Below are 144179 nucleotides of genomic sequence, written 5' to 3' on the forward strand. Positions count from 1 at the left end.
CGACAATGCTTACCAATCCTTTCCCTCACCAAGGATATATATCTACCCAACCTACACAAGTTTAGGCAGCTCCACCATTTGGTCACCATGATTCTTATGATTTTGAGTTCAAAACCAAGCAAGTCAACCTTCAGAATCGATCGCGCCAATACGACAAGCCATCCACTAAGTCAGTGACTGAGTCCCAACCCAAAGTGTCCACCAAGCCTCTATCATCATCCAATGGTACCTTACAGATCCCTCAGCCTAAGGTTGAGGTTATTCCCAAGATCCCCAAAGTTCTGTTACGTCAAAATGCTACTTCTGCCAAAGTCGCCCATACATATAGCAAAGTAGATGACTTGGCGCGGTCTCCTGCTACCATGTCAACCTTAGAAGTCCTCCAAATGTTCCCATACCAATGGAAAGATCTACTATATGTGTTGGGTGTCATGGATCCTCAAGATGTTCAGATGATTGTCTTTCATGTTGATGATTCAGAAAATCCTCCCCTACCTTCATCTGTTGCATTTCAAAATACCAATCTCCATTAGAAACTCCACTGTCCAACAATGCATCATCGATGAAGGCACCTCCACCTATGTGATGGCTGCTAGTGTTTGTAAGCAACTTGGTTACCCTGACCTATCCCCATCCACCATCATTCTTCAGGCATGGGATGGTCATCCTTCACATCCCCTTGGCTTATATCGCAACTTCCCAATCATAGTTGCTGGAAAGACTGTCTGTATTCACATTGAATTCATTGATGCTCCCCTATGCTATAACATCCTTTTGGGTCGTAGTTATACTTGTGCCATGTTAGCTTTCGCATCTGCGGTTCACCGTAAGATTTGATTTCCCCATAATAGAAATATCTTCACCATCGATCAATTGATGTACTATGACCCCAAAGCCCAGATTTCACCTCAGTCCAACATTTCCTTTGTGACTGAGAATCCGAATGTTTCTTCCTTCACCAATTTCACTCTGGGAGTCTACAAAGATTCCACTTTTCTTAGTGGTTTACTGTGGTCCACAGCCTACCCCTTCTAAACCTACTTCATCTAGTGTTTTCATGCTTCAAGCATCGTTGGACGCCCACAAATGGTCTGGTATGCCTTCACAGCAGACCACACCTCTGCAACCTGTTGTTCCTAACTCAACCCATCCTCTTGGTACTACTCTTCAAGGTCCCTTTCTTCTACTGGTGTCTCTCCTAATCCATTTCCGCCCAGAACCATTTCCCCAGGCCTTAACCATCTCGGACCAGTTCCTCGAGGCCACTATCCTTTTGGTCAGATATTGTTCTTGTTTCCACCTCTTGGAGTTTATTCTACACATGTCATGGCTACATTGATTATACCTAACATTACTTTGGAGATGACACTCTGGTACATCGATCCTCCCGCAAACACTCCATCCAATCAACTTAAACCTTACATTACATTGACCCCAGTCCAACCTATTGTTCCTACCCCTACCTTAGCTTTGGTTCCACAATGACCTCAACATGAGCCTACTCTTGTTTCGAAAGCATATGTCGAGGGGGGAAAAGCCGAGAAAAAGGGAACCAAAGATAAGGCCCCCGCAACAACTCCAACTCCTCCTACGCTGCCAAATCCTATTCCTACTTGTGCTTTGTGTCATGTTGTTGATCATGCCACCAATAATTGTCCTGAAATCACTCATGTTAAATATGTGGTCATTGATACCTTCCCTGATTCTAACATTCTTGAGGTCCATGTCACCCTACCTAAGTCAGCCAAGAATAACAGATCGTTATGCACAAACCACCCATGTGCTTTGTGTGATAATTATGGCCACTATTCTCATCGTTGTCCTTGTATCGAATATTTTTGTGATACACTTCAAGTGCTTCGTGAATTAGAGGTCACTTTTAATGAGTCCACCCCTCCTCTACTTGTAGATTTTGGCCCCACTCCTACACCAGAACGAGAGATCTCTCAAACACCCATTGTGATCCCCGGCTTGATGTCAAGATGACAGATATACCACTCCTATTCTCTACTTGTTTTTATCCATGAGATTGATGAATTGGAACTCCCCTGATGTCTCCTATTGTGATTATGTTGAACCTTATTCGACGAATACCATAGTCTCAACATAAGTATATATTCCATCTACTTGTCATACGTCTCCCAACCTTGACGATTAATATGTGAACTTTGTCTCTCATGAAGATGCTTCAGGTAGCTCTTCACCATCATGTGGTCCTTCTTCCTCCAGTCTGCCCATCTTGCATTTTGATGAAGACATAATGGAAGCTATGACCACCCCTGATTATCCTTTGGATTATATGCACCATCATGCGTACTTCCTTCCGCAACAAACCCATGACCAATATGTTGTGGAGTATAAAGACTTCATTCATGGTGAAGTCTATTGGTTTAAAAATCCCATTCCTGCACTAGATTCTTTTGAATAAGGAAATATGGCTAACATTTCCCCCACCATTAAAATTAACATTTTGAATAAACTGGGGATCAAAGAAAACATTATCATGGGGGCACCATGCACCCCAGAATAAATTGATGCTTACACAAAATTATTCAAGGAATTTCGTGATGTTTTCACCTGGTCTTATTATGAGATGCCTGGACTTGATTCTGCCATTGTTGAACATCATATCGACACTTGGCTTGATTGTTGGGTGTGACTTTTTACCTATTTCCTGCACCTTCTTTCCCCAGTTTTGATCCTCTTATCCTCCAGGCCCATGAAACTTTACATGATTAATCACCCTTTTTCTCACTTTTACAACCTATTCCACTATTATGTTATTTTGCCATATTTTACTGAATAGTATGATACTTTATTCCTTTTTTATGGCTAACCGGGGTGAGAATGGGAGGAGTGTTTTGGACGTTCTTCTCGTTTCTAGGTGTTTCTAACAAGAACAAGGCTATGAAGTAAACAGCCAACGTTGATCAACTTCAGAGCAGGATAGAGTATTTCAATGTTACAGCCTGCATGTTGTTACAGGTTGTTGTTACACATTGAATGCTATTACAGGTTATTGTTACACTACACATTGATACAGAGGACCGATGTTACACCAAGGGTGTTATCGCTAGTGATTTTTGTTACATCCTGAACCGCCATTCACTCGCAGGATGTTGTTGCACCGGAGCTAGAAAGTTGTGGGTACTATTCCACATAACAGCTGTCGAGCATTTAGGAGTTGTTTATTTTAGAAGCAACAGACCCAAGTGGTTGCAATCCTAACCAATATATTTGAGAAGTCTTTTTATTTAGAAATAGGTTGTAACTACTTTTATTTTTTATCAGCATGAGAATCGTGAGATTCTCATGACTGATCTATTCCTAATTTCGGGCATGTAATAATTATAAAAGAAACTTGATTTCCTATGTACAAGGATGGCATATAGAAAAGCACTGTTACTCTGCTTCTATAACTTTGAATTATTTTTAATATTAAATCACTATGGTGATGTTGTTACTGCTCTTCATCTGATTCGTTAATTAATCTCGTGTTGTTCCTGCACCCCTGCTAGGGAGGAAGGGCCCTCCTCTTTAGCAGGGACTGCAGTAGTAGATGTAGTGTACATTATTTCTTTGTTTATTATCATATGGTTTTCTGTTGTTGTTGTACAAATTGTGAATTACATTCGCTTCTATTCCATATTATATTGTGTTGTTACACTGGTTTGATTAACAGAACGATAGTGACTAGCTGGTGTAGTTATTAGTTACTTGTATGGCGCGCCCTTAATCTGGTAGTTGAGAAGTATGACTTCAATTATGTGGAGTATTTTTATTTCTACATGAATAATTTGAGTTTTGCAACTTGATTCAGCGACATGTTTTACTGTTCTTTCCATTTTTCATTCTTGGTTGTATTGTATCGGCACAAACAGTGTGAACTCCATTGAAACAGCAAGACCTACCCTGGGTTGACAATTAAATGTTGCAATCACGGTCAATTAGGATTGATTAAAATAGAAGTACATCGATGTCATACCCATCCACCAAAAGTAAAGGCCTATCCATCCTTCCAAAAGTGAAGCTATTAATGCTTAAATAGATAAGCTCAAGCAAGCCAGTTTCATTTATCCCATTGAATACACCACATGGGTGTCCAATCCTATTCTCATTCTCAAGAAACAAGGCACCATCTGTGTCTACACTAACTTCTGCGATTTGAAAAAATCTTGTCCCAAAGACAACTTTCCCACACCCTTCATAGATCAAGTCATTGATGAGTGTGCGGGGCATGAGGTTCTATCATTTATGGATGGATTCTCCAAATATAACTAGATACGTATCTGTTATGCCAATCATCTTAAAATCGCTTTCACTAGTACGTGGGGAACTTTCACTTACAAGGTCATGAATTTCCATTTAAATACTGATGGGGCCACTTTTCAGTGTGCCATGTCCTATTTATTTCATGACTTGTCTCATATTATCCTTGCATATTTTGACGATCTCACCGCTCGTTCCAAACTTCAGTCGCAACAGCTTCATGATTTGTGTAACGTATTTTTGTGATGTCGCAAGTATAACATTCACCTCAATCCCCTTAAGTGTGTCTTTTTTGTTCCTAACAGCAGCCTTTTGTGCTTCATTGTGTCCAAAGACAGTATCAGTCTTGACCTGCTCAAATTTAAATCCATCCTTGAACTTCCTTGTCCTTGTACCCTTCGCCAATTACGAAGCCTCCAAGGCAAAGCTAACTTTCTTCGCTGATTTGTTCCTGACTATGCCACCATGGCTCATGGGTTCATTAGACTCCTTCAATCTACCATTCCATTTGTTGGGATGACCAATCTTAGCAGTCTTTTGATGCCCTCAAACGTGCTCTCACTTATGCTCCCTTGATTAGTCTACTTAAATTTGAAAGAGATTTCATCTTATACATCTCTGCATCCACCCATTCGGTTGTTGGGGTTCTCATACAAGAGGATTCAACAAGTATTTAGCATATCATATATTATGTAAGTAAGAACCTTAATGGTCCCCCTGTGTCCTACTCCCATGAAGAAAAGCTAGAGTTGGTTGTTGTGTTCTCTGTTTAGAAGCTTCGTCATTATATCCTTACGCGTACAACCAAAGTTGTGACCAATTCCGACCCCATGGCTTTCATGTTGAGCCGTCAGATCATTAGCAGGAAGTATGCCCTTTGGATCATTATCCTTCAAGAATTTTATCTTGAATTTGTCACACCCAAGAGAAAGAAAGGTGTAGGCCTTGCTAAACTCATTTCCGCATTTCCCACCAGTGCGCCTGATCCGCCGATTAATGAAGATCTTCCAAATGAACTCTTATTCGCCATTATCTCATATGATCCATGGTATGGTGACATCCTTACCTATTTGTGAACCCATAAATTCAACCCCCACATCACTCATGATGATTGACGACGTCTTTGACATCAAGCTCCTTGCTACCTCCTCATCGGTGATGATATTTATCGTCGTGGTGTCGACATTGTCCTTCGTTGTTGTCTCACCCATGTTGAAGTTGAGAAAGTGCTCAATTTCTACCACGGTGGCACTTGTAGTGGTCACATCTCTGGAATGGCCACTGCCCAGAAAATAATGTGTGTCGGATACTTTTGGCCTTCTCTCTTTAGTGATTGTATTGACGTAGTCAAGCACTATCCCAGTTGCTAGTTATATGCCCCTAAGGCGCGAGCTCCACTGGCTCCCCTCAATCTCATTGTCACAGTCGGTCCTTTCTTTAAATGGGTTATCGAATTCATAGAGTGTTGGCCTGCATCTTCTAATAACCACAAATATATTATCATGGTCATTGTATATTTTACCAAATGGGCTGAAGCCATGCCAACGTTCAATAACACCACAACTATGAAATCCCTCTTCTTCTTTAACCATGTTATCGCTCAATTTGGGGTTCCAAAGCAATTGGTCTTTGATCATGGCTGACACTTTGAAGATGAGATATGGCGTGAACTATCCTCTTTGTTGGGCTTCAAACATCAATATTTGTTGTTTTATTACCCCCAAGGTAATGCCCAAGTTGAAGTTGTCAACAACTTACTTAAGACTATGCTTCAGCGAACGTTGAATAAACACAAGACCAACTGGAATTTAATGCTCTTCCATGCTTTGTAGGCCTATAGAACATATGTCAATACCACCACTGGGTTCATTCCTTTCCACCATGTTTTTGGAGAAGAGGTGGTTTTACCATTACAAACCATCAAAGCGGCCAAAAAGCGCACCAAAGCTCAGTATGACCACAAATTCCACCCTCATACCTTCCATGAAGGCAACCTTTTTTTATGTATGACCAATCTCATGATGTCCTCAGACATGGGAAGTTCTAACCATTATGGCTAGGGCCTTATATCATCCGTAAGAGTTTGGGAAAGGGGTCATACCTATCAGAGGGTCCAGAAGGAGAAATATTTCCCAATCCTCGAAATGAAGTCTACCATAAGAAATTTTACCTATGGCATTTTCCATTGAAATGTGTGTATCTCTTTCTTTTTGCTTTCATTTAGGTAGTTTTCATCCCCCACATTCTTACACATTTTCTTCTTGCATCTTTCAGATGGATCCATCATCCACAACTTATATCGGGTTTTTTGATGGTGCAAGTCGCTTCACCGTGAATCTAGCCTTGGTAGCTTGGGCCATTTTCACCCCCTTTGTTAAATTGGCAACTAGGGCCAAACTCCATGTGGGTCAGCTTATTTATGGCAGCTGATATTTTTATTGGATCCCTCTCATTGAGAGGTGTAGGATTGATCCAAATATCATCCGATTTCGATAAGTATTTATGGAGATATGAATTTATTTTGTTTATGTAATTATAGTCAAGCCGACCAGCTTTTATGTAGGCTCTAGAAGCCCAACCGACGCGTCTATTCATCATCCTTGTTCTGGTATAAATAGATGAGGATTTGATATCATTTACTCACACACTCTTTAGGTGATCTCCTCTCCACGTTTGGGTTTTGGTGAAGGAGAGAGACACTAAGAGTATGCTGGGCTAAGTCGTTGATGCCCTAGCCGCAGGTAATAACCTAGACGCAGTAATGCCCTAGCCGCAGTAAGCAACAGGCTATGAAGAGAAAGAATCTCACATTTCCTCTGAAATTTTGCTTGAAGGCGCAAAGCTGCAATAAGGGTTTGACTGCACCTCGTTTGGGTTTTAGGTGCAGCCACAATCCTGGATAAATGGAGCAGGAATGACCTCGTGTAAGGACGCAGTAGTGATTTGAGTTTTGTACATTCTCGGCATGTCTATGAATTGCAGTCTCGGCATTACCATGATAGGTTGATCTCGCATGACAGAGGTGCAGCTATGAACACATCTCGGAGGACGCAGTATTGACCAAAGTTCTGGGCTGAATACACTCTCGGCATACCTATGAATTACACATATATACGCTATACAGTAAAGGAACAGTAGCCGCAGTTGAAGAATTATGGAACCGCATATATATATGCATCATATCCAACGTTGTTCATGTTATATGGAACCGCATATATATACGCGTCATATCCAACGTTGTTCATGTTATATGGAACCTCATATATATACGCATCATCAAAGACCTAACACGCAGGCAGAATGTTGGGTCATGAAACCTCCACGCAGATCATGATACGCTCAGCAATATACCACACAGATCATGATGCGCTGGGAAGTCAAGTCATGGTGTTACACGTAGATCAACATAGATATACCATGCGGTTGAAACATTGCACAGTCATAGCCGCAGCCAAGTGGAAAAGATAAAGCCGCAGGTACAGGAACGTAGTTCTGTTCATGTATGTTGTCCACACCGTCATAACCGCAGTCATGAAATCGCCTAGCCGCCGTAAGGGAAGATACATGTTTTATAGGTTTCTTACGTTGTTCATGGAAACCTATACATGATGAGGATTCTACGCACAACTACATGAAGATATGCAGACCATATACGCAGTCATGAGATCAACACTGTCACGATAGAAAGATATATGTAGCTAGAACGCATCTTACGTTCTGGGCCAAAGGAATGAAATTGTCATTATAATAATGGAAGCCTGTTGACAGCGTGATATGGACAACATGATATGTATGAGCAGCGTGATGCATATGGGCAGTGTGAGCAGCGTGATGCATATGGGCAGTGTGAGCAGCGTGATGCATATGGGCAGTATGAGCAGCATAATGCATATGTATGAGACAATGAGCAGCATGATGAATAAAATCATGATGGGCATGGGCAGCAAGATGATGCTAAGAGTAGATTAGAGCAGCTTAGTCATAGGGTTGCATGATGATAGAGGATGCAACATAAAAGGCAGCAAGATAATTAATAAGATCATGGACATGGGAAACATGATGATAATCATGATTAGTGCAGCATGGTGTAGTATGCAGTGGTGCAGCAAGAGAACCAGATGCAGCACGATGATAGGTGAAGGAGTCACCTTGGAGAATCAGTTGAAGCAGAATGTCTTCAACTGATCTCATTGTTATAGAAGATGATCTATGCTTAGATCTAGACAAGTCAAAGTGTTGACTTCTGTTGTAATTGTACTCTCCCTCTCTCTCTCTTTCTCTACTGAACTTTGAAGATAAAAGAAGATTTGATCAAAGGGTTTCCCCACACATTGTGGGGTTTGTCCCTGGCTCGCGCCACATCTTGTGTCCTCTTGTCTTGGCTTGTCTTCTACGTTTTATATTTATGTTCTATCTGCAGTTTATCATAATGCTGATGTGATTGCTAACTGTGAAAATTTAAATAAATTGCTCTAGCATAGAACATACCTAATCTTAACATGGTATCAGAGCTGAGGTGAAGACAATGCCCAAGCAAGAGTGAAATAGCAATCACCGAAGACAGTTGGGACAAGACAGAAGGATCAATGGGTTCCTCATAATTCACCGAGGGTGAATTCAAAGCAAAGAATGTTATCAAAATGGCGCAGCGGAAGATTTTGATGGTCCATCTAAAGATCACTTCGTTGGAAAGTTCGGATCTAAGGAAAGGTGGATGCCTTGTTGAAATAAGTTCGGTCGTTATGCGCAGGAGTGTCGGAATGGCAAAGACACATCTCTTGATGAAGATAAAAACCATTCCTTGGACATCTTCAATGATCAAAGGAATGGCTGGTAATGCAGGTCATCAAGGAAATGGTCGATTCTTCCACGAAAGCAAGGAACCCCTGAATCTCTTTTATGTACCTGATCGAACCTGATGTCCATCTCGGAAATGGAAGTCAAAGGTTACACGGTGGCACTTATCGATGAAAAGGTACGTGTTTGAAAATAGATCTTTTAAATATGTTTTTGAGTTCAGGGTTGTATCAAGTTGCAGGAAGTCCACTGGGGACCATGTCCATTGACTCAACACCGGAGGTCTGTGAGTCAGATGGTGACTAGGATGCCTGAATTCAAAAAGAAGCATGAAGGTACATGTCTGAAATGTACCGAAGGAAAATATTATAAGGGGACCATTCCCCTCATGCAGCAAGTTCACAGGTTTGGAACAACCCGAGGAGTTTGAGACTCATGTATACAGGTGGAAGAAAGCCCTCTATGGCTTGAAGAAAAACACCTCGGGCGTAGTATGAGAGGATTGATAGCTGTCTAATGCAGCTGAGATTCACTAGGAGTGAAACCGATCCAAACCATTACTTGAAGGTTGTGGATGATAAACCTCTCGTACTGGCACCTATGTCTGACAGGTGCAGTCCCTCTCATTTATAGGAGACAGAGGGAGTTGGATTCTGAATATGGAAAGATAAGCTGCAAGCCTGTGACTACCTCAAGGATCTTAACTTTAAGAAGTTATATGGTAGTGATGTCGGACCTTATTTGGGAAATGCCTCTGAGTTTCATAAACTCATTCGCGTTGATGTTCTTGGAGAACCTCCGTCCGGACATCTGTGTTGCAGTTAGCATGGTGAGCTCATATTTGGTTGAGCCTCACTAGATTGGTGCCAAGAATATTCTGAGATATCTTCAGGGCACAATCTCTCATGAATTGAGATACACTGCTGGAAATATGAAACCACATGATTATTCGAATGATGAGTGGGCAGGCAGTATGGAGGATCACTAGAGCACTTCTCAGTGCTATTTCTCTTTGGAATCTGCCTCAATATCCTGGATGAGCAGGAAACAGAAGTCGGTGACTATGAGCACCACCAAGGCTGAATACATTGCTGATAGTATGGCCTTCTGTGAGGCAGTCTGGTTGCTGAAGCTCTTCAGTGAGCTGTTTGTACACATGATGAATACCACTGTGATTCTCTGTGACAACCAGAGGTGGGATTCAATTATTGAGGAATTCCGTATTCGACAATTGCTCCAGCGGACAGACATCAGATACTGCCTTATCTGGGATATGGAAAGTCGATGAGCAAGGAGGCTCCATCGCTCTGAGATGATATACAGGTCGCTAAAGCCCCGGGGGAAAGATCAAATTTGTGATTTTCCCGAATGACTTGGAGTCATCAAGAGACCTTTGTAAAAGGGTCCTGCATGTTGCATACATTGAGCTCTGGGAGCTCTGTGGGGCTTACAGAATCTACTTGAGCAACATACGACCACAGGGTGACTCACCCTCCCCTGGTGGTGCACACTGGAACATGATGATTCACTCTCTTGTGGGATAAGATGATTCGCTCTCTTGTGTAGCAGGATGATTAGTTCTCCTTGAGGCCTGGATTGATGTGTTCTCCATGGCGATTGTAGCAGGATTGATGTGTTCTCCTGTGAGGCCTAGATTGATGTGTTCTCCATGGCGATTGTAGCAGGATTGATGTGTTCTCCTATGAGGCCTGGATTGATGTGTTCTCCATGGAGATTGTAGTAGGATTGATGTGTTCTCCTGTGAGGCCTGGATTGATGTGTTCTCCATGGCGATTGTAGCAGGATTGATGTGTTCTCCTGTGAGGCCTGGATTGATCTGTTCTTCATGGCAGCCTGGATTGATGTGTTCTCCATGGCCATTGTAGCAGGATTGATGTGTTCTCCTATGAGGACAGGATTGATTAAGTTCTCCTGTCGAGGCTTCCTACCCATGCAGTCTGGGACTCATGGGAAGTACCTCTCATCTGATCAATGAGCAGGGAAATGAAGTTAGGGACCATAGTAATACTGATGGATGCATCGTTGTATCTACCGCACTCCCTACGCTAGGATGTCCTCCATTGATCTGGGATCAATGATACTGGTCTGTGACCAGTGGTATGAGTTGTACATGCTATGACGCTGACTTCGGGTCGGCTGAGACTGGTCTGGGACCAGTAGTACATACTCCGAGACTGACTTCGTGTCAGTGCAGTACTGGTCTGGGACCAGTGAGAGTGGTACATACTATGACGCTGACTTCGGGTTGGTTGAGACTGGTCTAGGACCAGTGGTACACTCTCTGAGACTGCGATACTGGTCTGGGACCAGTGGTAGGAGTGGTACTTACTATGAAGCTGACTTCGGGTCAATTGAGACTGGTCTGGGACTAGTGGTATGCACTCTAAGACTGACTTCAGGTCAGTGGAGAATGATATGACTCATTCTCGATCAATTCTTCTTCTTCATAGTTCAGCGGAGATGAGCAGAGCAGAGCAGAGCCAGCAGAGCAAAGCTAGCAGAGCTGAGTTGAGCAGAGCAGAGCCAGTAGAGCTGAGAAGAGCAGAGCTAGCAGAGCCAGCAGCGCTGAGAAGAGCAGAGCTGAGCAGAGCCAGCAGAGCTAGGCAGAGTAGTGCAAGGCACTAATGGCAGAGATAGTACAGTCGTACATATGGATCAGCGGATGGAGTTCTCCCTAGTTGAGAGGGAGTGTTAAATTGGCAACTAGGGCCAAACTCCATGTGGGTCGGCTTATTTATGGCAACTGATATTTTTATTGGATCCCTCTCGTCGAGAGGTGTAGGATTGATCCAAAGATCATCCAATTCCGATAAGTATTTATGGAGATATGAATTTATTTTGTTTATGTAATTATAGTCAAGCCAACCAGCTCTTATGTAGGCTCTAGAAGCCCAACCGACGTGTCTATTCATCATCCTTGTTCTGGTATAAATAGATGAGGATTTGATATCATTTACTCACACACTCTTTAGGTGATCTCCTCTCCACGTCTGGGTTTTGGTGAAGGAGAGAGACACTAAGAGTATGTTGGGCTAAGTCGTTGATGCCCTAGCAGCAGGTAAGAACCTAGATGCAGTAATGCCCTAGCCGCAGTAAGCAACAGGATTATGAAGAGAAAGAATCTCACATTTCTTCTGAAATTTCACTTGAAGGCGCAAAGCTGCAATAAGGGTTTGACTGCACCTCGTTTGGGTTTTAGGTGTAGCCACGATCCTGGATAAATGGAGCAGGAATGACCTCGTGTAAGGACGCAGTAGTGATTTGGGTTTTCTACATTCTCGGCATGTCTATGAATTGCAGTCTCGGTATTACCATGATAGGTTGATCTCGCATGACAAAGGTGCAGCTATGAACACATCTCGGAGGACACAGTATTGACCAAAGTTCTGGGCTGAATACACTCTCGGCATACCTATGAATTACACATATATACGCTATACAGTAAAGGAACAGTAGCCGCAGTTGAAGAACTATGGAACCGCATATATATATGCATCATATCCAACGCTGTTCATGTTATATGGAACCACATATATATACGCATCATATCCAACGCTATTCATGTTATATGGAACCGCATATATATATGCATCATCAAAGACCTAACACGCAGGCAGAATGTTGGGTCATGAAACCTCCACGCAGATCATGATACGCTCAGCAATATACCACACAGATCATGATGCGCTGGGAAGTCAAGTCATGGTGATACACGCAGATCAACATAGATATACCATGCGGTTGATACATTGCACAGTCATAGCCGCAGGTACAAGAACGCAGTTCTGTTCATGTATGTTGTCCACACCGTCATAACCGCAGTCATGAAATCACCCAACCGTCGTAAGGGAAGATACATGTTTTATAGGTTTCTTACGATGTTCATGGAAACCTATACATGATGAGGATTCTACGCACAACTACATGAAGATATGCAGACCATATACGCAGTCATGAGATCAACACTGTCACGATAGAAAGATATATGTAGCTAGAACACATCTTACGTTATGGGCCAAAGGAATGAAATTGTCATTATAATAATGGAAGCCTGTTGACAGCATGATATGTATGAGCAGCGTGATGCATATGGGCAGTGTGAGCAGCGTGATGCATATGGGCAGTATGAGAAGCATAATGCATATGTATGAGACAATGAGCATCATGATGAATAATATCATGATGGGCATGGGCAGCAAGATGATGCTAAGGGTAGATGAGAGCAGCTTAGTCATAGGGCTTCATGATGATAGAGGATGCAACATAAAAGGCAGCAAGATAATTAATAAGATCATGGACATGGGAAACATGATGATAATCATGATTAGTGCAGCATGGTGTAGTATGCAGTGGTGCAGCAAGAGAACCAGATGCAGCACAATGATAGGTGAAGGAGTCACCTTGGAGAATCAGTTGAAGCAGAATTTCTTCAACTGATCTCATTGTTATAGAAGATGATCTATGCTTAGGTCTAGACAAGTCAAAGTGTTGACTTCTGTTGTAATTGTACTTTCTCTCTCTCTCTCTTTCTCTGCTGAAATTTGAAGATAAAAGAAGATTTGATCAAAGGGTTTCCCCACACATTGTGGGGTTTGTACCTGGCTCGCGCCACATATTGTGTCCTCTTGTCTTGGCTTGTCTTCTGCGTTTTATATTTATGTTCTATCTGTAGTTTATCATAATGATGATGTGATTTCTAACTGTGAAAATTTAAATAAATTGCTCTAGCATAGAACATACCTAATCTTAACACCCTTTCATCCATTCATCCACTTCAACGGCATTTGCATTGGATCTACCACCAATAACCAGGCCGAATATGATGTTATGTTAGTTTTTTTTAGTCGATTCCCTTGACTGTCGCATCCTTCACCTTCATGTCTGTCTTGATTCCTTTCTACTTGTCATGCAATTGAATGGTGTTTATCGTGCGCATAATCCTATCGTATTTAGAAAATATCTATGAGTTAAGATTTTTGCGCATGAATTCGCATCCATTTCATTCAATCATGTTCCTAGAGCCCAAAATCACTATGTACATACCATTGCAAATAACATTCTAAATTGGCATTTATCACATGTAAGAAGACATCCATAAACAAATGGCGAACCACAATCGTCACAAAAAGATGCATAATCATAAATATGTATCATAATACAGTTTTTTGAGCCTAATACTCTAAATACATTTGTCATGCTCATTTTCATGTTATCATAAACCAAAAATGGGGACACAAATGTCCCTATGCCTAATCACTTTCATCTGGAGCCTCCCGAGCCAATGGCTCCATTCCCCCAACCCGTAGATCTCATACTGCCTGACCGGCCATCGTAATGTGCTGCATGATTCCTCATCACTCCGAGGGAAGACCTGTGCACTCATCTGTATATCGATCTTCTAACTCATGCCACCCGCACTCTGTCACCCTGGTCAGTAATACATCACAACTGCGTCGAAGATCCTTCATTATAGCATCACCACCTAGTCTTTGTTGTGATGAGGTACCACCCTAATCTGTAGCCCCTAGCGTTATGGCTCATCTCGTGTATCCTTCCGACCTCACCAGTGCTATATATGCATACCACAAAGTTTAGAAATTAGTACCACATATATATATTTATTAAACTATAAATGCATCAAATGTATAAAAACTTTCACTTACCATATGGGCCCCATGCTCGTCTTGGTGGAAGTGGTAAGTCAGGATCCCCCTAATAGTTCATGCCACTATATGGATAGTCATCTATGTACAGTGGCATCTAGTCCAAATAAGCGAAAAAACTCAGGTCAGAACACTCGTCTGACTCCCCCTCCTCCACCTAGTCTCAGTAGCTTCCCCTAGTGGTGCATCTTAGGCTCCTGTGGACCCCCATCATGAATCTAAACATGAGGTCGAATAATGGGGATCTTCTCAAAGAAGAGTGAGCATAAAACTATCCCAAATGAACAGTTATCATTGGTCCTCCGTCTGCATAATGTCAACTTTTGTTTCAATGATGACAACATCATCTGGGCCCACCCATAGTAGGTCCCTCCCAACACACTCTCCACTAGAATCATCTAGTCCCACCCATAGTAGGTCCCTCCCAATGTACTCTCCACTAGCATCATCTACCCTCCAGTGATATGGTGGAAGGCATGACTACCACAGATCTGCAGCACCGTTGCGGCTATAACTCATGTCTCAAGCATCTCCAAGTCATTGATCTATATATTCGTGCCCTTTGCATGACTCCCCGGTACATAGTGACGATCAACAAACTCAGCTATATGCCTCCCATGAGGCAGCACTAGATGTATCCCCCCTACCACCCCCAAGGGGAGTAGTCTTGTCAGAAAATATATGTCTTGGATCGTGATCTCGATCTTGTGCCCTTGTATTACAAAGGCCTCATGATTTGGGCCCTAGTAACTCACTATCCTCAATAGCAAGGGTGTTGGGTATGTGTTATATTCTTTCCACAACTAGCCCCACATTCGGGGGGGTCACAGTATCACCCCCCTTTTTGTTGCACAGGGTGCAGCAAGGGGTTACAAGGGGGGTGGCAGCCCCCCCTGTCGGGGGGTTTGAGGGGGTGGTAGCCCCCCTCTACGGGGTCTAGGGCAGCACCTCAAGGAAAAAAAATTGGACCCTATATTAGGTGGGCGGACCTACGTATGGTTTTGTGAATGGTTTTGGGCATGATGGTTTTCTGCCCATGATATTTTGTAGATCTGGTCAAGGGAACTGCAGTTATGTTCTAATACAAGGTTAATGGATTGGGGTTTATGGATGCTTCGGCATGTATATATATTTATTGTAACATTGAAAGGAATATAATGAAAAATCAATCTAGTAGTCCCGGTTTTGGGATCCAGGGGAAAATATCTGTGTATATATGTTTTATGTTTTATGCTCTCACCATTGTTTATTTTCTGTTTTTAGAATTCATATGTAGTTAATTTTTGTACGAGGTTAAAACCTACAAAGGGCTCACCCACCCTCATCATGGGGTTCTCTAAGAACTTTAGCACTCCATATCGTGCCAACACCCCTCTCACTGCTTGATTCCCCTGAATCTCAACACGGAGGGACTCCAAATCTCATTCTCACCATGATAACTTCATCTCTTCCATACCTGAAAAATAGCATTATGTTTTTTCAATCCAAATTCAAAGGCATGCATGTCTCGTACTTAACTTCAGCTCCCTGCAAACCACTAGTCCTGCCAATCCTCTCAACACAGAATGCAATTTTTACCCTCAAAGTTGCACTGGACACACTTGTGGGCCCATTTTCTATGTTCTAAAATGCGAAACAGGCCCCCAAAAGTGTGTTGCAACGTGAGGATGAGTAGGGGTCCCCTGTAGAGAACTGAAACCCTAATCTGAATGTTTAATCCACCAAAAATGATCAGTAAGGTTAGGCCACCTACCTTCAACTTACAGATCCTGATTCTGATGATCAATTTGTCCACTACGATCTCCACAAGATTTAGGGCCTTCTCCTCCTCTCCAAATTCTCCACAACTCACTATGCAAATGAATTGGATTTGGAGGAAAAAAGCCCTTTTATAGGAAAAACCCTAGTTTTTACATCACCCATTATGACCAAACCATACCTTTGTTTGACGAACTGTCAGCACCATTGGAAATCTCTCACTGAGTTTTATAATGGGTCTCTCTTTTTTTGGTAATTTGACACTTCACCGGGAAGCCATTTTTTCTATGAGGTCTCACTTTGTTTCCTATTAAAATTGAATTTCATCACTTGAGCCACTCATACTATGGTACCACTTTACCTTTGCACTGGTTGACTCACGTGTTAATTTTTGTCATGAGTAACCATCATTTACTCATGTTTTCATGGTCCCCTCCGGGCCTCTCCCACATGGCAGCATCATCGAGTCACCCTTGTTCAGATCATCATAGATGAGTCACCCTTGTATTTATGGAGTCTAGTTTGTGTCCCATTGTGTCCTGTTACAGTGTTTCATAGGCCATCGTGTCGCATCCCTCCCATTTTACTCATATTTGGCCTCTAGCTATATTGCTCCATCTTTGTCGAACCCCCATTTGAGTCATTGACCATCCCCTCTGGAATCGAGTCAGTCGCTGCTAGGTCAACCATCTTTATTATGCTCTGATAATGGAATTCATCATTCTGCCACCCATCTTCTTTCATTCCATCATCATCCCTGGTGTCAGTCCATCAGTCACTCTACTATATTCCCTCATGCCTTTGTTAAGGATTCCTTATTTCCTTAACTCTGGTGGGACCCCTTCTGTCAACCTCAGCACATTTATTCCATAAGAGTGGCCTAGAGGATGGTGTACCTTGGTTTCATCTTCCAAATTTGTTCGGTGCCTCAGCTCAAGCAAAGGGACTCATCATTTCCCTTTGACTTGGTTGTTTCTCACGTGCTCGAATCGCACGATTGAGATTCATCCACTTGATGGTTCGGTGATCCAGACGATTGTCCCAGTGATTCCCAGGTGTGTGTGAGATGTTCTAGACCTCATGAGGGGGTGGCCCTTAAGGTAGCCCCCCACATACCTAGATTACCATAGATGTTGATCCAACCTCAGATGAAATTATGCAAATGTGATGAGTTCAGTTTCCGCCAGTTACAGCACCCACAGCATGCATGTCTCCTTCAAAAAATCCATTTAGATCTTCAGAACCCTTTCTTATTCAGTAGGTCTTCTTTGGTTGTGATCCCCACTTACCATGCCATCTCTAGGAACATTATATCTGATGTACTCAGATGTTATTGTATTTGATCCTGGCCTATGTTTTTTCCAAGCACATTATGTATATGGGATCCATTGTATTATTTTCTGGCCCATTGATGCCAATGTATCATGTATCATGTAATTTGTAGCTCAGTCCCTCATAATTGTTGGGCTCATCATTATTATCTATACGCAATTATCTTGGCGGGTATGGGTATGCGTCCCCCACCTCATTTGAGATCATGTACTCCCACATAAAAGGAATCTTCTATCAGTTTAGTAGGTCTCGCCCCCTCCATTTATGTTCGTCCTTGTATTGCTTGAGTTCTTTCTCTTTCTCTCTTTGACTCCCCTTTTGGTGTCTCATGGAAGTGTAACCTACAATGTATTTCGGTCATACGATTTTCTCCTAACACTCATGTGTGTGGGGGCAATCCGTTATCACCAGAAAATAATCACCAAACCATTTCTAACTAGGTGGATCGAAATAACTTTTGATGTGGAAAATAATTTAATAAACCACTTTTATTAAATTATTTTCTGATTTAAATTAAAAAACCCATGAGAATAATTAGATAAATCATTATTTATTTAATTTTCTCTAGGAATAATTATTAAATCATTATTTAAATAATTGTTCCTTGTCACATTTCACTAAGTCCCTTAAAAATAATTAAATAAATCACTATTTATTTATTTTTCCTTATTTCTATTATTGGAATAATTGTTAAATCACTATTTAATAATTATTTCAATTTCACACCATTCTTAATTCTCACGAAATAATTAATAAATCATTTTATTTGTTAATTATTTCTAAATAAAGATATTTAACCATTTTAAATGTATTTTCCCTCTCCAATAAATATAACAAAGTATTCCAAGCAGTTAGATCTTGATTCGGTTAATATTATTTTATTATTCTCCATATTTTAGATTAACTCAATACTTTGTTATAAATAGGAGGGTTTTTCATTCATTCGTCACCATGATCATAATCATCGTCACCATTATCGTCTTTTTTCTTTGACCTCCCATTTGAGTTCTCCACATTTTGCATGGGTTTTTCACATATTCAGAGAGAAGATCAATTTCTGAAGCATCAAGGACATCAAAGGACCCATCCCGCAAAGGGGGACTTATAGACCCATCTGTAGATCTCCTTCACTTGTCACCTATTGACTTAAGTGAAGTGTTTTTGGTACACCTTCCAAGAAATTTCACACTAACAACCTGATCTCTTGAATAAAAAAACAAAATAAAACTGTTACACTAAAATTTGTCACCATGACTATTTGCAGTTAGTATGGCTCCATCAACTGTCATACTATCCTCCATGGCAAGTCTTATACCTCTGCTCTTCATGTCAAACTCCAAGAAAGAGAGAAAGTCTTTAAAAATCTATATAACTCTGGGTACGCAGTTTCTCTTAGCCTTACCTGCGTGTACGCACCTCAAGTTCCCATTCCATGCGTACTTGTATGCTCTGTCTGTAAAGGGGTGGGTGCGTACCCATGTAAAGGTCAAAAGGCATGATTTTTACTTCAAAAAAGTTACTTGTGGTCGATTCTAGAGCATTCTAGAAGTTTGTTTGACGTGTATTGAGCGCCTCCAGATGGTTCATGTATCCCTATGAAAGAGGAACTTATCCCATCAAGAGGGGAGCTATCCCATTCAAAGAGGGGCTTATCCCATTGATGGTGGACCTGATTAACTTCCTCTAAAGCACTATAAATACAGGCATTGGGCCAGAGGGAGGGGAGGTTGAAAGCTGAACATTCCTAAGGGTAGATGCTGCTGGAATTAGGACTCCCTTATAGAGCTTGAGAGGAGAGATTCCCATCCTTTCCTAGCCTTATTTGGAAGTGGGTGAGCTGATCAAAGTAAAGGAAAACTCTTGCTGGACCCTAGGAGGGACCTGCACAACACCAAGGCTCAGGTTGTAATGGTTTCTTTTGTTTCCACTTAATACAAATGAACCCATTTTTCTCAACAGATTGTTATTCATGATTTGTTTCATATACTCCTTGGTTTGTATGATGAATATGTCTTATTTTATAAGTTTATCAGGTGCTATGTAATCTTTTGGCTTGTTAGTGAATGCAGGTTTCGAAGAGAAGGAGGAGCTCATCCGGATCGGCGAGGCTGAACTACTACAGAGCGTTGGACTAAAGGTATGTTATAAACACCTGTTTACTTGTATTCTAAATGCATATTTAGAGAAAGGTAGGGTTTACTTGTCTTGTTTGTCACTAGAAAGCCTTAGCTTCTAGGGAGGTCGGTTTTGTCCGCAAAATTGACTCTTTCCGCATGACAAAATGGCGACTCCACTGGGGAATCCATTGATGTGAATGATTTTTCCTTTGTGTGAAACTTTGATTTGAGAAAAGTCGTTTGTTTTCTGGTTTTTGGCTGTTTGACTGTGCATTTGGGTGGGATAGCTTAGGGTTAAATTAGATTTTAGTTTTTCTTGGTTTTGCTAGAAGTACGCAGCCTCTGCGTTGAGCACAGTGCGTACCTGTACGCACTGCAGCTTTGTACACAGAGCGTACACGCACCTGTGCAAACAGGTTGCCTGCGTACCCTGTCAAAATTGAGAAAATTTCAATTTTCTCCTTTTTTATCTTTTAGATTTTGTTTATAGCTTGTTTTTGCTGCCCAGATCCACTGGTTACCTGTCAGAAACTTTCCTTGGTTAATTCCATTGGCATTCCTGCTTTAAGCTTTCATCAATTGGGTGTTTTAAGTCTCTTTTTTGAGAAATTCTTAATTTGATTTCCTTTGGTCATTACTTGGAGGTTTGTCTCAGTCTTTTCACAATTTTGCATCTTTTTGCTTTTGTTTTTGCAAAAAAAAATTCCCCCTCATTCGCCGGGGGGGGGCTAAATTGTGTATGAGTGTTAATCGCCTTTGAGTGTTTTCATTTTTTGATCTTTGGAACTCTCACCCAATTTTCTCGACTTGCACTTGATTGGTTCTTAGATTACATTAGAATCATCTTGTGTTTGAGAATTCTCTTGCATAGATCACATTTGCATAATTAGAATTCTCATTTTCAGAATATGAATGAAAAATGTGCATAGATTACATTTGCATACTTTTCAAGTGAATTGTGCATAGATTACAATTGCATAGTTTACATTCTGAAAAATCAATCGTAGATTTAGATCAGTTTTCTTTGATTTGAATTTATGCAAAAATAAAAATAAAAAAAGGTTTTGAAATTGATTTGCATTAGTTTTTCTTGATGAAATTAGTGCATTAGAGAATTTGTTATATTTTCTCTTAGTGATCAATTTTTGCATTGTTGGAAGTGAATGGAAACTCTCTCCTTACTTTAGTTAGGATTCATCGAATTGAAAGGATTACATTATCATATTCGATTGCATTCAGTTGAGTCGGGTCATAACACCATTGGTTTCGTATCCATTTACCCCTTTGAGTAATAACAACCTAAATAACACAGCGATTAATTAAAATTCATCTAGTAATTTTTACATTTCTAGGGCTCTGATACACCAACATAGCTTAGGCTAGTGTCTTGGAGTAGGAGAGTAATTAACTCTCCAAGACAGTAAAACCAAACAAGTAGCTCATCTTGTGGTAGGATAGATCCAACTGTTACATTTATGCTCTGGGAAAGCTCCTCTTAAAGGAGAAGCACGAGATCGTGTCCGAACCAGTGAGGGGATCAATCCTCCTTCATTGGAAACGACGCCAGATACACACGTACTACAAACGGTAAACCTCGGATTAAACATTGTCGAGGAGCCTGGGGTCACTTGTCGGTAAATCTTGGATTATTGTCAAGGAGCCGGCAAGTGGATTGAGCTTGTTACTCTGCCCTTGCGTGCTATCGGATCGTAGACTGTTCCCCCAAGTATATTTGTTGCTTTGGTGACCTTAGTGACTATTATCTTTAGGGTTCTACCCAAGGTGACGGTGGAGGGAAGATCCCACTGTACCTGGAGCAGACGTCGACTAGACTCACTTGGATTTTCTGGGGGGTTCACTTCACTCGAGACGGTTAAAGTGGAGGAACTTGGTCCAGTCTATTCATTAAGCAGGTTGTCGGGGTAACTGTTCCACCCGCCACTTCTGTACTGAATTCTGCGATGTTGGATTTCATCACCAACTAGTGTTTTCGGTCCGGAAGGTTACTGTTTGTGTGTGGTTTGACTCCTAGATTTGATAGCGCGTGTTAATTTGTTTGTTTTTACTTTTAGAGACCATAGGTGTGAATTGTGAATTTTAATTGTTAGGTGTGAATTGTGAATTGTTAATTTTAGTTAGAAATTGTTAATAAAATTCACTGAAGTTGAATATAATGGCAAACGTTCCAGAATTTACCAACCTAGGAACCCCTCCTAACAAGAATCCTAGTACTTTTCCTTACTTTGGAAATGTTCATCCTCCTTATATGGCTACTTTGTCATTACCTGGATTTACAATAGGATTACCGATATGGTTATTTTCAACTTCGTTGGCCCAAAGTACTCCAATTGTTCCACCTCAACCGGATGCTTCACCTCAACAGAGTTCACCATCTCAACATCACCAACCTTCTGTTGACCCTTTACCTTCTTCGCCTAATTTTTCTTCCTCCATTTCTTCCTCTTCACCTGGTAAAAGCCTTGATGCTAGTAACCAGGAGGCTAAGAAAAAGAAGAAAGGGAAGAAGAAGAAGAAGAAGAAGAAGCAAGATAAACAAGAAGTCAACCAACCAACCATGGCTGTAAGTGTTAGTTGTGTTGAGGAAAATTCCGACATGCACAGTAAACCCAAATACCCTTGCAGGCTTTGTAAGGGTGACCACTTCCTTGTCAATTGTCCTGGTATTCCAAAGGTCTTGGAAGTATGGTCAGAAAAATCTCATCAACTTTCCATTGATCCATCAACCAGTGATAGTCAGGTTCTTGGGAAAAAGGGTAAAGTTAGGTTTCCTTGTAAGTTATGCAAAGGGAGTCATCAAACTCACATTTGCCCTCACATGGATGAAGCCTCAACATTGTTGGAAAACATTACTGTTCCACAGCAAGAATTTCCAACTGGTTACCGTAAACTTTCTCCCAACCTACCGTCAACTGACGGAGTGATTGATCTAAATTCAAGTACAGTCGATCACACTCTCCCATTGGAGAGTGAAACTCATGTCACTCAGGTTGATGATCCATTAGTTGATCAAGTGGTCGATTCAATTTCACATTCGGTCGATCCCACTTTCCCTTTAGAGAGTGAACTTCATACCGCTCAGGTTCTTCTTGTTACATCAGATTCTTCTATGCTGAGGGGCATTTCACCTGTTTCTACAGAACCCTCTCCAAGTACTGAGGTCTTTTCCTTTGATTGGAATAGACTGACAGAACCTCGTCTTCCTTCCTCCATCCCTTTCCAAATCATTGTCAAGGCTGGTGGTAGGGACATACATCGTACTCAGGTAGATGAAGGTGCTTCTGTTAGTATTTTATCCTCAACTGTTTGGAAAGCCTTGGGTTCCCCTCAGCTTGCACCTATTACGCAGAATCTGAAAGCTTTTAACAGAACCATTAGTGAACCTTTAGGGATCCTTCCTAAGTTTTCTATTACCTTGGAAGGTAAAACTGTTTGTATTGATCTTATGGTAGTTCGAGGTCCCTTGGATTTCAATTTACTCCTTGGGCGAGACTATGTTTATGCAATGAAAGGTGTCGTATCGACACTCTTTCGCGTGATGTCTTTCCCTCAGAATGGCAGTGTTCTGACTGTGGATTAGCTTTCGTTCCCTAGTCCTGTCTCAACTACCAATACTATGACACCCCTAAATGTTCCTGATTCTAACGTGGTATCTACCCTGCCACGGGTTAATTATGTGGCAACTGGTCCCATGTTTTCAGTTACCGATGTAAGTGAGCCTCTCACTGTTTGCTCATCTTCCTTTGATTTAGATCCGGTAATTGACATGGAAACCTCTGTGGGATTGCTTGAACACGATGTTCTTATCCCTTTTGAGTCCCTTGACATGTGTTCCTTCCAAAGAACTATTCTTCCTTCTGATGAAGACCTCTTGGAAGCCATGATCAAGGTGTGTCCATTGACATGTCTTTCTTCCAGTTGGAAGCCATGATCAATGTAGTGAGGAAAGTTCCTTTTACTGTGTCAACCTCGTTAAAAAAATGAATCAGTGTGTACGAGGAAAGTTCCTTTTACTGTGTCGACCTCGTTAAAAAATGAATCAGTGAGTATGAGGACAGTTCTTTTCCTGTGTCAACCTCGTTAAAAAATGAATCAGTTATTACGAGGAAAGTTCCTTTTACTGTGTCGACCTCGTTAAAAAATGAATCAGTGAGTATGAGGACAGTTCTTTTCCTGTGTCAACCTCGTTAAAAAATGAATCAGTTATTTCGAGGAAAGTTCCTTTTACTGTGTCAACCTCGTTAAAAAATGAATCAGTTGGTCAGAGGATAGTTCTTTTTACTAAGTCAACCTCGTTAAAAAATGAATCAAGGGTGAGGATAGTTTGTTCCTGTCTCAACCTCGTTAAAAAATGAAACAAGGAGTCTTGAGCATAGTTCCTTGTCTTGTGTCAAGCTCGTTAAAAAATGAAACAAGGGTAGGTTAAGTAGGTAGATTGTAGAGAGTAGTTATGAGCATAGTTCCTTATCTTGTGTCAAGCTCGTTTAAAAAATGAAACAAGGGTTTTGAGGATAGTTCTTTTCCTGTGTCAACCTCACTAAAAAATGAAACAACTCCCACGAGTCTGTCCAAGATTTCGAAAGTAAACCTTCATTTCATCCACCTGGTTGAATGCAATGAAGCTTGGGGGGCATGTACCTTGATTTGCATCATTATGTTGGGGGCATGCGAACTTATAACAAGCATAGTTTTTCATTTCAAGCTTGCGTAAAAATGAAACCGAATCTGAGCATAGTTCTTTTCCTGTGTCAAGCTCGTTAAAAAATGAAACAAATCCTCCTCTAATTGAGTCGAGAGTTTGACTAGCTCTCATAAATGTTAAGTTGTATATTTAGGTTAGTTATTTCAGTGTTTTGCATAATTTTCTTACAGTTTTAGGTCGAGTCTTTCAAATGATCTCGTACATGAACCTTCATTCCATCCAGCTTGTACTTAGTTGAATGAAATGAAGCTGGGGGGCATGCGCTCTAGCAGTTATGCTTAGGGGGCATCAAGCACAGTTTTCTCTCTGTTTCAAGCTTGTGTAAAAATGAAACTACTTTGAAGCATAGTTTTTCTTTGTTTCAAGCTTTTGTAAAAATGAAACCTATCTTGAGTCAATTTCAGTTATTTTCAAGACTCGTTAAACTCATGAAAATCCCGAGATTATTTTGCTATCTTTCATTCTCGTAAAACAAATGAAAATGCCGAGTTCTTTCTGTCTTTTCCTGCTCGTAAATCAAATTGAAAGTTGGCCATATGAGTACATTTTTATCATTTTTTCGAACTCATTAAAACTTGCGAAAAAGTGAAAACCATGAGTACATTTTTATCATTTTTTCGAACTCGTTAAAACTTACGAAAAAGTGAAACCGTAGAGTCATCTTTTAAGCCCTTTTCTGACTCCTAAAACATGAAAAGATTGTCGAGCATTTCTTTTACACTCGCTAAAACGGAATTAAAAGACGATCCCCTTATAGCTCTTTTCTGACCGTAAAAATAGGAAAAGATTGTCGGATTTTTGTCGTTTCAAATTCGATACTGGAAATAAAACGACGTGTCCTTGATCGCTTTTTACTTTTCAGGTCAAAGACACTAATCATGAAAGTACTCCTTGGTCGCAAGATCAAGCGGTTCTCTCAAGTATTATTTTATACTTTTTTCGGGCTTGGGAGACACAAATTTATGAAAAAGTTCAACCTTGGAGTCTTCTTAAGTTTTTCAGACTCTCTAAAATTGAAAAACGCCAAGTTTCTCCTATACTGGACTCGTTAAAATTTCACAGTAAAGGACCTGTTCGATTACAAACAGGAACGGACCACTCCTTCTTAGGGTTCGAATCTAAACTAAGTTGGACTCATCCAAAGGATGAGCTTATAATCAAGCATATGTTATCCTCCTCAAGCTTGTAAAAAATAAAGATGTACTTGCCAGAAATGGTGGGGGAAAAGAGAGGAAAATGAGCCTATTTGTTATCCTTTGTCTCAGAAGAAGCCTTATCACCACTCTTGAACACGACACTTTTCATTCACCTAGGTTGGGAAATCCTTTGCCTCACAGTTGATTGAACCACATTGAAAGTCTTCAGCCGGGTATTAACTTTGGGTCAAATGTCACCAAGCCATCTGTTGTGTCGTTATGTGTTCAAGAGGTCACTGCAAATAAACCATTCATCTGCAAAATACCTGTCATCCATCTTGACCATCCCTGAGTCAGTCCTTACAGCTACATTTCTTCAACTTGATTTATGATTTCGTGTTGTGATATTGCCTACGACGGATCGCTTTCTATCGACATCGACACATTATCTAGAAAGATGATCTAGAAATCGTCAGTACCTTGAAATACGCATGCATCAATGGCAGATTTCTCGCCTTCGACAACTGTTTACATCATTGACTTTCGATCGAAGGATTCCATGACATGTTCGACATCAGCACATTCATTCACATCTCATGGATTGTACTGGGTACTTTGAGAACCATTGACATCACTGGTGGTTCCTCTCACACTTGTTAACAGTTTACATCATTGACTGGTAATCAAGTGGTTTCTACCATGCTCGACATCAACTCATTTATTCGCATGGATAGAATCGTACTATTTCAGGAAGTAGAAATGAAGACCCTGGATCTAGTTTCCACCATCCAGGCTGCGAGGAGTTTTGTATTCATTGTACAGTAGACTAATCATAAACAGATGGCTGCGTCCATACTGTGTCTACAAGAGTCTATGATTATGATGTACTGCGAAATCATTCCTGTATCATAGCAGTAGTTAGTTTGTTAGTTAAAGTTTTTGATCTGAGTATGGGAATGCCTACCTCAGCGATGATATGATCTTATATATGTATTTTGTGTTGAATACTTGCAGGTTCCGACTGGGCTCTCCATAAGATACTCCTTGAAATGATAAAGTACTTCACCCTTCCTAGATGATATGAAACCCTAATCTACTACAGGCTTCGCACTTTAGGGGGCAATCTGTTACACTAAAATTTGTCACCATGACTATTTGCAGTTAGTATGGCTCCATCAACTGTCATACTATCCTCCTTGGCAAGTCTTATACCTCTGCTCTTCATGTCAAACTCCAAGAAAGAGAGAAAGTCTTTAAAAATCTATATAACTCTGGGTACGCAGTTTCTCTTAGCCTTACCTGCGTGTACACACCTCAAGTTCCCATTCCATGTGTACTTGTACGCTCTGTCTGTAAAGGGGTGGGTGCGTACCCCTGTAAAGGTCAAAAGGCGCGAGTTTTACTTCAAAAAAGTTACTTGTGGTCGATTCTAGAGCATTCTAGAAGTTTGTTTGACGTGTATTGAGCTCCTCCAGATGGTTCATGTATCCCTATGAAAGAGGAACTTATCCCATCAAGAGGGGAGCTATCCCATTCAAAGAGGGGCTTATCCCATTGATGGTGGACCTGATTAACTTCCTCTAAAGCACTATAAATACAGGCATTGGGCCAGAGGGAGGGGAGGTTGAAAGCTAAACATTCCTAAGCGTAGATGCTGCTGGAATTAGGACTCCCTTATAGAGCTTGAGAGGAGAGATTCCCATCCTTTCCTAGCCTTATTTGGAAGTGGGTGAGCTGATCAAAGTAAAGGAAAACTCTTGCTGGACCCTAGGAGGGACCTGCACAACACCAAGGCTCAGGTTGTAATGGTTTCTTTTGTTTCCACTTAATACAAATGAACTCATTTTTCTCAACAGATTGTTATTCATGATTTGTTTCATATACTCCTTGGTCTGTATGATGAATATGTCTTATTTTATAAGTTTATTAGGTGCTATGTAATCTTTTGGCTTGTTAGTGAATGCAGGTTTCGAAGAGAAGGAGGAGCTCATCCGGATCGGCGAGGCTGGACTACTACAGAGCGTTGGACTAAAGGTATGTTATAAACACCTGTTTACTTGTATTCTAAATGCATATTTAGAGAAAGGTAGGGTTTACTTGTCATGTTTGTCACTAGAAAGCCTTAGCTTCTAGGGAGGTCGGTTTTGTCCGCAAAATTGACTCTTTCCGCATGACAAAAACAAAAACAAAAAAATGATAGTTTTGTTCAAGTGCTCATAGGAATGTGATGTATGATGCATTAGACTCCTGCGAAGGAGGGACATTCCTTCGACTCAAACAATCTGGTGTGTGATCTTGGGTAATAGTCCCATTTCACAAAAAATCTTTGATTAAACTTATTGAGCCCAAATTGTTGAGATAGTATAAGTCTCTCTATAATAATTGTAGCATTATTATGGGGACTAATGAGCATAGTTGGGAATGATAACCATAGACATGTAACTGCGTTGCATGTAAACATAAAAATATATGTGTTTACAGTCCTTAACATGAGTAATTAACTATTGCAAGAGTACACTCGGGTGTAAGGAATATAAAAAGGTTTGTGGGCAACCTACAAGCTTGACTACCTCTCTCTCTCTCCCTATCTCTCTCTCTCTTTCTCTCTCTAGATATATATATATATATAGTTCTCAAAGGATGGTTCAAATATTTAACTTATTGTTTATGCATACCTAGGCCTTACAAGCTTTAATAAGAAGTGAATAACCCTGTACTTGTCAATCTTGGCAAAATTTTTCATAACATAGCATTGATATGTCCAGCATTAAGTGTGGCTAGGAATATTGTCCAGCAGTGTGAAGATTATAGGGGTATATCCCCGCCTTATGCCATAGATCATAGTCTGGATCATAGTCTGGATCATACCCAATTAAATATACATTTATAAGAAATCCCTCATGTTGTGTTCACTATGTTGAAAGAATGGTATCCTCAATCATTGTGTTCACTCTATTGTGTGTTTGTTCTCATGCCTCAAATTTGATAATGAAAGCATTGTTATAATATGACTAATTGACACAATGGAAGACCAAGAAAATAAATTTGTGTCAAATAGATCTTCCTGAGGTAGAAGCATGGGATTTGTTCTTGTTTCCAGTCCTTACTATATTCCAACATTCCACATACCATGCCAAAGTTGAAGGTTGTTGCTAAATATACGTTTTCGGTTCTAAACTGAAGATTGTGTCTGATCCTTGTGAGTGTTGTAGACCCTTAGAGAGCCTGGAAAAACTATTTATATGCCTATGTGAGGGCTAGAGGAATGGTAAGGGAGATTTAGAAACTTCCACCATAGATAAAAAGTGATTAATAGATTAAATATTTAATTTCCAATTACTAATGTTGGAACCACATCTTATGTTGCATTGGAAAGTATTTCATTGAACCTAAATTACGATTTCGTGGAAGAAAGGATATTGAAATCAATTAACATAAATTCTTGAAGAGAAAAGGAGGGATCCATATATATTGAAATTTATAAAATCGATTAGTATGTCTTTAAGTTGTCAAGGAAATTATTCCTCTATACATATCAGGTATCCCAATGTAGTTTTTATGATGGGAATTCTTAGAAACTTTGAATATATGTTACATATATTTACAAAATATCCTTATATATTAGAAGATATGTTACCTTTCATCCCTAGGGAATTAAATAATGATTAGCTTAGCCGAATTGTTACATATCAGATACTCGCATCCTTAGAAAATATTCATAATAAAAGAATTCTAGCCTTTATTCACTATTAATTTTAGAAAAGAACTTGTTGTTTATTGTGATGGTTTTGTAGCATGAAAACCCTAGATGGCAGGTGCACCTATTTGTGATGTCTTGATATTTTTACTAGCCATATTTAGCAGCAAGTAGGAGCACTCAAATACTTAAAGAGGTTGATTGGCTATTGTTTCTTTAGTTTTATAGGCCAGTAAATATCCACACAAATTAGAAAACCAATGGAGCCTTGAAGAAGTGGACCAAAAATTAATAGTGAGTGTAGTGCTCAAGGAAATAAGCATTATGTCTCAACTTAGCGTTCAGTTTTTGTGTGAAGATCAGTGTGGTGGATCCAATATGAAAAAATGTAAGAATTGGAACTAGTGAAAAGAATGTTTCCTTTGTGATCAGATTATTGAGAGATTGGTTGTTATAAGCTATTGTGGGGGAAACTATTTATGCTTGAACTTGACTTCTTAATTGGTGTCCAAGTCCTACTATCTAAGGTTGATAAGGATGCTTGTGGTTTTTCCACCATTATTCTGTGAGTTATTTTTGGTAGATTTATGGCATCCATATTAGATTTTCTTATTCCTACTTCTAGGATCTATGTTTAGAAAATTATAATCTTATTTCAACGCAAGTACCCTAGCAAAGGTGGGGATTTGTTTGGGTTTTGTATTTTGTAAAGTTCAAGAACTTATCGAGCTACTTTCATTATACAATGTTATTGTTCTTAAGCTTGGATGAATGCTAAAGTGGCATGATAAGCCTTTTCACTTAATGAGGAGTATTTAATTATCATATGCTAAAGGGCGTTGTGATTTGATTGAGGAACACCGTTCAATTGAAGGGTTATTCATAGGTTTTTCTTCACATTCAATCTAAGAAGTCATATAAAATGAGGTTGCTCTAGAAATTTAGGTCCATAAGATATTATGAAGTTAACCACTTTGATTTAAATCCATAAAAAATAAGAACTTGGAAATGTTAAACAAGCCAAGCTTACCTAAGAATAATTAGTCTTAAATTTGAACTTGATATGGTGAAAATGATGCTATGGGAAACCTATTTAATATCAAGAAGTGGAAATTTGTTTTATAACTAGTGTTTTCATGGTTACCAATATAGAAATCTATTCAATATAATATTTTTTCATATGTATGAAGGTTTGATCCAACACATGAGGTATAAATATTTGTTGATTAAAGATATCACCATGTGTGCATACTTTGACAAATTCATAGAATGCATGGTTGTAGGTGTCAAGGTTGATCAATGGCTTGATTAATGAAGTGTTGATTGGGGTATTTATGAAGTAAAATTCCCAACCATAATATCAACTAAACCACCATGTGGTCTGTGGGCACCATTCAACTTTTCAATTGTATGAAGATTGGGTTGTTTATGAATGTCCAACTCTCATAGAGTGTACATTTTACCAATTTTTTTATTTTTAATGAGTTGAGTTACTGCCATAAATGGCATAAAGAAATATTCATTCCATTGTAATATTTTCTTAATGTGGTTAATGTTAGTTTTGTAGTTGTCTGTATGTGGCCTTTGGCAGCCACTATCCACAAAGTTTCATTTTTTGTGGAGTTAAACCACATAAACACACCATTAGTAATCTAATCACATAGACACAACTATGTTCTTGTAATTTACATGTCAATCCATGTCATTTTACTCATCTTCTGTCCAATTTTCATTATTCAATGCATGCACACATTTTGTTGCATAGGAAAAAGATACCTTTAGATCACATTCTCAAGACAGTACATTGGGAATCGGATCTTCACAGTAACCACATCACCTTATTAGGGGGATAAGGGGGTGTGTTGCAGGTGCTATTAGAGCTCCCAGGTTCAAAACTTGGACCTAATGGGCTCTATCGCGAAAGGAATGAACAACTAAAGGTGTAACCCTAGAATCAAGATAGTGACCTACGACAAATTAACTAAGCAGAATGTTCAAAGTTTGGACCCTTAGAGATAAGTGGAATTCTAGCTCTTGGGTATTATAGCTAGCTATGAATACGATCAGTTGAAAACTTGATTTCTGAATTGAAAGAGTACCACAAGGATTCTTCTTGCATGACGAAATGTATAATTGAACATTGTCATTGAATGTGTTAAATTTAGGCATAGGTAGAATTGTCTGCATGATTTGGTGCTTTATTTTAATAGTGTAACAACATTATTGTAAAAGTGGTATGCCTTAACACACTTAGAATAGGTATGCATGTGATTAAGTATGTGGTATATGAGATTATCGAAATTCTTGTGTCTCTTATGATAAATATTGATCTGTTGAATGTATAGGTATGTTTAAGTTGATGTGTGTGCACACATTGGGTTGATCCCATGATTTGTATGACTAAAGCTGCATTATGGGAATTTAGTAGCTGACAGTTACTAGTTGGAAGGTATAGCACTATGATCATGGATGCTAATTACTTACAGGTGAAATTGGATGTTAATGGAATTAAACATAGAATGATTATATGCTAACCTGAGATTGCATGCAGGACTGGTGATGCATTTTCTTTATGTGATGCATGATAATATACCATGTGGTGTCCTAACTAACTCATATTGTAGGTACCATGATTATTGGCCTTAGTAAGAAGGCCAAACCTTTCAAAAATATTTTTAAAAACTAAGCTAAATGGTAAATGTGGTCTCAGTAAATAGGTTGATTTTGATCATTGATTGAATTCTAATAATTTCAAATGCGGGATAATAGTTATGATCAATGTGAATATGTGTCCCTGAATTTGAAAGAAAACTTATATGGATGTTATTTTTTATATATATATATATAACTGCTAACAATCCTATGGATGCATGAACAACTACAGGGAAATCGATTGAGTTTACTTGCACATGGGAAGACCCAATGAAAAAGACAAGGAAAGGATTTTGTTACACATGTGTATGCATGGTATTATGGAGGAGAGTGCCATGAATGTTGGAATCAGGACACTGAGTCAAGTTTTGGGATTATTTTACTTGATTATTGATGTGCTATGAATTTGAACTTTAATTGTGCAATTTTATTTATGGATGTGCATCACCATGTTTTTTATGTGTGGTTTTGTTGTATGATTGTGATTATGGATTTTATTTTCTTTTGTGATGTTGCCTTTTATTTTACCTCTTACATTACATGTTGATTTTATAACTGTCCCTTTATTTACATACTTGGGGACCTTGGGAAAAGATGGTTGGGTGGCAAGAAAGCCACAGATTTTTGAGGAAGAGGTAATGTATGATTTGCATGGATAAGAACATGTTGAGGAAAATGTAACATGGAACACCATGAGGCAAATTGGCAAGAATATGATAACCGGCATATGGGAAAGGAAAAGGAAAAAAGGGGAATTCTAGAAAAAGGATTCCATTAAATAATGCATGCTTCATTATTCTTAGGAGTTTATCTAGACCCTAGACTTACTTGGCGTAATATCTACGACACGCAAGATTAAGTATGGAAACCCAGAATAGGTTAGTTGGGTCAATGAAAATGATGGACAATATAATGGCAAAACGAAGTCCTCTTAACCTTGACCTTATTTGCACATGTTCTTATATATTGTATACATGATTATGTTGATACATATGTATATATAAAAATTCCATTTTGACTGACATGTTTTGTCAAGATTCGTTCTTATGGAAGAATGATGTGCTATGGTCATTTAATGCAAATATGGATGCACATGGTACAATGAGGAAAAGAAACACAGGTGGAGAAAGTGCTTTGGACTCCTGTTGTGTGTCAGGTGGAGCTCAATAGAGATTTGGATTCCCTTGAGGGTGGAGGCATAAACCTTTGGATTCCCTTATTGTTGATTGAGGATGGAGGCATAAGTCTTTGGATTCCCTTGTTACTAATTCAAGGTGGAAGCATAAGCCTCTGGATTCCCTTGTTGTTGATTAAAGGTGGAGGCATAAGCCTTTTGATTCCCTTGTTGTTGATTGAGGTTGGAGGTATAAACCTATGGATTCCCTTGAGGGTGGAGGTATAATCCTTTGGATTCCCTTATTCGTTGTATATATGTGCGTGTGTTGTACCATGTTATATGTGTGTTTGTGTTATGTGCGCATGGCATCAAGTTATGTGTGTGTGGTATGGTGCCACATGTATATGTATATGTGTTTGTTACTTGTTTGGGATAAGAAAGTATGGGATTGTCTAGGATCGCATGCTATGTATCGTTTCTAAGTGGAGGTGGGATAACCTTTGGATTATCAATGATAATATTTCTATCGATAGAAGACTACCTAGTTGGGTAGTGACTACCTATTTTGGTAGTGCCCATATTCACAAATGACCTTATATATAATCATCATTGGGTGGAGGTATAAACCTTTGGATTCCCTTGATGATTCATGGAGGAGGTGAGCCTTTGGATTCCTTGTTTCTTTGGAAATTGATCCAACATGACTATGGGCTTGGTATCTTAGCAATTATCCTGGAGGATACCTGGAGCCCTATAGTAGCATTATTTTTGTGTTGGTACCTTGGAAGTTAGCCTGAAGGTTACACAGATCCCTAGAGCAGAATGACTATGGGGTTGGTACCTTGGAAGTTAGCCTGGTGGGTAATTGGAGCCCTGGAGCAACACAATTGTTGGGTTGGAACCTTGGTCATTATTATGGCATAGAGGGTGCCTGAATCCCTCGAGGTAGCTGGTGAATCATATAGATAAGTACTTAAAACTATTTATGTGCTCACTTGGTTATGTTGTACTTACACATGGACTAGTATCCTAGTGATTTTCTATGCCCATAATGTGTTTTATCCAAATTAGAAATATATTTTCATTTTTGGTACCATTACATTGGTATGCGAGTTATGCTACTATTTATGGTATATGCATTTGTGGTTTAATTTTTCATTGAGATTTGAGTGCAATGGTAAAGTCTGGACATGGCTAAATCAATGATTAATGTTTACTGAGTTGTTGGGAAATCCACTGGGCATATAAGATGTATTGTAAAGATGAAACGATTTGTATATATAAAGCTCCATATTGGTTATGTTTTGTCTTTTAAGAAGTTACTTTTATATTTTATATGGTCATTGAACATCGAGGACGGTGTTCCCCCAAGGGTAAGGGGTTTGTAATAGCCCTAGTTACATTTTCCAATTTATTATACACTTTATAAATATATTTAAATAAAAATGGGTTGAGTTAGGGACACGGATTCCAGAGCTTAGGAGGGGAAAATTCATGGGAGGTTGTCGTTTAATGGAAGCCATGGAGGCTGACACGTGAGCTTAAGGGATAGGTTAAAAAATATCAGTTAAGGATGAGACAAGGAGCATGCTTCCTTCTAACCAAATGCAAGCCAACAGAATTGACCATGTAGCAAAGGCCAATTCGTGACTAGATGCATGCAGAATTCCTGGCCACCGAAAGGAAAAATTGGAGAGACAACGATGGCAATTAGAACTATTCAATGGGCTAGGAAGATATTATGGCCAGATAGGAATAGAAACCTTAGCATGACCCCTGATTTCAATGAATATATCCAAATTAATCTAGGGAAGAGAGAGATCAGTATGGTGATTCTGCGTGGGGGGGTGCTCTCGGAAATCTATTTTTCATACCATAAATGAGCCCCAGTAGGCCCATGGGTGCTAATCAAAAGTTGAAGATTAGTTTTGCAGTTTATGTAAATGAAGCGAAGGGTTTCATTTTGGAAAAAGGTTGAGAACCAACGGAGAGGGGATGATGTCTCTTTCCAAAGGAGAGATTTGAAGTGTGCTACAACGTAGCAAAAGAGGAATATTTTTCCATAAACTAAATGTGCTTGATAATGAACAAGTATCATTATCAACAAGGTTCTTTGTACCATGATCTCTTGACAACACATGTTGACATATTCAGTATGAATTGCTAATAGTTGAGACAGTGAAAAATGGAATTAGAAATAATAAAAGAAATGATATTAGGAGGAAAAAAACTGGAAGAAAAGTAATTAGAAATAGTCTCCTGCAATTTACAGTGGCGTTCAATGGCATCCATATTAAATCCATCAATCCCGATATGTTACTCGTATAAAGAAAACAACAATTCCAAAAAATATTTGAGTTTCTTCCAATGGAAAAACCATCTAGGATTTCAACACACATCCAAGTCCACCTCCACAATTTTCTGCATTATTGCAAATGCCAGAATTCTCATTAAAGCACGGAGTCTTATGCAGCATCTCATTGCAGGACAAGTTGCAAAGGGGGAGGGAGTTGTTTGGCGAAATCGAGGAGAGAAGTTTTATTCCTAATGTGGTTACTTATACTACATTAATTGATGGCCTAAGAATCCATTGTGTGCACCGCTAGAGAGAGAATTTCTAAAGAACAACAAAAGTAAGCAAATATGATTCAGCAGCATGGTGACCCCCATAGTGAATACAATAGAGAGTGCAGAGTAATCTTGATAGAGGTTCCAAGGAAATCATACACGTAACTGTTGGTGGAGGTATTATACCTCTGAAGGCCTCAGTGCATAAGTTGTTTGCTGTGTCTCAACTCATGGGTGGAGGTAGTTAGACCTCTGGAGCCCCTATTTCAACTAGCAAAGTTGGTTTAAATCAAGTGAGAAGGTTTCCCCACTCACGCTCTAGAATCTGGCTCGGGAGTGATTGACTTGTGAGAAACACCACTTACACCCCAATCTAAGGTTGGGTGGAGATTTTTAGACTCAGACTCGGTTTCCCAATCCAAATTGAGATAAGTATCTCTCTTACTTGACTTGTATAATGAATTTCATGTGTGTTATATCTGAGCTAAAATGGTGTTTGCAATGCACAAGGCATAATGGATAATGTCATTGATCTCATGATAATGTGGTTGATCTCATAAATTAGAAAGTAATATGTGTGTGTGTGTGTGTGTTCGTCATATGAAATTGTCAGAGGTTATGTGACATTAAATGTAGGATCCAAGAACAATATAAATAGTGCAGCTAAAAAAAAAATGATAGTGTTTTTAAAGTGCTCCTCGGAATGTGATGTATGATTATGATGTATTACACTCCTACGAAGGTAGGACATACCTTCGACTCAAACAAGCTTGTGTGTGATCCTAAGTAATAGTCCCATTTTTCAGCAGATCTCTCATTAAATTTATTAAGCCTAAATTGTTGAGACAATATAAGTCTTTCTGGAATAATTGTAGTGTAATTATGGGGGCTAATGAGCATAGTTGGGAATCATAACCATCAACATGTAACTACCCTGTGTGCAAACATACAAATATATGTGTTTGCAGGCCTTAACATGGGTAATTAACTCTATGTGTTTGTGTGTATGTATATGTAATCGGAATATGCGTATGCATCTACAAAATGTAATTTCTGTTTCCTAATGAAATTACGAATTTTTCCATGGGAAAAAAAAATGTATATGTATATGTGTGTGTGTATATATATATATATATATATATATATATATATATATATATATATATATACATATACATATACATATACATATACATATACATACATACATACATACATACATACATATATATATATATATATACATATATATATATATATATATATATATATATATATATATATATATATATTGATAGAGATGGGAGGCTGAGGCGTGAGTCCATGATTTGAAGGTTTCAGAGGTCTGCAGCTCGAATCCCTTCTGTGTCGTTCTGCGTTGGCGGAAAAGCCAAGGAGGAGACCTTTGGCGTTTTTGAACTGAGCTACGGAGTGGGAGCAGGGAAATTTTTGGTCTTTAGTTTTTACACTGCGTGGGAGCGAGGAGGCTACCCTAGCCGCCTCTGCCCCCGATCTCGCCTCTGCTCTGGTTAGGACCGAATGCATTCCTTTGCTGCGGCAGATGGTGCTATTTTTGGACACGCGTTGGCTTATCCACTATTGTTATTTGGAGCGTTGAGGGAACAGGGGTGTGGAGGTGTCTGTCTCTGCATTGTTTCGTGCCGCTACAACATGGCTGGGTTCGCTGGGGTTTTTGCAGGCTGCTGAGGAAGTATGGGGCAGTTTTGTTTCTACCTCTGGTTTCGTCTGCTTCAGGAGGAGAGTTTTGAGGGGGAGAGGGAGGGATGGCTACCCTGGCTACTCTCTTCCTCATTTCGTGCCTCTCCTACTTGTCTAGGCTGCCAGATCTAGAGCTTACTGTTCTCGTTTTCCCTCCTCAGGAGCTTTTATCCGCTTGTGGTGGTTCGGTGTCGGGTCTGAGCTGAAGATGCTTCTTTCTTGGTGCTACACCTCTGCTCTTATTTGCTATTTTTTGTAATGGGTATGGGTATCCTCTACAGGTCTGTTTCCGGGGCTCAATATTGGCCTTTTGGGGTTTTTTTATTTTTGGGCACTGTTTCTGCAGATTTGTTGGGGTTTACATACCCATTTGTTTGCTACCCTATCTGAGGGCTTTTCTGGAATACTTCATTTGGAGTATTGTTTTGTATGTGGTTCTACCCACACTTTTGCATATGATTTAAGCATCTACAACATGTAATTTTCTGAAATTAATGAAAATTACGATTTTTCTCCAGGGAAAAAAAAAAAAAAAAAAAAAATATATATATATATATATATATATATATATATATATATATATATATATATATATATATATATATATATATATATATATATATATATATATATATATATATATATACTAGGGCCTTACAGGCTTTAATAAGAAGTGAATAACCCTGCAATTGTAAATATTGGCAAAAGGTTGCATAACATAGCATTGATATGTCCAGCATTAACTACCCTGTGTGAAAACATACAAATTTACATGTTTGCATGCCTAAACGTGAGTAATTAACTACTTTACATATATAGCTCTCAAAGGATGATTTGAATACCTATTTATTGTGTATGCACACCAAGGCCTTACAAGCTTTAATGAGTGAATAACGTTGCAATTGTAAATCTTGGAAAACAATTGCATAACATAGCATTGATATGTCCAGCATCAAGTGTGGCTAGGAACATTGTCCAGGAGTGTGAAATTTGTAGGTATATATCATCACCTAATGCCAAATCTCATAGTCTAGATCATACCTAATTAAGTATACATATGTAAGAAATCCCTCATGTTATGTTCACTCTGCTGAGAGAATGGTATCCACAACTGCTATGTTCACTCTGTTGTGTGTATTTCCTTATGTCTTAGATTTGATGATGAAAGTGGTGTTATAATATGGTGAATTGACGCAATGGAAGACCAAAAGAATAAATTGGCGTCAAGGGATTTGTTCTTACTGCTAGACATTATTGTCTTCCAACATTCCACATACCATGCCAAAATTGAAGGTTGCACTAAATATATGTTTTTAGTTCTAAATTGAAGATTGTGTCTCCTCATGTTGAGTGTTGTAGACCCTTAGAGATATTGGAAAATTTGTCTCTATGTCTATATGAGGGATAGAGGAATGATAAGGGAGCTTTAGAAACTGCCACCATAGATAACAAGTGCTTGAAAGATTAAATATGTAATTTCCAAGTGCCAATGTTGGAACCACTTCTTATGTAGCATTAGAAAGTATTTCATTAAACCTGAATTATGATTCCATTCAGGGAATGATATTGAAATCAATTAAACTATATACTTGAAGAGAAAAGGAGGGATCCATATATATTGAAATTTATAAAATCAATTGGTATGCCTTTAAGTTGTTAACAAAATTATTCCTCTATACATATCAGGTATCCTAATGTAGTTTTTATGATGGGTATGCTTAGAAACTTTGAATATATGTTCCATGTATTTCCAAAATCTATTTATATGATAGAATATATTTTACATTTCATCCCTGGGAAGTAAATAATGATTAGCTTAACTGAGTTGTTACACACCAGATACTCTCAGCCTTGACATATATTCATAATAAAAGAATTCCAGCTTATATTCATTATTAATTTTAGAAAAAAAGTTGTTGTTTATTGTGATTTTTTTGTAGTATGAAAACCCTAGGTGGTGGGTGTGCCCATATTTTATGTCTTGAGATTTTTATTAGCCATATTTAGCAGCAAGAAAGAGCACTCTAATACTTAAAGAGGTTGATTGGTTGTTGGTACTTTAATTTTATAAGCCTGTAAATAACCACAAAAATCAGAAAACATATTGGAGACATGAAGAACGGGACCTTAAGTTAATATTGATGTAGTCTTTAAGAAAATAATCATTCTAGATGTCTTAACTCAACGTTCAATTTTTGCTTGAAGATCGGTGTGGTGGATCTAATATGAACGAATGTAAGAATTGGAACTAGTGAAAAGGATGATTCCTTTGTGATCATATTATTGAGAGATTGGCTACTATAATTTGTTGTGGAGGCGACTATTTATGGTTGAACTTGACTTCTTAATTGGTATCCAAGTCCTGTTATCTAAAGTTGATATAGATGCTTGGGGGATTTTCATCACTATTATATGAGTTATATTTGGTAGAATTATGGCATCCGTCTTGGAGTTTCTTATTCCTACTTCTAGTATCTATGTTCAGAAAATTATAATCTTCTTTTAATGTAAGTACCCTAGTAGAGGTGGGTTTTTTTTTGGTTTTGCTAAAGGGATTTGTGCTTTGATTAAGGAACACCCTTCAATTAGATGGCTATTCATAGGTTTTTCTTCACATTCAAGCTAAGAACTCATATAAAATGAAGTTGCTCCAAAAATTTAAGTCCATAAGATATTATTAAGCTAACCACTTTGAGTTGAATCCATAAAAAAAGAATAAACTTGGAAATGTTAAACAATCCAAGCTAACCTAAGAAGAATTAGTGTTAAATTTGCATTAGAGATATTTTGATGTCTAAAATGGGCATCATAAGGAATATTATAAAATAATAGTGCAAATAATTACCTCATCAATTTTTGGAGGGAAAAAATAAAAAACTACTTTTTAAACTTATGTAATGCAACCATCTCACAAAACAGAAGAAAAGATAGATCAATGACTTGAGAAATAGCCTCTTTGAGGGGGAAACCTCCTTTACATCACATAAATGAACAATTCTTGGATGATACAAATGATAATACCTCCTTGGTATATATAAGAGTCTAAGGGGTCACAACATAATCAGAGCCCGCATAACAATAATAATGTAAGGGCACAATAATAACAATAGTGGGCTTCTATGGGGCACAACAATAACAATATGGGGGCTACATAAGAACAACAATAATAATATGGGACTACACTAACAATAACAATAAGGGGATTCACTAGTATTATAGTGACCTAACATGCCCCTCTCCTTCAAAAAAGTGTTGTCCTCATTGTTTGATTAGTTTTGGATGCTTCTGTATAAAATTATCATCCTCCTATGTGGAATCTTCAACAGGTAAGTTCTTCCACTTAATGAAATACTCTGAAATTATTCGATTTTGTAGTTGTTTGGTTCTTGTTTCTATGACTTCTTTAGACTCAAATATTATTTTTCCTTCTTCGTCAAGTCCTAGAAATATTGTTTTAACTGGGATATTGTCACCGATAACCTTATTTAAGCATGAAACACGAAAAATTGGGTGTACTCAGGAAGATGTAGGCAGCTCCAATTTGTATGCCATAGTACCAATCTTTTGCAACACCTTTTAAGGACCATAATACTTGGGTGTTGATTTATTATCCTTTTTATCTTGCTTGAGGGACATTTGTTTGTATTTTTGTAGCCATAAAAAAACCCAGTTGTCTTTTTCAAAACTTCTTTCACTATGATGTTGATATGCCTTTTGTTTCATTCGATTTTGCGCCAGAGTGAGGATATCCTTTAAGAGTTGGAAAACTTTTTGTTTGTGTTCGATGTGATATTCCACTGCTTGAACATGAGAATTTTCTCTTGAAGACGATGTGATGGACAGTGGAATATATCCATAAAGTGCCATAAATGGGGTCATTTTTCTTGTAATATGGAAGGAAGTGTTATATCACCATTCAACCAAAGGTAAACACTTAACCCATTGTGTTTGTTTATCATATACAAAGTAACAAAGATATCCTTCCAAACATTTGTTCATTATCTCAGTTTGCCTATCAGATTGAGGATGATAAGATGAGCTATGAGTTGATTAAGTACCAAGACAAGAAAATAATTCCATTCAAAAATTTCCAATGAAAATGGGATCTCTGTGAATTACAATAATCTTTGGGTTTCCATGTAAATTTTGAATTGTTTCCATAAATGCAGTACCAACTGTACTGGCTTTAAAAGGATAAGATAGTGAAAAAAAGTGTGCATACTTGGTAATTTTATCAACTACCACCATGAGGACACTCGTTCCTTTAGACTTGGGTAAACTTGTGATAAAATCTATTGATACCTCCTCCCAACATTGACTTGGAATGGCTAAAGGTTGTAAAATACGCGCAGTTTTAATTGTCTCAACTTTATTTTGTTGGCAAAAAAACGTTCTGGCACAAACTTCTGAATATCAGATTTAAGGCCATCCCAAAAAAATCCCTTCTTGACCCTGTGGTAAGTTTTTAAAAATCCTTAGTGCCCTCCTAAGGAGGAGGTGTGAAATTCCAAAAGAATATTTTGTTTGAGTTGGGAATTCTTACAATGATATAAGCGATCTTTGTGCCATAATGAACCATTTTTCTAGATAAATGTATTAGATGTATTGGGTTCTTGCTCCAACTTTTGAATGAGTGTCTAAACCTCTTCTTCATTCTTACATTCATCCCTTGCTTCAGTTATCCAATCAGATTGGATAATAGAAATTGCATAAAGAAATGCTTCCACATCCTCATCCTTTCTTGACATTGCATCTACAACAACATTTTTCTTCCCTTTTTTGTAGATGATTTCAAAGTCATAACCCAACATCTTTGTAACACATTTTTTCTACTCTTATGAATATAATCTTTGTTCCAAAAAGTATTTAAGACTAGCATGATCTGTTTTTAACTTGAAGTGTCTTCCCATTAAGTAAGATCGGCATTGCTATAGTGCATGTAGTATTGCCAACAATTCCTTTTCGTAAATAGGTTTTTGTAAATACTTTCCCTTGATTGGATGACTTTAAAAAGAAATGGGTCTTTCTTCTTGCATTAAAACAACACCAATTCATGTCCCGAGGCATCACATTCCACAATAAAGGTTTTTGTGAAGTATGGTGTAGCTAAGACTGGTGCTTGGCACATTGCCTCTTTAAGATGTTTAAAGGCGTTAGTTGCTTCTGGAGTCCAAGAAAATGCATATTTGTTCAGTAATGTTGTTAGAGGTGTTGCTATTCTCCCATGATTCTTAACAAAATTGTGATAATACCCTATCAACCCTAGAAATCCTCAAAGATGATTTAGGGTTGTGGGGATTTTCCATTCCTTAATGGCTTTAATTTTGTTAGAGTCTACCTTAACACCTTGATGAGATATAATATAACCAAAATAAACCACCTCTTGTACTCTAAAGAGAAATTTTGAGGTTTTCGCATATAATTGTTTCTCCTCCATTAGTTTGAGCGCCCTGAAAACATGTTGAACATGATCCTTCCAAGACTTATTGTAGATTAGTATATCATAAAAAAATAATAGCACAGATTTTCTAAGAAAGGATTTGAAAAAGGAATTCAACAAACCTTGAAATGTGGAAGGTGCATTAGTAAGGCCAAAAGAAATGACCAAAAATTTATAATGACCTTCATGAGTTCTGTGTTTTGTTTTCAGAATGTCTTCAGCCTTCATTCTAATTGGATGATATCCTGAAGAAGATCCATCTTGGTGAAGTAAATTTCTCCATCTAATTCATCCAACAATTCATCAATTTAAAGAATGGGAAATTTATATTTAACAGTGATCTTGTTGAGCTCCCTATAATCCCAACACATACACCATGATTCATCCTTCTTGGGCACCAATACCACTAGAGTAGAGAAGGAAATTTGACTAGGTTGAATTATATTGGCCTCTAGAATTTGTGCAACCATACATTCAATTTCACTCTTTTGGGCATAGGGATATCTATGATGCCTGATGCTTTGAGGAACACTTCTTGGAATCAAATGGTTAGCATTATCATGATCACGAATAGGTGGGAGGCCCTTGGGAGACTCAAATAACTTGGAATTATTGTACAAGACGTTTTGGAGATCTGGAGAAATAGATTATTTCGATGTTTGAACCTCTAGTGAGCATAATCATGCAATTACTCCCCGTTGTTATTTATTCATAAGATTTTTCATGCCATTAGAGATGATTATATTCCTTGGTTTCCCTCCAATATTGCTTATTCAACTTTCTTTCCTTCCCAAAAAAAATTCAAGAAAAGTTCTTGAAAATTAAATGTTATCATCCCCAAAGATTGTAACCATTAGACTCCTAGGACAACATCAACACCACCCATTGGAATGGAAAGCATTAGCCTAGTCAATACATATTCCCCCATGGTTAGCTTGATATTATGGCACTTTCCAAAGAAATTTATAGTTCCTCCATTTGTAACTGTCACTTGACACTCTGGTTTTGGATATAGAAAGTAATTCAATTCCTTGGCTATCTTACAATGAATGAAAGTATGGGCACTACTTGAATCAATCATCACTATTGCCTCTTTCTTCTTGATATATCCTTCTATCTTGAGAGTTCGAGGAGGGGTAATTCCCATCAATGAATTACAATATATGGTCGGATTTATTTCTTCTTTCTTTGGGGTTGGTTCTTGGTGTATATACTCCTCTTTTGATGTTTCATGTTCCTTTTCTTCCTCCTCTTCACAATCTATGAAAAATAATTTCTTCTCAACACACTTATGGCCTTTAGTGTATTTTCTATCACAACTATAACAAAGTCCTTTTTCTCTGTTTTCCTCCAATTGTTGTGGTGGAAACCTTGTGGTTATGGAAGGCTAGGAGTAACAACACTTCCACCTTTATAATTGTGAGTGGTAGACTTCCTTGTTGCCATAATTTTTCTTTCAACTTTTCTTGCCACCCTGAATGCCTTCTCCAATGAACCAGGTTCCCAAAGGTGAACCTCATGTTGAATGTTAACCTTTAAAGTACCTATGAAGAAATCAATCCTATATTCCTCTGGAAAATCATTTACCCTGATATTCAATTTTTGGAAGTCCTCAATGTGCTCCGCCATTGAACCCTTTTGTTCGAGATTGATCAATTGGCTAACTAAGGTGTTTCTCTTTGTATCCTCATAATGTGTTATCATTTCCTCCATAATAATTGACCAAGTGACAAGTGTTTTGCATGAAAAAAGACATTAATACCATAAAAAATTATTGGGTTCTAAATATAAATATACAATGAGAACCTTTTGTGTGTGTTGCACATCATGTAGATCAAAATATTGCTCCATTTTTAGTATCCATGTTACTGGATCCTTGCCATAAAACTTCTTCATATCGATCTTTGGAATGCGGTTGCTTTTCAACCCAAAGTTAGAGTCTCTAAAGTCATGATTAACATTCCTTTTATTCTCATCATGAGTTTCATGGGATACCTTGTCGCCATTAGGAAGCATTTCTTGTAGCAACTTTGTCAAACCTTCCTTCAAACCTTCCATATCTAGTTTTATTCTTTATTTTAAACCATCCATCTTAACATTCATTCCATCCTTCAAATCTTCCATGTCTGATTTTAAACCATTCTTCAAGCCATCCATCTTAGCTTCCATTTCATTTTTTGTTACTCTTTGTGATAGCAAAATTATTTCCCTTGGTCTCGTAATTTTGATATATCATGTTGCATTTCTTCCTCTTCTTCATGTGTCATAGTAGATATTTTTTGTTGCTTGCTGGGTGTGTCCATATTTTTGATTCGAGGTTTTTTGGAATCAAGCAATGATATCTATGCTTCATTATGCTCTTTGAATTGTTGAGAAATTTAGGGCATCAATAATTAGGTGATTTCTCAACTTACGATAATTGTTTGTGATAGAATTTTTATTTCTTGATTACGATATTCTCCTCTTGAGTTATTATTGTGTTCTTTTCACCAAGACACAGTATATAGGCTTGTTAGCTAGGGCCAAAACCTCTCACTCTTTGAGAGGAAAAACCAAACTAAATTATTCTTATAGATATTCAATTGATGAATACCAAGACCATGACAAAGACCCTTGACACTAGAATCCTCCCAAGACCAATTCACTATCCTTGTTTCCAATTTGCTTCTCCCTCCTCTGCTTCTCGACTTCCTTCAGGATTTTAGCCTCTTCTTGACATTTTGCAATTCCATCACAGAAACCCTAGATGTTCTTCACTCCTTGTATAGTCTCCTCAAGAAAGAGACTCCTTTCACCTTCTTACTCAACCTCCTAGAGTGAAATCCCTTCTTACACTTGATCACCATTTTACTACTACAAAATTTGGAACTTGTCACCTTTTGGACCTACATTTTTTCGCACGTGTGAGGGTAATCTAGCCTAAAGACAGTCCTCCAATGATGACCCTCTTCCTTCATTATTTTTTCTTTCTCCTTCGTTGATCTAGAGACTCCTTTTATTACTTCTTATTAGACTACCTACATCGAATTGTATGTCTACAAATCAGGTCGAGGATGGGTATATATAGTCTTTGATCCATTTCCATTAGGCCAACATGATCCCTACAGCAAGATGACTTCATCTTCTAAACTTATTCCTTTTTTGTAGGCCAACTTCATGAGAGCTAGTGACAAGGTCTTGGAGTATGACTCTTTACAATGTGTAACATGTCTTGATTACATGAAAATGACTCTTTTATACTTTTATGACTAGATGATAATATTCCTAAGGGCTCTCAATCGGAGCCTTTACTAGAATAAAATATCTTTCTCATGAAACCCATGATGCAAGAATTACAATAATTTTATTTTTCTTCTTTACATCTCTTTACATAAAATCACAATTACATGTCATTATGAAGACCTAGTTACATTTTTCAGCACTCCCTCATAACTAGGGAGGTATTCAATACTTGGTCATTATCAATCTAAATAATTTCTCATAAGAAGAATCGGATTGGTAACCCATTTGTACAACATCATATCAACCAGCATTTTTACATAGCAAGGCCTTGACTAAAATCTCTATCTCTCCACAAGATATGAGCTCAATGCTGGCGAGACCAATGATTTATAGACACCCTAATCATTGTCTCTCTTGGAACATACCCCACTCGGGTTATTAGGGTTTGTTCCATCGGGAATATTCTTATCTTGGACTCCCTAATCCTCAAATAATATTGTTCCTCCATGACTCCTCTTATCTTGGATGCCCTATCTCATCCTTAAAGAGTATCAGATGCCAAATGTGTTGAAATGTGGCAACAAGATATTCCAATTTAATTTGTCCTTGAATTAAATTGTGAATTAAAATCAAATTTAGTCTTAAAAGCTACTTGGAAATAATTAATTAATTCATTTTGAATTAATTAGTTGGAGAAATTCAAGTTAGAAGTCTTTCTGAAGTCATGCAAGAGTTATCCCTTAAATTAAGGAGATAATATTGAGTTATATTTGAGTTGTAATTAGTTAAATCAGTTTACTGAGTTAAGTCTAGTTAAATTAGTACCAAACTGTTTGAGGAACTAATAGAGAGTTAACAGTCAGTTGATGCATGCATGCACTCAACTAGTGTTACTCCAGTTAACTAAAGATTCCCTAATCAAAAACTCATGCATGTCTATTTTGAGAAAGACCCAGTTGATATTAAAGTCAAGGATAGTGTACTATCAGTTGCATGTGTTTTCCTATAAAGAAAACTCATGCATGCAGTCAAGGCATCATTCCTTGAGGATTGCGCAGTTCTGACAGTGTGTGAGAGAGTGTTACACTTGGTAACAGGAGAATCATCCCAGAGGAACAGCGCAAGGAAATAGGAGCTTGGAGGGTAGAGAGGAAGGCTGGAGAGCAGCCAATATTTCCTGTGAGCATCTGTGAGGATTGTACTGAGAGCTGGCTAGTTGTGAGAGCTAAGGCTTTGTATAATTCCTATGTATTTCCACCTTGTATGATAATACAAATAATGGGGTTTTTATCTAAGGCTTTCCCCAAAGTATTTTCATCTGTATTGTGCCATTGATTCTTCTTCTTCTAGTTATATTGTTCAGTTCAATCTTTAAGCTTCCGTAAATTGATAGTAGAAGTAGGTTATAGTATTCTGGTTTGATTTATATTGCAATATCGGGTTAACCTACCAACAGATTTTCTACAGAATGATTACCAAATCCTCTAATATTTCTTCCCAAATGAAGACAAGAATGATGTGTCTATCTCTCCCTCTCAAGTAGGGAGCACATATACATTCCAATAAAGGAATTTACTCATTCCTATAGAAGGGATGTACTCATTCCTACAGAAGGAATTTACTTAAGCACCCTCTTGGCCTAGGAATTTCTGTGTTTCTTCCAAATAAGAAACTTTTTTCCAGACTCCCTCATTAGGGACTAGCTCCTTAAAGAACTCCTTCCTTTTATGATATGAATTTCTTTGTCTCAAAGTCTTCATCTTTTGGGACTTCTTCATATGGCAGAGACCATTCATCACTTTCATTCATGAGTTAGTCATGTCATCGTTCCTTTCATTAAAAAGTGATCCATCAGTTTACATCTGCCCTTGCTTCATGTTATTTTGTCTTTATCATGATTTCTCCTTCAGAAGAATCTTATATCCTTCTACATGGTTCCTTTTGGAAGACATGCACAGTTCTTCCCTTTGGTAGCCTTACATAAGCCCATCCAGATACTAGTTCAAAAATAAGAAATGAACACTTAAATCATAATTACCTTAGTGAGGGTCTTTTATCATGATTCCTTCCTATAGGCATCAGCATCCATCATACATGTTGACACATCTCCAAATGATATGTATTGTCAAGGGTATCCATATGTTCCAGAATTTCCATCAGAGTCTTTATATCTTTCTGGGAGATAGCATAGTCAAATCTTCTTGGTATTTTTTCCATTGTTGCATATTCCACAATCTCTTTCTTCTTCCTTTAGAAACTTCCAATTATAGTTCCTCAATTATAGTCAATAACCTCATACTCCATATGAGGACATATTATGTTGATTTCATATATTAAATATGTGACCCATGCATTCCTACATACTTTGCGGGAGGAAATCCTTTCATTGATCATGCTTCTCAAGATAGAACATTGATCCATGTTGCCAGTGACCATGTGACATGACTTCATTAATATCAAATGTAAGCATGCATATCTCATGTTTTCTTTAGGTCATCCAAACTTCCTGTAGCAGATTCCCTTGAATGAAGTAATTCCTTTGATTTGATTCTTTGTTATATTATCATACCATCATCCCATGAATTCCACAATTTTGGAATTTTTTTGATGAAACACTTGTTTCCTCTCATGATCAGTGAACCTTTCAATGAAGATTCCATCAGAGAATCTTGAGGATCTAAAGTATCCCCATCAGTAGAATCTTCCTTTTGACAGATGTATGATGAACCTTGTGCTAGATGACTTCTCCCTTTTCATGAGTATAACTTTAGTTTTCAATGAGGTTTCCAAGAGCTATATCCTACATAGATGACTGCTATAGGTTTTGTTTCAGACATCCTTCATGTTGCATATTACTCGATCTCTTCTAATTCTTTTACTATGATGCCATACTCTAATATGATGTGTCCTATCTTATTTACAAAGCCTCCTATCTATAATTTACACAATAGAAGAATACCTTTCAGTGAAGGAGATTATTTCAGTCATAGTAGTGATCTTTCACTTCCTCCTTCTTAGGCTTCTTTATCTCAGGTTCTTTCACTTCTTTGGTAATATTGGCTTCTTCCTTATTTCTCTTTTTATTTTCCCTTTTAGGAAAATATCCTTTATAGTGTGTTATGAAACCAGCTCAAGAAAAGATAGAAAAGATAGATCAATGCCTTAGAATTCAGCCTCTTCGAGGGGGAAACCTCCTTTACATTACATAAATGAACAATTCTTCGATGATACAAATGAAAAGACCTCCTTTCTATATATAGGAGTCTAAGGGGTTATAACATAATCAGAGCCGACATAAAAATAATAATGTAAGGGCACAATAATAACAATAGTGGGCTTCTATGGGGCACAATAGTAACCATATGGGCACTACATGGGTACATCAATATAATAAGTGGGTTATACTAATAACAATAAGGGGTTACACTAGTAGTATAGGGGCCTAACATGCCCCTCTCCTTCAAAAAGTGTTGTCCTCAACGCTTGAGTAGTTCTTGATGCTTCTGTATAAAATTCTTGTCCTCCCATGTGGAATATTCAGCGGGTAAGTTCTTCCACTTGATGAGATACTCTGAAATTGATCGATTTCGTAGCTTTCGGGTTCTTGTTTCTGTGACTGCTCCAGGTTCCAATATGATTTTTCCTTCCTCTTCAATTTCTGGCAATATTGCTTGAATTGGGATCTTTTGCAACTTTTGAATAAGTGGCCATACTTCTTCGTCCTTCTTCCATTCATCCCTTGCTTCGTTTATCCAATCTGGTTGGATAATATAAATAGCACAAAACACTACTTCCACATCCTCATCCTTGAAGAGTCTTCCCATTCGGTAAGGTCGCCATTTTTTAAGTGCATGTAGTATTGCCAAAATTTCCTTCTCATAAATAGCTTGCTTGAGATGTAGCAGTAAAAATACCCAATCACCTACATCAAAACATTTTTCACTACGATGTTGATCTACCTGTTGTTTCGTTTGATTTTGCACTGAAGTGGCGTTATCCTTTAAAAGTTGGAGAACTTGCCGTTGATGCTCGATGTGATCTTTCTTTGCTTGAACCTTTTTCTTCTTGATATGTCCTTCTATATTTTGAGGAGTGGTAATTTCTTCCAGTCCTTTACAAGATATGGTCGGATTCATTTCTTGATGCTCGATGTGATCTTTCACTTCTTGAACATTTTTCTTCTTGATGTGTCCTTCTATCTTGATAGTTTGAGGAGTGGTAATTTCGTCCATTGAATTACAAGATATGGTTGGATTCATTTCTTCTTTCTCGATGTGATCTTTCACTTCTTGCACCTTTTTCTTCTTGATATGTCCTTCTATCTTGAGAGTTTGAGGAGTGATAATTCTTGCCAATGCTTTACAAGATATGGTCTGATTCATTTCTTCTTTCTTTGGGGTGGTGTCCTGGTGTATATCCTCTTCTTTTGATGTTTCTTGATCCTTTTCTTCCTCCTCTTCATATTCTATGTACAATAATTTCTTCTCAGCACACCTATGACCTTTAGTGCATTTTCTATCACAATTGTAACAAAGCCCTTTTTCTCTTTTTTCTTCCAATTGTTGTGGTGTAACCCTTGTAGGTTGTGGAAGGCTGGGAGAAACAACACTTCCATCTTTATAGTTGTGAGGGGTATGCTTCCTGGTTTTCATAATTTTGCTTTCCATTATGTCACAAAGCCCTTTTACTCTTTCCAATTGTTGTGGTGTTTCTCTAAAGAAGGTGTTGCTCTTTGTATCCTCATAATGTGCTATCATTTCCTCCGTGAAAATTGACCACGTAACAAGTGTTTTACGAGAACAAAGCCCTTCATACCATAAAAATTGATCTGGTTCTAAATATGAAGATGCAATACATACCTTTTGTAACAGTTGTACACCATGTAGATCAAAATATTGCTCCATCTGAAGTATCCAATTTACCGGATCCTTGCCATCAAACTTCCTCATCTTGCTTTTTCTTGATTTTAGGAGCTCGACATTGAAACGACTGTAACTCTGTACTTTCAGATCTTTAAGTTCTGAAATTGTGAACTATAGTAGCCCTTTGTGTCCTCTTTTCAATGCCACCAGTCTGATCCAAATTGGATTCTCTAAGAAAGAGTTATGCACAATCTCCCAAGATGACCTAATTATAGACCTTTCCAGAAGAGCGAAATTGTATGAAGTGCCACGTGTCACTGTTTCAACCTTTGGATCTGAAAAATGCATACAAGAAACTACAGTCCATCCTCTTTCTGTACCTTCTTACGAAATTTCAATCCAATCCCCAGAGAGAAAGTTATGACGATTTTCCCCAGGTCACCTGTTTTGAATGTAATTCAGGAGTCTGCAAAAAGACCAACTTCCTTAGATCATATCTCCGCAAATATCGCATGAAAAGCTCTGAAATTCGGACCCCAGGTTCAGCGTGATTTCTTCACAAATGGGTTTTTTTGCGACTTCTGAAATGTCACAGAAAAAAAGTTATAGCGAAAATGCCACGATGACCTGTTTGGAGCAGCGAAACCCTAGAATCCAAAGCTCTGATACCAAATGTTATGAAACCAGCTCAAGAAAAGATAGATCAACGCCTTAGAATTCAGCCTCTTCGAGGGGGCAACCTCCTTTACATTACATAAATGAACAATTCTTCGATGATACAAATGAAAAGACCTCCTTTCTATATATAGGAGTCTAAGGGGTTATAACATAATCAGAGCCAACATAACAATAATAATGTAAGGGCACAATAATAACAATAGTGGGCTTCTATGGGGCACAATAGTAACAATATGGGCACTACATGGGTACATCAATATAATAAGTGGGTTATACTAATAACAATAAGGGGTTACACTAGTAGTATAGGGGCCTAACATAATGCCCATATTCTTGACATATATAGAACTGAACTTTAGACATGTTCTTCCTTTACTTTTGAGGACCAAATTTACCAAAATTTCCCTTTCTCTTTGTCATTGTTTGACCCCTTTTATTTGATCTTTTATCACTTTATCCCTTCAACATGTTTTTCTCTATCTTGCATAGAGATCACAAGTTTCTGAATGGGATGGCTTCCTCTCCCTTATTATATACGAGGTTACATTTTTCGTCAATCAATGCATTTAGAATAATGGAGATCATTTCTTTATCAAATATCATTTCTCCTAGATCTTGCTATTGAGTTTTTATTTGAGATGATTTTGAGAGACATGAATATATCCTTTCATTCTTTGATACCTTCAATTTATATATATCATATCTAAGTGATATGATCTTCCTTATTGTACTTTCATAGAATAGTTCTACCAGGTTACAATATATTTCTTTTGATGTCTCCAACTCGATTATGTAGGAAATTAGGGGATCTTTGGTAGATTCCTTAAGAATATTTTGAGCCTTTAGATCCCTTTCCATGTATTCAGATAGTGCTTAATATTCAGTTGGTTTGTAGACCATTCTGTGGACATGATCAATGACTTCATTTGCTTCGAGGACTAAGTCTATCCTTCTTTTCCAAGCAAGGAATTTTGATGTCCCAGCCAGCTTATAATTTTCCATGAAACATGAAGTCATTTTTCTAGATTGGATTATAGAAAAGGTACTTACTTGATAAGTGAAGATAAAATCTTCAACTTGATCCATTTTTTGATGATGATAGAGCCTTGGAACCTTTAGAAGATTATGACAATGATTTTAGCCTTCTATCCTTCAAGATACTTTGACTTTTGTGATGGTGAATAAGTGCATAAATGCTTCTAGGATTTAAACTTTTTCTCTGCTCCTTCCTTGATGATGATTCAAGGCTCTTGCTCAAGCATATTTCTTCAATCTAGGGGTTTGGTATGATGTGGATCTTTCACTTTGGTAGTCTTTGTATCACTTTGATCCCTTTCTTGAAAACTTGATCCTTGTGTGCCTCCTTGATTAGATGCCCCTTCTTGACTTTAGCACCTTAGCTCCAATACCATGTTGAGAAATCTAGGGCATCAATAATTAGGTGATTTCTCTACTTCTGATGATTGCCTGTGATATACATTTTGTTTCTTGATTACAATCTTATCCTCTTGAGTTATTATTGTGTTATTTTCACCAAGACAATTACAAAATTATGAACAATAAGGAGACAAAAGACGCAGTATATAGGCTTGTCAGCCAGGGCTAAAAGCTATCACTTTTTGAGAGAAAAACCAAAACTAAATTCTTCTTATAGATCTTCAATTGATGAATACCAAGACCATGACAAAGACCCTTGACACTAGAATCCTCCCAAGACCAAGTCACTAGCCTTCTTTCCAATTTGCTTCTTCCTCCTTTGCTTCTCGGCTTCCTTCAAGATTTCAGCCTCTTCTTGACGTTTTGAAACTCCACCACATAAATTTTAGATGTTCTTCTCTCCTTGTATAGTCTCCTCAAGAAAGAGACTCTTTTCATCTTCTTACTCGGCCTTCTAGAGCAAAGTCCCTTCTTAAACTTGATCACCCTTTTACTGTTGCAGACATCAGACCTTTTCACCTTTCGAACCTGCAATTTTCCACATGTGTGAGGTTAATATGGCCTAGAGACAGTCCTCCAATGATGACCCTCTTCCTTCACTATTTTCTCTTTCTCCTTTATTGATCTACAGACTCCTTTTCGCACTTCTTATTAGACTTCCTTCACCGAATTTTATGTCTCCAAATGAGGCAAAGTATGGGTATATATAGTCTTTGGTCAATGTCCATTAGGTCAACATGATCCCTACAGCAAGTTGACTTCATCTTCTAAACTTATTCCTTTTTTGTAGGTCGACTTCATGAGAGCTAGTGACAAGGTCTTGGAGGATGACTTTACATAGACAAGTATGACTCTTTGTTACAGGGAAAAGCGTCTATGCAGAACTGCTAATCCCACTAAGGTGTGGTAGCTACCTTAGAAACAAACAAAGTAAAGCTACTTTCGTTTTCCTTTATGAAATATAGATGAGAGAAGAATAAAGGAGACCAACCTCTGTCTTGCACTTGGTTCCTAGTTCTATTCCTCTCTCTTCTAATAGTCCTTTGCTACTTGCTTCCTTGTACACCCAGCTTCACAGAGTACCTGTAGAATCAAAGTAGCGTAACACTATACAAGAACATGGATCTATTATCATAAACAATCTAGGATCAAATGTAAATTGACCATACAAATGCATGAAACATAAATGACACAAGAGTATGGAGGAAAACTTGAATAGCTTTATTGATAATCAAGAAAGAGCCAAGAGAGTTACAACCAGTTGTTCTGACCCAGCATCATCCTCTCAGCAAGTAAGCCCTTCTTCACCTCATGCAAAGCTTAGATCACCCAACACTATGATGTTGCTTCAAGAAACCAACAGTGATTCCTTACAAGATGTAAAATTCCAGCCTCTGGATCTCTAGGATGAGGGATCCATATATAGATATCTGTAAGGGAGATGAGTCAACTTGTGATTTGATTAGTGTCTTCCCTATGATATTTCTTGCTTCCACTTGGAGATTGATGATCTCTTACTCATCCTTGGTCGAATTCAAAATGGCAATTGTCACAAGAGAAGTTTCTGGAAGATTCCATGCTTCTCCACCTCGCGGATTGACACTACCATTTGTCTCTTTTTGCCCATTGCACCCCATAGAAGGGCTTTTTGAAATGCAACGCACCCACAGAGTGTACTTAGGTGAGATGCAACGCACTTTGCCTATGGAGCAGGTGAAATGATCCTGTTTTGACCAGTTCTGAGTGGTTTTTCATGGAGAACTTCTCGGAGAAGCTGTAATCAGTTGACCTTGTTCCTTTAGGGGTTGGAACAACACTTTTAGGGACTTAGGAGCCCTTGGTTTATGGACATTTTATTCTTGGGGTTGCAGTGCCCAAAAATATCTATAACAGTTGCCCCCTAAAGCATGAGTTCGTTAATCTTTTTGATGTCGGGTGAAATGCTTTATCATGAGGGTCCGAAGTTCTTTCAAGCTGGGAGGAGACCTGTAATAAGATACAATACAATACATTATCTTCATAAAATTTTCATGATCTAGCTGAAGCGGGCATTCCCATGCTCAGCTTTATAAATTCATTTTCATGTACATAGGACAGACAATCGTCTGAGTGTAGACTGATGATTCTGGTAGAGCCATCATCCCTTTGATTGGATGATTATATGTGCAGCAATGATGTACATTTGATGTCTTTATTTCCCTGAATATATATCGCATCCCGGATGGATGAAACTAGATCCGGGGTCTTCAATCTCTTTCGATCTCCACTCAAAGTACAAGTTGATCCATGTGAGAGATGTTCTGGAGTCGAACATGGAAAGACATCGCCTGATTACCAGCAAATGATATAAGTTGTTAACAGGCACGAGAGGAATCACCGATAATGATAATGACCCTCAAGGTACTGCAGTACAATTCACATGGTGTGAATAAAGGACTTGGCGTCGAACACCACGCAAAATCTTTCGGTCGAAGGCCATTGATGTAAACCTGTCGCCGAAAGTGAGAAACTTGCCATTGAGGCATGCAAGCTTCAAAGTACTGAAAGGGGTGTCCCTAGATCGACTTCTTGGATAATGAGCTGATGTCGATAAGAAGCGATCCGTCATAGGAGGGCCTTAATGAATCCCACATCAATGACACGGAACGGAGCAAATGATTTTAATGGAGGTGAAAACGATCTGGTGATATAAGGTTCAGGGTGGCGGTCATGAAAGAATGGAGCGTAAATGTATTGCAGCAGGTGAGACACAGGTGAATTCTCTGAGTGACTTCTCTTGAACATATCGGCGACACTGACGTGATGGATTGGTAGCATTAACCCCAAATGTGGATGGTGTGATGGGACCATGGTGATGTGACCGGTGAATGAAACAACCCAACCCGACTTGGATGCGGAGTGAAAGTGTCATGTTCAAGAGCGACTTGCTACCAACAAAGTTTCTTCAAGTTTTCTTCCCAATTTTCCCCAGTCATTGCTGACCAGTACCTCTTTATTTTTGTCAAGCTTGAGGAGGATAACATATGCTTGTTCTATAATTTGCCCTTCGGGCAAACCCATCACTATGTTTTAATGAGCCTAGCGATAGTGAAACTTGTTCTTGTCTGCTATGGACAAGTTTGTCGCTATTAGGTTTTAACGAGTTTAACGACAAAGATAACTTGGTCCTTTTCAATTTTAGAGAGTCTGAAAACGGACGTAAGGGAAACTCCAAAATCCTTTTTCGTCATCTAATCCCTTAAGTCTGAAAAAGTATAAAACAATACAAAAGGGATGAATTTTTTATACTTTTAACGAGCCGAGCAAAACAAGCGCTCGATCTTTTTGTGTAATAATCTCTCAGGTCCAAAAAGATTAAAATCTAAAGGAGGGATAACACTTCCGGTCCCTTTAACGAGCTGGAGAGGCCAATGGCTCGGCAATCTTTTCATATTTTACGAGTCAATTGAAAAGAGCTTAAAGGAGACTCGTCTTTGAGGAACGAGTGATAAAATTGGGTAGCAGCTGATTCCAGGTAAGGTTTGGAATTTTCCAATCACGGTAGTGTTACAAGGATGGCTAGTGGGATCACTCTTCGCAGTTGTTCCTCAAAAGGGGTAAACAATCAAATGGAGGTGAATGATCGGCCGATACAGAGTGGAGGTGATGATGGGAACACGACCAAGGCTTTAAAGGCTGAAGTACTACATTCACGATGGTTATTTACCGGGAATTGGTTCATTTTTTATTGAGCTTAAACGCTGGAGGAAACATTTGCTCATTGCTTATGTTTATTTTTTAACGAGCATGAAGTCCGCGTTAAAACTGCTCGATTAATCCAGTCGTATAATAAGAATGTCTCATATATGAAAACGGCAATTTTTAGAGTTTTTCCCCACATCCTTTCTTTATGAAAGTTAGGAAATGACCAATCCTACGAGTTTAAAGGGTTAGAGGACCTACAAATTTAAAAAAATAAATGGTCACTCTTCGCTTGCATGCCAAAAGGTTTGCATGCCCCCAGGTATAAAATAAAGCTTCAAGGTCACCTTTTATTCTACCGACAAAACATTTGTTTTATCAGGAAAGGTCTACCTCTTTCAAGTTACCAAAGATTGTTCTATTCACACCGCAAACAAAACATTTCTCGGCGATGTCTACCGAAATAGACAAAGGCGAGTGGTGTAGACACCTCCACTCACATAACTTTGACAAGGGAATCTTATTCCAGTCTAACCCCCTTTTCCAATCACGGACGGGAGTACAGTCTAGTCATATATCTCTCGTGGAAACCTACCCTATACCCCAAGTTTTCCTGCAGAAGCAGACCAGGGTGCATGCCCCCTGGGTTTCAGTCATGTCCCCCGAATCACTCGCGCTCATCAGGTGGATGGACTGGGGATTGATGAGACATTCCTTGTCTGAAAAGACCATTCAGGGATGGTATATGACTATTTGCTATGTGTGATCCAGGAAATGAAAGCTGGTCTACGAGCTTGACCACTCTTCCTTCGTGCGAAAAACAACTTACTCTAAAGAGTGATGAGACAATGGCTCCCATGCAATAAATATAGTCTCGTCCAAGGAGTAGATTATAATCCAGGGGTCCTTGGACTACCATTATGTTCATATGAACGGTTTTCCCTCTCAATGTTACGGGCACATTGGGAAGGATCCCTAACGGTCGACTGGTTCCTTTGTCAAAGCCTGTTAGATTTCTCATCTCAGGCAAAAGCGATGGCGAACCAAGCGCTTTCCAAGCAGTCGAGGAAAGGATACTCACAGAAGCCCCTTCATCTATGATGGTACCGGCCATAACCATTCTATATATTTGAGCAATGATTCGGAATGGTACACTAGCCCGTAAATGGGGTCTTCCTAGTTGATTCCAGTCAAAGGAAACAACTAGGTTGCTTGGAGGTGGGACCGAATAGACGACCGGGTACGACTCTGACGAACTTCCTTCCTGCGGTAAAGGAATGGGTAAATTTCCCCCATGTTCATCAGAGTCTGTGCTTGCGAAAAGAATTTGGACGGTGTCATCCTTGTTCTCTTCGGTGATTGTATCATCTGAAGATGGAACCTCTGAAGGCAAGACTGGGTCAACTGTCGTCTCGACCTTTTGACTTTCGTCTAGTATGGGTTCAGATGGTTCGTCTTCAATGATAGATGCTTCGGCTGACCACCTGGGTGGGTCAGCTGGATTTTCAACTAGTGACCGACTCGGCAAGAGTTTTTTATATCTAGGAGGAAGTCATCTAAGAAGGGACAACGGTGGACGGCATGATCGCCTTCGCATAGTTTACAAGGAAATCTATATTTTCCTTTTTGTCCTGGGGCTTCACTTTCACTAGTCGACGGTGTGTTTTCAACATGATCATCAGAGGTTGACGACACCGGATTGTGCAAACGAGGAGACCAGTCCCTTAAAATCCGAGGGATGCAAGGACAATCTCTATGATAGTGGTCTCCTTTGCAAATGACACATGGCGATTTAGGCCTGGTCGGTGCAGTGTGTGGATTTTTGCTAGATGACGCTTGGTTGCCCCTTTTCGCCTTTGGCTCCTTCTTCTTCTTCTCTTTCTTCTTCTTTTCCTTCTTCTTCTCTGGTACTTGATTTTTGGCTTTACCAACCTCATCAAGCGAAGAGGAAGGAGGAGAGGAAGAATTGGAGGAAGTAGAGGGTTGGGGGGTAACTCTAGAATCGTCCAGTTGCCGACTCGATTGTTCAAGAATTGCGGTGTTCTGAACGACAGAGGTTGAGAAGAGCCATACGGGCAAGCCGATTGTCAATCCTGGAAGCGACAATGTGGCCATATGGGGTGCACCAACATCTCCCCAAGAGGAGAAGGGACTAGGATTCCCTCCAAGGGGAATTCCTTGGTTTGTGGACTCCATTCTCTCAACCTAAGACCAACGTAGGAAAGGTGATGATTATTCCATTTAAAATAAATTTTAGACGCTTTGACACAACTTGTTTTTTCAATTTTAAAGAGTCGAGAAAAAACAAAAGATGACCCTAGTCGCCTTCGATTTTTAATGAGCCTAAAGTGACAAGTGTTTAGATGGACCTTTTCCGTTAAGGAGTCTGAAAAGGAACGAAAGGGACTGCTCTAGAAATCTAGGCAGAGGGATTACCAAACCAATAGCAAAACTACAGAATACTTTTTACGGTACGGTAGTCAATCTTCTCGAATGTTGTGTTCAGTGCATTGCGATCGATAGGGCGGCAGACACAGCGTCCTATGGATAAAGGATTAAGCCTATTGTGGTCTCCCAAAATATACTCGACGGTACGTGGGAGCACAAGTCCGTACTGGCACTTATCGTCTCAAAGTGGAGGAATCACCCAACCAACAGTGAGAACAACAGTTATCAGGCTTTACGACGCCGGAATACGTCTCTAGCCTAGACTTCTAGATGTTGTGCGTTAGGTTCCAAAGCGTTGTTAGATTCATTAAATTTATTTTATAGTTGATCTTGCTTAATAAATTTGCCTTTCAGGTACACCGCGTGATGTAGATGTACAATTCCTAAAATGCAATCTAAGATGATAAACAGTCTTTTATCTTCTTTGTGCAATGAAAATACTAGCTACTAAGGAAAGAAAGACAGAATTCTTTCAACAAAGAGCAAAGAGCACACATTATATGCATTGTCCTAAATCAAACCAATCAAACAGTATAAATGCAAATGCACATGCATGTATTTTTTTTCAGCCTTCTTAATATGTGAATGATAAAAAGAAGGCTAATGCGCAAATCTGAATTACTTTTCAAGCGACAATTACTAACAAGTTTCTTTTCAAAATCAAAAATGAAGACAATGACAACACTTTGCGATTTGGAAATGAAGACTTGCTTTCGACACTAGAAAAACTACAAATTCAGATCAAATACAACAATAACAGGGTAATCGACTATCAAGAGCAATCAGACTCTCTTCTATGACTGAAAATGACACTTGCGACACTTTCAAATCAAGAAACGACAGTACAATTACGTTACTTTTTTGCAAAGGAGAACTGAAAATGACTCAACAAATACACAAAAACATTTACAGTTCTTTGCACAATGGAGGCGGAATAACAGCAAGGAAAGGGGTTTCAAATAGAGGTGTACTGACCATAGGCAGCAAAATTCATGAAAAGAACTGAAAAGAATGAACACAGAAACCAAAATTCAGAAACAACGCCTAGTCTGATCAGCGCACCTGTAACACAGTGAACTTGAAATGCAGCACACCTACTACACTCGGGAAGTGCGCTGAATTTCAGATTCACAGAACAGAGAGTGCACTGGGCCAGGGATGAGACTTTGCTTGGGTTTCGGGTCATGGTTTGCAGTTCAGTTCAGGGATTTTGGCCGAGCAAGTGGTAATCAGTAAATCAACAACAGGGGTAGATCTAAGGAGATTACTAGAGCCACCACAAGGGCAATTAGAGAGTTTGTAAATCAGTTGTTTAATTCATAAACAAAACCCAGAGATTGACTGAAGCGGCATTTATCTACTTTTCATTTGCATAGCAAATGCAGTTTGAAAGCTACCTGGCTCGACTTCAGGCTCCATCTGTAAGTTTATAAAATAAACAAATGTAGATTAACAAACAACCTAGTCGGTCCCCAGCGGAGTCGCCATTTTGTTACAGGGAAAAGTGTCTATGCAGAACTACTAATCCCACTAAGGTGTGGTAGCTACCTTAGAAACAAACAAAGTAAAGCTACTTTCGTTTTCCTTTATGAAATATAGATGAGAGAAGAATAAAGGAGACCAACCTCTGTCTTGCGCTTGGTTCCTAGTTCGATTCCTCTCTCTTCTGATAGTCCTTTGCTACTTGCTTCCTTGTACACCCAGCTTCACAGAGTACCTGTAGAATCAAAGTAGCGTAACACTATACAAGAACATGGATCTATTATCATAAACAATCTAGGATCAGATGTAAATTGACCATACAAATGCATGAAACATAAATGACACAAGAGTATGGAGGAAAACTTGAATAGCTTTATTGATAATCAAGAAAGAGCCAAGAGAGTTACAACCAGTTGTTCTGACCCAGCATCATCCTCTCAGCAAGTAAGCCCTTCTTCACCTCATGCAAAGCTTAGATCACCCAACACTATGATGTTGCCTCAAGAAACCAACAGCAATTCCTTACAAGATGCAAAATTCCAGCCTCTGGATCTCTAGGATGAGGGATCCATATATAGATATCTGTAAGGGAGATGAGTCAGCTTGTGATTTGATTAGTGTCTTCCTTCTGATAGTTCTTGCTTCCACTTGGAGATTGATGATCTCTTACTCATCCTTGGTCGAATTCAGAATGGCAAGTGTCACAGGAGAAGTTTCTGGAAGATTCCATGCTTCTCCACCTCGCGGATTGACACTGCCATTTGTCTCTTTTCGCCCATCGCACCCCATAGAAGGGATTTTTGAAATGCAACACACCCACAGAGTGTACTTAGGTGAGATGCAACACACTTTGCCTATGGAGCAGGTGAAATGATCTTGTTTTGACCAGTTCTGAGTGGATTTTCATGGAGAACTTCTGGGAGAAGTTGTAATCAGTTGACCTTGTTCCTTTAGGGGTTGGAACAACACTTTTAGGGACTTAGGAGCCCTTGGTTTATGGACATTTTATGCTTGGGGTTGCAGTGCCCAAAAATTTCTATAACACTCTTTAGAATGTGTAACATGTCGTCATTACATGACAGTGACTCTTTTAGAATTTTATGACTATATGGCAATATTCCTAAGGGCTCTTAATGGGAGCCTTTACTAAAATAAAATCTCTTGCTCATGAAACCCATGATGCAAGCTTTACAATAATTTTATTTTTCTTCTTTACATCTCTTTACATAAAATCACAATTACATTTCATTATGAATATTGAACCTAGTTACACTTTTCAACATGAATCACTTTAAACTGATTTTTCAAATAAAATTTATGCAAAAATTTAAAAAATACACTTTTTTCTTGATTTTTAGGAGCTCGATATTGAAATTATTGTATCTCTATAATTTCAACTCTCCAATGTATGAAATTTCATCTTGTGGTGTCCCTCTATGTCTTCTTTCCAATTCCACAAGTCAAACAAATATTATATTCTTGAAGATAAAGTTATGCCCAATCTCCCACGATGACCTGATTATGGATCGGTTCAGTAAAATGAACTTGTAGGGAAATATGCATGTCATTGTTTCACCCTTTAGCCTTGAAATGGTACACAAAAAATGAAATCCCATTCAATTTCATTAACTTTTTACGAAATTTAAATCTGATGCTCGTAGAGAAAGTTATGACGAATTTCCCTAGGTCACTTTTTGAGAATGAATTCTGGAGCCTACAAAAACCTTAACTTGCTTGGATTATATCTTAGAAACTATAGTGAACCAAGATTTGAAATTTGTACAAGAACTTCACCAAGATTTTGGCTCCACTTGGTCAATATTTCAGCTTCTAAAACCTTGTAGAAAATAAGTTATATCAAAAATTCCAAGATGGCATATTTGAATAAGCGAAGCCCGAGAATCCAAGGCTCTGATACCAAATGTTATGCATCTAACTCACAAAACAGAAGAAAATATAGATAAACGACTTGAGAAATAGCCTCCTTGAGGGGGAAACCTCCTTTACATCACATAAATGAATAATTATTTGATGATACAAATGATAAGACCTCCTTGGTATATGTAGGAGTCTAAGGGGTCACAACATAATCAAAGTTTTCATAATAATAATGATGTAAGGGCACAACAATAACAATAGTGGGCTTCTATGGGGCACAAAAATAACAATATGGGGGCTAATGGGCACAACAATAACAATAGGGGGCTACATTAATAATAACAATAAGTGGCTACACTAGTATTATAGGGACCTAACAACTTATCTCCCTATGGTTTTTCTCAAAGTTCAAACTAGAGTACTCGTTGGATGCAGAATTTAATTTTGCATCCAAGGAGTGTTGCATACTTTCGATGAATTCTACACATGAAAAAAATGAAATACATGAAAAAGTGTGATTCCGATCACGTTTTTTTCATGTATTTCACATTTTTCGTGTAGTAGGGTCCATCAAAAGTATGAAACATGGGTACTCCTTAGATGAAAAATTAAATCATGCATCACATGAGTGCTCCCACTCAAAATTTGAGTAAAGTTGTAAGGAGATAAGTTGAAAACACAAGTTGAAAAAATAGTTTTTTTAATTTTTTTTTATTATTTTATATTTTTACCTTTTTACGCCAAGAATGGTGAATCATCCCCCAGGTTGACATCATCATATTGAATCCTATTGGTTGTTATAAAGTTGATTTTTGTTGTATATTTTTGTTTTGAGGCCCATTTTTTACCTCAAAATTTCTCTAATGAACATGATATGGCAAAAACAATGTTATGGGAAGCCTATTTAATACCAATAAGTGGTAATTTGTTTTCTAACTAGTGTTATTAGTGTTACCAATATAGAAATACATTCAATATCATATTTTTTCATATGTATGAAGGTTTGATCTAGCACATGAGGTATAAATATATGTTGATTAAAAATATCAACATGTGTGCATACTGCGGCAGATTGATTGAAAGCATGGTTGTACGTTTCGATGTTTCTCAATGACTTGATTATAGAAGTGTTGATTGGGGTATTTATGAAGGAAAATTCCCAGCTACAATATAAGCTAAACCATCATGTGGTCTATGGGCACTAACCAACTTTTCAATTGAATAAAGATTGGGTTGTTTAGGAATGTTCAACTCCCATACAGTATACATTTTACCAAATTTTTATCTTTTTAATGAGACAATTTACTGTCATCAATGGCATAAAGAAATATTCATTCCATTGTAATATTCTCTTAATGTGGTGAATGCTAGTTTTGTAGTTGTTTGTAAGTGGCCTTTGGCATCCACTATCCACAAAGTTTAATTTTCTATGGAATTGTGTTATAAAACCAGCTCACAAATTAAAAGAAAAGATAGATCAACAACTTGAGAAATAGCCTCTTCGAGGGGGAAATATCATTTACATCATATAAATGAACAATTCTTGGATGATTCAAATGATAAGACCTCCTTGGTATATATAGGAGTCTAAGGGGTCACAATATAATCAGAGCCTACACAGCCTACATAAAAATAATAGTGTAAGGGCGCAACTATAACAATAGGGTGCTACACTAGCAAAAACAATAAGGGGGATACACTAGTATTATACGGGCCTAACATGCCCCTCTCCTTCAAAAAAGTGTTTTCCTCAATGCTTGAGTAGTTTTGGATGATTTTGTATAAAATTCTCATCCTCCCTTGTGAAATATTCAGGGAGGAAGGTTTTCCACTCAATGAGATATTCTAAAGTTAATTATTTCTGTAACTATCAGGTTCTTGTTTCCATGACTACTTCAGGCTCAAATATGATTTTTCCTTCTTCTTCAAGTTTTGGAAACATTGTTTGAACTGGGAGCTTGTCACTGATAACTTTCTTTAAGTATGAAACATGGAACATTGGTTGTACTCGGGAAGATACAGGCAGCTCCAGTTTGTATGCCATAGCACCAATATTTTGCAACACCTTGTAAGAACCATAGTACTTAGGCAATAATGTATTATGATTCTTAGCTTTCTTAAGGGATATTTGTTTGTATGGTTGTAGCTATAAAAATACCCAATCGCCTACATCAAAACTTCTTTCACTACAATGATGATTTTCCTGTCGTTTTATTCAATTCTGCGCTAGAGTGAGGTTATCCTTTAAGAGTTGGAGAACTTGTTGTTAATTCTCAATGTGATCTTCAACTGCTTGAACCTTAGAATTTTCTCTTAAATAGGATGTGATGGATGGTGGAAGATATCCATAAATTGCCATAAATGGGGTCATTTTTACTATAATATGGAAGGAAGCATTATACCACCATTTGACTAGAGGTAACCACTTGACCCATTGTGTTTTTTTATAAAATGAAAAGCAACAAAGATATCCTTCCAAACATTTGTTTATTATCTCAGTTTTCCCATCAGATTAAGGATGATAAGATGAGCTATGAGCTAATTGAGTACCAAAACAAGAAAAAAAACTTTGTCAAAAAAATTCCAGTGAAAATTGGATCTTTGTCACTTACAATAATCTTTGGGTTTCCATGTAACTTTTGAATTGTTTCCATAAATGCAATAGCAATTGTACTTCCCTTAAAAGGATAAGATAGTGCACAAAAGTGTGCATACTTGGTAAGTCTATCAACTACCACAATAATGACACTTTTTCCTTCAAACTTGGGTAAACCTGTGATAAAATCCATTGAGACCTCCTCCCAACACTAACTTGGAATGGCTAAAGGTTGTAACAAACCCGAGGTCTTAATTGTCTCGACTTTATTTTGTTGGAAAACTAAACATTCTACAACGAACCTCTGAATATCAGATTTAAGGCCATCCCAAAAAAATTCCTTTTTGACTGTGTGGTAATTTTTTTAAAATCTTGAGTGCCCTCCTAAGGGGGGGTGTGTAATTCCAAAAGAATATTTTGTTTTAATTGGGAATTCTTACAAATATATAAGCAATATTTACAGTACCATAATGAATCATTTTTCCAGCTGAATGTATCAGATGTACTAGGATCTTTCTACAACTTTTGAATGAGTGTCCACACCTCTTCATCATTCTTCCATTAATCCCTTGCTTCAGTTATCCAATCAGGTTGGATAATAGAAATGGCACAAAGCAATGCTTCCACATCCTCATCCTTTCTTGAGAGTGCATATGCAACAACATTTTTCTTCCCTTTTTTGTAGATGATTTCAAAGTCATAACCCAACATCTTTATGACTCATTTTTGTTGCTCTTCTGAAGATAATCTTTGTTCCAAAAGTTATTTAAGACTATCATGATTTTTTTTTACCTTGAAGTGTCTTCCCATTAGGTAAGGTTGTCATTGCTTTAGTGCATGTAGTATTTCCAACATTTCCTTCTCATAAATAGGTTTGTGTAAATACTTTCCTTTGATTGGACAACTTTCAAAAGCAATGGATCTTCCTTCTTGCATTAAAAAAGCACCAATTCTATTTCTTGAGGCATCACATTCCACAATAAAGGTTTTTGTGAATTCTAGCATAGCTAAGACTGGTGCTTAGCACATTTCCTCTTTAATATGTTCAAAGGCCTAAGTTGTTTCTGGATTCCAAGAAAATGTAACTTTCTTCAGTAATGTTGTCACAGGTGCTTCTATTCTCACATAATTCTTAAAAAACTTGCTATAATACCATGTCAACCTGAGAAATCCCCGAAGATGCTTTATGGTTGTGGAGATTTACCATTCCTTGATGGCTTTAATTTTGTTAGGGTCTACCTTAACACCCTCATGAGATACAATATGACCCAAATATTCCACCTCTTGTACTCCAAAGAAACATTTGGAGTTTTTTGCATATAATTGTTTCTCCTCCAATAGCTTGAGTACCATGTCAACATGTTGATCATTATCCTTCAAGGACTTGTTGTAGATTAGTATATCATCAAAAAATACTACCACAAATTTTCTAAGGGTTTGAAAATGGAATTCATCAAACCTTGAAATATGGAAGGTGCATTAGTAAGGCCAAAAGGCATGACCAAAAATTTATAATGACCTTCATGAGTTCTTAATGTTGTTTTCAAAATGACTTCAATCTTCATTCTAATATAATGATATCCTGAACAAAGATCCAGCTTGGTGAAGTAAATTTCTCCATGTAATTCATCCAACAATTCATCATTGACAGGAATGGGAAATTTATCTTTAATAGTGAGCTTGTTGAGCTCTCTATAATTTGGACACATACCCCATGATCCATCCTTCTTATACACCAATACTACTAGAGCAGAGAAATAACTTTGACTAGGTTGAATTATACCGGCCTCAAGAATTTCTGTAACCATATGTTCAATTTCACTCTTTTAGGCATAAGGATATCTGTAAGGCCTAATGTTTCGAGGAACACTTCTTGGAATCAAATGAATAACATGATCATGATCACGAATAGGTTAGAGTCCTTTGGGATTATGATGCGGGAGCATGTGACTCAGAGGGAAAAATCTTCCAAATTATTCCAAAAAAATCCAAAAAGATCTACAGGCAAGGGAGTGGGATCCTTTAACCTGCAATTTCTATGCTTTCTTAGTTAAAAATAGAATAAATTCTAGCAATAAATCATGCTATTTGTAACAGAGCTTTTCAAGCTTTAAATCATTTTGTAAAGCATGCTTTTCTTTGTATCGGATAAGGACCAAAAGGGCTTATCCTTAGTTATAAATAAAGAGGCAGCGAAGCTCTCATCGAACAGAGGAGAGGGGCGAGTGCCATAGTGTTATTTTGAAAAAAAAAATATTCTCTCAGTGTCTCTTATTAAACGACTCTGTAATATGCATATGTAGATTATTCTGTGGTGCTTTAATGGTGATTGAATCAGTGACTGGGTTCCTATTTCCTCACGCTGCGAGCACTGTAGATTAACTATCGAAATCTTCTTTCCTTTCATTCACGTTTATATGGTCTTTAACTCTTATTTTACCTGGCGCATATGTTCTGGTTATAGCAAGAACTCTTGAAATTCTATTAAGTGACTGTAGCGGATTTGGAAATTTATAAATGTAAGTTCTTACCCTCGTGGTTCCGAGACCATATCAACGTAGAGAGGTCGTTTAAAACGGTAGTCGTGTGTTCAGTTTACAAAGCCTTCCGTCCGAAAGGAGCCATAGCGCAACAAGGGCCGAGTTTCGAATTTAGGAGCCGATACGATATAAACTGCAATGTATACATGTCGCTGAGTCCGTCAACTCGGAGGCGGGGAAGTTGGTAATTGAATCGACCACCGAATAGCGGAACTGGCGAATTATTAAAGGCTGCATATAAGTGTATCGGGTCCATTGATTCGGAGGGAATAAGATTATTGTTTGAGCGATCGCCGACTTGTATATACATCGGCCGAAACCAACATAAAGGGTGGAGGTATATAGCCGACTTATATATATATATATATATATATATATATATATATCCACCCTAAAACAGTATAGAGAGCAGAGATATATATAGCCGTCAGTCCATACTATAAGAGCCTTTGTCCATGGTAAAATCTAGCTTGTAACCGTCGTCGATGCCAAAGAGGAAGGGGAAAACATACCGTGGGCATATAGATAACGTGGATATATATATATATATATATATATATATATATATATGTGTGCGTAAGTCCACCAATTGGATATTTCTTTAAAGAATTCCCCAGAGAGATATTGTTTGTTAATAAAGCATGATAGTGGGATTTTAAAAGAAATGAAATATCAGTTTAATGACTGATGCGCCCAGAGCAGAAGAAAGGGAAGTTGATCAAGACATTGAAGAGCTTGTTGACAGATTAGGGAGATTGTCTCTAACGCCTGCACCCCAGACATCATTAGTGGTATCAGAGCCAACAACTGACATTGAATTGAATCTCAGGAGCAGAAGAAGGATGGCTTTCAGAGTTGGAAGAGGACGAGGACGTGGTGGAAGAGGACGACCTGCTGCAAATGTTGAACTAATGGAAACAGTAGAAGAGCTGCGAGCTAGAGTGGATGCATTAACTTCAGATAGAAATATAGATGATGGAGATGTCAGTGAGCCCGAAATGGAAGCTACTGAAGAGGAGGAAGCTGTACAGGTTACTCCTGAGATGAGGTTCTTTCAGTCAGTGTTAAAATCCACAGCCAGGCCATGGAACCAGTTAGTACCGGTATACCAAGGAGGATTGAACCCAGAAGAATTGATCGACTGGTTTAACAGCATGGAGAAATTCTTCGATTACGAGGAAACAGAAGATGAGAAGAAAGTAAAGTTTGTTGTCACCAAGTTAAAAATCCATGCAGCACTCTGGTGGGATGGTGTGTAGGCGGAAAGGAAGAGACTAGGTAAGCAGCCAATCAAGAACTGGAGCCAAATGGTCGCAAAGTTAAGAGGTAAGTTCTTGCCAAGTAATTATCAGCAAATATTATTTAGACAAATGCAAAATCTTAGACAGAGAGCTTTAACAGTAAAAGAATATACAGAAGAGTTTTATAAAGTAAGTATAAGAGCAGGAGAAGTTCAAGACACAGATATATGAATGGCCTCAGGATGGACATTCAAGATGAGATAAGTCTGTTGTCTCCAAAAATAGTAGAGGAAGCTTATCAAATAGCGTTGAAAGCTGAGGAAAAACTCATAAGGAAGCAGTCTGCCAAAGGGAGAGGGACTTTCAGAGGAAAAGGAAGTCAAGGTGGTAGAGGAATATCTACAGCACCTAGAGATGGAGCTAGCAGTAGCTCAACCCAGCATGCACCCAGAGAAGGTGATGCAAGAGGCAGAGGGAGTTTTTTCCAGAGGAAGAGGAGGCGGAGGAAGAGGCAGAGAAATAAGATGTTACAGATGTAACAAGCTGGGACACAGAGCTTTTGAGTGCCCAGAGAATGCAGACATAAAGTAGAGGAATGCAATTGTTGCTCCAGCTGAAGAAGAAGCACCAGCGACAACGGTAGCAGAAGAAGAAAATACACCAGAAAGAGGAGAATCTCTGGTGGTTAATAAAGTCTTACTTAAGCCAATGAAGGAGGTGGCTACTGAACCTCCAGAAAGGAAAACTTTATTCAGGACAGTGTGCAAAGTCCAAGGGAAATGTTGCCAGATGATCATTGATAGTGGCAGCACTGATAATTTGGTCTCTACAGAAGTAGTGGAGAAATTGAAGCTGAAGACAATGAAGCATCCAACACCTTATAAGGTGTCATGGTTACAAAAGGGACATCAACTGTTGGTAAGTGAACAGTGTGAAGTGGAATTTCAAGTGGGCAAGTACAAAGATAAAATTGTTTGTGATGTGATGCCTATGGACGTGTGTCACATATTGCTTGGAAGGCCTTGGCAATATGACAGAGGAGCCATACATGACGGGAAGAGAAACACCTACAAGTTTGGAAAAGATGGTGTTAATCATACATTGTTGCCTCTGCAAGAAGAAGATGTACCGGGACAGAAGACTGATCCAAAAACTTTGTTACTTGGAGGGAAGGAATACTTGAAGAAGATTGAAGAAAATGAGGTAAATTTTGTTGTAATTTGCAAGCCTAAGGTAATATTGACTTCTACTAAAATTTCTGAATTACCTATTGAAATTCAAGAAATGCTTGAGAATTATTGTGATATTATTGTTGATGATTTGCCTAATGAATTACCACCAATTCGAAAAATCAGTCATCATATAGACTTGATTCCTGGAGCAAGCCTACCTAACAAAGCAGCATATAGAATGACTCCTGCAGAGAATGAAGAAGTTAAGAAACAAGTGCAAGAATTGCTTGACAAGGGGTTGATCAAAGAAAGCCTGAGTCCTTGTGCAGTGCCAACAGTGCTGAGCCCGAAGAAAGATGGAGGCTGGAGAATGTGTACAGATTCAAGAGCCATCAATAAGATTACAATTAGGTACATATTTCCATTACCCAGGATTGAAGATTTAATGGATTGCTTGTCTGGCGCAAAATACTTTTCAAAGTTAGATCTTAAAAGTGGCTATCATCAAATAAGGATAAGAGAAGGGGATGAATGGAAAACCGCTTTTAATACCAATGAAGGATTATATGAATGGAGGGTGATGCCTTTTGGGTTGTCCAATGCACCAAGTACATTCATGAGGCTTATGAATGAAGTTCTTAAAGAATTCATTGGTAAATTTGTAATAGTATATCTGGACGATATATTAGTCTATAGCAGATCCAAGGAGGAACACTTGAGGCATTTAAATTATGTTTTACAGAAGTTGCAGCAAGAAAAATTATTGTTGAATCTGAAGAAGTGTTTATTTATGAAAGAGGAGCTGGTGTACTTGGGATTTGTTATCTCAGCTGAAGGATTGAAGATGGATCCAGAAAAGATCAAAGCAATTGTGGAGTGGCCTTCACCCAAGAGTATTTTTGAGGTAAGGAGTTTTCATGGTCTTGCTAGTTTTTACAGAAAATTCATTAAGAATTTTAGTAAGATTAATGCACCTATTATTGAGACCATAAAGAAAGATAAACAGCCATTTAAGTGGACTGCTGAAGCAGAGAGAAATTTTCAACTGTTAAAGAAGAAAATAACTGAAAAGCATGTTTTGGTTCTTCCTGATTTTAACAAAACTTTTCAAGTTAAGTGTGATGCCAGCGCAGAAGCAATTGGAGGAGTTTTAAGCCAAGAAGATAGACCAATAGCTTATTTCAGTGAAAAGCTAAATGATGCAAAAAGGAAGTATTCTTCTTATGATAAGGAGTTTTACGCAGTTGTGCAGGCACTAAAGAAGTGGAGGCATTATTTAATGTCGAAAGAATTTATTCTTTATTCAGATAACCATGCATTGCAGTTTATAATGCAGCAGCCAAAACTCAACCAGAGACATGCTAAATGGGTAGAGTATCTTCAAGGCTTTCATTTTGTGTTGAAGCATATAACTGGACAGTCAAACAAATTCGTAGATGCCTTAAGTAGGAGAAGTGTATTGCTACAAGAAAGCCAAATCCAAGTGTTGGGGTTTGATTTTCTTAAGGAATTATATGAGACCGATTCAGATTTTAAGGAGGCATTTGAGGCTTGTAAGAATCCTATTTTGGTGGACAGGAGCAAGTGGCTGGATTATTTTATACAAGATGGACTGTTATTTAAGAAAAATCAGCTGTGCATACCAAACTGTTCAATGAGAGAAAATTTAATCAAAGAGAAGCATAGTGGAGGACTTGCAGGACATTTTGGTACAGAGAAGACCTTCGAACAGCTCAACAGATTTTACTTCTGGCCGAAAATGAAATCTGAAGTAGAGAAATATGTAAAAAATTGTAAAGTCTGCCAGTATGCAAAAGGAAGGAGCCAGAATACAAGGTTGTAGATTCCATTGCCAATTCTAGATAGGCCTTGGGATATGGTAAGTATGGATTTTGTGCTAGGATTGCCAAAGACTCAAAGAGGCTATGATTCAATTTTTGTTGTAATGGACAGATTTTCAAAAATGGCACACTTTATTCCATGTTATAAAACTAGTGATGCTTCTCACATTGCTAACTTGTTTTTTAAAGAAATTGTAAGATTACATGGATTGCCCAAAAGCATTGTTTCAGATAGGGATTCAAAGTTCGTTGGAAATTTTTGGAGAACACTATGGAAGAAGCTGGGAACTAAATTAAATTTTAGTTCTGCCTATCATCCACAAACTGATGGACAGACTGAAGTTGTGAACAGAAGTTTAGGCAACCTTTTGAGGAGCTTTACTGCAGAACATCCAAAGCAATGGGATCAAGTGTTACCACAAGTTGAATATGCATATAATGACTCACCAAACAGGAGCACAGGACAGAGCCCATTCCATATTGTTTATGGAATGCACCCAAGGGGAATATCTGAATTAAGGAATTTGGGAAAAGAAGAAATGAGAAGTGCAGAAGGTGAAGACTTTGCTTCAAGAATGCAGGCGATACATGAACAGGTGAAACAGCAGCTACAGGACAGCAACATTCAATATAAAACCAGAGCAAACATGAGGAGAAGAGAAATGAACTTTGAAGTTGGAGACTTGGTTTTAGCACACCTCAGAAAGGAGAGATTTCCAAAGGGAGCATATAATAAGTTAAAATCCAAGAAAATTGGACCATGCAGGATATTGAGGAAATTATCTGCAAATGCTTATGAGATTGAATTACCACCTGGTGTGGGAATATCACCAATTTTTAATGTTGCAGACTTATACAAGTATGAAAATGAAGCTGCAGATGATACAGCACAGGATCAAGAGACTTCAGAGATTGACTGGGTAAAACAGCTACCCACAGCCAAGAATTTACAGCCAGAAAGAATTCTGGACAAGAAAGTGTATAAGAAGACAAGGGGACGAGAATATGTCCAGTATCTGGTGAAATGGAAGGGACAGTTGATCGCTGAAGCTACTTGGGTTACATAAGACATTCTACAGAAATTGGGCAAATCTGCAGATGAGCTCATGGACAGGAGCCCATGAAGAATTTTTTCCTCAGGAGTCTGATGCGGGAGCATGTGACTCAGAGGGAAAAATCTTCCAAATTATTCCAAAAAAATCTACAGGCAAGGGAGTGGGATCCTTTAGCCTGCAATTTCTATGCTTTCTTAGTTAAAAATAGAATAAATTCTAGCAATAAATCATGCTATTTGTAACAGAGCTTTTCAAGCTTTAAATCATTCTGTAAAGCATGCTTTTCTTTGTATCGGATAAGGACCGAAAGGGCTTATCCTTAGTTATAAATAAGGAGGCAGTGAAGCTCTCATCGGACAAAGGAGAGGAGCGAGTGCCATAGTGTTATTTTGAAAAAAAAAATTGTTCTCTCAGTGTCTCTTATTAAACGACTCTGTAATATGCATATGTAGATTATTGTGTGGTGCTTTAATAGTGATTGAATCGGTGACTGGGTTCCTATTTCCTCACGCTGCGAGCACTGTAGATTAACTATCGAAATCTTCTTTCCTTTCATTCACGTTTATATGGTCTTTAACTCTTATTTTACCTGGCGCATATATTCTGGTTATAGCAAGAACTCTTGAAATTCTATTAAGTGACTGTAGCGGATTTGGAAATTTATAACTGTAAGTTCTTACCCTCGTGGTTCCGAGACCATATCGGCGTAGAGAGGTCCTTTAAAATGGTAGTCGTGTGTTCAGTTTACAAAACCTTCCGCCGAAAGGAGCCATAGCGCAACAAGGGCCGAGTTCCGAATTTAGGAGCCGATACGATATAAACTGCAATGTATACATATCGCCGAGTCCGTCAACTCGGAGGCGGGGAAGTGGGTAATTGAATCGACCACCGAATAGCGGAACTGGAGAATTATTAAAGGCTGCATATAAGTGTATCGAGTCCATTGATTCAAAGGGAATAAGATTATTGGTTGAGCGATCGCCGACTTGTATATACATCGGCCGAAACCAACATAAAGGGTGGAGGTATATAGCCGACTTATATATATATATAGACATATCGACCCTAAAACAGTATAGAGAGCAGAGATATATATAGTCGTCGGTCCATACTATAAGAGCCTTTGTCCATGGTAAAATCTAGCTTGTAACCGTCGCCGATGCCAAAGAGGAAGGGGAGAACATACTGTGGGCATATAGATAACGTGGATATATATATATTGTGTGCGTAAGTCCACCAATTGGATATTTCTTTAAAGAATTCCCCGAAGAGATACTGTTTGTTAATAAAGCATGATAGTGGGATTTTAAAAGAAATGAAATATCAGTTTAATGACTGATGCGCCCAGAGCAGAAGAAAGGGAAGTTGATCAAGACATTGAAGAGCTTGTTGACAGATTAGGGAGATTGTCTCTAACGCCTGCACCCCAGACATCAGATTATCAAATATCTTGGAATTATTCTCCAAGACTTTTTGGAGATCTAGAGAAATAGATGATTTCAATGTTTGAACCTCTAGTGAGCATAATTGTGCAAGTATGCCTCATTTTTCTTTCTTCAAAATATTTATCATTCCATTAGAGTTTATTATCTTTCCTAGTTTCCTTGCAATACCCCTTAATTCAACTCCCTTTCCTTCCCAAAAGTAACTCATGAAAAGTTCTTGAAAATTAAAATCCATTGTCCCTAAAGATTGTAACCATTGGACTCCTAATATAAAATCAGTAAAACCCATTGGAATGTAAAACATTGGACTATTCAATACATATTCCCCCATGGTTAGCTTGATATTATGACACTTTCTAGATCAATTTATAGTTCCTCCATTTGCAACCATCACTTGACACTTTGGTGTTGAATATAGGAAGTAGTTCAATTCCTTGTTATCTTACAATGAATAAAATTATGGGTACTACCTGAATCAATCATCACTATTACCTTTTTCTTCTTGATATATCCTTCTATCTTGAGAGTTTGAGGAGTGGTAATTCCAGCCAATGCATTACAATATATGGTAGAATTCATTTCTTCTTTATTTGGGGTTAGTTATTGGTGTATATACTCCTCTATTGATGTTTCTTGTTCCTTTTCTTACTCTTATTCATAATCTATGTAAAATATTTTTTCTCAGCATACTTATGACCTTTACTGTATTTGCTATAACAACTGTAACAAAACCGTTTTCTCTTTTTTCTTCCAATTGTAGTGGTGTCAACCTTGTAGGTTGTGGAAGGCTAGGAGAAACAACACTTCCATCTTTATAATTGTGAGTGCTAGACTTCCTTGTTGCCATAATTTTGTTTTGAACTTTTCTTGCCACCCTGAATGTCTTCTCCAATTAATCAGGTTCCCAAAGGCAAACCTCATGTTGGATGTCATCCTTTAAAGTCCCTATGAAGACATCAATACTATGCTCCTCTGCAATATCATTTACCCTTATATTTGATTTTTGGAAGTCCTCAATGTGCTTTGTTATTGAACCCTTTTGTTTGAGATTTATCAATTAGCTAAAGAAGGTGTTGCTCTTTGTATCCTCCTAATGTGCTATCATTTCCTTTGTGAAAATTGATCAAGTGATAAGTGGTTTACGAAAACAAATCCATCGATACCATACAAACTAATTGGGTTCTAAATATAAAGATGCAATGCGTACCTTTTGTGTGTGTTGCACATCATGGAGATCAAAATATTGCTCCATCTGTAGTATCCCTGTTACCCGATCCTTTCCATCAAACTTCCTCATATCGATATTTGAAATGTGTTGGGTCTTAAACCCATCATTGGGTCTCCAATATCATAATTCATATTCCTTTTGTCATCATCGTGATTTTCATGGATTACCTTGTCACCATTGGGAAGCCTTTCTTGCAGCAACTTTGTTAACCCCTCCAATTTGGAATTCATCACATTCATGTCTAATTTAAAAACTCCCATATATGCTTTTAAACCTTCCATCTTAACTTCTAGTTCATTTTTGGTTACTCTTTGTGAGAGCAAAATTTGTTACACTTGGTCTCATAATTTTGATATATCATGTTGCATTTCTTCCTCTTCTTCATGTGTCATAGTAGATATTTCTGGTTTCTTACTAGGCATGTCCATTTTTCTGTTTCGATGCATTTTGGAATTAAACAGTGATATATATGCTTCACTATGCCCTTTGAATCACTTCAAACTGATTTTTGAAACAAAAGTTATGAAAATTTTTAAAAAATACACACCTCTTTCTTGCTTTTTAGGAGCTCGATATTGAAACTATTGTATCTCTGTAACTTTGGATCTCTAAGGCCTGAAATTTCATCCTGTGGTATCCCTATGAGTCTTATTTACAACCCCACAAGTCACACCTAGAATTTATTCTTCAATAAAAATTTATTCTAAAACTCCCATGATGACCTGATTATAGAATGCTATAGTAGACCGAACTTGTACGAAGTTCCACGTGTCACTATTTCGACCTTCGCCCCTAAAATTAAGACACGAAAGACCAAAGTCCATGCACTTTCAGTCAATTTTTACGAAATTTAAATCTGATGCTCAAAGAGAAAGTTATGACAATTTTCCTTAGGTCACCCGTTTGAAATTGAATTCTGGTGCCTGTAAAAACCCTAACTTCTTCGGACCATATCTCATAAACTATATCGAATAAATATCTAAAATTTATACACGAAGTTCACAAATCTTTTGACTCAATGTTGTCAAAATTAATTTTGAAGCATTGCAGCAAAAAAAAAATAATAATAAAAATAAAAATAAATAAAATAAATAAATAAATAAATTATAGAAAAAATTCCAAGATGACCTATTTGAAGCATCGAAACCCTAGAATCCAAAGCTTTGATGCCAAATTTTATGAAACCAACTCACAACATATTAGAAAAAATAGATCAACAACTTGATAAATAGTCTCTTCAAGGGGGGAGCCTCCTTTACATCACATAAATGAAAAATTTTGGATGATTCAAATGATAAAACCTCCTTGGTATATATAGGAGTCTAAGGGGTCACAATATAATTAGAGCCTACATAACAATAATAATGTGAGGGCACAACAATAACAATAGTGAGCTTCTATGGGGCACAACAATAACAACATGGGGGTACATTGGCACAACAATAACAATAGGGGGTTAAACTAACAATAAAAATAAGGGGGGTACACTAGTATTATAGGGGTCTAACAAGTTGACCCACATAAACACACCATTAGTAATATAATTAGATAGACACAACTATGTTCTTGTCATGTACCTATCAATCCATGTTATTTTACTCATCTTCAATCCAATTTGCATTATTCGATGATTGCACACATTTTGCTACAAAGAAAAAAAAATACCTTTAGATCCCATTCCCAAGACCATACATCGGGAATCAGCTCTTCACATTAACCACCTTGCTTTATTATGGTGATAAGGGGTGTGTTACAGTGAAAATATATACAAACCCACATACTCACTCAAGACAAATAATGTAAGTAACTTTCAATTATTTTAACATAACTAATATCAATGCCTAATCATGAAGTTGCTACATGATACAAGTCAGAAGTTATTTTGTCAAATAAAATCACATTCATTAGCATCACTCTTACTCTCATTGTTATACTCCATTCGTCTAGTTCTACTTTAATATTTATAATTTCTTTTTAAATTATTTTTAAATATGTTTAATGCTTCATGCTACCTTTGTTCACCACCACATCAATGGGAATTATTTATTTCATTCAATCAAATTACATAATATTGTAGAGATTTTAATTTTATTGAAAACACCTTATGTATAAAAAGTATCACATGTTAGAATATTAAATGTGCCTTTCTATTATAACTAACTTCAAGGAGAAAAGAAACATTTTTTAGAAATGAAAGAACTTTCACTCACTACATAGTGAGTAATATTTAGAAAGGCTTCACCAATTTTTCTCCATAATGTTATGCTTTGCACTACTAGTGGGCATTCATAGAAGGTTTAGACAACACTCCTCTTTGTATATTCGTTATTTAATAACTCTTGTGATTGTTATCAATAACTAGATTATTCTTTACTAGTATAATAATGATTAATTAAATTATTTTGAACAATTTCACTATCTTAATTGCCATGCTTTTTCTCATTGATATAAGATTCAACCAACCTTTTTATATTTCACCTTTCATATTTCTTACCTCGCCATTCTTATTAATATCTCAAATTCTTAATGGAGAAAAAGAAACAGCAATGGAATTTAAACATAAGGATGAAAATGAAAAATTACACCTTTCTTTGGTCAACAAATGAGTGTCTATAAATAGACATGCATTTACAAAAGAAAGAATGATATAGTTCTTAGAGCATATTAACAGAGCAGATATATTGTGTTTTAATAACTCTCATTAAAATGTTTATAAAAACGTATTATCAAGAACCATATATGTAGCATCTCCCTTTTATCTTGATAAAAAATTAAATAATTTCAAAGTAGCACGTATTATCAAGAACCATATATGTAGCATCTCCCTTTTATCTTGATAAAAAATTAAATAATTTCAAAGTAGCATGTGTGTTCTATATTGTAATATAAGTGAAGCACCTGCGTTCATATTTATATTAATGTGGTAGTTGTTCATGTTACTAGAAATTTTAAATAAATTTTTTTAATAACTTGTTATTATATAAAGAACATACTCTTATTTAGGAGAATAATCTTATTAAAAATATAATCTATTTATTATATAAATTTTCAATTTCAATATTGATTTAAAAATATATATATATATATATGTATATATTAAAAAAAAACATAAAAAAAATAAATAAATAAATACAATGGCTCATTAACATAGTTATAAATAATATAATTTTTATTAAAAAAAATATAACTTTTATTAAAAAATTAGATAAAAATTATATATATATATAACACAACAACGTTATCCTAAATTACTTAAAAAATATATTTAAAATAATGAAATAATCTAAAAATATTTAAACATAAAACTCAAATATATCAAATATATTTCAACTTTAAATATTTCAAATGATGGAATAGTCTCAAAATACTTAAATAAATATCAAATATATGATTTTCATGTTTTGTAATTCCCAATCCCATAGCATTTTTTTTGTAAAAGTTTCAAATAATTCACTTTCTAAGGAGTGTCACATATGCCATTACTAATTATTCTTAACGTCTAATGAGTGTCATATATGTCATTGCTAATTAATCTTAATAGCTTGATGTGAGATTTGAATATCGATTTCACATCATGTTTTTTTTTTTAATTATGAGTATAGTCATTGGTATGAATGGAGGAGATGGATGGTGTTGGGGTGATAGCATGAATGAAAAGTTTTTTGAAATATGAGTATAATCATTGGTATGAATGGAGGAGATTGATGTTATTGGGGTGATAGCATGAATGAAAAGGTGGATGGATGGATTTTAAAAAAAAGATGAAATCAAAAGGTGTATTTTATAGGTTTTAAACATGGTAGGACTATAGGACTATTGCCTACATTTTACAGAGATCTGAGCTATGTGAGTAATGTTATCTATAAGTTTTACTGAGATAAAATTGGGGTAATTAGGAAAGGCCACACAAATTTTTTCATTGTCAATCTGTCATTAATCACAGCAAACAATTGAGGCTTGGAATAATATAATGAGGGGCATTTTCCATAATCAAAAATTTTCCTAAACCACCTCATAAAACACACGGAGAAAGAGTTTGAATGAAGCTTCAAGTGATGAATGTAATTGCCATCGCATAGAACCAGTTGTGGATCAAATCATTTTGAGGCATACTTTACATAGTTCTTAGTTTCATTATCCTTGAGTTGGTTAAGTCATTGATGCATACATTCTCAACAATTGTATGGCTCACAGCTTTAGCCATTGTGAAACATGGCTAGCAGTGCTTATAATCTTCTTTCACCTACATACATGCTAATGGTCTTGTTTGAGATTTTTTTCCTTAACAGCCATCAAGGATTTAAGTATACATAATACAAGGCAAAGAAGATTGACTCTTGCAAGATTGTCTATAGCTTTGAAGAGGTGAATAGGATAGTTGATACTGAAAAATGAGAAGTTGGAAACTCAAAAACATCGCAGACTTGTAGTATGACGGAAACATATGCATTAATGATTGATTCTAAACAAAAATGTCATAACCTAGTGTTTGATAGATGAAGGTCATGTGAACAACAGTTTATGTGCTTTCAAAGCATAATCCAACCCCAGAAAAGGTTATGTAAACAACATATTTTTGGAGGATCAGCACTCGAGAATTACTTTTCCTTTTTGTTTAAAACTTGTACCTAGAAAAGCTTGTTGTACAAATAATTTATCTCTATTTTTTGTTGGAAGCGTTAGAATCTATGTTTGTCATCCAGGAATACGATTGTTATAGACATTTTTGTGCCTTACAGCATTGAGCATGAAATGTCCATAATCTAAGGGATCCAAAGTCCCTAAACATGTTGTTTCCACCCCTAGAGGAATAAGGCTAACAAACCACAGCAATTCACAAAAGTTCTCCACCTGAAACTACTCAAAAACAAGTCAATTCAGGATCATGTCAACTGCTCCATTGACCATCTGCGCTGAATGTCAGTGGCTCCACTGTCTACCTGCGTTGAATGTCAACTCCAACACTAGCTACCTGCGCTGAGCGAGTTTGGACAAGTGGCAGACTCATTCCTCAAGGTGTCAATGCTCAGGAAGCTTCCAAAATGACACTTGCCTCAGGGAATTCGACTGGTGATGAGTAAGAGGTTCCAAATCTCCAAGTGGAAGCAAGAACCTCCAAGTGGACTCAAGAACTGATAGAGGGAGAGGACACTAGTCAGATCTCAAGCTGACTCATCCTCTCTCCAAACATCTATATATGGATCTCTTCTCCATGAGATCTAGAGGCTGGAATTTTGTTATTGCAAAGAATTGTTGTTGGTTTGAGACTAGAACCATTGGGTGCTTAATGCTTTGAAGGGGCTGAAGATAGGAATTCCAATCGCTGGGAAGGAGATGCTGGATTGGAGCCCTCTGGGTTGTATCTCTTCCTGAACCTTGTTATTCATCAATAAAGCTATCTTGGTTTCTCCTATATGCTGATGTATTTTGATGTATGAATGTATTAGTGTATTTGGTTTATTTCTAATCCTAAATCAGTTATGAATGTGAATATCTGTCTTTGTGTAGTGTTCTTCTCTTGTCTCAAGTAGCTGTTCTCTTGTCGCAAGTAGCTGTTCTCTTGTGATCTTGCAAGAAGTTGTAGCTGGATAAGCAAGAAGGCAAGTAGCTGTGAACACCCAAAGAGAAGGGAGATTGGATCGAGGGACAAACGGAAGACACCGGTAAGTCTATTGATCTCTCTTCTTTCACATTTCATAAAGGAAGAAACCAGTGTAGCTGTATTCGTTTGTTGCTAAGGCACTGTCACACCTTAGGTGGATAGGATCGTCCTGCATAGGCATTTTTCCCCACAACAAATTGGCGACTCCGCTGGGGACGATTTGTTTATTCATTTTATTTTTGTTTCTATCATTTGTTTACTTCATAGACTTGACAGTAACAGTCGAACTGCATCTTTCCCGGATGCAAAGTAGAAAGTTGCTGCTTTGATCCAATTGCTGGACTTGTCTATGATCTAAACAATGGATCCACAAATGATTTGATGATCCTTGTGATAGATCTTAGTAGCCTTCAAAGCATCCCTTTGATTATACTTTGCTTGTGTTTCTGATTTGGCCTGAAACTGTTGATTTTTGAGCAATTTGTGACCCCGAACCCAGGAGAAACGAGAGTTTCTCCTTCAGCGCAACTGCTGTGAAGGCAGTCTGCATTTCAACGCAGGTCCCATGAAGGCTACCTGCGCTGAATGTCAAATCCTCGGTGTTGAGGTTGCGCTGAACCAGTTTGGCCTTGTGCAGCTGGGGTTCTCTGCTCTCTGTTGCCCTATTTTGATCTCTGTTTTTTGCAGCCTTTAACCAGCATAGGTACCAGTCAGATAACTCCTTTTCTTTGCTTAGATTCCGCCTCCTTTTGTACAAAAAGACTGTGAGTGTTTTTATGTGTTTGTGGCGTCATTTACAGTTTTCCTTTGCATGAGTAAAGTAGTCATCCTGTAGCCTTTGATTCAGATCTGATTGATTGTGATCTTAGAAGAGAGTTCATTGGTTGTTTGCAGATTGATTATACATTTACTTTTGCTTATTGGTTTGAATTTGTCTCTTTTGAAGTGTCAAAACAAGTCTTTATTTCGAAAATCGTTAAGTGTTGTAATCTCTTCTATCTTCTCTGATTTCGAAAAAGTGAACTTGTTTGTATTGATCATTTAAAAGCAAATTCAAAGTTGTACAAAAAGCTTTCTTTGTAGGCATCAATACTAAGAAAGCGGAAAACAAACACCTGCATTATGCATTTTGCATTTGATAGTTTGCATGTTGGATTTAGGAAAAGTGCATTAGAGTGTGTTGATTGCTCTTTGAGAAAAGATGGTGTCTTTCTTTTCCCTTAGTAGCTAGGATTTTCAAAGTTGAAAAGATATAAAGCTTGCTTATCATCTTTAGACTGCATTTAGGAATTTGTATCATACATCTCGTGGTGAACCTTGAAAGGCAAACTTTAAAAATATCAACCTAAAATAAACTGAATGAACCTAACAACACTTTGTAACATAACGCACAACATAGAGGTCTAGGCTAGAGACGTGTTCCGGCGTCGTTAAGCCTAGTGACTGTCGATCTCGTGGAAGGTGGGTGATTCCTCCTGAGGGACGATAGCGCTAGTACGGATTGTGCTCCCATGTACCGTCGCGTATATATTGGGAGACCCCTATAGGCATATATCCTTTATCCTTAGGAAGCCGTGTCGGCCGCCCTACTGATCGCAATGCAGTGAACACAACATTCATGAAGATCGACCACCCGTACCCTAAAAAGTATTCTGCGGTTTTGCGAAAAGTTTGGCACACCCTCTGCCTAGAACTCCAGAGCAGTTCCTTTTGGCCTTTTTCAGACTCTATAACGGAAAAAGTCCATCCGAGCATTTGTCACTTCGGGCTCGTTAAAACATCGAAGGAGACTAGAGTCATCTTTAGCTTTTTCTCGACTCTTTAAAACTGAAAAAGCAAGTTGTGTCTAAAGCGTCTAATAAAATTCATTCAATTCGGAAACACACTTTCCCCTTTTGTATTTTAGTTGATCGAGTAATCCACAATCGTGGAAGAAAGTCAATTGAAACCCCGTCGTTCGCAGAGGCTTACGAGTCAACCGTCTTTGTCTCCGGAATCGAAAACAGTACGGACAAAGCGAACTCGTTTAACCGGTTTAAAATCTCCTATCAAAGTTAGAACAAGTGTTCCAACCACATCTGAGATTCCGGTTACTCCAAACATTTCTGGAAACCCTGCCTCTATAGAAGAAGTTCAACAGCAACAGAGGGACAATAATACTGATCCTAGTCTGGGGGCAAATACTCGCGTTACTGAACCAGTTCCATCTATAACCGGTTTAGAGAGTCTTGCTCCCCAAACAACTGTCGCTGTCGATTCAACCCCTTCTTCGGCACCAGAAATATTTTACGGACCTGACGGTCTTCCTCTCCCACCGGGTTTGATTGCGATAGAGGAAATTGTAGAGGATCCGCAAGCAAATACTCCAACCCATTTTGGAGTTGGGGTCACTCTATTTCCTTCATCAGAAGTTAATCCACCACAAGTGGAAGTTCCTGTAGAATCGCTAGGCAATCTATTGGATAGACTCAAAATGTCTGAACAACCGTCAACATCTAGGACTGTGTCGAACGACACAGCGACAGCAGAAGCCCCTGCCGTCACTCCGACAATTTTTGCCGGCATACCATCTGTCCCGACTAGCTCGCAACCACTAGAAGGAGTCCACCAAGGGACTATTTCGACAGTGTGGTCTATTCCAGTTTGTTCATCCGGAATAATATCTGGCAACTCTTATGTTGAGACTCACCAGATTGATCCATTTGGAGGTCAATTTGGGCAATCCAGTCCCCAAGGACAAACAATCCCCTTGAGTTCCGGATTGCTACCGTATGGGGGGCAGTATGCCCTTTCATTACCCCCTCCGGGAGGGTATCCATACGAGAGTTCACAACAGTATTCAGGTTATACTGGAATTTCATCAAGTGGTTGGGTGCCTATGCTACCCCAACAACCAAGGGTTGTGTATTCTATGCAACAGTGTGTACCTATGTTGAACATCCCGACCACACCGGCTATTGTAACAGTGTCACAAGTTCAAGCGATGCCTGTTGTATGTCAACCTCAGATTTCTCAGGTTGTAATGCAACAGCCCCTTGACCCTGGGTCACAACCGCAATCGCCAACTGGTGGGGCGACACAGGTCCAAACGGGTACAATTACCCCACACCTTGGTCCAACGATTAGCATAGCGCAACAGAACATGGCTTCATAACCGTGGCTGGTGCAATACCAACAACCACAATTCCAGCAAGTGTACCAAGGTTCTGAGCAGCAGATCTTTGCGAACAGTGGACAACCGTATATTCAAAACGGTCAAAACCAACCGCTTTACAGTGGTCAAGTCCACCAACCGTATCAGTCATACCAACATCAATTACATTATGTTGGTATGCAAAGGCCCACTGCTCAAGTGATTCCATCGTACCCTGGTTATGCTTCACCTAACCTGAATCAACAATTACCATTCGTGGCAACTTTAGAGTTACCCGATTTACACTGGTTAACCAACGATCCGATTGCTTACGCTCCTTGGTGGCCAACGATTCCTCACAAACTTCCATCTGACATTCCTAAATTCAATGGAAATCCAGGTGAAGACCCATCGAATCACGTGATGACTTTTCATCTGTGGTGTTCATCAAACACCCTGAATGATGATTCGATAAGGCTTCACCTTTTTCAAAGGACGTTAACGGGTCCAGCGGCAAAATGGTACATTGAATTACCTAGAGCCTCGTTCAACAATTTTAGCTCCCTAGCCACGACTTTCTTAACCCATTTTCAATTACCGATAAGGTATGAAACGGGAACCGAAATATTAACCAACTTCAAGCAGACAACTGCCACTCATATATCTGATCATATACATGAGTGGCGTCGTCGTCGTAGGATGGTGAAAACATACGTTCCCGATCAGCTGTTAGCTGAATGGTTTATAAAGTATTTACTTCCTACTATAACAGAAGACGTGGCAATGGTGAAATTCTTGCTTCGGAAGTAAATGTCGTATCAGCAGATAAGGGCAGAGAAACCAAACAACCAGGGAGCAAGAAGAAGGAAAACAAAGGGAAGAAGAAGAAACAGGGTGAGTCATCTCCTGGAAAAAATTCTTCAAACCCTCCTGGGAAAGGGAAACCAAATTATCCATGTCAAATATGTGATGAGGAGGATCACCGGACAGGAAATTGTCCATACAAAGCTGAGCTTAAAAGGTTCTTCAAAATTTCGCGAACCTCAGCTGTGTTAACTGATCTGTTTCCCAATCCAGGTCAAAATCTGGTTGATAGTGGAAATGCTTCCCCGTCACAAGTGCTTATGTTGTCGGTTTCAAAACAGCAGAATGATGCTTTGATTTCGACAAGGAACAAAGATTACGAGAATCCGCAGCTGTCGAACGACAAAGGTAAAGATCAACCAAGTAGTTCGACAACAACTTCGACAGAAGTTGTACCGCCCATCATTCCTGAATTAACAATAAAACCGCCAAAGGGAGTAGTACACAAGTCGACATTTAATCCTCGTGCCAGAGTGGCGCAGCATTATAACATAGTGGAAGATTTGGCCCAATCGCCATCCGCTATGTTGACTCTTGAAGTACTACAAAATTGCCCATCCCAAAGGCAGGATTTGTTATCGGCTATTGGTGGGGTTGATCCTAAGGATTCCAATCTTGTATCCTTTGATCACAAAGGATATGATCCTCAGTTACCAGCTCAACTAGCTTTCCTTATTCAAGTGAAAGCCCTCAACAAAACTGTTCACAGAACAATTATTGATAACGGGGCATCTACATGCATTATGTCGATGAGTTGCTGGAAAACTTTAGGATCTCCAACCTTGTCGCGATCTTTGACGACATTAAAAGCTTTCGACGGAAGGACTTATACCCCGTATAGTATCCTTAATAACTTGAAGATTGAACTGGGAGGAAAAACAGTAGAAATAGATGTTGAAGTCATCGATGGGAATCTTGACTACAACATCCTACTGGGAAGACCATGGATCTATGCCATGGCAGCTGTTGTGTCGACTTATTTTAGGAAGATCGCATTCCCGTTTGAAGGAGGGATTACGATCGTCGACCAACAAAACTTCCTCCCTAATGGTTCACAAGTTACAGGAAGCATTCCCATGATCCATGGAAGCAACCATTCGCTTCAAGACATCGGAGTAGTCCTACTGAAAGACCCCACATTAATGGGAACTTTCGCACTTCCACCTCCATTCTATATAGGAGAAGTAGCATTCGTAACAGCCTGCAACATGATATCTTCCACGAAGATCTCAAAAGACGATGTCGAAATGGATCATGCAATGGTTTTGCCCCCAAACCCTATAGAAATATTGTAGCAATCAATGTTTCGAGCATGGGAGGCAAACCCAAATCAACGCTCATCAAGCGTTTGGGTAGATAGGTCTAGAGAATATGGTACCCCATTAGATCCTTGGTCGAAAGTACATGGGACTGACGAAGGAATTCTACAATCAATGTTGATTGAGAGGGCACCATGGAATGATTGCCACCATCGTTCCCTTCTTCCGGAATATGAAGAAGATACTCAACATGACCTTTATCACCCTTCAGTTTTTAAATTCCTATCAAATACTGTAAATACGGTGGATTCCGAGCGAAACTTATCCAATATTGAAGAGACTATAGCCATAAATATCTCGACTAAAACAAATGTTGTAGAGAATATTTATGTCGACAAAGGTTGTTCCCCTTCAGAACTGGAAATATATAACGCTCTTTTTCGCGAATTCAGAGATGTCTTTGCTTGGTCATATGATGAAATGCCAGGCATTGACTCGATTATCGTTGAACATGAAATTAAAATGTATCCTGATGTCAAACCAGTAAGACAACGGCTTCGGCAGTTGCACCCCAAGAAAGCCGCTGCCATTAAGGCAGAAGTTGAAAAGCTTCTCCATGCTGGTTTCATCTACCCGGTTCCTCTAACCGATTGGGTATCGAATATTGTCCCTGTTATGAAAAAACAAGGGACGATTAGAGTGTGTGTCGACTATAGGGATGTAAACCAAGCTTGTCCAAAGGACAACTACCCTACACCCTTCGCTGACCAGATAATTGATGAATGCGCCGGATGTGAAATCTTTTCATTTATGGATGGATTTTCCGGGTATAATCAAATAAATATCCACCCACAGGACCAGTCAAAGACTGCATTCATCTGTCCGTGGGGCACATTCGCTTATCGAAAATTACCCTTTGGTTTAAAGAACGCAGGGGCGACGTTTCAGAGGGCAATGAATTATGCCTTCCATGACATCAAGAACATCGTTCAACCTTACCTCGATGACCTTCCGGCTCATTCGCGAAAGCGGACTGATCATCCGCAGCATTTGAGAGCGATATTTCTACGTTGCCGACACTACAAGATAAGACTCAATCCGCACAAATGTGTGTTTTGCGTCAGTTCTGGTCGTTTACTTGGCTTTGTATTCTCTAAGGATGGGATTCTTCTCGACCCTTGTAAGGTTCAGGCAATCATTAATTTGCCTCCACCTTCAAATTTGCTCCAGATTCAGAAACTCCAAGGGAAAGCAAACTTTCTGAGGAGGTTCATTCCAAATTACGAAGAACTTGCTAAAGGTTATACTAGTCTTTTGAAAAAGGATGTACCTTTTGTCTGGGATCAGGTGGCGCAAGCTTCCTTTGATGCTCTGAAAGATTCTCTAGTAAAAGCATCATTAATGTATGCCCCAGACTATCAAAGAGATTTTAACCTGTATCTGGCTGCAGCGGATACGACCATTGCGATGGTTTTAGTTCAAGAAGTCGATGGAATTGAACATCCTATATATTATTTAAGTAAAAACTTGAATGATACAGAAAGTAAATATTCTTATGTTGAAAAGCTAGCACTCGCTGATGTTCAAGCGATACAAAGGTTTCGACATTATGTCCTCTTTCGGAAAACTACCATTTTATCAGATTGCAACCCCATGACTTATATACTGTCGCGACAGTTGCTGGGGGGCGAATATTCAAAATGGATAGCGATCCTTCAAGAGTTTGATCTGGAATTTGTAAAATCCAAATCAAAGAAAGCTTTAGTTTTCGCAGAATTATTGTGCGATCTCCCATCGTCGTCCAACGATGAAACATCGGAAGAGTAAATCGTAGATGAAAGTTTGTTTCTGATATCTGCAAGCAATGAGTGGTATGGAGATATAATAATTTATCTCCAAACCCAAAAATTCAGGCCTAACACCTCTCACTCAGAACAGAAACGTATACGATACCAAGCGAAAGACTACATGATCGTCGGTGATACGCTTTACCGTCGTGGTATCGATACAGTTCTGAGGAGGTGCCTCACCCATGAAGAGGCCGAAAAAGCCCTGAATGAGTGTCATTCAGGCACGTGTGGGGGGCATCAATCTGGATATGCAACAGCACAGAAAATCTTACGAGCAGGATACTTCTGACCAACCATGTTCAAAGATTGCATAACCGCAGTCAGAAGTTGCCATGCTTGTCAAATTTTTGATAGCAAAACCAGAAGACCACCCGCACCTTTAAAGCCAACAGTTGCTGTTGGGCCTTTCGCCAAATGGGGCATCGATTTCATGCAATGTAACCCCACCTCGACCGGGGGGCATGGGTATATTATAGTCGTTGTTGACTATTTTACCAAATGGGCCAAGGCGATGCCTACATTAGATAACACTGGTGAAACAGCTGCCCTTTTCTTTTTCAATCATGTAGTTTCCAGGTTCGGCGTACCACAGGCTATAGTGACAGATCATGGATCGCATTTTCGCAATCACATGATGGTTGAATTAGCTACCAAGCTAGGGCTATCTCACGATAGCTCTACCCCGTATTATCAGCAAGCCAACGGACAAGTTGAAGCAATCAACAAAGTCCTGAAGCGTATGTTGCAAAGGATGATCGGGGTTCACAAAAGAAGGTGGCACCTAATCCTGTACTCAGCCTTGTGGGCTTACCGAACATCGGTAAAGAACGCGACCAGGTTCACACCTTTCCAACTGGTGTATGGCCTGGAAGCAGTCTTACCAATCCAGTGTGAAATTTCGTCGCTTAAACTCGCAATTGATCTCCTCCCCGGAACTTCGGAAGAAGAGGCTCGTTTCCTGGAATTAATCCAATTGGATGAAACCCGTCGTGATGCCGCTTTGGCTAACGAAGCCCATAAGAAACAAGTCAAGGCGCAGTTCGACAAAAATGTCAAACCCCGTGTCTTCTCAGAAGGTGACTTGGTCTTGCTTTATGACCAAGAATCCGATAAATTGGGAGCAGGTAAATTTAATTCCTTATGGATGGGCCCCTATATTGTTAAACGAGTGTTAGCAAAAGGAGCCTACGAGTTAATGGATTATGACGGAATTCCACTGGCGCAACCCCGCAATGGGTTGTACCTCAAGCGTTACTATGCTTAGATAGTAACCTGTATGCTTTTGTTGTATTTTGTTTTCGCTAAAGTGTTTGTTTTGGTCAAGTGATCCACCCTTTTTCATTTATTGCAGATGTCAAACCTTCTGGAGACATGTGTTGGATATGCCGACGGAGCGAGTCGTAGTTCGCGGAACCTATCCTCCGCAGCCTGGGCCATTTTTGATCCAAGCGGCGAGTTAGTAAGTTTCAGAGGTGTATGTATTGGGCAATCAACGAATAACATCGCTGAGTATAGCGCGTTGATAGAACTACTCTCTGATGCCATCACCCGTGGTATACGCCGACTATTCGTCAGGCTAGACTCACAACTCGTAATACTACAACTCAATGGTATATATTCCGTTCGCAATCCAGCTATTTATCGCATGTTCCTAAGGGTTAAGATTTTGGAAAGACAATTTGATTCAATTCAATACCAACATATTTCCAGAAACTTAAACACATTAACCGACTCATTATCAAACTATGTCTTAGATAGACATTTGCGACATTTATAAAAAGAGACACATCATCAATGATTGTACATATGGATCATATAACTCAACCAGAATAAAACTCGAAAATCAAAATATATATAAGCTGTTTATCGTTCATACATAATGTTCTGTAACCAAGACAAAATCGGTCATATGACCCAAAAACTCAAAAGTGCTAGGGGGCACCCTAGTCTAGTGATGCTCATGATAGCACGTCACGGCCTGTGCAATCATGCGCAAGAGACGAGTCCATCGTCTAGGCACGCCAGTAGTATGCCACTGCAACTGTAAAGGTAACTCATCAATCCTCACATCGGGAATGCCGAGAGTAAGGCTCTCAACCTGCTCCTGCACAGCTGTAAGGATCTTGGCTACGTCAAGGTCACGGAGAATAACTCTCCCAGCAGTCTCCCCTGCTGGGGCAGCAACTGGCGCCCTCGGGCGAACTGCTGGACGAACAGGACCAACATCTGCATGCACACATGAGTTTGATTAAAGTCTTGATAGAATAAAGCACAAGGACATTATAAATAAGAGCAGTAAATAGTAATATGGTCAAAGATTTTACCAATAGCGCCCCACTGTTCGCCATCCGGTAGTACCAAGTCCGGATCACCTCGGAAATCCATACCAACATATGGATACTCAGAATAGACCATCTCCTGGCGCTCGAACCACCTGAAGAAGGTATCAGTGAAAGTAATCTGAGATTGACCAGCATGCCTAGACATGTGGTCAACCCATCTCTGCATGCGTGGCTCGGTAGGAGAAGGCAGGTCGAGTGCAATATACTGAGGCTGCATCAGTGGTATTTTCTCCAAGGCAAAGGCAGTCAAAACAGAACCAAATCCAAAGTTCTTCAGCTTCCCATCCTTTACCTTGGTCAATTGACTTTTCATCTGAATAAGTACTGCATCACACCAGTTGAATACTTTCGGTTGGAGACACTCCAAGGCGTGCTGCACATAAGATCTGTTGGCGACATGTAGAGATGCGCTACCGGCCATCCTACCAATAGTATACAGAATGGACCAGAGAGACCTGTCAGTAATCTCATGGATAACAACCTTGTCGTCTCTGCTCGGCTGGGAACCTTCCCTGCAATACTGGCAGACATAATCTCTCACGGAGTCATTCCCCCGGACCGAACCTAACAAAGAAATGGGGGCACCCCGCCTTGACAACCCAGTCAAGAAGTAAATGTCCACTATGGTCAAGGGGATGGATTTTCCCCTAATATGGAATACTTGGTTAATAGGATCCAAAGCATCAAGCATATACTGCAGTAAAGAGATCTGTGCTCTCATGCTAGAGATACGGAAGAACTTCAGCAGGCCACAGTTCCGCAGCGCATTCACCGTGACAGGGTCATGGAGGGCAATCATGTCCTCCTCTTCATGTTCTCGTTCTCGCCATGTAAGGGACATTTTGCTCAAAGATCCCTGCAAAACAAACAAGAGAAAGAGTAAGTTCCTGGATTTGATGAGAAACTGGCAAAATTTCATCAAAAAACTGTGCAAGAAGACCAGTTTTTGTGTCCAACGCAGGTAACCAGTGTCCCACCTGCGTTGAAGGTCAAACTGCCTTAAGGCAGATTGACATTCAATGCAGGTTTCGAATGGACCACCTGCGTTAATGGCAGGGCACCCTGGCAAAACCCCAGGTGCTCAGAAAGACAGGGAAACAGGCACAGAATGGAAAAATGAAACCATGAAAAGAAAGAGCTAGGGTTTAGCTCCTACCTGGTCCAGACGGCGCCGAGAATCGTCCACAGAATCTCCCAAAATCAGCTGGTGAAAATCAAGGGGGAAGAGGCACCTCCAAAGCTCCAACAAACCATGTTCAAATGAAATGGTAAAATGAGAGGTAAAAACACTTTTTAATTGCTTTTTACGTAGTTCAAAGCGAAATATTAGGGTTTTAATCTCATTTTCAAGCAAATGTCATTCATTTCTAACTAAGTTTGATGCAGCAATTGAGAATGCAGTACTATCCTTGAAAAGAGAAAAGCTAGTTATGGTTAAAAAATCAAAATTTGACTATGTATCGAGCAGTTTTAGCATAAAGTTCATGCTCGTTAAAAAATAAACGCAAGATCCGAGCAGTTTTAACGCGGACTTCATGCTCGGTAAAAAATAAACATAAGCAATGAGCAAGAGTTTCCTCCAGTGTTTAAGCTCATTTTAAAATAAAAAATGAACCTACCCGGTAAATAACCACCGTGAATGTAATATCATCAGCCATTAAAGCCTTGGTCGTGTTTGCACCTGTCACCTCCACTTTTCATTTGGCCGATCGTTCACCTCCATATGATTTTTTACCCATTTTGAGGAACAGCTGCGAAGAGTGATTTCACCTAGCCATCCTTGTGACACTGCCGTGATTGGAAAATTCCAACCTGTACCTGGAATCAGCTGCTAACCCTGTTTATCACTCGTTCCTCAAAAGACGAGTCTTCTTTAAGCTCTTTTCAATTGACTCGTAAAATATGAAAAGATTGCCGAGTCCTTGGCCTTCCAGCTCATTAAAGGACAGGAAGAGCTATCCCTCCTCTAGATTTTAATCTTTTTGGACCTGAGGGATTATTGCACAAAAAGATCGAGCACTTGTTTGTTCGGCTCGTTAAAACTATCGAAAACTCATCCCTTCTGTATTGTTTTATACTTTTTCGGACTTAAGGGATTAGATGACGAAAAAGGAATTTTGGAGTTGACTTTATGTACCTTTTCAGACTCTCTAAAAATGAAAAGGACCGAGTTATCCTTGTCGTTAGACTCGTTAAAATTATTAAATAGCGACAAACTTGTCTTTAGACGAGAACGAGTTTCACTATCGCTAGGCTCGTTAAAACATAGCGATGGGCTTGCCCGAAGGGTAGGTTATAGAACAAGCATATGTTATCCTCCTCAAGCTTGACAAAAATAAAGAGGTACTGGTCAGCAATGACTGGGGAAAAATTGGGAGAAACTAAAGAAAACTTTGATGGTAGCAAGTCGCTCTTGAACATGACACTTTTCCTCCATACCACAGTCGGGTTGGGTTGTTTCATTCACCGGTCACATCACCATGGTCTCGCCATACCATCCATATTTGGGGTAATGCTACCGATCCATCGCATCAATGTCGCCATATGTTCAAGAGAAGTCGTTCAGAAAGAGTCAACCAGGTCCCATCCACTGCCATACATTATCCTTCATCCATTCATGACCGCCACCCTGAATCATATGTCACAGATCGTTTTCACCTCCATTAAAATCATTAGCTCCGTTCCATGTCACTGATGTGGGATTCATTAAGGCCCTCCTGTGACGGATCGCTTCTTGTCGACATCAGCTCATTATCCAAGAAGTTGATCTAGGAACAACCCCTTCAGTACTTTGAAGCTTGCATGCCTCAATGGCAAGTTTCTCACTTCCGGCGACAGGTATACATCAATGACCTTCGACCGAAAGATTTTGCGTGGTGTTCGACGCCAAGTCCTTTATTCACACCACGTGAATTGTACTGCAGTACCTTGAGGGTCATTATCATTATTGGTGATTCCTCTCGCGCTTGTTAACGGTTTACATCATTGACCGGTAATCAAGCGATGTCTTTCCATGTTCGACTTCAGAACAATTCTCACATGGATCGACTTGTACTTAGAGTGAAGATCGAACGAGTTTGAAGACCCCGGTTCTAGTTTCATCCATCCGAGCTGCGATATATATTCAGGAAAGATAAAGACATTGACATGTACATCATTGCAGCAGATAATCATCCTACTCAAAGGATGATAATTTCATCAAAATTATCAGTCTATCATCAGACGATTGTCTGTTCTATGTACAGAAAAATGAATTTATAAAGCTGAGCATGGGAATGCCCGCCTCAGCTAGATCATGAAAGCAGTATGAAAAATAATGTATTGTATTGTATTGTATTACAGGTCTCCTCCCAGCATTGGATGAACTTCGGATCCCCCTGATAAAGCATTTCGCCCGATAAACAGCCTCATACTTTAGGGGGAAACTGTTATAGACATTTTTTTGCCTTACAGCATTGAGCATGAAATGTCCATAATCTAAGGGATCCAAAGTCCCTAAACATGTTGTTTCCACCCCTAGAGGAACAAGGCTAACAAACCACAGCAATTCACAAAAGTTCTCCACCTGAAACTACTCAAAAACAAGTCAATTCAGGATCATGTCAACTGCTCCATTGACCATCTGCGCTGAATGTCAGTGGCTCCACTGTCTACCTGCATTGAATGTCAACTCCAACACTAGCTACCTGCGCTGAGCGAGTTTGGACAAGTGGCAGACTCATTCCTCAAGGTGTCAATGCTCAGGAAGCTTCCAAAATGACACTTACCTCAGGGAATTCGACTGGTGATGAGTAAGAGGTTCCAAATCTCCAAGTGGAAGCAAGAACCTCCAAGTGGACTCAAGAACTGATAGAGGGAGAGGACACTAGTTAGATCTCAAGCTGACTCATCCTCTCTCCAAACATCTATATATGGATCTCTTCTCCATGAGATCTAGAGGCTAGAATTTTGTTATTGCAAAGAATTGCTGTTGGTTTGAGACTGGAACCATTAGGTGCTTAATGCTTTGAAGGGGCTGAAGATAGGAATTCCAATCGCTGGGAAGGAGATGCTGGATTGGAGCCCTCTAGGTTTTATCTCTTCCTGAACCTTGTTATTCATCAATAAAGCTATCTTGGTTTCTCCTATATGCTGATGTATTTTGATGTATGAATGTATTAGTGTATTTGGTTTATTTCTAATCCTAAATCAGTTATGAATGTGAATATCTATCTTTGTGTAGTGTTCTTCTCTTGTCTCAAGTAGTTGTTCTCTTGTCGCAAGTAGTTGTTCTCTTGTGATCTTGCAGGAAGTTGTAGCTGGATAAGCAAGAAGGCAAGTAGCTGTGAACACCCAAAGAGAAGGGAGATTGGATCGAGGGACAAACAGAAGACACCGGTAAGTCTATTGATCTCTCTTCTTTCACATTTCATAAAGGAAGAAACCAGTGTAGCTATATTCGTTTGTTGCTAAGGCACTGTCACACCTTAGGTGGATAGGATCGTCCTACATAGGCATTTTTCCCCACAACAACGATGACCTTTTTGGGGCACTATTCCAAATCATTTTCAGTGTTATTTGACTACTTGAGCATATGATACTTTCCAGGCACAAGTCATGTTAAATGAAGTCTGAAAAAAGAAGATGTTATTGCTAGTGCATGTGGACAGACATGAAGTTTGTGCTAACTTCGAAACAATGTGCCCAACAAACCTATGCAAAAGAAATAAATGATTGTTGGAGTTGACCTAGCTTACAAGCAATAGTAAAACATACTCGAGCCAACTTGTGATAAGGTATGTATATGAATACACCCTTTTGCAATTGGAAGCTATATGTCTACATGTGAAAGAAGTTGATGTTTCTTTTACACAAATTGTGGAGGATTTTTACAACCTTGGCAGTATTTGGAGACTGAGTGCCTACTTTGAAAGCCCATTGGTCCATATTGGAAGAGGATTTGGGGTATAATTTGGCACACATTTCCACTTTGGAACCCCACCATGTATACTTGAAGAGTGCCTAGTTAGAGGAGTGTTATTTGTATATTGTAACAACCTATGAGGGTGTTTTGGAGGCTACTATCTCACTTTTGAATTCATCATTGGAAGAGGGCTCACAACGCTTAGGGGTTGTGTTCCCACTTAGAGGGTTTCATGGAAATCTTTAAAGACTAATTGAAGGATCTTTGTGTGTTCAAGGGCCTTTGGATTCTGGATGCTTCTCTAAAACCCCACTTTTTCCCCTTATTTACGGAGATTGGCCACTTTTTGAGGGATTGTGTGATTTTCTTCATACAAGCGGTATGAATCCCCTTAATATATGTGTTTTAGATAAAGTAAATGAAGAAGATGGCCTTTTTCCCCTCCATAGGCTAGATCAGGGGCTTTTAGCGTAGAATATTAGTACTTCAATATAAAGGAAGTTGAGCATCCCCTATATAAATAGAGGTGCACTTCCTCTCATTTTATCATGGTTGTATTAGGGGAGAAACCCCTTAGAAAATCAAAAATTTCCTCTTGATTCTTAATTTTGGCTATGGAGGAATAAATAGAGTGGCCTCTTATAGTATTTTACTAATGTGGACAGTTCTCTCTTCGTGATGGATATTGGTAGATCTTAATGAAAAGGCCTTGTAGATGTGGATAAACTTATTTTCATGGATTATTATTAGTAAACCTTATATGTGTTAGTAAATCTAGTTATCTTCTTCCAATCTTATTTATTATTGATATCAGGGTTATTAAATATTCACCATGGTTTGTTGGTATTTTTATCTCTTTATTCTTCTTGAATAGGGTTCTTTGTTAAGATATCTTAAGGTGACCTAGCTTGGGCTTCATCCCTTATGTAGAAATTCCTTGTAGATTCAAACTGTTAATTGTAATATGCTAAAATAATAGACTTGAATCTACTCTAATCATTAGCAAAAACAATTAAAGTTAATGATCACGAAATAACAAAGCATATAAGAGAAAGAATTCAATAAACACATTACATAATGATTTATTGGGGAAATCCACAGCTAAAAACCATTGCTATAAGTATATTGCATTAGTCAGAAAATATGATAAGATTACAATGCTTTTCTCAAGCCCGAGCAACCTCTGCACTATCTCTATCTATCTCACAGCTTCCTAGACTGGCTATGGCCAACACTTAGCCAATTTCCTAGCCTTTCAAGCTACGACTTCCTTACGTTGTTCAATGAGGAATTAGGCTCATATTTAATAGGAATTTTCCTCCATTGGATTGCGCAGTTCCTTTAAGATCTTCCTCTAACTGCATGCACCATCTGTATAATTCAGATAATTATACAATTGATAGTACACTGCCCTTGAACTCCAATCTCAACTGGGTAACTCTCATATCTAACATGCATGAGTTATTTATGAGTGAATCATCAATTAAATGGTTGAACACATGAAGCAACACCCCACTGTCTGAACTTCTACTAGTTCCTACAACAGTTGGAACTAGTTTAACTGATTTTAACTCAGTTAAACTAAATTATGTGTAGTTTTGTCTTCCGGATTTATCACATCCATGATTTTTTTGTATCGACGTTTCGAACCAACCTCTGTGGTTCATCATCAGGATCAGAAGGATCATGGAGGTGATAAATCCGGAAGACAAAACTACACAAAATGAAGATCGCAAAAGCCTCAAATCTATAATAAACTAAATTAATTAATTACAACTCAAAATAAACTCAACCAGGGCTCCTATAAAGTAGGAGACACTCTACATGACTCAAGTTAGACCCTCAACTCAAATTAACTGAACCAACTAAGTCAAATTAACTTAGTTAACTTGTACAAGTTGTCTTGTGATGTGGAATTACATTTTTTCTCCTAATTTAATTCAAGGACAAAATTAATTTAGGAATTTCTTGTTGCATTGTCAACACTCCCTCTCAAAAATAAAGGAATTCACATGTATCTTGATCCAGCACCTTTGGAATGTATTGCATGCAACACCTCTCATTGTTGTTGGTTTTACTGCAACATCTGCAACTGAGAATAAAAAATATATAAAAATAATCATTGAATCAATCTACAACTGTTTATTGGGAAAATTGTTTTGCAACTGACTCTGCTACTAAGCCTCCTGCTCTGCTGTCAACTCTTCTTTTCACTCCTTAGTATCTGACCGACATTGATCCTCATGCTACTGAATATTGTGGGCCCCTGTAGGAAGGTAATGATCCATGAGATAAAAACACTTCAATGGACCCTGCCCAAATTTCTACAACTCTTGGGACTATTTCTTCACAGCACCCCACCTCACACTAGGAGGTATAATTACATGCAAAGCAAACTTTGATCTACTCATAATGTTGTTTTTACTACTCTGTTTCTACTTCTACACTACTGCTGCAACTACTGCAATAATGAGTCTGATCTCCCCATATCTAGAAGTACTAGCTTCTATAGGGATGCTCCCTCTGAGTCTCGATCTCCCTGTGCGAAATATCTTTGCTCAATTTACCAATGTTAATGATCACAACTCCTTTTTGTGTCACTAAACATTGGCTCATTGATCTTCCCACTAACAGCCTTCTAGTTCCATTAAGAAGTCTACACATAGGGTTTTATGGATCTTCCCAGAACTAGACCTCCATCAATCTGCAATTTGAAATTCCTGATTTAATGTGAATCCTACTCTGATAGTGATTCCTGGCTTGATGCCATGTAGAAATTCCTTGCAGTAAACAATAGACTTGAATCTACTCTACTCATCAGCGAAAACATTTAAAATATCCTGAAATCACGAAGCATACAAGAGAAAGAATTCAATCAACACATTACACAATTATTTCCTAGGGAAAGCCACAGCTAAAAACCCCTGCTATATGTATATTACATTAGTCAGAAAATATGAGAAGATTATAATGCTTTGATCAAGCCTAAGCAACCTCTACACTATCTATCTCTCACAGCTTCCTAGACTAACTCTGGCCAACACTTACCCAATTTCCTAGCCTTCCAAGCTCCTACTTCCTTGTGTTGTTCAATGAGGAATTAGGCCCCTATTTAATAGGAATTTTCCTCCATTGGATTGTGTAGTTCCTTTAGGCTCTTCCTCTGACTGCATGCACCATTTGTACAATTCAGATAATTACACAACTAATAGTACATTGCCCTTGAACTCCAATCTCAACTGGGTAACTCTCATATCTAACATGCATGATTCATTTATGAGTGAATCATCAGTTAATTGGTTGAACACATGAAGCAGCACCCCACTGTCTGACCTTGTACTAGTTCCTCCAATAGTTGGAACTAGTTTAACTGACTTTAACTTAGTTAAACTGAATTAATTAATTACAACTCAAAATAAACTCAACCAGGGATCCTATAAAGTAGGAGACACTCTACATGATTCAAGTTATACCTCAACTCGAATTAACTAAACCAACTAAGTCAAATTAACTTATTTAACTCGTACATGGATGAGTTATTTATGAGTGAATCATTTGTTAATTGGTTGAAAACATGAAGGAGCACCCCACTATCTGACCTCCTACTAGTTCCTCCAACAGTTGGAACTAGTTTAACTGACTTTAAGTCAGTTAAACTGAATTAATTAATTACAACTCAAAATAAACTCAACCAGGGATCCTATAAAGTAGGAGACACTTTACATGATTCAAGTTAGACCCTCAAGTAGAATTAAATAAACCAACTAAGTCAAATTAAGTTAGTTAACTCGTACAAGTTGTCTTGTGATGTGGAATTACAATTTTTCTCCTATTTTTATTCAAGGACAAAATTAATTTAGGAATTTGTTGTTGCATTTTCAACACCTTATTTATCCGTAAAAATTGTAAGGCGCATAGCCCAGGCCGCTAGAGTACATGAGTTAATCGACCCTAGTTTGGCTCATTTATCCCATCTTTGAATATTGAAGGACACTAGGAATGAAGGTTAAAGGGACATAAGTTAGTCTCCCTTAGTTCTTTAAACCCACATTCATCTCCCTTTTATCCAATTTTTTTGCTCCTTGACTTCATATGCCTCCAAAATAAATATTAACAAGGTAAGGAACTGATCTTTTTGTTGGGTGTGGAGCCTGATTATCTTCTTTATTCAAAGGTATCGTTGCATTGGACCCCAGTTCATAATGTGGTGACAACGCCACCCATAAATGTGCACCACTAAGGGGTCTAGGGGGGGCTACGGCAATTATTTGGAGTCTCCCCTTGGTAGGGGGTCGGGGACAGTGCCCCCAAAGCTAAAAATAGATGTAAAATTTCCTTGTAAAATGTTGTAATTTCATAGTCAATCTAGGTCGTTCATTAGGCGGAAATCTGACGGTAGAAGTTATGTTTAATTTAGGGTTTCTTTTTCCCTAGAAGGAAACCCATCACTATATATGAGGGAATTGTATTGCAGCTATGTAGATATGTATTATGAGCGAGAAAGAGAGAAAAAATTGTGTGAGAGCGAAGAGGAAATTACAGTGGATCTGTTGTAGGTTGTATCTCTTCATTTTGTTGGATAATATAAAAGGAAGGACTGGTTGTTTCTCCATGGACGTAGCACAAATTGGGTGAACCACATATATCTGTGTCTCTCTTATTTTATGTGTTTTCTGTGTTTATATTTCTGCAATATATTTTATGTGTTCCATTGCTCTGTAATATATAATTTTCTAACAACTCGTATCAGAGTCGAAGGTCTATTTGGCTGATAAACTCACAAGAGAGAAGGGTTCTTGGTTCGAGTGGGAGCCATGGCAAAAGATGGTAGGTTTAGGGTCGAAAATTTTAATGGCCAAAAGTACTAGCTATGGAAGATGCAGATGGAATATTACTTGTATAAGAAAGATCTGTTCCTACCATTGAGCAGAAAGACAAAGAATCTGATGAGTATGACAGACACAGAATGAGATATTCTCGACAGAAAGGCACCTGGAACAATACGGTTGTTCCTAGCGGTGTCGGTATCCTTTAATATTTCAAAGGAAACGACAACAAAGGGTTTAATGTCGGCATTGGCCAAATTATATGAAAAACCCTCAGCCTCAAATAAGGTATTTCTAATGAAGCGTTTATTTAATATGAAGATGTCAAAAGCTGGATCTGTTGCTGATCATATAAATGAATTTAATACAGTTACTAGCCAGTTAAGTTCTGTAGGGGTAACTTTTGATGATGAAGTTAGGGATATGTTATTTCTATGCTCATTGTCAGAAAGTTGGAACGGTTTAGTTATGGCCATTAGTAACTCTATCTCTAGATCTAGTACTTTAAAGTTTGATGATGTTTTCGGTGCAATCCTTAGCAAGGAAATGCGATGAAAAAGCTCATATGAGACATCAGGTAGTGCTTTGACTACAGAGACTAGGGGAAGAAAAATAGAAAGAGAAAAGAGCCCAAGATATCACAGTAAGTCAAGGAAAGGCGGATCCAAGCCCAGATCAGGGATAGTGTGCCAGAAATGCGGGAATACATGACAACTAAAGAAAGACTGCAAGTCTCATAAGGGAAAAGAAGGAGACGTGCAGCAAGAAAACAATCATGAAGCGAATGTGACAGGTGATGTGTTGCAAGATGCTTTGATTCTTTCATTAGAAAATATTATTGATGTCGGGGTGGTAGATTCATGGGCCTCATTCCATGCCACGCCTGATAGGAAACATTTTCATGATTATGTTCAAGGAGATCTCGGACAGGTTCGATTGGGTGATGATAAACCCTATAAAATCATCGGAATGGGTACATTTGTCATAAAAAATCAAAATGGAAATCAATGGTTGTTGAAGGAGGTAATGCATGTTTTAGATCTGAAGAAAAATCTGATTTCAACAAGGTAATTGGGAGGTGAAGGTTGTGTAACAACTTTTACAAATAAAGTCTGGAAGGTCACTAAAGGAGCCCTGGTAATAGAAAAAGGAGAAAAGTTTGGTACATTGTATTTATGCAATGGTATTTCTAATTTTGTTAATGCTTTAACCTCTATAGGAGCAGACATAGCATTGTGGCATCATAGGCTCGGGCACATGAGTGAGAAGGGGATGCAGATTCTTCACTCAAGAAATTTATTAATAGGTTTGAAGCATGTTGATTTGGAATTCTGTGAGAATTATGTTTACGGAAAACAGAAGAGAGTTAGATACCTCAGAGTTGGGAAAGAAAAGAAGAGCGAAATATTAGATCTTGTGCATATAGATGTATGGATACCTACTCATGTATCATCTCTCGGTGGCTCTCATTATTATGTTACTTTTATTGATGGTGCAACCAGAAAAAACCTAGATTCATCGTATTCAAAATAAATCTGATGTATTTGATACTTTCAAGAAATGGAAAGATTTGGTTGAAAATGAAACAGGAAAAAGGTTGAAGTGTCTCAGATCAGAAAATGGAGATGAATATTGTAGCAAAGAGTTTGATAGGTATTATTCAGATAATGGAATTCGCAGAGAGGAGACAATTTCAGGAACACCACAAGAAAATGGTGTGTGAGAAAGGATGAACATGACAATCATGGAGCGTGCAAGGTGCATGAGACTGCATGTAGGATTGCCTTTACAATTTTGGGCAGATGTTGTAGATATTGTTGTTTATCTAATAAACAGAGGGCCTTCAAGTTCCTTGGATGGTGGTATTCCAGATGAGGCATGGACATGTAAAAAGGTAAACTACTCATTTTTAAATACTTTTGGTTGTGAAGCCTTTGTCCACATTAATAAAGAAAATAGAACAAAGCTTGAGGTAAAATCAAAGAAATGTACATTTATTGGATATGGTGTTAATGATTTTGGTTATCGCTTTTATGATTATGAAAAACACAAAATCATTAGGAGCAGAGATGTCATATTCAATGAAAAAGGTTTTATATAAGGATCAGATGCAGAAAAAGAAAATAGAGAATACACAATGCATGATGAGATCACAGAAAAAGTGAAAGTGCCTGAAAATCATAATGATCAACATCCAAAACAACAACAACAAGCACCTCAAACACCTGAAAGTGGTGTTAGAAGATCTACCAGGATAAGTAGACACCCTGAACGATGCTCTCCTTCATTATATTATGTATTGTTGACTACTTCTTGTGAACCAGAATGTTATGAAGAAGTAGTGACGTAGAAACCAAGAAGTGGTGGGAGAAAGCCATGAAAGAAGAGATGGACTCCTTAGCACATAACCAGACTTAGGACTTGTTCAGGTTGCTTGCAGGTAAAACAACATTGTAGAATAAATGGGTTTACAGGTTGAAGGAAGAAGATGGGGGTAGAAAAAGTTATAAAGATAGACTTGTGGTGAAGGGGTTTGCACAAAAAAAAGGGTATAGACTTTGACTTCAATCAGAACTATTTTAAGTCTAGTAGCAGCTGAATATTTACATCTTGAGTAGTTAGATGTAAAGACAACCTTTCTCCATGGGGATTTGGAGGAAGAGATATATATGCAGCAACCACAAGGATATGAGGTAAAAGGGAAAGAGAAACTAGTGTGCAGGTTGAAGAAGATCTTGTATGGCTTAAAACAGGCTCCAAGGCAGTGGTATCTAAAATTTGACAACTTTATGTCTGAACAAGGTTATACTAGATGTCACTCCGATCATTGTGTTTATCTCAAAAGGAAAAATGATGGCAGCTCTATTATATTGTTATTGTATGTAGATGACATGCTTGTTGTAGGTTCTAACATGCTAGAAATAAATGTGCTCAAAAGAAAATTAGCAAACTCATTTGCAATGAAGGATTTGGGTGCTACAAAACAAATCCTTGGTATGAGAATAACTAAAGATAGGAAGAATCGAAAATTAACATTGTCTCAAAGTGAGTACATAGAAAAGGTGTTGAAAAGATTTAATATGCAGAATGCAAAACCAGTTAGTATACCTTTGGCTATACATTTCAAACTAATTAAGGAGGTGTGTCCCAAGGCTCAGGAAGAAATGGCTTATATTTCTAAATTTCCATATGCATCAGTGTTAGGTTCCCATTTTGTCTATTTTTTACTGTATATTTTGCCATTGTATTACCCTCTTCAACCCTTAAGTGAAAGCCTTTGCTAGTGTTTTGGCTTAATCACTCCAAAAGGTACAGAATAACTTCCCTCATTACTACATGTTTAATTATTCAACACGTAATCATGTTATCTTTATAATTATTCCCTGAAGTTGATTAAAGTGTTGACTAATTGCTGAAACTGCCTAACTGGCAGGATCACATTTTTTCGTTGCTGAAACAGCAGAAACAGCTCAAACTGTGAAGCTGAAACAGCAAGAATAGCATGAACCTCGAAGCTGAAACAGCACGAACAGCACGCGCACTTTGAGGAACAGTTGGGATTTACGTAACAAATCTGCATCGGCAAAGGAGTCTGACCGATTACTATATTGGTCGTAATGATCATGATCCTCATGGCTGTAACAATATTTTGTTATCAAGAACTGACTTTCTTATTTTTGGTACAAAAGGGTTGAATCCGAATGTATGAAAATCTGTTGTAATAGATGTCTCCTCTATAAAGAGGAGACATCTACATTAGAGAGAGAGACAGGGAGGAGGGAAACACACTGTAACACAAAACTTGTAGTGAAGGGATGAGTTTGAATTTCTTTTTGTAATATGGTTTATTGGCAGATGAATACAATCCTGTTCTGAGTATTTTACCTTAATTCCTATGTTCTGGGGAATCTTGTGAGAAGGACAGGGCCCACATTCATCACAAGATTCACCCATCTTCTTTCTGTTGTGTGGTGTGTGTTCGATTTCTGTTTATATTACAGTTACTTCTTCTAATGATATTTACTTTTGCTGAAACTCTGTTTTCCTTTCTAACTGATTGATGTTGCATATGAGTGCCTCACTAGTGATTAGGATTTACAGAGTGTATGGGTGAACTGGACAACAGAGGCAGGTGCTGAAAGTCCTTACTCTGAGGATAGGGTCCTGATCCTTTGTTGCAAGACAGCCATCACTTCCTTTTGCAGATTTGTTTCCTTTAATTTATTTGTTCTTACTTTATTTTCTGCAATAGGTTGTAACTATTGTAACACAGAGTAGGGATTTAATAGATAGTAGACTGTTTATACTACAGCTTTTAATACCATTAAGATTGAGTACATACAGTACGTAGTCACCTTTGGAATAATCAGACTTTCCCGGGTTGATAATTAATGTGGCACTCGACTATTTTATTATTAAACAATTAAAGTGACCAACATTTTGGCGCCGTTGTCGGGGAAGGCGACTGAAGATTTTAAGGGTATTAACATTTTTCTTTAGAAGTGCAGGATGCATGAGAGGATGCAAGAAGGTTAACCATTCAGGTGGCAAAGGCAAAGAAGGAGGAAGAAAAACTTTTATTGACGATATTATTTCAAAAGCTGAGACATCCCAGAGGTTAAGCTCTCGAAGGCCACAGACCCAACACTCTTCACATACAGATTTTCAGACAGAGGAAGTAGTGGGGCTAGAGAGGGTTATAGAACCATCAGAATATACTGAGGAACCGGTGGAAGAAGACGAACGACCAGTAGAAGAACCAATAGAGGAAGCTAAGGTGGAGGAACCAGTGCAGGACATTGAAATCCCAACAGAAAATTCCGAAGACTGGGAAAGCGCATCAGGAAAACAACCAATGGAGGATAACAATGAAGGACTTTTCGGTGGAGGTCGTAGAATAGAGGGAAGGGGAGAAAATTCTCTCTCCACCCTGGAATTCCCCATTGGAGATCTTCCCAGCGGAGCAACTCCTATGAAGAATATACCATTTTCAGCATTACCCAATTTCCATGGGTTATCCACAGAAGATCCTGATGAATTTCTTTTTGAATATGATATACTGTGTAGAAGCTATGACTATGTTAATTCTGCTCAAAAATTAAAGTTGTTTCCAACTACATTAAAAGGGGACGCATTAAGATGGTTCATGAGCTTGGGAGCTCATGTGATTACAACATGGGACCAGATGAAGGAGAAATTTTTGGCTATATACCAAGATTATTGTCGAACAAGAGAAAGGAAGGAGGAATTATTCAAGATGACTCAGAAGGAGGATGAAAGTCTGGAGGACTTCGTGGAAAGGCTACAATATAACTTACAGCGATCTGATCATCCTGATATGAGTAAGGATATTCTCAAGTCAATATTGCTAAAAGGGGTACGAGATGATTGTTTAGATATGTTGAATATGCTTGGAAAAGGAGACATATCTAAGGAATACTATGATGAGATTATCAATCTCTGTAAAAGATGTTCGAGAGGAGCAGCAAGCAGACCAAGGAGCAAAGATAGTACATACTCAAGAGTCCAGAAATCAGCAAGTGGAGTAGCAACACGGGCCGAAATAGGTAACTTACTTGAAGAATTTAAAACTGAAATGTTAAGATCTTTTGCTTCACAAATTGATACCTTGCAGGTTAAAAAGAAGCAGGTAGAAGCAGAAGCTGCTCTGGCTATTTTCTGCTCTAAATGCAGGGGAAAACACCCACTAAGGGAATGCCCCCTGGACAAGGTACCAATCTGCACTATCTGTGAAAAGGACCATGAGACTCAATAATGCTCTTCTTTGCCAGGAATAAAAGAAGCACTGCAGCCAACTGAAGAAGAAGCTGAAGCAGTGTACCTCCTCACAAAGAGAAGACAATGGCAACCACGAGGACAATGTACAAATTCTAACATGTCGTTTAATCGTTGGAATAATCATCCTCCTTTTCAAACAAACTACCCACCCTTCAACCAAATGCAGTACCCACACCTTAATCAAATGAATTTTCCACCCATGCAGCAACCAAACCCTCCTTTTGTTGATCCTACAATGTGGAATCCCTGGGCTCTACAGCAAACCTATTTTAATCAATGGAACCCGAATTGGACAGCTCCACAGATCCCATTTCCAAACCAATTACCTCAGTATCAGCAATCTCTCTCCTTACCGTCAAATGCCCCACCTAATAATCAAACAATAAGACCCCAGCTGCCTGTACAACCTAACCCCAACCCAAATAATAATAAAGCTTTGCAAGTAATTGATGTTCAAAACCAACTGGTTTCCCCTATGCAATGTAATGACATTCATTTACACTCTGGAAGAATAGTTGAACCCATTATTGATGACATCACTTCCGATTCTGATAAAGAAGAAATCGAAAAAGAAAAGTCATCTAATGCTGAAACAGTTGGATCATCCTCTAATAACAATGCTGAAACAGTTGAAACATCCTCTAAAAAGACTGCTGAAGCAGCAGAGCCACCATTCCCTGAACGTTTGGCTCTTACCAAAACACTTGAGCCACCTGCTTTTAATCTGTTAGGAGAGCTGCAGAATTTTTATGTTAAAATTCTACTCTTACAAGCACTAAGAGATGTACCAATTTATGCTAGAACTGTTAGAGATATTTGTATTAAGAAACCTGGAAGAAAAGCTAAAGACCCCCTCACAGTTCATGTGATGGGTGATCTAGCTGCTCTAATGTCAGAAAAAAATCCCCCTGTGAAATATGGTGACCCTGGTCACCCTACAGTCACAGTTCAGGTTGGTAAAACCTTTGTTTCTAGAGTTCTAGTAGATCTGGGTGCTGCAATAAACATCATGACACTTGAAACAGCATAGTTACTGTAGTTAAAAAATTTTATTAGGGAAACCCCAACCATTCTAGAGCTGGCTGACCGCTCCACAATCAAACCTGAAGGAGTCATTGAAGACCTGATAATTTCAGTCGAATCTTGGAACTACCCAGCTGATTTTGTGGTGTTACAGACCAAAAATAAGTTGGGGGGTCATCCATTGATTCTAGGGAGACCTTGGCTGGCTACAGCAGATGCCTTCATTAGCTGTAGGTCGAGTTCAATGACAATTTCTAATGGATGTGAAACCAAACAGCTTACTCTGTATCCTCATGCCACACCTATGATTAACAATGATATCTCTGTGTGGTTAGATTATGAGGATGATGAGACTCAACCCATCTTGACTGTCGGACAAGCCCTAACTTTTAAAGATTCAACCGAAGATGAATTAATTAGTAGCTTTATTTCTGAACCTTCTTCGGTTAACTCTGAAATACATGATCACTTAACTACAATCTTGGAATATAAATCACAGCAAAATCTTAAAATTGAAGACTTATCTCAGACATCAGCTGACACCCCCTCCAAAAGTATAGCAGTCAAAATCGAGCCTGGCAAAACATTAAATATAAACCCTAACCTAACAGATGCTGAAACACAACAGTTAATGAAGTTACTCCACGAGAATAAACAAGCATTCACATGGGATTACACAGATATGAAGGGAATTTCTTCTGAATTATGTACTCACCGAATTTATATTAAAGAAGGATCCCGCCCAGTCTGCCAACCCCAACGACGAATGAATCCCAATTTAAGGGAAATTGTGAAAGAAGAACTTCAAAAACTGTTGAATGCAGGATTTATATATCCTATATCTGATAGTGAATGGGTTTCACCATTAGTAATAGTACCTAAGAAAAATGGGAAATGGAGAGTGTGTGTGGATTATAGAGCTTTGAATAAGGCTACTCAGAAAGATCATTTTCCCTTACCATTTATTGATCAGGTACTAGATAATTTGGCAAGTAAGAGATTCTTTTCCTTTTTGGATGGACTTAGTGGTTATAATCAGATCAAGATTGCACCCCAAGATCAGGACAAGACCACTTTTACTAGTCCATGGGGGACTTTTGCCTATAAAGTTCTTCCATTTGGACTATGTAATGCCCCAGCAACATTCCAAAGAGCGGTGATAGGAATTTTTTCTGATATGCTTAATGATTCCTTAGAAATATTTATGGATGACTTTACTCCTTATGTTTTGACTTTTGAAGATGCTTTACAAAACCTTGAAAAAGTATTTAAACGGTGTATAGAAGCACATCTTGCCTTAAGTACTGAAAAATGTCATATGATGATGAATCAAGGTATTGTTTTGGGACACTTCATTTCATTCCTAGGAATTCAGGTTGATCCATCTAAAGTACAAGTAATTCAGACTCTGCCTATCCCGAAAACACAAACTGATGTAAGAAGCTTTTTAGGACATGTTGGATATTATAGAAGATTTATCAAGGACTTTTCTAAAATAGCTTCTCCTTTGTTGTGTTACTTATGAAAAATGTTGAATTTAAGTGGACTGATGGTTGTCAAAAAGCATTTAATGAACTTAAACATCAATTGTCTACAGCTCCCATTTTAAGAGGACCTGACTGGGCACTCCCCTTTCATATATCCTCTGATGCTTCAGATACTGCAATTGGAGCTGTCTTAGGTCAAGAAGAAAACAATCTTCCCTATGCTATCTATTTTATTAGTAAAAATATGACCCCTGCTGAACTTAATTATACAGTCACCGAGAAAGAATTCTTAGCAGTTATTTAAACTATTAATAAGTTTCGACATTATATTACTGGTTACACTACTTTTGTGCATACTGATCACTCGGTCATAAAATATTTAATGAACAAATCAGTTACAAATGCTCGAGTTACCAGATGGTTATTATTATTACAAGAATTTGATATCACAATTGTAGATCGACCAGGTAAAGAAAATGTGGTTGCTGATTTTCTTTCTCGGTTAAAAACTGATGAAAATACTCGAGTAGATGATTCTTTTCCTGATGAATATTTATTTGCAGTATCTGCTCACTCACCTTGGTATGCAGACATTGCCAATTACTTAGTTGCGGGGAAACTACCATCACACCTATCGCACAAAGAAAAAAGAAAGATCGTTCAGCAAAGTGCTAGGTACAGCTGGATAAGTGGGTGTCTCTTTCACACAGGACTCGATCAGGAAATTCGAAGATGCATCAGAGAAGATGAAGTTTATGATATATTGAAGGCTTGCCACGATGGCCCTTGTGGAGGGCATTTTGCAGATAAAAGAACAGCACACAAAGTTCTCAGAATGGGTTACTATTGGCCCTCACTTTTCAAGGACGCAAAGAAATATGTTAGGGCCTGTGATAGCTGTCAGAGAATGGGCCAGCCTAATCACAGGGATGAAATGCCACTTAACCCCTAGGTAATACTTGAACCTTTTGAAAGATGGGCACTAGATTTTATAGGTCCCATTAATCCTCCATCCAATCAAAGAGTTTATATACTGGTTTGCATAGATTATATGACTAAGTGGGTAGAAGCTAAGGCACTCATCAAAGCTAATGAAGAATCAGTGTTAACTTTTCTATTTGAAGAAATCTTTGTTAGGTTTGGTTTGCCTAGAAAACTAGTCACAGATGGAGGACCTCCTTTTAATTCTCATGGCTTCAAAGATACACTCCAAAAATATCACATTAAGCATAAAATGACTACACCTTATCACCCCCAGGCAAATGGGCAAGTGGAAAGTACAAATAAAGTCATAGAAGCCATTTTAACAAAGACAGTCAAGGAGAATAGAAGGGACTGGTTTCAAAGGTTGCCTAAAGCATTATGGGCTTACATAACTACTTGGAGGAACACTACGGGTTTTTCACCTTATGAATTAGTTTATGGTAAAAATGTTGTTTTTCCTGTGGAATTTGAAATCAAAACCTTAAGGACTGCTTTAGCTGTTAACCTTGATTTGACTGATGCACAGACAGCTAGGTTGCAGCAGCTTCAGGAATTGGATGAAAAGAGGTTGGATGCCATCCATCAAACAACCATGCTACAACAGTAAAGAATCAGGTGGCATGACAAAACTATTAAGCACAAGCAGTTCCAAAAAGGTAATTGGGCCTTACTGTATGACTCCCGTTTTGAAAATTTTCAGGGGAAATTAAGAACAAGGTGGCTAGGACCTTATGAAGTAGATGTTGTTTTTCCAAATGGAACAGTCAAACTCCTAACGATTGATGATAGTAGAACACCATTATTAGTGAATGGGTATCGACTACGTTTGTATCAACGGCCTATTTCTAAAGAGGATTTCAAAGCTACTTGCATGACAGACATACACTATACCTTTTTGGGGGAACCAGCTATCCCTCAATGCACTTAATTTCCTGTTTATGTATTTATTTCTAGATTAGATTTCTTAACTAATAATCCCTGTCAAGGGTTGCCATGTTACAATTAATTATTTTGCAGATCTTAGCTTTGGATGGTGGCTGAAAAAGAAAGATTCCAATATAGGAAGAATTAATCTGCAGATTGGAAAAGCATCGCCATGTCATTCCAGATCATAATCCATTTTCCGTTACTGATACACCATTTCCCGCTGCTGATACATCATTTCCCGTTGCTGATACACCATTTCCCGTCGCTGATACACCATTTCCCATTGCTGATACACCATTTCCCGTTGCTGATACACCATTTCCCATCGCTAATACACCATTTCCCGTTGTTGATACACCATTTCCCGTTGCTGATACACCATTTCTCGTTGCTGAAACACTACTTTCCAGTGTCGAAACACCAAATCCCACTGCTTAAACACCAATCTTTTCTATTTTCCTAAATATCCCCATTTTTACTCCCAAGAATGAACTATTACTTCAATCGAAACATATCATTCTTTATTCAAAGGAATCAACCATTTATCCTGTTAATAATACCCCTTCACTACTGCCTCTTGTGAATAATAAAAACCTCGTGTATAAAAACCCTCACACCTTACAACACCCTTTTTTTTATAATGATCATTGACCTATTAAGGACGAGGTAACACTTTTCGGCGCAACAACCAAAGGTAATCGTAAAGGTATGCATGTTATGTGTGAATATTAAATTGTAGTTAATGAAGAGATAGTTGACATGACCGCTAAAAGCGTCGTACTGCCAACCATATCATTCAGCCGCAGTTGGGAGGGATTACCGAAATATCGTAATCAGTACAAGACACGCCCATCACCGCCATCCCTATTCCTCCCGGTTGTGTCTAATCTACCTCGCTTATGCCTTACCACGTCATAATTTCATTTTGCAACATTCTGCTCTGTTTCGACTTCGGAAACTCGGCTCTGCACTTTGTATTCTGCCTAAAACAAGTAACCATGGGTGGAGATGCTATTAGACATGAACTGGGCTCGACGGCATTACTGGAACTTTACCCAGACGCATACCAAATCTTCCTACAGGTGGGATGGGTGGACTATTTCAAAAGACTTCCGGAATTTGATTTGCAGCAAGTTCTCGAATTTTCATGCAACTTGAGGGAGGGGTATTCTACTGTCCAAGGGGTGAGAATCCCAGTAACAGAAGAAGACATAGTACAAGTTTTGGGGCTTCCAACCAACGGCATTTTCTGGTTCAGCAAGAAGCATCTTATCCTCAATGCGCAGTAAGATTTCCTGCTACCTGGGGAGCAGGTGGAAGCCAAAGGCAGGGGGGTTGCGCTTCGGTCATTACCACCGCCTTGGCCTAAAGTTGCAGAATTCGTCAAGCACTACTTCACTTGCGAGGGTCGCTATCAGGTAGTCTACCAACATGACTTCGTCTTATTAAATCATTTGCGGCATGGTCGTCTAGTAAATATGCCTTATTATCTCCTTGGATGTCTGAAAAATATGGCACATTACACTGTGAACGCTAGGCACCAACTCCTCACGCACCATCGTTTGGTCCAACTTCTAATAAATAGAGGCTTTGCCCTGCATAATCCACCTCCCCTCATTAACCCTCCCCAGCAAGCTGAGGGAAATCCTCAGCAAAATGAAGAAAATTCCCAACAAGATGCTGAAACTCAGCAACCAGCAGCAGGAACACCCCAATTAAGCACTGAAAATCTGTTGCAGTCCTCACCCCATGATGAAGCCAAACCGTCCACTCCCATAGTTCACATCCCTACCAATGATTCAGACGAGGATACCCTCATCACTTTCCTTAAAAGGAAAAAGAAACAGAAAACTGCAACCCCGTCAAAAAGAAGAACCAGGGCCTCAGTAAAGGCAGCTACTATTTCTGATGATTCCCTGAGTAAAAGTCCTCGCAAGAGGAAAACTACTGTCTCTCCTGGTTCCCTACCTCGGCAACGAACAAGGTTGTTTGCAGCAACCGAGGCCGTTCCTCCTATCATTTTAAATCCCCGTATTCCCCATAGCCCTAAACCTTCACCTCCTTCACCCTCAGATGTCGAAATTCAAAGTGTTCACGATTTTGTAACATCATTTTTCTCAACAGAGGCAGCTGCTCCACAAGAACCAGCTGCCGACAAATTCAAACCAGACATCCAAGCTGATATAGGACATGTGGCTATTACACAAGAACCAGCCACTGACCCAATAGGTGCCACACAAGAACCACCTGTTGGGGAGCAAAAAGAAGACGACCTGCATGTGGCTGTTACACAAGAACCTGCCACTGACCCAATAGGTGCCACACAAGAACCACCTATTGGGGAGCAAAAATAAGACGACTTGCATGTGGCTGTTACACAAAAACCAGCCACTGACCCAATAGGTGCCACACAAGAACCACCTGTTGGGGAGCAAGAAGAAGATGCCCTAGGTGAAACTGATACACAAACAGACCCAATCGGTGAAACACAAGAACCACCTGTTGGGGACGCACAAGATGAAGATAATGCTGAACAACAATTTTCTTTTCCTTTGGAATCTGTAACTGTAGAAGCCTCGGTCACTCTAGCCTCCCTACAAGAAGAAAATGAGTTCTTAAAATCAGAAATTAAGGCCTATCAGAAAGAATTAGCAATGGCTAGGGAAGCCTATAAAGAAGAACTCAATATGTACATGTTAGCTCAACTAGCATCTCAAGCTGAAAAGAGTGTAGAGAAAGAGCAATACAGTGAATACATGTGCAGTGAATGTGGGGATATCTATACTCAAGAAGAATATAAAATAATTGCAGTCCCATTGACTGGAGCGAGCCCTGTTATATTCAAAAAGGAACACCCTGCTATTACACAAGAACTAGCAGGGTCTTCAAGGATTTCAGAAGAAGAAATGGAACCACCCCGGCCTACCCAGGTTATTGATGAGCAGAAATCAGAAGAAGAAATGGAACCACCCCGGCCTACCCAAGCTATTGATGAGAAGAAATCAGAAGAAGAAGTAGAACCACCCCGGCCTACCCAAGTTATTGATGAGCAGAAATCAGAAGAAGAAGTAGAACCACCCCGGCCTACCCAAGTTATTGATGAGCAGAAATTAGAAGAAGAAGTAGAACCACCCCGGCCTACCCAAGTTATTGATGAGCAGGAACCAGAATCAAAATCTTTTACAACTGTGCATATACAAACTGAACCTCCCTGTGTTAGCGATGCTCATGCACAGACTTCTACTTTTCAAGAATTAAGCAACACATGGAGAGCAGAATACGAGCTTTCCCAAGGAAAGGCATTTCAACAGCAGAAGTCATTATGGTTTAACTATGCCTATAGGAATTGGGAAGCAATGGAACAGTCTCATGCATAGCACAAAGAAAATAAGCAATTAAAATCCAAATTGTCCCTTATCTTCGATTTGGTCCAGCGCTTACTGGCTACAAGAAAGCCTTCTTTTAATTATTCTGTATTCTTGAGAGAATGCTTAGCGTTCCTCCAATTGAAAGCAATAAAGGATGGAAGACCACACCAGGTCTCTACACCACAGCAATTCATCGAAACTTTTGCAGAAGCACCAAACAATGATCAGAATTTGCTATGCGAGCTCTATCTTCACAATGAGGCTATGCCTGAAGATAGAAAGATTAATTTACTTCCTATTTGTGGTGATATTCAAATAAGAGCTTTTATTTCCTTTTTGGCCAACCAACTCACTTGGCAGAATGCTTTCATGTCTGCACAACACAATGAGGAGAATTGTCTTCTCTGGATTCGCCCGGAACCACAGAATGCAGCCATCTTCCTCATGGAACATCAACGGAATCTACGAGAGCCAGGCATGGCTGATCACATTAGGAATCTGCAAGCAGTAGTCTTGGAAGATTGCCAGCATTATGTCAAAGCTAAAGGACCTCTGGCCATAAAAGCAAATGAATTTTTCTGGGAACAGTGTCCCAAAGAAAGAAGGGAATATCATCCCTACAATCCCCTCAATCTGTAGGCAGCAATCTCAAGGATACTTGCTTATGTAAAATGCATGAGACAATGTGCTGAATGGTGGATTGGTTACCGTTTTCATTTCCCTCTCTTATGGCTTCCTGGAGAAGAATACAAGGCTCAATTTACATTGACTAAAAAGGAAGAATTTGTTAGATGATCCAAAAATAATTTATTATCATAGGTTATAAAATTGAAATAAAATAATTATTAATTTAAGAAATTAAATTAATAATTATTATTCTAGAATGATTAATTATTTAATGGAGACAATTAGAATTAGTATATTGTTGTAACAAGATATGACTCTCCAAATGTGTCGTGTCTTAGGCTCTATTTTAGGAGATTAGTTAGCTAGTTGGTTTGAATAGCATTTAATGTAAATGGACACTTGTTATTTAAAAAGTGATCCATAATTAGAGGTAGTTAGGACATGGAGCTTATAAATAGCTCATTGCAAGAGTGTTTGGTTGTTCGGGTGTAAACTCTTGCAAAATCAATTATGTAATTGTTTTTTTCTGATTAATAAAATTATGTGTCTGAGGACACTTCTGCCATTATTGTGGTATCGGAGCACCAGTAATGATGCAGTGGATGTGAGGAGGATATTCCAGCTCAACAAAGTCCTGGAAAACTCCATTCAATTGACCGGCAAATGATTGGTATGGAAATTGTCCAGTTTTTGTTTAAAAAAGAAAATAAATTTTATCATTGATTTTAGATTTTTAAAATCTAAAAATCATTTTTTAGTATTATCAAAAATTGCCCCTGTTTTTTGGACTTTTTGTTACTGCTCCGCTTCAACACTGTTTGGCCTGAAACTCGCGACTGGATATACCGAACCTCGCCTATTCGAATTTCCAAAGCTAGTACCGTAATCTTTATTACTTCCGAAGCTCTTCCCTGCACTGTAATTGTAATATCCATCCGCTGGCCTGTGGGCGCCTAGATCAGCAGCTCTACCAGCGTTACCGAAAGCGGAAGAAGATGGCACAGGGAGGATATTAATTTTTCAGCCCTCAAGTTTTGCAAGATTATACGCATAGAACCACTTGATGATGAGGGCTTCCTCGCATTGGATGTGGATCTGATGGCAGTGATTACGACTGTTGCTTATTGTTTGTAAGTTTCTCAGCAACGAAGAAGCCACATAATACTCAACTCAGCGGGAGCCACCGACATTATTGTGTACGGTTTTGCAGTGTACAGTGCGCAATGCAATCTGTGAACCACAATGAGCTAATTGTTTTACTCGGTGTTTTCAAGATTCTGGTGGTGGAGGTAATCAGTTCCGCCCAATAAGCTATTAAGTTGGTGTAAGAGACGGTAATTAAGTTTGGTTTTGGCTTTGTTTACATCTAACTGGACACTGTGATTGGATGATTTGTTGTGGATTCAAGAGGGTAGGGGCGAAGCTACTCAAATAAAGAGGGATACTGTAGCCAATATTGTTTATGAAGCCAGAGTGAAGCCTGTTAGCCTGTCAATGTAAAGCCAGAAGAAGCCAGAGTGAAGCCTGTCAGCTTGGATCATAAAGTTTTTTTTTTGTAATATAATGCATATTGTATTTTGAAGAAATCTCATGATTTTTTAATTTTGGAGTTTATGTTTTGTGGAGTAATAAGGGATATTTGTAAATGATAAGGATTGTAAATTTTGGAGTAATAAGGAGACTTTAGCTGTAATTTGTTTTCAGAGAGATTGTAACTCAAAGTAATTTTACTTTGAGGGGGGGTTATTTTTTTTACCATATTGTGCAAAAGCACCATTGTAAAAAGTCAAATTTTGAAAGTTGCCTTGTAAAAATTTGAGAAATTGACTAGAGCCAAGTGCAAAGCTCAGTCAATTTTCTCCTGTTTTGACGACTATTCGAGGGTCAAGGCCAAGCCCCGATAGATCGTGTTTTTGCGTGGTGTGTTGTGTTGACTATCTTGTCCTTTCTGTTCTGATTCTTGGTGCGACGCTACAACGCTAAAATGTCTAAGTTGATTAATTTGTTTTCTGATTCAGACAAACTAGAAGGCACCAAATCTTATAAAACATGGCATCGACTCATCGAAAGCACACTCATTTACAATGAATTATGGCAGGGAATATGTGATGGAGATGTTAAGCCGAATAAACCCACAAATGCAGCTGCACTAGCAAAATGGGAAATCAAGAATGCTAAAACCTTAGCTCTTATTAAATCTTCTGTGAATGATGAAATTTATGTCCATATAGAAAATGCTATAGATGCATGGACTGCTTTGAAAACTTTTAAAGACCTCTTTGATACTCAGCCTGAATCAAAGAAAGTCGATCTACAATTAAAATTGTTGCAACAAAAATTTACTGAAGGTGGTGATGTTCTTGAATATCTCTCAAGACTTAAGAATATCAGGCAAGAAATTATTAATGCTGGTTTTCCTGCAATTGATGATAGCTTTATGGTCACAATTGTAATTGCTAGACTTCCTTCTTCCTACACACATTTTTTGGAGACTCTACAAGTAACCGGGAAATTAGAAAAACTAAAGTTTGATGAACTTTGTGAAATTTTGAGTCAACATGATAAAACTTTTGGGAAGAAGAAGAAAGTTGGTGAAGATGTTTTTCTCACAGAGGCCGGCACTAGTAAGTCATCAGCAGATAGTTCTCAAGGAAGAGGCAGATGGAATCAGAATCAAGCAGCACATAATCGAGGTCGAAGCCAAAGCAGAGGAAACAATTTTAACAGAGGAGGAAGAAATAATTTTCAAGGTAGAGGAAACAACCAAGGAAGAGGCAATTTTCAAGAACAAGGATATAATAATCAAGGTAGAGGACAATCTCAAAATAGAAGTCAAAGCAGAGGTAGAGGACAATCTTCAGGAAGAGGAAGAGACTTAAGTCAAATTGTGTGTCGAAGATGTAACAAATTTGGCCATTATGCTGAAGATTGTCGAACATCACTTAATAAAATTCCCAAGTTTCAGCAGCATTCAGCACAATTTGCAAATGATCAAGATGAAGGTAACTCGGAATATGTTTTTACTTCCTCACCAGCATCACAAATTTCATCCCATCTTAGAAGTGACTATGAAGATGCCTGGATCTTGGATTCCGGGGCAACTCAGCACATGACTTGTCGACGTGATTTTTTTTGGAATTTTCAAGATTGCCAACTTAATTCCATTTTTCTTGCTGATGATACAAAACATACTCCTTATGGAAAAGGAGTAGTAAAAGTTTTTCTCCCGGGTATTGGAGAAAAAATGATTTCCAATGTATGGTATGTACCCAATTTCAAGAAAAATTTGCTCTCTTTAGTCACGATTCGACAAGCAGGACATCAGGTGATTATGGAAGATGGTTTAGTGAAGATTAATTCAGTGAAACAGAACTTGAAAACAGTCATGACAGGTTATGAAGATGGAAAACTGTTACGGATGAAAGGGACAGTTATTCCAAGGCATTCTGATTTTGCAGGGGCAATGACTACAGGTATTTCACCTATAAGACTATGGCATGTAAGATATGGACATTTGAATTTTGAGAGTCTTTCTCAATTGCAGAAACAAGGAATGGTTAAAGGACTTCCCACATTCAAAAAGGAAAATGAAAAATGTGAAGCTTGCATTTATGGCAAACAAAATCGAGAAAGTTTTCCAACAAGTTCATGGCGTGCAAACAGGCGGCTACAACTAGTTCACAGTGATGTTTGTGGTCCACTACAAACTTCATTTGGCGGTTGTAAATATTTCTTACTATTCATTGATGATTTCAGCAGAATGACTTGGGTTTACTTCTTGAAGAACAAGTCAGAAGCATTTGATAAGTTTAAAATTTTTCGCCAACTTGTTGAAAATGAAGTCAGAGAAAAGATAGGTACTCTCCGGACAGATAATGGGGGAGAATTCACTTCGAATGAATTCAAAACTTATTGCAGTGAAAATGGCATAAGACGACATCTTACTAATGTTTACACTCCACAAAAAAATGGAGTAGTCGAAAGAATGAATCGCACTTTGTTAGGAATGGCGAGATCCATGTTAACCTTCAAGAGGTTAAGTCCAACATATTGGGCGGAAGCAATTCATACAGCTGTCTACTTAAGAAACAGATCTCCAACTGCTTCTTTAGACGGAATCACACCTTATGAAGCTTGGTTTGGTTTCAAACCTCGAGTTAAACATCTTAGAGTTTTTGGTTCAGTGTGTTATGCCTTAGTTCCGAAAGAAAAACGAACTAAGCTTGACTCGAGAAGTTTAAAATGCACAATGATTGGCTATTCTGATGAGAAGAAAGGGTATCGTCTTTTGACCAATGGAAAATTCATTGTGAGCAGGGATGTCGTTTTTGATGAAACAGAGAGTAAGAGTGCTGAAGAAATTGAAAATCTTCTTCACATGTTAGAAACCAAAGGAAGTAAAAGAAATGGAAAAATGCAAAGTCATCCAACTTCACCAAATTGGTATGAACTTGATTTTCCTTCCTCTGAAGATGAGTCATCTAGTCCATCTACATCAACAACATCATCTGGGTCTTCTAGCAATTCATCCGCATCTCCAAGCAGTAGCAGTTCTTCTGACAGTGATTCTCCACATTCTTCACCTGAACGATGAACATCAGTTTAAATTAATCCTCTTTACAATGATGGGGACTTTACAAAAGCACAAAAAAGTGAGCACCAACTTCTGAAATGGGCAGTTCAACTTTTGAAAGATGTCAATCCTGATGAACAGAATAAAATTGGCACCAGAAGGGCACATAGAAGTGAAGGCAATTTTTCCTTGATAGCAAATGATTTCACTGAACCTTCCACATACAAAGAGGCAGTAAAACATAAAGAATGGCAACAGGCTATGGTTGAAGAATATCAAGCAGTAATTGATAACAACACTTGGAAACTTGTTGATTGTCTAGCAAATGTTAAACCCATAGGCTGTAAATGGGTTTACAGAATTAAGTATAATCAGAAGGGTGAACTTGAAAAGTATAAAGCACGACTTGTCGCAAAAGGTTTTGCGCAGCAGGAAGGCATTGATTATGAAGAAACTTTTGCTCCAACAGCTAAATGGAACACCATATGATTAACACTTGCATTGGCCACTCAAAAAGGATGGAAAGTTCATCAAATGGATGTGAAAAGTGATTTTCTCAATGGGGATTTACAGGAGGAAGTGTATATGACCCAACCACCAGGTTTTGAAGTTGAAGGACAAGAACATAAAGTCTGCAAATTGATCAAGGTTTTATATGGATTAAAACAAGGTCCCCGAGCTTGGTATGCAAAGATGGATGACTACCTTAAGAAAGTTGGTTTTCAACGAAGTGAATCTGATGATACTTTGTATGTGCGACAACAGGGAAAATATCTGGTAATTCTTGTTATGTATGTAGATGATTTGATCATTACTGGCAACCATGATGATCATATTGCACAGGTAAAAAAGGAGTTACATGCAGGTTTTAAGATGACAGATTTGGGATTACTTCACTACTATCTTGGAGTTGAAGTCTTCCAACGTCCACATCATATTTTCATTTCTCAAACTAAGTATGCAGCAGAGATTCTTCAGCAATTTGGCATGCAAGATTGCAAGCCCGTTCTCACCCCCATGGAGCAAAACTTGAAACTTTCAAAATTTGAAGGGGGGGAAAGGTGGACAGTACAACTTACAGACAGTTGATTGGAAGCTTGATTTATTTGACAAATACTCGTCCTTATCTATCTTATGCAGTCAGTATTCTTTCACGTTTTATGCAGGAACCACGAGACAGCCACTGGAATGCAGCCAAAAGAGTTCTTCAATATATCCAAGGAACAAAAGATTTTGGTCTTCTTTACACAAAGACTAAAAATTTTGTACTTGGTGTATATTCTGATGTCGACTTTGCTGGGAGTATTGATGATCAAGCATCAACATCAGGTTATTTAATGAACATGGGATCAGCAGCAGTATCTTGGAGTTGTAAGAAACAAGCTACAGTGGCCACTTCTTCAGCAGAAGCAAAGTACGTTTCAGCATGGGAAGCAGCATGTGAAATTGTTTGGTTGCGCAGAATTTTGCAGGACTTGGGCATTTCTCAGGCAGAAGCTACATCATTATTCATTGATAGCCAGTCAGCCATCAAACTTGCCAAGAACCCAGTTTTTCATTCAAATACAAAGCATGTGGACACCAAGTATCATCATATCAGATCTCTCATTGCCAAAGATGTCCTCAAGCCAGTTTATTGTCCTTCCGAAGATCAGATCTTCAGACACTGTAGAAACATGATCTGACTCTGTTCTTCCTTCTAACTGAAAAAGATTTCCAACCTTCTTTGCTTTCATTACTAGTAAAATTCCTTTATAAACTTTCATTACTCCACCTTGAATAAAGCTTTTATATCCATTAGTGTCTAGTGCTCCTAATGAAATGAGGTTTTTCCTTAGTTCAGGTACATGTCTTACATCAGTTAAAATTTTATTTGTCCATCAAACATTTTAAGCTGAATGGTTCCAATTCCCACGATGTTACATGTGACATCATTTCCCATGTAAACAACTCCATCATTGATTGGTTTATAAGTTTTAAATGATTCCCTATGAATACACATGTGATTTTATGCACCAGAATCTAACAGCCAATGTTGATCATGACTAGACAAATCAACTGATAACACTTCATCACTCATACCTGTCTTGGATGCCGAACCTGTATTTGTCGTGTTTGCTTCTTTCTTCTTTGTTGAAGAGTCTTCTTTGGATGCTTGTTGTCTCTTCCAACAGTCCTTCTTCAAATGTCCCGATTTGCCACAAAACCAGCACTTTACCTTACTCTTCTTCCCTTTCGATTTTGAATGTGAGTCGTTGTGCTTACCGGAGCATCTTTCTCGAGAACGACCTCTAGCCATCATTGCTTCTGATGTAGAGGTTTCGGAATTTGACCTCTTCCTTGTCTCTTCAGTCAACAAAGCTCCAACAACATCATCAAATTCAAGGGTTTCTAATATACTTAGACATATAGAAGTAACAAAATGATCCCATGACTCGGGCAATGAGCATAATAAAGTTATAGCTTTATCTTCTGATTCAAATTTTACTTCTATACTTTCTAATTGCATCGGAGAGTATTAAAGACATTCAAATGATCAGTAATAGTTGTACCTTCCTTCATGCGCAAACTGTACAATTGTTGTTTCAGAAGAATCCTATTGGTTAAGGATTTTGTCATGTACAACTTCTCAAGCTTTGTCCACAAACCAGCAGCAGTTTTCTCTGACACGATGTTAAACAAAACATCATCCGCCAAACACAGTCGAATACCGCTCAGAGCTCTTCCATCTAATTCATTCCATTCATCATCTGTCATGGTGTAAGGCTGTTTGGATTTTCCCAACAGCGCCTTCACCACGCCTTGTTGCACAAGTAGATCATGCATCTTCACTTTCCAGATTTCGAAGTTATTTTTGCCATTAAACTTCTCGATCTCAAAACAAGCACTTTGAGTTTTTGCCATGTTGTAACAAACAGAATCTCCAACTCCAAATTAAAAAATGCCTTTTCTTTATACTATAAAATGCCTCTGTCGTACCGTGTAATTACAATTTGAAAACAGAACAAAAAATTGCAGGTTTACCAGAAGGAAAAACTGCCTGGCGCTCCTCGACAGCGGAAAACCCGCGCCTGAAATTCCTGGCGCTCCTCGACGGCGGAAGACCCGCGCCTGAAACAAAATCCGTGTAAGGCAAGAAATTGGCATGATTAACCCATTCGTTTCCGCGCCAATAGCCCTTTCTGGCGCGACTGTTCCTGGAACTTCCGCGCCAATTGGCGCGACTGTTACTGAATAAACCGCGCCAGCCCCTTCTTTAGCTCAAAATTGGCGCTGTTGTTCCAGCCAAAACCGTGCCAACCAAAAAAGCTTCACTTTCCGCGTCTCTGTCACACGTACCAGCTCCACAACCAGAGACCTGTAGGTTATGGGCCCTCCACGCTTCCGCTGCGCCGCTCTGATACCAATTGTTAGACCAAACAATGCACAGTGGAAATAAAAATACACATACATACACAGCACATACAAAATCACAAAACCATAACACACAGATTTTAACGTGGTTCACCCAACCAATCTGGGCTACATCCACCAGAACAGAGGCATCGGCAATCTTATTATTCAACAGGAGATTACAACAATTTTAATTCTTCACACATACTCTCAGCTCACCCTATTTTCTCTACACTCACACAATCCTCTACGGGATTACATTTCTTATAGCTGGAGTATAAAACTAAATCATAAATTCCCTCACAACAAATATAGGATGCATTAACTCCTCCTCAAAAAATATTGGAGGTAATATAGCAACTAATCCTATTGTTGTCACATACATGAGATTTTTTCCAAAATTAATTAAAACAGAAAATCTCAACAGTCTGGATAATTCCTCCGCGTCGTAGACGACTCCTTATTAGATGAGGCAGCTACAGTTCTGGTGACTACAATAAAGATAGGAATTAATACATCCACCAGATATTTTGGGATTGCGGAGAATTCTTATCTGGTTCTTGTCCAAACATAGGTGGTCGTGGCATTAGGAAAGTAAATTATTGAAAGAAAAAAAATGTTGGCTTGAGCTTTTTATGTGTAGTTTTATTATAGTAAATTTTCAAGAGCAGAATTTGTTATAAAGGTTTTATGGGATAGTATTCTTCTACATAACCATTTTTGCAACAATTTGTAGATAAATCACTAAATTGCTCTAGGAAACATCATATAATTAAGATTGATTTTTCCTGATCCTCAAACACAATGTAACATTTATTTCCAACTTGTATCCATTGATTCTTTTCTTAAGGATTGATAATATCATCTCAGCAAGGAATGATTGTAGTGCACACAATTGTATTTTAAAATACAACTAAGATCAAATTTGTGCTAAAGGAATGATCAAGGGGGAATGCCATTCCAAGTTTGAGATTATTGTTGCCAATGGGGAAAGAACAGTTTGTATGGATCTAAATAATCATGAGGACATTGAATTGCTTAGAAAGGCTCGTGCAGTGGCTTATGCTTGCTAAAGTGGAAATTTCTCTTCAAAGCTGGAAAGTATTTTGAAGCATGCAAAGCATATGGGGAAGGGCTTGAACATGATCCCATGAATGTAGTTTTAACATGAAATCGAGCAGCCTGTAAATCCAAGCTTTGCCAATGGGAAAAGGAAATTGAGGATTGTGATGTTGCTCTAAGCATTCAGTCCAACAACACTAAAGCTCTTCTTAAACAAGGAAACTGTAATGATAAGGTATTCCAAATTCAGTCTCGTTGATTTTGATGCTCTGAATCTGTTTTTTAATAGGCTTGATCAATTTTCCCTTTGGCTTCATGCATCTACTTGATAGAGCCAAATATGTTGATTTTTTTATTTTTTTTACACTAACGATCACAACTTCTTAAATATTAACAACTTGAACTATGGGAGGAAGCTTTAAATGATTATGAAGGTTTGAGGGGAGAAATACCAAGGGATGTAGAAGTAGCTCGAGCTCTTTTTGATGTGCAAGTAGCATTGAAGATATCTCATGGAGAAGAAACTAATAACATGAAGTTTCGAGGGGAAGATGAGGAGGTTTCTAGCAGTGATCAATTTAGAAATTTAATTGTTGCACCTGGTAATAGTTACCGCATTATTTCTTTTGTTATTTTTAATTTGATTATGAAAATGTAGTACTTTATAAGACTATTGGGTCCATTAATCAGGTTTGGCAGTAGTACACTTCATTACAAGATCCAATGAAAGATCAAAGCATATTTATCGATGTGTTGATCATATTTGTAAAAGACATCCAGCTCTAAATTTCCTTGAGGTATCATAGCTCGATATCCCTATTAAAGATATGAAATTTTGTTGAACTTATCTTGTTTCTATCTCGTTGATGACTTAAGTTGGTTTTGTGCATTTGATGTGTTTTATGAATGTGAAGGTGGATGTCAAAGAGAATCTATTTTTGGCAAAGTCAGAGAGTGTGAGTACTATGCCCATATTCAAAATTTACATAAATGGTTTGAAGGTCAAAGAAATTGTTAGACCAAACCAACAAGTGTTGAAGCGCTCAGTAAAACATTATAGCCTTTAGGAAATTTTCTATAGATTCATGCATTTAGTTGAACATATTTTCATGAAGAAATAAAGTGGATCATCTCCACAACTTTTTAACATTCTTTAGGCCTATGCTTTTCTCTAAGATAGGCTATGGTATTCCATTGTATTTCATCTTTGCCCCTAGAACAAGTATATTTTTCAGTCTTTGCATTTTTATTTTTTGGTCCTTAAGGTAATTAGAACATAGAGCATCACAAAATTGTATCAGACAATAGCGAAATGCAATGCAAAACCATATTTGATGCAGGAGCATTCAGCCCAAGAAAATCAATGTAATTTAGTAGACATAGGGAGTCTTGTGTTTTCAAGAAAATAGGTTCCTGAATAAGAATTAATATAAATATTTAGGCCTTTGAGTGATTTTCAATGAGAATAGGAATTAATTAGATATTTTTAGACATATTTGTAAATGTTCCCAAATGTAGGAGAACATGAGAGGATTAGGATTAGTTAGGAACTAGTTAGAAGAAATTGTTGAGCAACTGAAAAGTAACTGAGGAACAGTTCCTCAACTGTAAAGAAACTGCTAATAATGTATTGAAAAGGAAAAAAGAGAGAGGTTGGAGAGGTTAGACATTAGAGAGAGAGGAGAGCCGTAGAGGCCTATAGAGAGAGTCTCCAAGAGGAGTGTGAGGGCCGACTGAATGTAAATCAGGCCGAAGTCAATTGTATCTGTGCATTATTAATAAAATGAGTAGTTGAATTACTATGACTGTGTATTTCCTTTTATGCGTTGAGTGATCTATAGAAGGACATTGATGATATTATGTGTGAGTCTAATAGGTGTATGTACAAGTTAAATAAGAGCACAGACCGAGCCAAGGAATATATATTGTTCTAAAGGAACAGCTAGGCGAGTTGGGGCTGAGGCAGAGTCCAAGCGGGACGCAGAGGAGAGGACGAGACAGAGGATCGTGGAGAGTCCTTGAAACCTTTTAAAGAACCAAAGTAATGTTGGAGTAATCGTGATCAAAGAACTCACGAAGTGAAGCTCAAGAGAGAGTCACACAGAGAAACCCCAAAAACCGCAGAAACCATTGAAAATGGTGGAAAAACATAAATAACAGAGTAGCGGAGGAACAAAGTGTTAATGCACAGCAACCTTTAGATATACGGTTAGGATTGAATCACATCGTCGCAACCTTTTATGCGATATGAGAATCGGGCCTTTGAATAATTGCGATTGTGATGATGCGATGGAACATGGACCATCGGATCAGAAGGAAAATTGACGACCCAAAAGTAATCGATGATTGGAAATCAGGGAAGTCAAGAGCTAGCGGACGGTGGAATGTTGAAGCGTCGATATGCGATTAAGCGATATCGCCGATCGGAGATCGGGAATCAGAGGGGAAATAAGGCATATATATGTTATGACCCACGGAGGAGCCGATACCCGATTGCGATAAAGGCGAAACCTCGATAAGTGTGCAGAGGCCGTATAAAGGCAAAAAGTTATGTTTTGCAGTTAATTCCTTTGTAAATGGTTTATAAAGATTATGAGCGGATATATGGGTTTTACATATATATAAGTCCAACAATAGAAGTTTTTTTGGGTTAAAATATATGTAACTAAAGCTTAAAGAGGAAGGTTATGTATATATGTGTGGCCACAAGGATTTATAAAGGTTTATAAGGATAACCAGTCCCGATAAGAATTACGACCATTGATGGTAAATGGTATTGAAGATTTGACTCCTCATTGAGTTAAAATTCCTGGGACAGATCAGATATATGCATAAGACATGCATACTGTGGGTAAAGTAGGGGTAACCCTGCATTAATTGGTATCAGAGCAAGTTAAATCTCTTTGGGAAAACTTTGAATAGAGGCATGTTTTAAGTTGTTTATGCAAGCAAGAGGAGATCATATTTTAATTTGATAAATAACAGGCACACAGGGACAAAAAGTGCAGTAGAACTTGGAGATGCAAGAATACCAAGGACAATCAGGAGAGTGGTGGAACAAGATCATGCAGAGATCTTGAAGGTGAAATGACATGTTTTGTTTCAAATTGAAATTGAAGATTGTGGTTGCAGATGAAGTACCTCAGCAAAGGACAGCAAGAGAAGCCTTGAAAGGAGAAACAGATGTGTTCTTGAAGGCAGAGTAAGGAAAACACTCTGAAGGAGAAGTGGCAGTGAACCTGAAGAATCCAATTGAAGGTTGGACAGAGAGGATAAGATTATTCTCAAAAGGGAACTGAAAAGCAAGATTTTGAAACCTTGGGAATGGTTTTGTTTTAAATATCATTGATATGCAGGTAACAACAATTAATGAAGCGTCTCAGCAAGAAGATCACAGCCTTAAGAGCAGTGATGAAGGAAGCTAGCAAGGGTTTGTAAGAGAATGTGGTCAGAACCTAGTATTTCAATTGTGATTGAAATACAAAAGGACAGTTGTGTTCTTAAAGGGTGCAGGTGAGTTGAAGCCTAGAAGGAGCAAAGAAGTGCTCAAAGGAGGTTCCAGAGGTAGAGAACCAAGTACTTGCCAAAAGACCAAGTACAGAGGAAAGCTTGGTGAGGTAAGTTGCAACAAGGAGGACTTGTTGTTGCAGAGGCTTAGTGCAGCTCATAGTGAGTTTGAGAAACCCATGAAGATGGAGAAGAAGGTGACTACTGATAGTCATAGCAGAGGTTCAGAGAGAAGCCACAACAGAAGGAAAGATGCCAAAGCAAATGGCATGAAGATGAGTCAAAAAGAGTTTGACAGAGAGAAAGCTGAGATAGGTTTCCAGATTGGAGTATTGATGGAGATGCTGCAGAGAAATGATGAAGGTGAGAAGCATGGTCGGACCATGAGAAGAAGAGTGAAGTGGCAGAAGCTACAAGAGAAAAGAGATCAGCAGGTGAGTTTAGAGCTGGTAGAAGAGTTGAGAAAGATTGAGCAGACAATTGTTCAATTGGAATCAGAAAAACTCAGAGAAGCTGAGTTGGTAATGGAAGTGTCCATTTGTGAACCAGAAGAGGGTGAAATTCTAGGAGAAGGTGAAGTTTGCACTGAAGAGACAGATGAAGAGTGGAGATCAAGCGAAGATCTCATGGACTATTGTGATAGTTCAAGACAACCTGAGGAGATGCTGACAAGAGATGAAGTTGAACCTGAGAAATTGAATCATGTAGAAGATTCAGAGCAGCAAAGAAGTTTGATAACTGTAGAAGCAAGAGAGACCACCAGGTCTTGTGATTTTGAAATTAATGATTTGTGGGTGATTGCGGGTACGTCATAGGAGGATGAACAAACTTTAGAGTTTGTCAAAGAGAAGGAGCAGAATCAGAAATCTGTTCAGATCAAGACTGAGATGGCAAGATCTCGAAGCCAGAAGGAGACAAAAGAGTCACCTGGAAGTAGGCAGCAAAATGTTAAAGCTGTCATAGAGGAGGAAGAACATCTACTGAAGGATGTTAGAAGAGGTGAAGTTTACACCAAGGATGCACTTGGAAGACATAATGAAGGAGATGAGTTTGCTATGTTCAATAAATCTAATCATGATGATCTAGTAGAAGAAGAAGGTCCATTTGATGATGGATCAACAAAGGATGAAGATGAGGAGGATTTGATGATTGAATCATCAAATGAGATCATGAAATCTCATGGGTTTAAAATTGACAAATTGTGTGTGAATGCAAGTATTGCAGAAGACAAACCATCCTATGGGATTGTCTTGAATGAAGTTGAAAGATGCCAAGCCAAGTATGATGATGACTGTATTTTGAATGAAGAAATAGTGTCACCAGTAAGTTGTGCTTGTGACAAAGAAGAAGATAGTGAGAATTTTACAGGACTTTTGGGAGAGCTTCCAAGTGAAATGATAATGTTGTGGCAAGAGTTAAGTCTTTTGGAGGAAAGGCTAGAAAACCATGAATCAAGCATTCAAGTTGTAAAATCGGAACAGAAAGAGGGTGGAGAAGCTTGCCACGATGGGCAAGGACAGAGATTGTTTGAAGATGAGATGGAGGTTCTTAAAGAACAAGAGGGTAAGGATGAAAGGGAGGCAGTAAGAATCAAACAATCTCAAAGAAGAGTTAGCCAGCAGCAGGCTAAGGATGAATAAGTTCACTATAGTGAAAAAAGACAGGAAGACATCATTGGAGAAGATGATGTGGAAGAGAGACTAGGTGACAGTCTCATGAATTCTGTTGAGAATTCAAAATAGCATACTGATGTGCTGATAGAGGAGGAGAGAACAGAGAAGCAAGCTGAATTGTTTCCAAGGAGAGAAGAGGCACCAAGACCTTATGTTTTGTACTTTAATAATTGGTTTGTGAATGCAGATTTTGTTGCAGATGTTGAGGAAGATTTGATGCAAGAAGAAGAAGCCACAAAAGAGAAAAGCATGAAGATGCAGAAGTTGGAAGAAAGCAACAATAATCTAAAGACCAGAGAAAGAGAAGACGTGTACCAGACCAAAGATGTGCTGGACTTGGAGATAGAAGAATTGTGGCAGTTAATGATGACGCAACTCAGATGGAGGAAGCTGATGACAGAAGGAGTGATCAATCAGAAGGTGAAGCTGATTGAGAAGGGAAGAAAAGAAAGGAGAATGAGACAAAAGATAGCAGACATGCCGCAGCAGCAAAGGAGTAGAGCATTTGGACTTCTTCAAACTAAAGTTTGGGACCCTGGTGGTTTCCTAATACCAAAAGGGAATACATGATCAAGAGATCATGAATGTTTTCAAGCTTTGGAGTCTGATGCAGGAGCATTCAGCCCAAGAAAATCAATGTAATTTAGTAGACATAGGGGGTTTTGTGGTTTCAAAAAAATAGGTTCCTAAGTAAGAATTAATGTAAATATTTAGGCCTTTGAGTGATTTTCAATGAGAATAGGAATTAATTAGATATTGTGAGACATATTTATAAATGTTCCTGAATGTAGGAGAACATGAGAGGATTAGGATTAGTTAGGAACTAGTTAGAAGAAACTGTTGAGCAACTGAAAAGTAACTGAGGAACAGTTCCTCAACTGTAAATAAACTACTAATAATGTATTGAAAAGGAAAAAAGAGATAGGTTGGAGAGGTTAGACATTAGAGAGAGAGGAGAGCCGCAGAGGCCTATAGAGAGAGTCTCCAAGAGGAACATGAGGGCCGACTAAATGTAAATCAGGCCGAAGTCAATTATCTCTGTGCATTATTAATGAGTAGTTGAATTACTGTGATTGTGTATTTCCTTTTATGCGCTGAGTTATCCATAGAAGGACATTGATGATATTCTATGTGAGTCTAACAGGTGTATGTGCAGGTTAAATAAGAGCACAGACCGAGCAGAGGAATATATACTATTCTAGAGGAACAGCTAGGCGAGTTGGAGTCGAGACAGAGTCCAAGCGGGACGCAAAGGAGAGGACGAGACAGAGGATCGTGGAGAGTCCTTGAAACCTTTTAAAGAACCAAAGTAATGTTCGAGTAATCATGATCAAAGAACTCACAAAGTGAAGCTCAAGAGAGAGTCGCACAGTGGAACCCCAAAAACCAAAGAAACCATTGAAAATGGCAGAAAAATGTAAATAACGGAGTAGCGGAGGAATAAAGTGTTAATGCACAGCAACCGTTAGATCTCATAGATCTACAGTCACGATTGAATCGCATCGTCAAAACCTTTTATGTGATATTGGAATCAAGCCTTTGAATAATTACGATTGCCATGATGCGATGGAACATGGACAATCGGATCAGAAGGCAGATCGACAACCCAGAAGTATCGGCAATTGGAAATCGAGGAGGTTAAGATCTAGCGAACGATGGAATGTTGAAGCGTCGATATGCGATTAAGTGATATCACCGATCGGAGATCGGGAATCGGAGGGGAAATAGGGCATATATGTGTTATGACCCGCAGAGGTGTCGATACCCGATTGCGATAAAGGTGGAACCTCGATAAGTGTGCAGAGGTCGTATAAAGGCAAAAAGTTATGTTTTGCAGTTAATTCCTTTGTAAATGGTTTATAAAGATTATGCGCAGATATACGGGTTTTACATATATATAAGTCCAACGATAGAAGGTTATTTTGGGTTAAAATATATGTAACTAAAGTTTAAAGAGGAAGGTTATGTATATATGTGTGGCCACAAGGATTTATAAAGGTTTATAAGGGATAACCAGTCCTGATAAGAATTACAACCATTGATGGTAAATGGTATTGAAGATTTGACTCCTTAGTGAGTTAAAATTCTTGGGACAGATCAAATATATGCATAAGACATGCATACTGTGGGTAAAGCAAGGGTAACCCTGTATTAATATTCAATGGGATTGTATGTATTTAGCAAAGCATGGCGGAAATGAACTTTGTGGAGAGACAGATGACTTGTATTGCATTTGTCAAGTTGGTGTAGTTGAATTGGGCACTGGGATGTAATGTCTTGTATAATGATGATTTTTGCAACTCAAAATGACTGGATTTGCACGTGCATGTGCCTAATATGGTGGTGGCATGTTTATCAATATCTTTAATTATTCATTGGCATGTCTATATATTAAATATGGAATATAGTATAGGATATTAATGTTTATTCGTGCAACTAAGGCGATATCTCTGTTTTTCACTGGAAGATGTACATTATAGTCATTATCGCATGCCATTTTAGTGTTCTATGTCACAGTGAATTGACTCTTGGTGCATCGATATTCATAGTTCACTCTCCCATAAAGTCTTTATTCAATAGTTTAATTGGCATAATTGGCTCCAAACATTTAGTGTTGTAGATTGGCATCATGTATCAACAAAGAATATTTGGATTCACCTCGTGAATGCTTATGTTGGCATATGTCGATCGTGACAAAAACTTATCATGCATCATTGTAAAGGAAAGCACTACAACCAATCCCTACATAGAATCACGTTGGTATGTAAAAATGCATTTATGCTATCCAAATTGAAATAAAAGAAATCACTTGACAACAGAGTGTTTTCAAAAAAAAAATCAAATAACCTTTATCTAATATTTATTTTATTAGAAATAAGAATTTTTATATTTCGTGATTTAGTTTTCCAAGATGATCTTCCCAAATCTTCAATTCCATGGTGTAACTTTGCACCTTTAAGGACAATTGCTAGTTATTATTTATATCATTATTCTCAAAGACAAGGTAAACAATAAAAGAGACTAAACACCTAATAATTTGGCATAAATTTGTATCCACAAACATAAATATATCCAACCACTAACGGTGGGAAATGTCTTCTCATCTGAACAAAATTTCAAATATCATCTAATAATGGTTCAAAACTATATATACAACCAATCATAAATCGTACCGACATATTTTCAATAGAGCTTCAGCTAGCAATCACATGATATTCACATTGAGTCAATGAGCTTCATAATATTGATAATGATATATTATATCGTGATGATAAACAGACCAATAGAAAAATGTTTATATATAAAATATGAATTAACCATGTTTCATTTTGTTAAACTAAAGAATCATAAACAGAGTATAGTTAAAAGTTGTTCATATATTAATACTAATATTTAATTTTGAAATTTATACATTTTTTCCATAAGAAAGTGCATTTGTTAAATGTCATTGAGCAGAGGGACACTCAATATATCCATTGCAGGCTTTACCTAATATTATTATAATACTAATACTCGGAATTATATAGTTCGAGTTAATAAGTATCAATGGGCAACCATGTTTTGTTTCATTATTAATAATAAAATATTTGCATTCCATCTTATAGTAGTCTTTCCCATCCCAGAAACCCAGTTTGTCTATGCATTGCCCTAGATCAAACTGAGGTTCGGATCATGGTTACAAAGTGGGAGTTTTGAATGGAATTTCAACCTGCTTAAAATGTTATATGAAAACCAATCAAATATGTGTGTGCCCACGGGTGGAGAAGGGTGACTTTCATAGTTGGAGCCCAAATATTAGGGTTTGAACAACGAAAGTTGCGAACAACAATATTTGAACCTGTTGTCTCCTTTATTTTGTCAAAATATGTTAATACATATTGTGCCTACAACATCAATAAACATAATATTGATAACAACAATTGTGTATAAAAGCATCCTTCACTCGGGAAGAAAAATAAAAGAGGAAATGTGCCTACATAAATCTTTATCATTTTATGAATAGTACGTAACATTCAATGAACTCTAAATGTACAATGTCACTAACTTGCCATTTTTGTTGTGCTAACATAAAATAGTGAGCATTGAATGTGTCGTTCTCTTGCTCCTAAACAAGTGCACCTCCACAATTTATATCAAAGTGAGGAGTAGTGTACAAAATCAAAGCAAGGTCGTGAGCGGAAGAGAAGAATGAAACGGTGAATCTGAGGGAGAGTAAAATGAAAAGAAGAGATGAATCTAAGTAATAAAATTAACAAACATATATTAGAATTTTTTAATTGTCTATTAGATTTTGCAAAGTAGAAATTGCTGGAAATAATTTTTTAATCTTGAATAGCATGTACCGGTTTGTAAAATGTAGACCAATCACTTTACAAAGAGATGTCAAACACACATTCGAATTTTTGGGTAGATTTCAAACCAAGGACTTTGAATATCCTATGAAATCGACCATGGGGTCGTGATTGATCTGAAAATGTGTGATCATCCTCTGACACTTTGCAAGCTTTTAAAATTATGTTTTTAATTCATAATTTATTCACATATGAATAATCAAATTTTAATGAATTTAAAGATGAAAAATATTAAAATCATTAAAATTTATGCAAGAGACACAACCAGTTGATGACGGAGTTCACCCCTCCTAGGCTATGTCTTCGAGCCCTGCTCAAAGGCTAGGCCACTTTATTGATCTCGGTTGCAAAGTGAGTACATAAATATTCTTTGTCTTTTAGAGTCAAGCTGATGATAGAGTGGCAATGTTTCCCTTTAAGAAACATTCTCCTACAGAGAACTCTCACCCTTAAACTGAGTCAATTTTACAAAAAGACGATTATGTCAATACAAAGAGGACTAAGCAGCAAAGGTCCTTGTACTCAAACTCGAGAAGATAGACCTCGATCACAACTTCCCAATACAACTTACAGATCTCAAAAAGGCCCAATATTGACCAAGTTATGCCTCAAAAGGCATATTGCAAGCCAAAGATATTTGAACTACCCTACATGCAACTTCCTCCGCTTTGGCGCAGTGGTAATTTATATTATAACCCATGGGCAGGTCCCGGAGTCAAACCCGCGGACCTCCCGGGATTTTAATGCATCAAATAGTATTAACATGGCAATTGTTATATCGAAACTCTAACTTTAGAGCTCGGGCACAAGAGCATTACAAATATGGTGTAACAACCATATGGTATGGACCGGCGGTAAGGTATGTACTAAACCCGCACCATATATATTGTGACACAAATATATTTTTTTAGCATATGGTTTAACTTTAGCAATATCATTGGACCATAATATATCAAACTCTCACGTGGCTTTAACTTTGGAATATGATCGTTGTGTTATGGTTGGTTGTGCGTCGATAATTTTGGAGACTCCGCTAATTTGAGAGCGTCGATAAGACGACCAAGGGTTTGGCGCATACATTATTCAACATGTGGCATTTGGTTGACACTGCATACAATATAGTTGAACCATAGGTTTAAACATGGGCATAAATACTCTGCCATATCCGTTGATCGCTTAACTGTTGGGTTATGGTCACATCATCGTCCATGTGGCTTGGGGCTGGCCCCCTTCCTTGGCACCTCCGTCGGGCACTCCCAAAACCTCCGGGCTTATGGTCATATCACGTTCCGCAGGACCGGAGCTAGAGCCTTTACCTTAGCGGCTCCCTGCAACACATTCCATTGTGGTCCGGTGATAAGTACTGTGACCAAGGGCTAAGGTTAACACCCAACCCCTCTCTGTTGTTGCTACTCCGCAAGGGTTCCGCGATGTTTTATGACCAGGGGCTAGGGTTAGCAGTGAGCACCCAGCCCCCCTCCTCCAATAAACTAACAGAGTTGTCTATAATGCGACTTTTTGAGATTCCGGTGACGGAATCCGACGGAAGAAATTGAGATGAAATCATGATTTGTTGCAGTTAAAATGGTTTTTTAACTGCATATTCGGATTCAGCACCCTGAAAAACCCCTGGGACGCTTTCATTGTGCAGAAACTAGTTATCAAACTTGGATTTCAATAAATTACTGCCGGATTTTCACTGGAAAAAATCGCCGGAAAGGCTTTCAAAAAGTCGCGTTAAAGACTACGGCATAAACTAACATCGTCATTGAATATCACCATTAACCCTTAATCGCTAATAGCGAACCTCGCGGTGGAATGGTAGAGAACGAAACTTGGACCCATAGAGCCACGTGGCCTCTTCAGATTGGGCCACGTGTCACCCTCTAATTCAGCCATGTGGTACCAATACATTGGTACACATTCCACCAATGAGACACTGCAACTTGTCTCAATGCACCATGTATCAAACCATTCCACCAATGAGACACTGCAACTTGTCTCATTATGGATGCACCATGTATCAAACTTCATTGGTGCTGGAACTTTGATCACGGAACCATGAAGCGGAGCCTTGCTTGCTGGAACCGTGAGCGTTGAACATTGACTTTGACTTTTTGCCCAGCTTGACCCTAAACTTTGACTTTGCATAACTTCTTCATACAAAGTTGAATTTCAGTCGTTCAAGTTGCCTTAGACTCAAAATGACGAAATATACGCAATGAAGTTGGCTTCAACTACATCTGAGAACTCTGATTTTTAAGCATAACAGGATCTACTGCTATTCATGACCATCCTAGTCTCAAACATTACATGATCAATATGACTAGACTCAATCAAGATCCACTTGGATCATTGATCCCCATAATTTAAGAATTAAAATTATGCACCATGGTCTAAAGAGCGGGCTATTATTGAGTGAAAAAACATCTTTCAAATAAATACCATACCTAACAACAATGACCAAATGTTGTTCTAGTCAAACAACCACCATTAAACCTTAGTCCTTCATATATATAGTTATATATGTTCGTATATATAGTTATACATGTACCGATTAAGGAAGCACCATTAAACCTTGGTCCATATATATAGTTATACATGTCCCCGTTGAGGAAGTGATTGATACATGAACCCGTTGAGAATTGTTCTAATGGATTATTTTGCTCTGATTTGAGGTATATATCACGAAAATGAACCTCTTGCTCTTCCACATTGTGTTCTTCATGCAAGGAGATCAAGCAAGAGAGAGTCGCCCGTGTATGTCTATTTTTCGCTTCAATTTTAGGAGGATGCCCTATAACACAATAAACATTCATCACCTCCTGCTCTTTTGCGTTGCGTTCTATAGGAAAATGTAGCTATGGTCGGTTTTCATTAATGTACTGGAGTCATCATATAATATACTTGTTAAAAGAATAAAGAAAATAATAATTATTATTATTATTATTGTGAATTATTAAAGCATGGGTTTCATGCTTGGGTCACCATGTTTTAAGTCAAAGTCCACATTGAGGACTTCTAGAATTTTTTTCTGAGTCTGTAGAGTTATTGTGCATTTAAAGAGACCCTTCTTGGGCTTTTGAATCATGTAAAAAGGTTAAGTATTGAATCAAATATGAATTATGTAACCTCCACACCATGTCGGCCTAAAATAAGATCAAGTCAACCTAAGGACCCTATTAGACCCCACAAGAAGCCTATAAAAAGAAGCATCAATCTCACACACAAATTCAAAATCTCTTGTAGCTTGGAAAAAGTGCAAGGACCTCTTGTAGATGGGAAAGAGTATGAAATTTGTTGCCAAGAAGCCAAAATGATGTGAGTTAGGGGAAGTCTAAGGAGAGAGAAAAAATTGATATTTTGGTGCCTCTCTCTCTCTCTCTGTTTCGTGGTCTAGATTGGGAGATCGAAGTCTCCTAAGTTTCGTTAGTGTCGGAAGCTGCCTATTGCTGGAAGTTGTGGCCTAGTTGAAGTTATCGGAAGTGGTCGAAGATCTGGAAGGCTGACTTGGTGTGGAGGGAAAGTTTGGTCTTGGTCTAGGGTGAAGAGTCTCAAAGAATACTATTGAAAAGAAGAATTATCTTAACTAGGTTTTCCCCTCGAAGGAGTTTTTCACTGGCATGTGCTTATATCTTGTGTATCTTGTTTTGTGATCTTCATACACACATAATATGCTAATTGCTTGATGAAAAATAAGATAATAACAAAGTAAAAGAAGCCAATACACTCACAAGTAATTATCAAGAAAGAAGAATCAAACCCTAATTTAATTACTTTGATTTTCCAACATGATATCAAAGTTAAGGTCATGAAGAGTCGAATATCACTTTGTTGGCATGGATTCTCCCTCTATGATGAACTACATAAGAATGGGTTTCAACATTGTTGGAAATTGGATCAAGAAGGTCATCTACTACTTGTTCAACAAGGTCAAGAGTCAAGGATTCTTGGTTTCTCTTACAGGGTCTCTTACTGATGAAAATGTTGTTAGAGACTTGGGATCAACATCGTTGAAGCTAGATAATGGATCGAAGTTGCATTCTATATGTTTCAGGTTTGGAAAAGATTTTGTTTTTAATTGTTTAGAAGATAAAAGGGAAAGAATTGTTTTTATTGATGGAAAAGTATTGGTTTGGGAAAAAGAGTACTATTGATAACGCTAGGTTTACTGGAGTTCGTGAAACTAGGTCTAAAGAGATATTAGACCTCACACATTCTGATGTTTGTGGGCCCATGTCTCACAAATCACGTGGAGGTCATATCTACTATGTAACATTCATTTATGACCATTCTAGAAAGCCATGGCTCTACCTCCTCAAGACAAAGATGAAGTATTTGATAAGTTCAAGGGTTTAGGGCTTAAGTGGAAACCCTAACCAAAATACACTTCTAAGGAATTGATTGCATATTGTAAGGAAGTTGATATTAAGAGGGACCTCATTTTTCCCTATTATCCCAAACAAAATGGATTGGCCACAAGAAAGAATAGGTCAATTGATGAAGGCATTCAAACTATGATCCCTGATTAATATCTACCAAAGTTCTTATGGGAAGAAGCAGCGTTGACAGCCGTATACATTCAAAATAGGAGTCCTCATAAGAGTCTTGATAATACAACACCCGAAGAAGTATTCACAAAAAAGAATCTGAGTGTGGATCTCCTATGAATCTTTGGAATTCTAGTATATATTCATGTTTCGTAAGAGATATGCTATATTCTCAAGAAGTATAAAGGAGAACCTCTCAAGACAAGGTATGTCAAGGAACAAAGGTATGCTTTAAATACATTGATTTCTTTATATTGAAAGGATTATTCATTTGACAATCTATTACTAACATTGTTATGTCTAACTATATTGAATCATAACGATTCTTGTTTTTTGATGATTCATCTTTTGATAAATCTACCCACTCCCTCTCATATTCTGAACTGATTTTATAGAACCCTAGACAGGGTCTGGAACACCTTAACCGAAGGATATGCTGATCCAGGTGGATGTTGGTGGCCACCCACTAACCCATTTGGCCCCCCCACAACTGTCTCTTTCAGCTTTTTCAGTTTCCTAAATTGTAGCACAGTTTACTATTTTTAGCAGTTTTTCGGGTCCTGAACTTCCGGAGCCGTTTTGAGGCCCTAAACGACGTTTTTTTGGAATTCTGGGGCGATCGAGCCCCATTGTTGCCTCCCAAAGTGGTAGTACTCGGATAGATCTTTCTAACGAGCTATCGTACGCGTCAAACGGAGATCGTATGCCAAAGTTACGACCCCGGGAAATTGATGTACCAATTTACCCAAACGGGGCCCACAATTTGGCGTTTCATCTTCTAGGGTTAGGTTTCGGTATGTGAAGGGTTTTCCATTGTTTCTCAACAATAAATAGGCCTTCGAGCCTCATTGTAATACAGTTCGGAACAGTTCAGAGGCATGTAGCCGCACATCTCTTCTCAGAGATAGCTACCATCGCCCTAGCTGGTTTCTCTCCATTTCTATTTGTAAGCATATTTCAGTATTTTACAGTAATGAAATGAAGTATTATTTCCGCTGCATATCTGTGTTTATGGTTATTGCCTCTCTGTATTTATGGTTATCTCTGTAATCTATTGCGTTCCTGTTTAAATCCGGATCAGTGGTATCAGAGCGGTCTGCTTTTTCTCTGTTTTTCTTTGCATGTCCCCAACGAGGTCGGGATATAAGGAGTTAGGGCTTGAACTGGTCGAACCTTTGCAAGACCAGCCTCGCAAATCCCGACGGCCTCCCATGGCGGATGAGAAGAAAGACGAGGGGGCAGGAGATCCTATCAAAATCTTGCTCGAAGAAGCGCTCGAGCGGCAAAGGAACGCGATGATGGATAGCTTTGCGCAGATCCTTCAGCGGCTACCCAGAGGCGACGCATCGACTTCCAACAGCGACTCTGGAAACGCCACGCCGTTTAAGGTACAAGTTAATTTTGAAATCCCCATATTCGAGGGTCAGATAGACGCAGATGCCGTAGATAAATGGTTAAATCTGCTAGAGGGTTATTTTTCTGTTCATGAATTTTCGAGCCGGGAAAAGATTGTTTTCGCTCTTCTCAAAGCAGCGCCCCACGTCAAGGACTGGTGGGAAACCTACTGCGAGCAGAAGGATGAAAGTACAGGCTCACTATTTTCAGCCACGCCCACTTGGAATGACTTCCGGGATGCCATCAAGGAGCAGTACTACCCTGTCGGAAGCTGTGAGGACAAATACATCAAATGGACCACACTGCGACAGGGACGAGACCAAGATGTGCCAGAGTTCACAAACATTTTTCATACCCTTCGCACACAGTTGGGTATCAAAGATTCTGAGCTGCATCTGGTACTCAAATACCGCGGCTGCCTGCACAGATACATCCAGGAAGAGATGGTGTTCTTGAACATCTCCTCACTCGGCACAGCATACCGATACGCTGTCAAAATCGAGCAAAAGTTCAAACAGAAGAAGCGAGACTTTGGATCTGCAAATCCGAAGCCCAAAGGACAAAGCCAAGGCGGGGTGACCCAAGACAACCCGTCGAAGCCGCAAGAAAAGAACAACACCACGAAGCCGAAGAAGGACACAGGAAAGTGGTGTGAGTTCCACAAGAGTCCCGCTCATAACACAAGTGAGTGTCGGACCAAGCAGTCGCTCGTGGCGGAGTTGAAGGCTTCCGAATCAGATGCATGTTCCGACCCTGAGCCAGAACTCGACAAAGGGAATGGCAAAGGGAAGCAGATCATTGATGCGGATCCCAGCGCCATTGTTGCCACCGCCAAGATCCAGAAAGATGAGCCCGAAAATCCAGAGGAAGGCGAGCGTCTTTTCCACTCACAGATGTGGGTGAAGGGTTCACCACTGCGATTCATTGTCGACAGTGGTAGCCAAAAGAACCTGGTTTCAGCAGAGGTCGTGAAGCAGTTGGGCCTACCGACTACACCGCACCCGCAGCCGTACAGTATAGGGTGGCTTCACGAAGGACGAGATCTGAAAGTTCGCCAGCAGTGCCGCCTTCCCTACAGCATCAAGCCCTTCACTGACGAGGTATTATGTGATGTTACACCTCTGGATGTTTGTGATGTATTATTAGGCCAACCATACTTGTGGAGGCGACATGCTGTGTATGAGTCCAGGCCTCGTGCTGTCATTATTTCTTTGAATAATTCATTATACAGGATACCGGAGGTAGCCCCACCTACCGCCACATCTTTGATTACTACCAAGAAAGGCAGCAAGCTCATATCACAGACCAGGAAATTCATTTGTATGGTTCACTCCCAAAGTAAGGGGAAGATCGTTGCTACATCCACGACCCCTGCAAAGGGTTCCTCCACGCAGCAGCAACAAAAAAGGGATACGGTCATGACAGAACACAGGAACAACTTCTCCTCACCCACATGGGTACCACACAAGTTTCAGGTGGGCAACAAAGTCTGGTTGCATCGACAGAAAGAACGCCTTACCAGAACCCATCAGAAGCTCAGATCACTCGGACATGGTCTTTACAACAGTACCAAGGCTATGGGGAACAATGCTTTGGAGCACATCATTCCTCCATTCCTTCACTGGCACCAAATGTTCAATGTGGACCATCGTCAACCATGCTTCCCACCATCACTGGACACATCAGAGATTGCAGGACAAGTTCAGCAGATGGAGGAACTCAACGCAATGGGGACCATTGCTTCCTAAGGGGGGAGGAGTGATCCAGGTGGATGTTGGTGGCCACCCACTAACCCATTTGGCCCCCCCACAACTGTCTCTTTCAGCTTTTTCAGTTTCCTAAATTGTAGCACAGTTTACTATTTTTAGCAGTTTTTCGGGTCCTGAACTTCCGGAGCCGTTTTGAGGCCCTAAACGACGTTTTTTTGGAATTCTGGGGCGATCGAGCCCTATTGTTGCCTCCCAAAGTGGTAGTACTCGGATAGATCTTTCTAACGAGCTATCGTACGCGTCAAACAGAGATCGTATGCCAAAGTTACGACCCCGGGAAATTGATGTACCAATTTACCCAAACGGGGCCCACAATTTGGCGTTTCATCTTCTAGGGTTAGGTTTCGGTATGTGAAGGGTTTTCCATTGTTTCTCAACAATAAATAGGCCTTCGAGCCTCATTGTAATACAGTTCGGAACAGTTCATAGGCATGTAGCCGCACATCTCTTCTCAGAGATAGCTACCATCGCCCTAGCTGGTTTCTCTCCATTTCTATTTGTAAGCATATTTCAGTATTTTACAGTAATGAAATGAAGTATTATTTCCGCTGCATATCTGTGTTTATGGTTATTGCCTCTCTGTATTTATGGTTATCTCTGTAATCTATTGCGTTCCTGTTTAAATCCGGATCAGTGGTATCAGAGCGGTCTGCTTTTTCTCTGTTTTTCTTTGCATGTCCCCAACGAGGTCGGGATATAAGGAGTTAGGGCTTGAACTGGTCGAACCTTTGCAAGACCAGCCTCGCAAATCCCGACGGCCTCCCATGGCGGATGAGAAGAAAGACGAGGGGGCAGGAGATCCTATCAAAATCTTGCTCGAAGAAGCGCTCGAGCGGCAAAGGAACGCGATGATGGATAGCTTTGCGCAGATCCTTCAGCGGCTACCCAGAGGCGACGCATCGACTTCCAACAGCGACTCTGGAAACGCCACGCCGTTTAAGGTACAAGTTAATTTTGAAATCCCCATATTCGAGGGTCAGATAGACGCAGATGCCGTAGATAAATGGTTAAATCTGCTAGAGGGTTATTTTTCTGTTCATGAATTTTCGAGCCGGGAAAAGATTGTTTTCGCTCTTCTCAAAGCAGCGCCCCACGTCAAGGACTGGTGGGAAACCTACTGCGAGCAGAAGGATGAAAGTACAGGCTCACTATTTTCAGCCACGCCCACTTGGAATGACTTCCGGGATGCCATCAAGGAGCAGTACTACCCTGTCGGAAGCTGTGAGGACAAATACATCAAATGGACCACACTGCGACAGGGACGAGACCAAGATGTGCCAGAGTTCACAAACATTTTTCATACCCTTCGCACACAGTTGGGTATCAAAGATTCTGAGCTGCATCTGGTACTCAAATACCGCGGCTGCCTGCACAGATACATCCAGGAAGAGATGGTGTTCTTGAACATCTCCTCACTCGGCACAGCATACCGATACGCTGTCAAAATCGAGCAAAAGTTCAAACAGAAGAAGCGAGACTTTGGATCTGCAAATCCGAAGCCCAAAGGACAAAGCCAAGGCGGGGTGACCCAAGACAACCCGTCGAAGCCGCAAGAAAAGAACAACACCACGAAGCCGAAGAAGGACACAGGAAAGTGGTGTGAGTTCCACAAGAGTCCCGCTCATAACACAAGTGAGTGTCGGACCAAGCAGTCGCTCGTGGCGGAGTTGAAGGCTTCCGAATCAGATGCATGTTCCGACCCTGAGCCAGAACTCGACAAAGGGAATGGCAAAGGGAAGCAGATCATTGATGCGGATCCCAGCGCCATTGTTGCCACCGCCAAGATCCAGAAAGATGAGCCCGAAAATCCAGAGGAAGGCGAGCGTCTTTTCCACTCACAGATGTGGGTGAAGGGTTCACCACTGCGATTCATTGTCGACAGTGGTAGCCAAAAGAACCTGGTTTCAGCAGAGGTCGTGAAGCAGTTGGGCCTACCGACTACACCGCACCCGCAGCCGTACAGTATAGGGTGGCTTCACGAAGGACGAGATCTGAAAGTTCGCCAGCAGTGCCGCCTTCCCTACAGCATCAAGCCCTTCACTGACGAGGTATTATGTGATGTTACACCTCTGGATGTTTGTGATGTATTATTAGGCCAACCATACTTGTGGAGGCGACATGCTGTGTATGAGTCCAGGCCTCGTGCTGTCATTATTTCTTTGAATAATTCATTATACAGGATACCGGAGGTAGCCCCACCTACCGCCACATCTTTGATTACTACCAAGAAAGGCAGCAAGCTCATATCACAGACCAGGAAATTCATTTGTATGGTTCACTCCCAAAGTAAGGGGAAGATCGTTGCTACATCCACGACCCCTGCAAAGGGTTCCTCCACGCAGCAGCAACAAAAAAGGGATACGGTCATGACAGAACACAGGAACAACTTCTCCTCACCCACATGGGTACCACACAAGTTTCAGGTGGGCAACAAAGTCTGGTTGCATCGACAGAAAGAACGCCTTACCAGAACCCATCAGAAGCTCAGATCACTCGGACATGGTCTTTACAACAGTACCAAGGCTATGGGGAACAATGCTTTGGAGCACATCATTCCTCCATTCCTTCACTGGCACCAAATGTTCAATGTGGACCATCGTCAACCATGCTTCCCACCATCACTGGACACATCAGAGATTGCAGGACAAGTTCAGCAGATGGAGGAACTCAACGCAATGGGGACCATTGCTTCCTAAGGGGGGAGGAGTGATCCAGGTGGATGTTGGTGGCCACCCACTAACCCATTTGGCCCCCCCACAACTGTCTCTTTCAGCTTTTTCAGTTTCCTAAATTGTAGCACAGTTTACTATTTTTAGCAGTTTTTCGGGTCCTGAACTTCCGGAGCCGTTTTGAGGCCCTAAACGACGTTTTTTTGGAATTCTGGGGCAATCGAGCCCATTGTTGCCTCCCAAAGTGGTAGTACTCGGATAGATCTTTCTAACGAGCTATCGTACGCGTCAAACGGAGATCGTATGCCAAAGTTACGACCCCGGGAAATTGATGTACCAATTTACCCAAACGGGGCCCACAATTTGGCGTTTCATCTTCTAGGGTTAGGTTTCGGTATGTGAAGGGTTTTCCATTGTTTCTCAACAATAA

This window comes from Pinus tabuliformis, chromosome 5_1 (assembly GCF_031772625.1).
Source record: "Pinus tabuliformis cultivar Carrire ecotype Pingquan chromosome 5_1, CPIR1, whole genome shotgun sequence".
Lineage (NCBI taxonomy): Eukaryota > Viridiplantae > Streptophyta > Pinopsida > Pinales > Pinaceae > Pinus > Pinus tabuliformis.